This window comes from Hemiscyllium ocellatum, chromosome 10 (assembly GCF_020745735.1).
Source record: "Hemiscyllium ocellatum isolate sHemOce1 chromosome 10, sHemOce1.pat.X.cur, whole genome shotgun sequence".
Taxonomy (NCBI): domain Eukaryota; kingdom Metazoa; phylum Chordata; class Chondrichthyes; order Orectolobiformes; family Hemiscylliidae; genus Hemiscyllium; species Hemiscyllium ocellatum.
This window is the reverse complement of record NC_083410.1, coordinates 732,849-849,347: the sequence shown is the minus strand read 5'-3', so window position 1 is coordinate 849,347 and position 116,499 is coordinate 732,849. Positions and strand designations below refer to the sequence as shown.

The following is a 116,499-nucleotide window of genomic DNA, read 5'->3' as shown; positions in this document are numbered from 1 at the left end:
ACTAGGTAACATCTTCAGTGGGCCTCCGGGCAAAGCACTGCTGATGATTTCTGCTTTCTATTTATATGTTTGGATTTCTTTGGGGTGGTGATATCATTTCCTGTGGTGATGTAATTTCCTGTTCTTTTTCTTAGGGGGTGGTAAATAGGATCCAAGTCATTGTGTCTGTTGATAGAGTTGGAATGCCATGCTTCTAGGAATTCTTGTGCGTGTCTCTGTTTGGCTTGTCCTAGGATGGATGTGTTGTCTCCGTCAAAGTGGTGGCCTTCCTCATCTGTGTGTAAGGATACTAGTGAGAGAGAGTCATGTCGTTTTGTGGCTAGTTTTCTGCCTGTTTGTCCAATGTAGTGTTTGTTCTCGTTCTTGCATGGTATTTTGTAATTGACATTAGTTTTGCTTGTTGTCTGTATAGGGTCTTTCAAATTCATTAGCTGCTGTTTTAGTGTGTTGGTGGGTTTGTGGGCTACCATGATGCCAAGGGGTCTGAGTATTCTGGCAGTCATTTCTGAGATGTTTTTGATGAAGGGGAGAGTGGCTCGGGTTTCTGGACGTGTTTTGTCTGTTTGTTTGGGTTTGTTGCTGAGAAATCGGTGGAAAGATATAAAAGAATCCTAAGGGGCAACTTTTTCACACAGAGGGTGGTACGTGTATGGAATGAGCTGCCAGAGGAAGTGGTGGAAGCTGGTACAAGTGCAACATTTAAAAGGCATCTGGATGGGTATATGAATAGGAAGGGTTTGGAAGGATATGGGCTGGGTGCTGGCAGATGGGAGTAGATTGGGTTGGGATATTGGCATGGACCGAAGGGTGGTTTCTGTGCTGTACATCTCTATGACTGTATGACTCTAAGTAACGTGCTGTTAATAAAGGGGAACCACCAGATGCATTGTCCTTTCATTTCCAGAAAACATCAAAGGTTATTACGGAAAATCTAAACTCATGGTGTAGGGGCTAACACATTGGCATGGAAGGAAGGTTGGCTGGCTAACAGGAAGTAGGAAATGGGAATAAATGGGTCTTTTTCAGGTTGGCAGGATGTCCCATGTGGTGTGCCACAAGGGCCAGAGCTGGCTTCAACTCTTTACAATTTAAGTGACTAATTTGGATGAAGAGATGAAATGTATGGCAGCTAAATTTGCTGATGACACAAAAAGAGATAGGAAAGTGCGCTGTGAAGAGGACACCAGGAGCCATCACAGGGATACAGAAAGGTTAGGTAGGTGGATAAAGATGGAGAATGACAAATGGAGAACAATGTGGAAAAGTGAGGCAGAAAGAATAAAAGAAAAGCATGTTATCTAAATGGTGAGAGGCTGGAGGTGAGTCACATAGACCATAGAACATAGAACAGTACAGTACAGCACAGTACAGGCTCGTCCGGCCCTCAATGTTGTGCTGACCTTTTGTCCTACTCTAAGATCAAACTAACCTACACAACCTTCACTTTAGTATCTTCCATGTGCCTATCCAAGAGTTGCTTAAATGTCCCTGATGTATCTGACTTTACTCCCACCGCTGGTAGTACATTCTCACACACCCATCACTCTCTGTGTAATGGGCCTGTCTCTGACATCTCCCCTAAACCTTCCTTCAATCACCTTAAAATTGTGCCCCGTCATGGTAGCGTTTTCCGCCATGGGAAAAATTCTCTAGCTATCCACTCCATCGAAGCACTTCATCATCTTGTACACCTCTATCAAGTTATCTCTCATCCTTCTTCACTCCAAGGAGAAAGCCTTAGCTCTCTCAACGTTTCTTCATAAGACACACCCTCCAGTCCGAGCAGCATCCTGGTAAATCTCCTCTGCCCCCTCTCTAAAGTTTCCATACTCTTCCTATAATGAGGTGACTAGAACTGAACACAATATTCCAAATGTGGTCTAACCAGGGCTCTGTAGAGCTGCAGCATAACCTCACGGCTCTTAAACACAATCCCCCTGCTAATGAAATCCAACACACCATACACCTTTTTAACAACCTTATTAATTTGAGTGACAACTTTGAGGGATCTATGGACATGGACTCCAAGATCCCTCTGTTCCTCCACATTGCCAATAACCCTGTATTCTGCATTCAAATATGACCTTCCAAAAGAATCACCACATTTTTCCAGGTTGAACTCCATCTGCCACTTCTCAACCCAGTTCTGCATCCTGTCAATGTCCCATTGCAACCTACGACAGCCCTCCACACTATCCAAAACTCCATCAGCCCTCCTGTCATTGACAAACTTACTAACCCACCCTTCCCCTTCCTCTCCAAGTCATTTAGAAAAATCCCAAAGAGCAGAGATCCCAGAACAGATCCCTGTGGAACACCACTGGTCACCGAGCTCCAGGCTGAATACTTTCCATCTACCACCACCCTCTGTCCTCTGTGGGCCAGCCAATTCTGTATTCAGGCAGCTACATTTCCCTGTATCCCATGCCTCCTTACTTTCTGAATGGGCCTACAATGGGAACTTTATCAAATGCTTTGCTAAAATGCATATAGACCCCATCCACTGCATCTACCTTCATCAATGTGTTTTGTCACATCCTCAAAGAATTCAATAAGGTCTGTGAGGCATGATGTGCCTCTCACAAAGCCATATTGACTATCTCTGATCAAACTATGGTTTTCCAAGTAATCATAAATCCTGTCTCTCAAATCCTCTTCAATAATTTGCCCACCACAGAAATAAGACTGACTGATCTGTAATTCTCAGGATTATCCCTATTCCCTTTCAGGAACAAGGGAGTAACCTTTGCCACTTTCCAATCATCTGTCACTACTCTGTTGTTCAGTGAGGACATAAAGGTCATCACCAAAGTCTCTCACGTCCCATTAGAACCTTGGATATATCCCGTCTGGCCCAGAGGACTTCTCTCTCTTTACATTTTGCAACATTTCTAGCACATCCTCCTCTTTAACATCAACCTGTTTGAGCATAACAGCCTTTTTCACGCTGTCCTCAGAAATGTCAAGGTCCCTCTCACGAGTTCAATACTGAAGCAAAGAATTCATTAAGGATTTCACCTACCTCCTCCGACTTCAGGCACAAATTCCCTCTACTACCCCTGATCGGTCCTGCTCTCACTCCGGTCATCCTCTTCTTCCTCACCTAAGAGTAGAATGCCTTAGGCTTTTCCTTTATCCTACCCCCAAAGCCTTTTCATGTCCCTTTCTAGCTCTTCTCAGTCCATTCTTCAGTTCCTTCCTGGCTACGTTGTATCGCTCTAGAGCCATATCTGATCCTTTCTTCTTCAACCTTAAGTAAGCTTCCTTCTTCCTCTGGACTAGATGTTCCACATCCCTGGTCACCCAAGGTTCCTTCACCCTACCATCCCTTCCTTGCCTCAGTGGCACAAACCTGTCCAGCACTATCAGCAAGTGCTCCCTAAACAAACTCCACATTTCTGTCCTGCATTTCCCTGAGAACATCTGTTCCCAATTTATGCTCCCCAGTTTCTGCCTAATAGCATTGTAATTCCCCCTCCACCAATTAAATACTTTCCCATACCATCTACTCCAATCTCTCTCCATGACTGCAGTAAAGGTCAAGGAGTTTGATCACTATCACCGAAATGAGATCTGACAGCTGGCATGGTTCGTTGGCAACCACCAAATCCAATATGGCCTCCCCTCTAGTCGGCCTAGCCACATATTGAATCAGGAATCCTTTTTTGACGTACTGACAAAAATTGCTCCAACCAAACTATATGAACTAAGGAGGCTCCAGTCAATATTAGGGAAGTTAAAGTCAACAACCCTGTTACTTCTGTACCTTTCCAAAATCTGCCTCCCAATCTGCTCCTCCGTGTCTCTGTTGCTGTTGGGGGGGTCCATAGAAAGCTCCCAATAAAATGCCTGCTCCTTTCCTGTTTCTGCCTTCCACCCACACTAACTCTGTAAACAAACCCTCCTCGATGACCTCCCTTTCTGCAGCTGGGATACTACCCCTGATTAGCAATGCCACTCCCCCAATTCTTTTATCTTTCTCCCTATTCTTTTTGAAACCCTGGAACATCCAACAATATTCCTGCTCCTGTGATATCTAAGCCTCTGTAATGGCCACATCATCATCGAGCCAAGTACTGGTCCATGCTCTACGTTCATCACCCTTATTCCTGACACTTCTTATGTTAAAATAGACAACTTCAACCCATCACACTGACTGCACCTTTGCCCTATCAATTGTCTATCCTTCCTGACAGACCCGTAGCTGTCCTAATGGAAGAGTCTCAGAAGGTTAGAATGTAGGTGGAGCAAGTAATAAGGAAAACTCACAGAACATTATGTTTTATTGCAAGGAGAACCGAATGCAAGAGTAAGAAGATTGTTGCTTCAATTACCCTGGGCATTGCTGAGCCCACACCTGGAGCAGTACATGCAGTATGGGTTACTGTACCAACCGAAGGATGTCAATGCTTTGGAGGCAGTGGTGTTTTATTCACTCGTGGGACATGGGCCTTGATACCCGATGAGTCTGGTTTTACTAGGGCTCCTTGATGCCACACTCAGTCAAATGCAGCCTTGATGTCAAGGGCTGTCCCTCTCCCCTCCCCTCCGGGATTCAGCTCTCTTGTCCATGTTTGACCCAAGGCTGTAATGAGGTCAGGAGCTGAGTGACCCTGGGGGAACCCAAACTGGGCGTCACTGAGCAGGTTATTGCTGAGCAGGTGCTGCCCTGATGGTACTGTTACTGACCCCTTCCATCACTTTACTGATGATGGAGAGTAGACTAATGGGCCGCAACTGTCGGGTTGGATTTGTCCTGCTTTTTGTTCAGGACACACCTGGGCAATATCCATATTGTTGGGTAGCTCTCAGTGAAGATTGCTGCAGCCTTATCTTTTGCACTTCCATCATTGACGCTGGGAGTATTTGTGACGTCATCAGCGTGGCAACATCATGGGTTCCTCGACAGGCAAACACAGAGTGTGTGAGGTACACAGAGGAAACACTTCCAGATTACAGCAGCATGTCCAACTCCTCTCCCTCTGCCTCTGTCTCTGTCTCGTTCTCTCTCTCAGTTTCTCTTGCTCTCTCTCTGTCTCTCTAACTCTCTGTATCTCTTTGTCTTTCTCTCTCTGTCTGTCTCTATTTCTCTCTCTCTCTGTTTCTCTAACTCTGTATCTCTCTCTGTCTCTCTCTCTCTCTCTCTCTCTCTGTCTTTCTCTGTCTGACTCTCTAACTCTCTGTATCTCTCTCTCTCTCTGTCCGTTTCTCTCTCTCTCTCTCACTCTCTCTGTGTATGTCTCTATCTTTCCCTGTCTCTGTCTCTGTTTCTCAGGACATTGGTTAGGCCACTTTTGGAGTATTGCGTGCTATTCTGGTCTCCTTCCTATCGGAAGGATGTTGTGAAACTTGAAAGGTTCAGAAAAGATTTACAAGGATGTTGCCAGGGTTGGAAGATTTGATCTATAGGGAGAGGCTGAACAGGCTGGGGCTGTTTCCCCTGGAACGTCGGAAGCTGAGGGGTGACCTTATAGAGGTTTATAAAATCATGAGGGGCATGGATAGGGTAAATAGACAAAATCTTTTCCCTGGGGTGGGAAAATCCAGAACTAGGGGGCATAGGTTTAGGGTGAGAGGGGAAAGATATAAAACTGACCAAAGGTTCAACTTTTTCATTGAGCGGGTGCTATGTGTATGGAATGAGCTGCCAGAGGATGTGGTGGAGGCTGGTACAATTACAACATTTAAGAGGCATTTGGATGGGCATATGAATAGGAAGGGTTTGGAGGGATATGGGCCGGGTGCTGGCAGGTGGGACTAGATTGGGTTGGGATATCTGGTCGGCATGGACGGGTTGGACCGAAGGGTCTGTTTCCATGCTGTACATCTCTATGACTCTATGACTATGACTCTCTGTCTATGTCGCTGTGTCTCCCTCTCTCTCTCTGTTTCTCTCTCTCTCTTATGGAAAATAATATGAATAGTGAAGTGAGCAAATCCTGGAAGATCGTGGGCTGATCTCTCACACCATTTACCAGTAACTGTTGCCTCTGACAACTGACTGAAAGACACAACAATTAATCACCCGATAAAAACAAAAATTGCTGGAGACATCAGCAAGGTCAGGCAGAATCTGTGAGAAGATAGCAACATTAACATGTTGAGTCCAGTGACATTTCTCCAGAAATTAATGCCCCAATTATTTCGAGTAAATAATTGAAAGAGCTTAGAACCACAGAACCAAATCCATAGAAACAACACCCACTGCAAGCCACAGATCCATTGAATAGTTACAGCACAGAAGAGGCCATTCAGTCCATCTTGTCCGTGCTGACCCAAAGACACCTGGATGTCCCTTCCAATCCTATCTTCCTGCTCACGACCCATAGTCCTGCAGTGGACATAGTTAATCTGCAGAGCCAGATACCTTATAGAAGATTTTCAGGTCTCTGCCTTCAACATCAACTCAAGCAGCAAATTCAGGACCCACCCACCCTCTGCACAAAAATGTTCGCCCTCAACTTGGAAAGAATAAGAAGCTCCAAGGTCAGAAAAAAGCAAAAGGGATTCCGACTGAGAATTTTGGCACCTACCTCAGCTATAGAACTGTGTTTCCTCAGTCATAGAACAGTGTTTCCTCAGCTATTGAACAGTGTTTCCTCAACTATAGAACAATGTTTCCTCAGTTATAAAACTGTGTTTCCTCAGCTATAGAACTGCGTTTCTTCAGCTATAGAACTGTGTTTCCTCAATTATAGAACTGTGTTTAGATTAGATTAGATTACTTACAGTGTGGAAACAGGCCCTTCGGCCCAACAAGTCCACACCGACCCTCTGAAGAGTAATCCACCCAGACCCCTACATTTACCCCTTATCTAACACTACGGGCAATTTAGCATGGCCAATTCACCTAACCCGCACATCTTTGGACTGTGGGAGGAAACCGGAGCACCCGGAGGAAACCCACGCAGACACGGGGAGAATGTGCAAACTCCACACAGTCAGTCACCTGAGTTGGGAATTGAACCCGGGTCTCAGGTGCTGTGAGACAACAGTGCTAACCACTGTGCCACCGTGCCACCCACGGTGTTTCCTCAGCATTAGAACACTGTTTCCTTGGCTATTGAACAGTGTTTCCTCAGCTATAGCGCTGTGTTTCCTCAACGATAGAACTGTATTTCCTCAGCTATAGCGCTGTGTTTCCTCACTTTAAGAATTGTGTTTCCTCACTTAATTTGCTCCATTCATAACATTCATGTTTGCTTGCCTTGTCTGACTCAGTATGTGTTTGAGGAATTAAGAAAGTGTTGGAGTTTATTTGTGGTTAGAATTTATAAATTTACATTAATAACAATTTTTTGTTCAATATAGAAAACTGGTTGATGTTTTCTGTTGACCCGAGTCCATCAGAACAGGAGAATTGGTAACTGTGAGAATTATTTTTATGAAAAATAGAAATTGCAGCTCAAGGTCAGTGGGTCGTGCAGCATCTGCAGAGAGAAATCTGAGTTGGTGTTTTGGGTCGAGGGACCCGAGCTCAGGACAGGAACATTCACTCTGATTTCTCCAACTTCATACTCAGGCCCCAATAAACTTTAAATAAAAAAATGAAAGAACTGCAGATGTTGTAAATCAGAGACAAAACCCGAAATTGCTGGAAAGGCTCAGCAGGTCTGGCAGCATCTGTGGAGAGAAATCAGAGTGAATGTTCCTGTCCTGAGCTCGGGTCCCTCGACCCAAAACACCAACTCTGATTTCTCTCCACAGATGCTGCCAGACCTGCTGAGCCTTTCCAGCAATTTCGAGTTTTGTCTCTGATTTACAACATCTGCAGTTCTTTCATTTTTTTATTTAAATTTTATTGGGGCCTGAGTGTGAAGTTGGTCATGGAAAGAGTTTGAGTTCTCTAACAGGGTTATTTTCAAACGGAGAAATCGAAGATTTGGGTGTGATACAACAAGTAAGGAATGGAACTCGAGACCACCTGCAGGTGGCAGCATTGTCCACATGAATTGCAATTCCAAAAGCAGCCGAAATGAATTAACGAGTATATTGGGAATGGACTGCCCAGAGGGTGAGCACTGCATTTAGGTTCGGTCAAATATAAAATAGTTCAAGAATTCTGGTTAGTGAAACATTGGAATCAGGTGTTGGAGTTACAACTTTAGCATGGGCAACAGTTAACAACTCAAAAAAATCTAGAGTTTGAGTCTCAAAGGGGGCAGAACGGTAAGGAACGGGAAAAGGAAGACAAAGAGGGAGAGAATAGCAAAGGGAAAAGGAGGAGAGAGATAAGGAATAATGCAGTTAATGAAGGTGAACCCAGAGAATGGAGAGGAGGCAGATGGCGAGAATCTGAACTATAATCGGAAGCCTGGTGAGAAAATGTTTAAATTCTGGATGTTGGTTTGCTCGCTGAGCTGGAAAGTTCATTTCCAGACATTTCATCACCTTAGAACATAGAACAATACAGGGCAGAACAGGCCCTTCGGCCCTCGATGTTGCACTGTCCTGTGAACTATTCTCAGCCCATCCCCCTACACTATCCCAAAATCATCCATGTGCTTATCTAAGTATTGTTTAAATCTCCCTAATGTGGCTGAGTTAACTACATTAGCAGGTAGGGCATTCCACACCCTTACCACTCTCTGCATAAGGAACCTGCCTCTGACATCTGTCTTAAATCTATCACCCCTCAATTTGTAGCTATGCCCCCCTCGTACAAGCTGACATCATCATCCTAGGAAAAAGACTTTCACTGTCTACGCTATCTAATCCTCTGATCATCTCGTATGTCTCTATCAAATCCCCTCTTAGCCGCTTCTTTCCAATGAGAACAGTCCAAGTCTCTCAGCCTTTCCTCATAAGACCTTCCCTCCAGACCAGGCAACAACCTGGTAAATCTCCTCTGCACCTTTTACAATGCTTCCACATCGTTCCCGAAATATGGGGGCCAGAACTGTACACAATAATCCAGATGTGGATGCACAAGCATTTTGTATAGTTGCAGCATGATATTACGGCTCCGGAACTCAATCCCTCTATGAATGAAACCGAACACACCATATGCCTTCTTAACAGCACTATCCACCTGGGTGGCAACTTTCAGGGATCTATGTACATGGACTCCAAGATCCCTCTGCACATCCACACTACCAAGAATCATTCCATTGACCCAGTACTCTGCCTTCCTGTTATTCTTCCCAAAGTGCATCACCTCACATTTAGTTGCATTGAACTCCATTTGCCACCTCTCAGCCCAATTCTGCAGTTTATCCAAATCCCCCTGCAGCCTGTAACATTCTTCCACGCTGTCCACTACTCCACCAACTTTAGTGTCGTCTGCAAATTTACTAATCCATCCACCTATGCCTGCGTCTAAGTCATTTGTAAAAATGACAAACAGCAGTGGTCCCAAAACAGACCCTTGTGGCACACCACTAGTAACCAGACTCCAGGCTGAATATTTTCCATCAACCACCACTCGCTGCCTTCTTTCAGAAAGCCAGTTTCTAAGCCAAACTGCTAAATCACCCTCAATTCCACGCCTCTGCATTTTCTCCAACAGCCTACCATGTGGAACCTTATCAAAGGCTTTACTGAAGTCCATGTATACCACGTCAACTGCCCTACCCTCATCTACATGTTTGGTCACCTTTTCAAAAACCTCAATCAAGTTTGTGAGACACGACCTGCCCTTGACAAAACCATGTGGACTATCTGAAATCAAATCGTTGCTTGCTAGATGATCCTAAATCTTATCTCTTATAATCCTTTCCAAAACCTTTCCTACAACAGAAGTAAGGCTCAATGATCTATAATTACTTGGGTCATCTCTACTGCCCTTCTTGAACAAGGGCACAACATTTGCAGTCCTCCAGTCCTTTAGCATTAAACCTGTAGACAATGATAACTCAAATATCAAAGCCAAAGGCACTGCTATCTCTCCCTAGCTTCCCAAAGAATCCTCGGGTAAATCCCATCCGGTCCAGGGGACTTGTCTACTTTCACTCCTTCTAGAACTGATAACACCTGTTTATAACTAACCTCGATCCTTTCTGGTCTAATATCTCGTACCTCATTATTCTCCTTGACAATATTCTCCTTTTCCTGAGTGAAAACCGATGAGAACTGTTCCTCTAGCACCTCTCCGATCTCCACAGGGCCCACACACAACTTCCCACTTCTGTCTTTGACTGGCCCTGTTCCTACCCTAATCATCCTTTTATTCCTCACATATCTATAGAAAGCTTTAGGGTTCTCCTTTATTCTATTTGCTAAAGACTGTTCGTGTTCTCTCTTTGCTCTTCTTAACTCTCCCTTTAAATCCTTCCTCACTGATCTGTAACTCTCCATCGCCTCATCTGTACCATCTTGCCTCATCAACACATAAGCCTCCTTCTTCTTCTTAACAAGAGATGTAATTTCTGTCGTAAACCACAGTTCCATTACCTTATCACTTCCTCCCTGCCTGACAGGGACATACCTATCAAGGACACGCATTTTGCTACCCCATTCTGTGCATCCTAATTCTTGCCTAATCGTGTTATAATTTCCATTGCCCCATCAATAACTCTTGACCTGTGGCATGTACCTATCCCTTTCCATCGCTAAACTAAACGTAACTGAATTATGGTCACTCTCTCCAAATTGCTCACCTACAACTAAATCAAACACCTGGCCTGGTTCATTACCAAGCACCAGATCCAGTGTGGCCTCCCCTCTTGTCGGCCCTTCGACATACTGTGTCAGGAAACCCTCCTGTACACATTGGACAAAAACTGATCCATCTGACGTACTAGAGTAATAACATTTCCAGTCAATGTTGGGGAAGTTAAAGTCCCCCATAATGACCATCCTGTTCCTTTTCACTTCTACCCAGAATAATTTTGCTAATCCTCTATTCCACCTCCCTGGAACTCTGCGGAGGCCTATAAAAAAACTCCAAGCAGCCTGACCTCTCCTCTCCTGTTTCTAACCTCAGCCCACACTACCTCAGTAGACAAGTCCTCATCAAAAGTTCTCTCAGCCACCATTATACTGTCCTTGACTAAGGCCACACCTCCCCCTCTTTTACCACCTTGCCTGTTCTTAATGAAAGATCTAAACCCTGGAACCTGCAACATCCATTCCTCACCCTGCTCTATCCATGTCTCCGAAATGGCCACAACATTGGAGTCCCAGGTACTGTTCTATGCTGCAAGCTCACCTACCTTATTTTGGATACTTGTGGCTTTGAAGCAAACACACTTCAAACCAATTTGCTGTCTGCCAGCACATTCCTGTGACCCTGAAATCCTGTCCCTGTCCTTCCTACTCTCATCCTCCTGTGCACTGTAACTACACCTCCGGTTCCCTATCCCCTGCTGAGCTAGTTTAAACCCACCCGAATAGCACCAGCAAATTTCACACCGAGGACATTAGTACCCCTCTGGTTCAAGTGAAGACTGTCCTGTTTGTATAAGTCCCACCTTCCCCAGAATGAGCCCCAATTATCCAAGAAACTGAAACCCCCCCTCCTGTACCATCCTTGCACCCACACGTTCAGCTGATATCTCTCCCTATTCCATGCCTCGCTATCACGTGGCACAGGTAATAAATCAGAGATAACAACTCCGTTTGTTCTAGCTCTCAGCTTCCACCCTAGCTTCCTGAAATCCTGCCTTACATCCCTATCCCTCTTTCTACCTATGTCATTGGTACCCACATGGACAACGACTTGAGGCTGGTCACCCTCTCCCTTCAGGACCCCAAAGATACAATCAGAGACAACACGGACCCTGGCACCTGGGAGACAACACACCAACCGCGAGTCTCGTTCGTTCCCAACAAACCTTCTATTTGAGCCTCTAACTACTGAGTCCCCAATGACTAACATTCTCCTCCTTTCCCTCCCTCCTTTCTGTGCAACAGGGACAGGCTCTGTGCCAGAGACCTGGGCTCCACTGCATACCCCTGTAAGTCGTCCCCCTCAACAGTATCCAAGACGGTAGAAATGTTTTTCAGGGGAACGACCACAGGGGATCCCTCTACTGACTGTTCTTTCCCCCTTCAAACAATCACCCAGCTTTCTTCGTGCCTAGGAGTAACTACTTCCTGTAACTCTTATCTATCACAGCCTCTGCCTCCTGAATGATCCGAAGTTCATCCAGTTCCCTAACATGGTCTTGGAGGAGCGAGAGTTGGGCGCACTTCCTGCAGAGGTACTTGGATGGGACACTAATGGCATCCCTCACCTCAAACATCATGCAGGAGGAACATTGCTGTCCCTGCACTCATTCCCTGCTTGTCCCCTTATCACAAAGTAAAAAAGAAGAGACGCTTACCTGATATGTCCCTGGTCTTTAAGGTTAGAGCAGGTGGTTGGGTGGGAGGCCCGACGAAGGTAGGATCTTGGGTTGAGAAAATACTGACTTATTTCGCTGGACGGAAATAAAAATAAGAAGTCCCTCCTTTCCCAGAAACCTCTGCTCTTTGACTTCAAACTTAAAAGCTCAAATCAGTGACTCACTGCTCCCAGCAGGCCCCTGGTCCCGGCAGGCCCATGGTCCAAACTCCCAGCAGGCCCCTGGTCCCGGCGGGCCCCTGGTCCAAACTCCCAGCAGGCCCCTGGTCCAAACTCCCGCCCTTCGAGCTGCTCCTGCTGCTGAAAGACATCATCAGTGAGCCTCCAGTTGAAGCACTGGTGATATGGTCCACTTTTTATTGATGTGTTTAGGTTTCCTTGGGTTGGTGGTATCATTTCCAAAGATGGTAATTTCCTGAGGTGATGTCATTTCCTGTTTTTTTTCTCTCGGGGGTGGTAAATGGTCCTTACACAGTATTTTGTAAATGACATTAGTTTTTCTTACTGGCTGTTTGGGGTCTTTCAAGTTCAATACCTGCTGTTTTAGTTCAAGGTCAGTCATCTCTGTAGGAGTTCGTACCATCACGGTATCCCCCTCCATCAATGTCTTGGGGATTGTTATTCACAAGAAACAGAGCTGGACTAATCATAGAAATACTCTGGCTAGACAGCAGGTCAGAGGTCAGAGATCCTAGCCCTCCTGATTCCCCAGAGCCAATCCATCATCTACAAGGTACAAGTCAGGAGTGGGATGGGATACTCCCCACTTGCCCCTGGATAGGGGCAGCTCCAACAACACTCAAGAAGCTTGACACCATCCAGGACCAAGCAGTCTGCTTCATTGGTACAACATTTACAAGCATCCACTCCCTCCACCATCGACGCTCAGTAACAGCAGTGGGTACTATCTACAAAATGCAGTGCAGAAACTCACCAAAGATCCTCAGACAGCACCTTTCAAACCCATGACCACTTCCATCTAGAATGGCAAGGGCTGCAGATACATGGGAACACCACCCCTGCAAGTTCCCCTCCAAGCCTATCCCCACCCTGACTTGGAAATATATTGGTGTTCTTTCAGTGTCACTGGGTCAAATTCTGGAACTCCCTCCCTAAGGGCATTGTGGGTCAACCCACAGCACATGGACTGCAGCTCACCCCCACCTTCTCAAGGGGCAACTAGGGACGGGGAATAAACACTGACCAGCCAGCAACGCCCACATCCTATGAATTAATTTTTTTAAAAATAGTAGTCCATGTTCAGAGGGCTGAGTGGATTATGTTAGAAACACATGTATATTTATGCTCTAGAAGAATTGGGAAAATTAAAATTGGACAGTTTCTGGATGGACTTTAACCATGTGACTTTTTTTATATAGAAAAGACAAAAGGTGGGAAACATTGGGCATTGTTCTGCTGTTTACAAAATATAGAGACTTTGGAAGAAAACCTTTTAAAAAAAATGAAGATGTTTCCAACTTTAATTCTAGCCAGTAAAGGGTTTCAAGGAAACGATGCTATCTCTCATTCTCTCATTCTCTCACTCACAATGAGTAACAATATAATCCTGAAAGAACACAGTTGAAGAAATATCTTAATGAACTATTTCCTGATCATCAGAGAAAGTTCCAGAAGTCAATAATTGTTAATTCAATTACAAGATCTAAATCTAACCAACTTGCTACATCAACTAAAGAAATAGAGAAACATAGAGAATAGGAGCAGGAGTAGGCCATTCAGCCCTTCGACTCTGCCCTACCATTCATTATGATCATGGTTAATGCCCAATGCAATAGCCTGGTCCCGTTCTTCCCCCAGATCCTTTGGCCCATTTAGCCCAAGCTGCTATACCCACTCCTGCTTGAAAGTATTTAATGTTTTGGCCTTGACTGTCTTCTCTGGCAGTGAATCTCACAGGCTCCCCACTCCCTGGATGAAGACATTTCTCCTCACCTCAGTTCACCCAATATCCTGAGCCTGTGATCCCTGGTCCTGTACTCACCCTCAATCAGAAACATCCTTCCTCTATCTAACCTATCTAGTCCTGTTGGAATTTTACATTATTTTTTATTTCAAAAATATGCTTTATTCATAGAATCATTTGGATCTCTTTACAATTGGTCATGCCATTTTTGTGCACACATTACATTGTTTACATACAGACATCTAAATTTATTTTTCATTAATACAAGTCTGTACATTTACTATCCAGCTCTTCTGCTGAGGCCCCAGCGGAGCCCAAATGACTGGGTGGGCCCCCTGTTCTTCTTTAGATAGGCAGATGTTACACGGTGGTCCTTCCCCACTGCGCCTTGACGGCAGCTGCCCCAAGCTTCAGCGCTTCCCTCAGCACGTAGTCCAGGACCTTGGAATGTGCCAGTCTGCAACACTCAGTCAGCGTCAACTCCTTCAGCTGGAAGATCAACAGGTTTCGGACCACCCAGCGAGCATCCTTCACCGAGTTGATGATCCTCCAGGCGCAGTTGATGTTCGTCTCGGTGTGCGTCCGGGGGAACAGACCGTAGAGCATGGAGTCCCGCGTCACGCGCTGCTCGGGACGAACCTCGACAAACACCACTGCATTCCTCTCCAGACTTCCTCTGCATAGGCACATTCCAGAAGGAGGTGTGTGACAGTCTCGTCCCCCCCGCAGCCGCTTCGAGGGCAGCGTGCGGTGCGGCTGAGAGTCCGGGCGTGCATAAAGGATCTCACAGGCAGAGCCCTTCTCACCACCAGCCAAGCCATGTCTTGGTGCTTGTTGGAAAGTTCTGGCGACGAGGCATTCTGCCAAATTGCTTTGACAGTCTGCTCAGGGAACCGCTCGAGAGGATCCACCCTCTCCTTTTCCCGAAGGGTCTCGAGGACACTACGTGCTGACCACTTCCTGATGGACTTGTGGTCAAAGGTGTTTTTCTTCATAAACTTCTCCACGAAGGACAGGTGATATGGAACGGTCCAACTACTCGGAGCGTTCCGCGGCAGCGAGGCCAGGCCCATCCTTCGCAACACCAAGGACAGGTAGAACCTCAGTACGTAGTGACACTTGGTGTTTGCGTACCGGGGATCCACGCACAGCTTGATGCAGCCACACACAAAGGTGGCCATCAGGGTGAGGGTGGCATTGGGTGTATTTTTTCCCCTGTTGCCCAGATCTTTGTACAGCGAGTCCCTTTGGACCCGGTCCATCTTTGATCTCCATATAAACTGGAAGATGGCCCGGGTGACTGCAGCGGCACAGGTTCTGGGAATAGGCCAGACCTGTGCCACATATAAAAGCAATGACAGTGCCTCACACCTGATGACCAGGTTTTTTCCCCGCGATGGAGAGCGACCGTAGCCTCCATCTGCTCAGTTTCTGCCTCACTTTGCTGATACGCTCCTCCCAAGACTTGGCGCACGCCCCAGCCCCCCCAAACCAAATACCCAGCACCTTCAGGTGGTCGGTCCTGATGGTGAAGGGGATCGAGGATTGGTTGGCGCAGTTCCCGAAGAGCATGGCCTCGCTCTTGCCTCGGTTTACCTTGGCCCCCGAGGCCCGTTCGAACTGGTCACAGATGCACATGAGTCTGCGCACGGACAGCGGATCTGGGCAGAAAACGGCGACGTCATCCATGTACAGGGAGGCCTTAACCTGCAGGCCCCAGCTGCCAGGAATAGTCACCCCTCTCAGGCTCGCATCCTTCCTGATGGACTCGGCAAATGGCTCCATGCAGCACACAAACAAGGCAGGAGAGAGAGGGCAGCCCTGCCTGACTCCAGATCTGACTGGGAAGCTATCTGATTCCCACCCATTGATTGAGACTGCACTGACAATGTTGGTGTGGAGCAGTCTGATCCAATTGCAGATTCCCTCCCCAAAGTCCATTTTGGAGAGAACATTTCACATATACCCGTGTGATATCCTGTCAAAGGCTTTCTCCTGGTCCAGGCTGATCAGGCAGGTGTCCAACCCTCTGTCCTGCACGTAGGCGATCGTATCCCTGAGGAGTGCGAGACTCTCAGCGATCTTCCTGCCCGGCACAGCACAGGTTTGGTCAGCATGAATCACCGACCCCAGAGCAGACCTGACCCGGTTGGAGATGACCTTTGACAGGTTTTAGTAATCCGCATTCAACAGTGAGATTGGTCTCCAATTTTTGAGTTCCTCCCTCTCCCCCTTCTGCTTGTAGATGAGGGTGATGATACCATTCCTCATGGTACCTGTCCGAAGCATACTGACATACATCCCCAGCAGGTCCTGGCCAATCAAGTCACACAGAGCGGAATAGAGCTTGACCTGTAAGCCATTGCTTCCGGGAGTTTTATTCTTTTCAAAGGACTCGAGGGCCTTGGTCAGCTCGTCCAGAGATAGCGGCTGGTCCAGCCTCTCGCGTGTTCTGTCGTCTAAGGCCTCCGTGATAGAGGACAGGAACGACTGTGAGGTCGCACTGTCGGTTGGCTTCGCGTCATACAGGCTGGCATAGAAGGATTTACTGATCCTCATGACGTCAGCCTGAGATGACGTTGTCGAGCCATCTTCTTCCTTCAGGATGCTGAGCACAGAGCTCTCCTTGTGCACCTTCTGGAAGAAGAAACGTGAGCACGTCTCGTCCTGCCCCACCGAGCGGACCCTGGACCGGAAGATTATCTTGGAAGCCTCCAAGGCAAAGACCGAGGCTTGCTGGCCCTTCACCTCCTTGGGGTCCTCCGTGACATCGACCCCCATCGTCTGCAGCAGGAGCAGGTTCTGCATACTTTCCTGGAGCTGGGACAGTTTTCCCCGCCTCTCTCTCGCCTCCTGAACACCTTTGAGGATGAAGGGCCTCTTGATGTTCCCTTTTACTGTTTCCCACCAGTCCGCTGGGGAATCAAAGAGGGGCTTCACGGTTCTCCAACCTGCGTAGTCCCTCGAGCTCCTCGATGTTTCCCAGGGTCAACAGCTTTGTGTTGAGCTTCCACGTTCCCTTACCCACCCGCTGCTCGTCCTGTAGGTGACAGTCGGCCAGCAGGAGGCAGTGGTCAGAGAAGAACACCAGCATGACATCGGTGGATCTGACTGAGAGCGTTCGGGACACAAACAGGTAATCTATCCTTGAGTGGATAGACCCGTCTGCCCGTGACCAGGTGTATCTACGCTGCGCTCCGTCTGCAGGGGTGCTGAAGATGTCGTGCAGCTTGGCATCTTTGACCGTGTCCATCGGGGCTCTGGACATGGCGTCCAGTTTACTCTCCCCCTCCCCCCGCCGGATCGTCCATCTGCATCAATGATACAGTTGAAGTCTCCGGCCAGAATGACCGGCCTGGACGGAGTCAGCAACAGTGGAAGCTGCTGCAGGATGGCCAACCGTTCCCTCTTACCCACTGGGGCGTACACATTAATCAGTCTCAGGACAGCAGATGCTGGAGATCAGAGTCGAGAGTGTAGCGCTGGTAAAGCACAGCAGGTCAGGCAGCATCTGAGGAGCAGGAGAGTCGACATTTGGGGCATAAGCCCTTCATCAACACTCATTCCTAATGAAGGGCTTATGCCTGAAACATCAGTCCTCCTGCTCCTCAGGTACTGTCTGACCGGCTGTGTCTTTCTAACATCTTCTTAGAGCAAATAGATCCCAAATCAGGCAACATCCTAATAAACCTGTTTTGCAGTCTCTCCAAAGGCTCCACATCCTTCCTGTAGGGTAGTGACCAGAACTGCACACAGTACTCTAATGGCCTAATTAGTTTTATACAGCTGACTTTTACACTCAGTATCCTGACCAATGAAGGCCGTCTGCCTTCTTTACCACCTTATCCAGTTGTGTTGCCACTTTCAGGAAACTATGGACTTGTACTCAAGATCCCTCTGTATATAAATACTCCTAAGTCATGTAATTTACTGTAAACGTTCCTCTGGCATTTGACCTCCCAGAATATATAACTTCACACCCGTCCAGATTAAACTCCATCTGCCTTTGCTCCACCAACTTTCCAACTGATGCTTTTCCTGCTGTACCCGTTAATAACCTTCCTCACTATCCATACCTCAACCAGATTTTCATCTCGAGGGCAAACGTACTAATCAGACCACCAACACCTTTATCCAAATCATTTATATGCAGGTTACAAACAGCAGAGGTCCCAGCATTGATCCTTACTGAACATCACTGGTCACAGACCTCCAGTCAGAATAACACCCCTCCACAACCACCCTCTGTCTTCTGTGACCAAGCCAAGTTTGTATCCAATTTACTAACTCACCATGAATTCCATGTGACTTAACCTTCTGGTCCAGCCTACAATGAGGGATCTTGCTAAAAGATTTAGTAAAGTTCATGTAGACAACATCCATGCCCTACCCTCATCACGTACCTTTGTCACTTCCTCGGAAACCTCAAACATGTTTTTGAGCTGATATCCTCCCCCCGACATGAAGCCATGCTGACTGTCCCTAATGCGGCCGTCCGTCTCCAATGTGAGTAAACCTTGCCCCAAAGAATCTTCTTTAATAATTTCCCTCCCGCTGATGTAAGGTTCGTCAGTCTGTAATTTCCTGGATTATCCCTGTTGCCCTTTTTAAACAAAGGAACAACATTGATTATGCTGCAGTCTTTTGGGACCTCACCTGTGGTTACAGAGGACATAAAGCTCTCTGTCAAGGCTCCAGCAATCTCCTCAGTTGCCCCCTTCAGTATTCTTGGAGGGGGGGGAGTGGGGGGGGGGGGGAAATCCCATCGAGCCCTGGGGACTTATCTATCTTAATATTTTTCAAGACACACAACTTAATATTGATGTGGACCAGAATATCAATGTGTCCCTTATTAATTTTACCATAATCCATGAATACCACTGTGATGTACTCATTAATGGCATTCTCCACTTCCTCGAGCCCCCTGTATAAATCTTCAAGGAGAAAGTGAGGTCTGCAGATGCTGGAGATCAGAGCTGAAAATGTGTTGCTGGAAAAGCGCAGCAGGTCAGGCAGCATCCAAGGAGCAGGAGGATCGACGTTTCGGGCACAAGGAATGAGGCCCTCATTCCTGAAGAAGGGCTTATGCCCGAAACGTCGATCTTCCTGTTCCTTGGATGCTGCCTGACCTGCTGCGCTTTTCCAGCAACACATTTTCACCCCTGTATAAATACCTACTTTTGTTCTTGAACACTTTCCCTGGTTCCCTCTGTGCCTACCATACATAGAAACTGTCTTAGGATTCTCCTGAATGCTACTTTCCAAGGACATTTCATGATCCCTATTCTCTTTTTTAATTTCTTGTTTAGGTTATTTTTTGCCTCCTTTACCCTCCTCACGAGCCTTGCTTGATTTCAGTTTTACAGACCTTAAATATGCTTCTTTTTTATTTTGGACGAAACGTTAAACATCCCTTGTCAGCCAAGGTGCCTGAGTCTTGCCCCCTTTATCTTTGATCCTCACAGGAACATGCTGCTCCTGAACTCTGATCAACTGGCCGCAAAAAGACTCCCACATCTCAATGTGGATTTACCCTCAAACAGCCCCCTCTCCAAATCTAATTTCTCCAGCTCCTGCCTAATTTTATTGTAATTAGTCTTTCTTCAGTTCAGCATTTCCAAAGAGTCATGGAGCTGTACAGACCCATCAGTCCAACTCATCCAAGCTGACCAGATATCCTAAACTCACCTAATCCCATTTACCAGCACTTGGCCCAATTCGCTCTAAACCCTTCCTATTCATATATCCATCCAGATGCCTTTTAAATGTTGGAATTGTACCAGCCTCCACCACTTCCTCTGGCAGCTCATTCCGTACACGTACCACACTCTGCATGAAACAGCTGCCCTCTCACCTTAAACCTATGCCCCTCTAGTTTTGGAATCCCACACCCTGGGAAAATGACCTTAGCTATTTACCCAAACTATGCCCCTCATGACTTTATAGACCTCTATAAGGTCACCCCTCAGCCTCCGACGCTCCAGGGAAAACAGCCCCAGCCTGTTCAGCCTCTCCCTGTAGCTCAGATCCTCCAACCCTGGCAACATCCTTGTAAATCTTTTCTGAACCCTTTCAAGTTTCACAACATCTTTCCGATAGGAAGGAGACCAGAATTGCATGCAATATTCCAACAGTGGCCTAACCAATGTCCTGTACAGCCGCAACATGACCTCCCAACTCCTGTACTCAATACTCTGACTAATAAAGGAAAGCATACCAAACACCTTCTTCACTATCCTATCTACCTGTGACTCCACTTTCAAGGAGTTATGAACCTGCACTCCAAGGTCTCTTTGTTCAGTAACACTCCCTAGGACCTTACCATTAAGTGTATAAATCCTGCTAAGATTTGTTTTCCCAAAATGCAGCACCTCACATTTATCTGAATTAAACTCCATCTGCTACTGGTTGTACTCTGAGGTAATTCCTTGGATTAGGAATTGGCTGGCTGGAAGGAGACAGAGGGTAGTAGTTGATGGATTATGTTCATCTTGGAGCGCAGTTACTAGCGGTGTACCACAAGGATCTGTTTTGGGACCATTGCTTTTTGTTATCTTTATAAATGATCTAGAGGAAGGACTTGAAAGCTGGGTAAGCAAGTTTGCGGATGACACAAAAGTCGGTGGAGTTGTGGATAGTGAGGAAGGAAGTGGTAGGTTACAGCGGGATATAGATAAGTTGCAGAGCTGGGCGGAAATGTGGCAAATGGAATTCATTCACTTTGGTAGGAATAACAAGATGATGGATTACTGGGCTAATGGTAGGCTACTTGGTAGTGTGGATGAGCAGAGGGATCTTGGTGTCCATGTACACAGATCTCTGAAAGTTGCCACCCAGGTAAATAGTGCTGTGAGGAAGGCATATGGTGTACTGGGCTTTATTGGCAGAGGAATTGAGTTCCGGAGTCCTGAGGTCATGTTGCAGTTGTATAAGACTCTGGTGCGGCCTCATCTGGAGTATTGTGTGCAGTTTTGGTCGCCATACTATAGGAAGGATGTGGAAGCTTTAGAACGAGTGCAGAGGAGGTTTACCAGGATGTTGCCTGGAATGGTAGGAAAATCTTATGAGGAAAGGCTGAGGCACTTGGGGCTGTTCTCATTGGAGAAGAGAAGGTTTAGGGGAGATCTGATAGAAGTGTATAAGATGATTAGGGGTTTAGATAGGGTAGATACTAAGAACCTTTTACCGCTAATGGAGTCAGGTGTTACTAGGGGACATAGCTTTAAATTAAGGGGTGGTAGGTATAGGACAGATGTTAGGGGTAGATTCTTCACACAGCGGGTTGTGAGTTCATGGAATGCCCTGCCCGTATCAGTGGTGAACTCTCCTTCTTTATGGTCATTTAAGCGGGCATTGGATAGGCATTTGGAAGTTATTGGGCTAGTATAGGTTAGGTAGGATTCGGTCGGCGCAACATCGAGGGCCGAAGGGCCTGTACTGCGCTGTATCCTTCTATGTTCTATGTTCTATGTAACACTCTTTGCTGTCCACTACACCTCCAATTTTAGTGTGAAGTGCAAACTTACTAACCATACTTCCCATGTTCACATCCAAATCATTTATATAAATGACAAAAAGCAGTGGACCCAGCATCAATCCTTGCAGCACACTGCTGGTCACAGGCCTCTAGTCCAAAAAATAACCCTCCACCACACTCTCTATCTCCTGCCTTCAAGATAATTTTGAATCCAATTAGCCAAGTTCCCCTGGATTCCATGTGATCTAACCTTGCTAAGCAGTCTACCATGCAGAATCTTGAACATCTTGCTAAAGTCCATCTAGACAACATCCACTGTTCTGCCTTCATCAGTCCCCTTTGTCACTTCTTCAAAATACTCAAAACACTTACAGCCAAAGACCAGTCTTATCCTTATCCATAACAATTTTAAAACGTACAGAATTATGGTCACTGTTCCCAAAATGCTCACTCACTGTAATTTTGATCACCTGGCAAGGCACATTACTCAATACAAGGCCTCTTCCCTCGCTGACAAATGGATGCATCTAACAAATTCTGCCTCATTCATGGCCCTGATATTGAGACAACCCCAGTGAATATCAGTGAAATTAAAATTCCCCCCTTACAACAATGCTGTTGTTTTTACATCTTTCCATGATCTGCTCATCCAACTGTTCCTCTATCTCCCAGCAGCTATTGAGAAGCTGGGATTATTATTCCATCAGTGTGATTGTAAGTATTGGTGAGTTCTACTCACATGGCCTCGCTAGATGAACTATCCAAGATGTCTTTTCTTAGCACAGCTCTGACATTCTCCTTCATCAGTAATGCAACCCACTACACCTTTTACACCCCTCTCCATCGTGCCTGAAACATCTAAACCTGGAACATTGAGCTGCCAATCCTGCCCCTTGACTGAATCAAGTTTCTGTAATGGCTGCAGCAATGGTCGTTGTGATTGTTATCAAGTACAGACGATAAACCAGGAACCAACCACACAACATCACCCACTACTCTGCAAAATCTGATTTTCCACTCTCACTTTCTATTACTAAAAATCTACAAACCACAAGTATAACTTTTTAAACTCTTATTTCCCTTCAAGCACTACTCATTTAGTATCTAGCAACCAATCCTACATCATTTTCAGAGCGTTGACATTGTCTGGAGCTCTGCCTTTGGATTCCGCTCTGACGGGCCTTGGTCCAAACCCGGCTCCTTGGGATCTTATCCGGAAATTCCTGCTGCTGTGCATTCCCAGATTTGCTCAACTCCAGCCTGCTCTGTCCCACTGCCGCTCTGAGACCTCATCACTCATCATTCCCTTCTCACGCCAACGGAGATGAACGATAAGAGCTGGACTTGCCCACATTCTGAGAATAAATGATGCTGATTTTGAAAGCATGCATTTTCTGCTGAAATCAGCACACATTGCAACATTCAAGGAACATATCGTTTCAAGGGGTTGGTTATATTTGGCTGCGGTAATTTACAAGTTACATTCAATACTGCCTAGCAACGGGGCTAGGGCTTATTCTAGAGGATTGCACTGAAGATTAGTGCAGCTAAAGCTGAAAAGCAATTAGTGACAGGAGCTGGCTCCACCTGGCAAAAACCCTAAAGTGTACTTTCGGAGGGCAATGTGAGCTACACTGGGCTTGCAGAGTTTATACTCAGTGAGAAGCAGAGAGCAGTTGGATCACTCTGTGCAGTAAGGGCTCAGGAAGTAGTTTCTTGGCAGTTCAGTATTAGAGTTAAGGCTGATAAGAAATTGTGCTCCTGATGGTTGGGTGCAGCACAGAGTCGGGCTTGTATGTTTATGTGAGCCAGATTTGAGTTCAGTAAATAAATGTAGGGCAGGACTGGGCACATTGAAGGAGAAAGTGAGGTCTGCAGATGCTGGAGGTCAGAGTTGAGTGTATGGTGCTGGAAAACACAGCAGGTCAGGCAGCATCTGAGGAACAGGAGAATTCACATTTCAGGCCAGAGCTCTTCACAGTGTTGCTTTTCCCAGCAACACACTCCTGACGTTGGCCACACTGAAACTCGCTGTTAAAAGCTGGAGTTTATCAGGAGACAGCAGGAAAATCTTATCTTTGGGACCAAGACGAAGAAACAATGAAAAACCTGTGGTCAGCACTGTTGCCTCACAGCGCCAGGGACCCAGGTTCAATTCCAGCCTTAGGCGACTGTGTATGGAGTTTGCACATTCTCCCCGTGTCTGCGTGGGTTTCCTCCGGGTGCTCCGGTTTCCTCCCACAGTCCAAAGATGTGCAGGTCAGGTGAATTAGCCATGGGAAATTGCCCATAGTGTTCAGGGATGTGCAGGCTAGGTGCATTAGTCAGAGATAAAATAGGGTAAGGGCCATGGGTCTGGGTGAGTTACTCTTCCCAGAGTCAGTGTGGACTAGTTGGGCCGAATTGCCAGTTTCCACACTGTGGGGATTCCAAGCATTCTCACAGTGACAGGCAATGAACTTGCAACAAACTGGGAGAAAGCATTCCGTGTCTTTCCAAAACGAGGTAAAGGAACTTAGAGGCTATCGGGCACCAGGATGTTCCAATGTATTTGAAGGGATGAAAGATAAACAGCGAGGTAAAAACTCCACAGTTTTTACAGTTGTGAGATGTTGAGGCTGAGAGGAAGGCTGAAACATTGAGGAGAAATCAAAGCGAATTCCAGAACACTGTGGCACACTTGGTTTGATTCCAGAAGGTAAAAATGAATGAACTCTCTCTCCTGACCTATTTGGGAAAATGCACTGATATCCAAGCTGTCCTATTCCCAGGGAGGTTTACTGGAATAATAGCAGGAATGAGGGGATTGCTGTTTGAGGAAAGCCCAAACTGGCTAGGCTGTGACTTCTGGAGTTTACAAGAGTCAGAGGGAATGGAATTAAACCCCAGAAATCCTGAGAGGACTTTACCAGATGGATGTGGAAAGGAGATTTCTTCCTGTGGGAGAAGCGAGAACGAGGCAGCAGAGTTTAAAAATAAAAAGGGTGCCCATTTAAAACAGAGCTGAGATAATGTTTCCTCCTCAGAGAATCTTGGGAATTCCCTTCCTCAAAGGGCAGTGGATGCGGAATCTTTCAATGTTTTTAAGGCAGAGGGGGGGAGATCCTTGATTCCTAAGGGGATGAAAGAATATTGGGAAAATGCAGGAATGAGGTTAAAATCATCGGGTAAAAAATGAGGTCTGCAGATTCTGGAGATCAGAGCTGAAAATGTGTTGCTGGTTAAAGCACAGCAGGTCAGGCAGCATCCAAGGAACAGGAAATTCGACATTTCGGGCCAGAGCCCTTCATCAGGAATGAGGAGAATGTGCCAGGCAGGCTAAGATAAAAGGTAGGGAGGAGGGACTTGGGGGAGGGGCGATGGAGATGTAATAGGTGGAAGGAGGTCAAGGTGAGGGTGATAGGCCGGAGTGGGGTGGGGGCGGAGAGGTCAGGAAGGATATATTTCCCTCCCCTCCCCTATCAGCGTTCCGCAAGGACCACTCCCTTCGTGACTCCCTCGTCAGATCCACACCCCCCACCAACCCAACCTCCACCCTCGGCACCTTCCCCTGCAACCGCAGGAAATGTAAAACTTGCGCCCACACCTCCACACTCACTTCCCTCCAAGGCCCCAAGGGATCCTTCCATATCCGCCACAAGTTCACCTGTACCTCCACACACATCATCTATTGCATCCGCTGCACCCGATGTGGCCTCCTCTATATTGGTGAGACAGGCCGCTTACTTGCGGAACGCTTCAGAGAACACCTCCGGGCCGCCCGAACCAACCAACCCAATCACCCCGTGGCTCAACACTTTAACTCTCCCTCCCACTCCACCGAGGACATGCAGGTCCTTGGACTCCTCCACCGGCAGAACACAACAACACGACGGCTGGAGGAGGAGCACCTCATCTTCCGCCTGGGAACCCTCCAACCACAAGGTATGAATTCAGATTTCTCCAGTTTCCTCATTTCCCCTCCCCCCACCTTGTCTCAGTCGGTTCCCTCAACTCAGCACCGCCCTCCTAACCTGCAATCCTCTTCCTGACCTCTCCGCCCCCACCCCACTCCGGCCTATCACCCTCACCTTGACCTCCTTCCACCTATCACATCTCCATCGCCCCTCCCCCTAGTCCCTCCTCCCTACCTTTTATCTCAGCCTGCTTGGCTCTCTCTCTCTTATTCCTGATGAAGGGCTTATGCTCGAAACGTCGAATTCTCTATTCCTGAGATGCTGCCTGACCTGCTGTGCTTTGACCAGCAACACATTTGCAGCAGGAAGAATATTGCAGGTTAGGAGGGTGGTGTTGAGTTGAGGGAACCGACTGAGACAAGGTGGGGAGAGGGGAAATGAGGAAACTGGAGAAATCTGAGGTTAAAATCATATCAGCCATGATCTCATTGAATGGGGAAGCAGGGTCAAAATGCTGAATGGCCTGATATTGTTTCTTGTCTGCATCTTATGAATGCTGAGAAACAGCAGCTTACATCCCGGATGGTCAGATCGAAACAGGAAAGGGACAGACCAGGGTAACATCAGGTGACATGAACCACAGTGACACCATGATAATCAACTCTGGGTCTCTGTCAAACCACCCAGTGCCCATCAAACACTCCCAGGTCAGGAACAGTAAAGGGTTAGACACAGAATAAAACTCCCTCTACACTGTCCATCAAACCCTCCCAGGACAGGGACACTACAGGGTTAGATTCAGAGTAATATTCACTCAATACTATCCCCATCAAACATTCCCAGGACAGGGACAGCATGGGGTTAGATTCAGAGTAAAGCTTCCTCTACACTGTCCCCCATCAAACCCTCCCAGGAGAGGAGCAGCACGGGGTTACATTCCCTCATCCATGATAGTCTCATTTCCTTTTGTTGATCGTTTTCTCCGTCACATTAGCTGCAATGTCAGCAGAGGCCGCCATGGATCATTTGACTGGGCTGTTTCACAATACAGTCAGCTGATATGAGTCAGCACAGCGTGAGTTAATACAAGAGCAGGAAGCAAAAGCAGAAATATCAGAGCAAAGGGTCAACGAGACAGGGTAAGTGCTGCGGTGTGTGGGCTGGGGGGCACAGCGTGGAAGGGTGAGAGGTCAGAGAGACAGAGAGGGACAGAGAGAGGGACAGAGAGAGAGAGAGAGGGACAGAGACAGAGACACAGAGAGAGAGAGGGACAGAGACAGAGAGAGGGGCAGAGACACAGAGAGAGGGACAAATGGAGAGAACAGCTAGAAACGATAGAGCGGGCGGGGAAGGGGAGATCAGTTGTGTATGTTTGGACAGAGAGAGAACGAGTGAAATACAGGGAATAGCAGAGAGAGAGAGTTAGATAAAGAGAGAGAGGAGGCCAAGGATACCGAAGGGAAGAGAATCAGAATAAATGAGTGTAAATAAGAGGGAGAGAAAGAGAGGCAAAGGGAGGAGGGCAACAGGGTAAGACACGGCATAGAGTAGGAGTAATTATGGGACTGGAGAGAGAGAGAGAGGGAGGAAGGTAGGGAGGTAGGAGAGTGAGGGAGAGGGAGAGAGGAGAGGGAGAGAGGAGAGGGAACGAGGTGGGAGAGGGAGAGAGAGGTGAGAGGGAACGAGGTGGGAGAGGGAGAGAGAGGTGAGAGGGAGAGGGAGAGAGGTAGGAGAGGGAGAGAGAGGTAGGAGAGGGAGAGAGGTGGGAAAGAGGAGAGAGAGAGGTGGGAGAGAGGTAGGAGAGAGAGAGGGAGAGAGATAGGAGGGAAAGAGGGAGAGGGAGAGAGGTAGGAGGGAGAGAGAGAGAGGGAGAGAGGTAGGATAGGGAGAGGTAGGGAGGTAGAAGGGAGAGGGAGAGAGGTAGGAGGGAGAGAGGGAGAGGGAGAGAGGTAGGGAGGTAGAAGGGAGAGGGAGAGGGAGAGAGGTAGGGAGGTAGAAGAGAGAGGGAGAGAGGTAGGAGGGAGAGAGGTGGGAGAGGGAGAGAGGGAGAGAGGTGGGAGAGAGGGAGGGGGAGAGAGGTAGGAGAGGGAGAGAGTTTGGAGAGAGAGAGGGAGAAGGAGAGAGGTAGGAGAGGGAGAGGGAGAGAGGTAATGGGAGAGAGAGGGAAAGAGGTAGGAGGGAAAGAGGGAGAGAGGTGGGAGAGAGGGAGGGGGAGAGAGGTAGGAGAGAGGGGGGAGGTAGGAGAGGGAGAGAGTTTGGAGAGAGAGGGAGAAGGAGAGAGGTAGGAGAGAGAGAGGGAGAAGGAGAGAGGTAGGAGAGGGAGAGGGAGAAAGGTGGGAGAGGGAGAGAGAGTTGGGAGAGAGGGAGAGAGGTGGGAGAGAGGGAGAGAGGTGGGAGAGAGGGAGAGAGGGGTTGGAGAGAGAGAGGGAGAGGGAGATGGGTGGGAGAGAGAGAGGGAGAGGGAGAGAGGTGGGAGAGAGAGAGGGAGAGGGAGAGAGGTGGGAGAGGGAGAGGGAGAGGGAGAGAGGTGGGAGAGGGAGAGAGAGGTGAGAGAGAGGTGGGAGAGAGGTGGGAGAGGGAGAGAGAGGTGAGAGAGAGGTGGGAGTGAGGTGGGAGAGAGGGAGAGAGGTGGGAGAGAGGTGGGAGAGAGGTAGGAGGGAGAGAGAGGTAGGAGGGAGAGAGAGCGAGAGTGAGGGAGAGGGAAAGGCAAGTCACGCCTTCCTTTCCACTTCTGAAAGTCGAATCTTCCACTTAGAGGGACAGAGGAGGGAGAATGGAGAGCAAGTCAGAGGGAGATGGTTATTAATGGACAGAAGGATGTGAGGAGGATCACCGAGGTGGGATGGGGGTGAGGGAAGGGCCTGACTATTGCCTTGATCCTATAAGACTCCACTTCCTGAGAATGTGGCTTCCAACAGAACAAATAACTTCTGCATGTCACTGGGGAGCTGCAGCACGAGCCAATCCCAGGGGGTGTTAGCTGCCTCTGTATGGCCAGGCTAGAAGATGTTACTGAGTGGCTGCAGGAGATGCTGAAGGTGCAGGGAGAACAGCCAGAGGTCATGGTTCGTGTTGGTATCAATGACCTAATTAAAGGGAGAATGAGATTGTGTAAGCAAAGTATGTAGAACAAGGAAGACACACACCTTAAAATGAAATAATCTCAGGATTATTCCTGACGCTGCATACGAGGGAGATCAGGAATAGTGGAATAGACTGAATGCATGACTGCAGGGAAGATGTAAGGATTTAGATTTGAGGCATTGGGAGCAATTCTAGGGAAAATGGGGCTTGTTCAAAGTGTACTGAAGCAAAGTCTTCCAGGGACATTTGCTGAGATTGTGGGGCAGGGTTTAAACTGAAGTGGAAGGGTGACAGGGGCCCGAGAGATGGTGAGTGTGAAGGGAACAGAGTGAAATGAGACCAAAACATTTTATAGTTTTGTGGGGTCTCCTTCTCTCAGGATTAAGAGACTTTTTGGAATTCCTTGCCACAGAGATCTATAGGAGACAGAGACCTTGTGTATATTTAAGGCTGAGAGAGATTCTTGATCAAGGGTTAATGTGTGAAAGTGAAAGTGAGCTATGATTCTACTGAATGGAGGAACAGGCTTGTGGGACCGAATGGCCACCTCCTGTTCCTTCTGGTCATGTGGTCCTATAGATGGATAGCACTTGGGGCTGAAGATAACAAAAGATGTGGAGAAAAAGCTGACACAGGCTGTTGAATAACCAGCCAGGTTTGTAATGAATGGTGGGGCTGAAGAGCCTACTCCTGCCTCCTACTTCCTGTGTTGCGGTGAGAGATAGAAAGTAGGAAAAGAAACAACGAGGCAAAGGAAACCAGAGCTAACAGAAACTAGGGCTGGTGTAGAAAAAGCCTGAAAGAGAAATAGAAAGATACACTATCTGAGAGCAGTGTATTTGCAATAAAGGAAATGAAAGAGAACAGTATCAATAGTTGTAAACTCCCCTCCATCTTTCTCCTCCCTCCCCCTCCATGTGTCTTGCCCCCACCATGACACCCTCCCCTCCCCTCCCTTCACTTTCTCTCCCCTCCCTGTTTCTAATTTCCACACTCACTCTATATCACAGACACTCTCTTAATCTCTCTTTTTGTCTTAGTTGCTGGTTTGAAGATTTTGAGTTGAAGATGATGTTGGCCTTTGCCTCAATCCTCTGTGTTTCCATGGTGATGGCCAGCCCATTTCCAGATTATGGGCCCCTGTCCCAAAATATGGTGAACTTTATCAACAAACTGAACACAACCTGGCAGGTTAGTGACTGTGACTAAGGGAGTGGCAGGGTCACAGAGTGGGGGGGGGGGAATGGGGGGGGTGGGCTGATATTGGTGGGGTGGGGCTCAGATCTAACCATGTCCTTGTTTTCCAGGCTGGTCACAATTTCCAGAATGTTCCTTTGAGTTACGTGAAGAGATTGTGTGGAACTTTCCTCAATGGACCCAAACTGCCCTTAAGGTGAGGGGCAAATCAGGGACCTGGGGGAGGGGACAGTCTCCAGGGTCAGGGACTTGGAAACAGAATAGGGTTAGTATGGGGTCACGGTTGGGTTCAGTATGCAGCCAGGATAGGGGTCAGAGTTGGGTTTTTGTTTGAGGATGAGAATTTTCTTGTTTATTCTTCCACCTTGCTCTGGAGATGGGCAGTGAATCCATCCCACAGAAAACCAAGGTCAGACCAATAGGTCCTGTGGTGCCTGATTTGACCTCCATGTCGAATACCAACCCCCACCAACCATTCAGCCACCCTGTCCAGTGCTATCACAGCCTTCCTGTTTTACAGAATACTCTAGCTGTTGCCAAATTAACTAGTTTCACAATTCCCGCATTGTCTCCCTGCTCTTCAACTCTGCCTCAGTAAATAAAGACAAACATTCGCACTACGCCTTCAGAACCACTTTATCCATCTGTCTCACTACCTTAAAGGGACTGGTTGGCACTTGTACTAAGCCTCTGAGGATAAAAAAAGCTCAATAATAGCCATATGTACAAAGGAGAGAGAAACTTGGGGACAATATGTATAAATGGGTGTCTGATAGCGAGTTTTGAGAAGATTTGTAGCTCAGGTTGAGGTTCTGGATGTAGGTTTGCTCACTGGCTGAATTCAAAGGCTCACTGAAAATGTTACCTAGTACAGTAACAAAACGTCTAAAAATGAACCTTCCAGCTCAGCGAGTAAACCTACATCCACAAATGGACGTCTTTCTGATTGATTGATTGATTGGCTGGCTGTGAAGATTGGAGTCTCTCAAGGGTCTGTGCTGGGACCTCCGTTATTTACAATTTACAATGACTTTGAAGGGGAGTTTTTTCACAAATGAGGCCAAGACAAGTTGGAAAGGATGTTGTGAGGAAGACATAGGTTGAATGAGTGAACATAACTCAAATGGAGGATAATGTGGGAAAATGTGAAGTTCTTGTCTTTGGCAGGAAGAATGAAGATGTGGAGTGTTACCAAAATGGAGAATGACTGCAGTATTTCATGGTGGAAGCAGGAGTGATTTAGGTTTTCAGGTGCATGACCCATAGAAAAGATCGTATTCAGGTACAATGCAAAATTCAAGAAAGCTAATGGCATGCAGTCCTTTATTGCAAGAAGAATTAAATATAAAAACAGATATTATGTTCTAGCTGTACAGATCACATCTTGAGTATTGTGTACAGTTTGTTTTCTTGTTTAATAAAGAGTGAAAATGCATTGGAGACCGTTCCAAGAGGGTTTACTGGATTGATAGCTGAAATGAGTGAGGAAAGGTTGGACAGACTGGGCTTGTTTCCACCAGAGATTAGGAGAGTGATGGGCGTCCAGACAGAAGTGTATCTGATCCTGAATGGTCTTGACAAGGTGGAAGTGGGAAGGATGTTTCCTGTTGTGGGTCACTGTAGAAACTGTTTTAGACAAAGATGAGGAAAATCTTTTTCTCTCTCAGAAGGTTATTCAACTTTTGGAACACTTGGCAGTGGAAGCTAGGTGATTGAATATTTTTAAGTTGGACAGATCCTTATTAGGAAAAGATGGAGTTATCAGGGAATCTGGAACTTGAAACACAAACAGATTCTCTGTGATCTAATTGATGACAGAACAGGCTCAACGGGCTGAATGGTGCTATTTTGTCTGTTTGTATTTTTGTATGTAAACACCCCATTTCAAAGGAAATTGCAGAGTTGGGTCTTTCATAAGTCAAAATAAAATTAAAACCTGGAACAGTCCCACAACTCACACTGCTTCGATAAACCTTATGGATTCCGTGTCAATTGGATTTTTGAATCCGAATGATCCATTCGTTTGGATAAGGCTGTCATGGGAGATGGAATCAAGGCAGGTACAAATCTGCCATGATCTCATTGAGCAGTGTGAACAGGCTAAAGATCACATTTCAAATGGATCACTTCACTTTCTGTTGTTTTCTCTCATTCTGACAAGTGTGTATGAAATGTTTTGCAACACAGCGAAAGATGGACATTGCTTAATCAATTTTCACATCTGTGACAGATCGCAGAAGCTCACTGCTTTGAACCTACCAGTAAACTTTGACTCTCGGGAACAGTGGCCAAACTGTCCTACCATCAAGGAGATCCGTGACCAGGGATCATGTGGATCATGTTGGGTAAGGAAAGAGTTATGTAGATAGCTGTTCCATTTCCCTTTATGCAATTTATCCAGTCATGATCGCCTTAAAGATCAATTTTTTTAAATTCCTGATGGGATGTGGGTGTCACTGGCTGAGCCCAGCATTTATTTTCAGCCCCTGGTTGTCCCTTGAGAAGGTGGGGCTGAGCTGCTGTGTTCAACTGCTGTAAGTAGACCCACAATATGGTTAATAAGTAAGGACCAGGATTTTGATTCAGTAATACTGAAATAATAACGACACATTTCTATGACGGGTAATGACTAATAACTGTTAGGGAGAAAGGAATCACTACACTGCCTGCTGAGAGAAAAAAAATCACCGGTCAAAACTTTATAGTTACAGCTTTCACTGTAACAAATTAACAAAAGCCATAGTTCAAAGCATTAATAAATGAAGGATATTTCAAATGTGAATTTCATTTCAATTAGCTAATACATCAATGTTATACCTCCCATAGTTAAATCCTTTTTATTTTTACACATGTGGGTTCTTGCAATCGCAGTCTTTCCAACACAGTCTTCATTTTGTAGGATCTCTCACTCCGAATTCAACTGACTTGACTTTTCATTGCACATCCAGCAAACCTATTTCATCCACAGTATTCAGACCCAGTTACCGCTATAATTCCCATGTTAATGAACATACTCTTGAAGCACAAGTATGATGGCACAGAATCCCCAGGGACTTCCATTAAACTGTCCAGTCAGCAGCAGCAGTGCGTATTATTGCCCAGTACAAAATCTCTTGTAAAACAGGCATTGTCGGATACTTGTGTGCTTTAAATGTTAATTGCCACCTTTCAGCCTAATCCTGGATATTGTGCAGGTTTTGCTGCATTTAGACATGAACTGCTTCAGTATTTGAGGAATTACAAATGGCATTGGCTAGCGTGCAATCCCTCCTTCTGACATTATGGTGACCGGAAGGTCATTGATGAAGCAGCTGAAGATGGTTGGGCCAAGGATCCCGAGCAAGTCCTGGAGCTGAGATGACTGACCTTTAACATCAAAATTTCTTTCTGTCCGATATGATTCCAACCCAGTGCAGTCTTACCCCAATTTGCAGTGATTCCAGTTTTGTTCAGACTCTTTGCCTCGCTCAATTAAAATGTAGCCTTGATGGCAAGGACTATCGCTCTGGAATCCAGCTCCTTTTGTCCATGTTTGACCCAAGGCTGGAATGAGGTCAGGAGCTGAGTGACCCTGGGGGAACCCAAACTGGACGTCACTGAGCAGGTTATTGCTGAGCAGGTGCTGCCTGATGGTACTGTTACTGACCCCTTCCATCACTTTACTGAGGATGGAGAGGAGACTGATGGGTTGGGAATTGCCCAGATCAGATTTATCCTGCTTGTTTGATTTGATTTTAGTATTGTCATATGTACGAAGACAATGAACAGTATTGTTTGCATGCTCACCAGACAAATCATACCTTACATAAATATATTAGAGTAATAGAACAAAATAGTGTTACACCTACTGAGAGTTCAGAGAAAGATCAGCTGTCATATACACGAGGTTTGTTCCAAAGTCTGGTAACAGTCTCCTTGACTCTGTTGGTACGTGTTTTCAAAAGTTTGTATCTTCGTCCTGATGGAAGAGAGTATGAGGCTAAGCAATTTTGGCAAGTCCGTAAAGACTCTTCCCAATTTTTATAGCAGTACCCTAGAAAGCAGCCTATCACAGTGACCATTCCCAAGACCACCAGAAACTGCAGAGAGTCATGAACACAACCCAGTGCATCAGCCAAAGCAGCCTTCCACACATTAACTTTAATTGTGTGTGGCAAAGAGTCTGAACAAAACTGGTATGAGAGGGTGGGACTTTGACGATGTTGGCTGCTTTCCCAGGGCAGCAGGGAGTATATGGAGTTAATGTGTGGAAGGCTGCTTTGTCTGATGCACTGGGTTGTGTTCATGACTCTCTGCAGTTTCTGGTGGTCTTGGGAATGGTCATTGCTATACCACACTGTGATAGGCTGCTTTCTATGGTACTGCTATAAAAATTGGGAGGAGTCTTGACAGACTTGCCAAAATTGCTTAGCCTCCTGAGGAAGTCATGGTGATGGACTGCTTCCTTCAGTGTAGCTGGTGTGGATGGGCCAGGGTAGGTTGGTGATATTTACTCTGAGGAACTTGAAGCTCTCGAACACCTCCACCTCAGCATCATTTTTATGTACAGGACATACCTCGGTAATTTTCCACATTGGCGGATAACTGCCAATGTTGTAGCTGTACTGGAACAACTTGGCGAAAGGGATGCCAAATTCTGGAGCACAGGTCTTCAGTATTATTGGAATATTATCAAGGCCCATACTCTTTGTAATAGCCAGTGCCTTCCACTATGTTGTGATATCATGTGGAGTGAATTGGAATTGGCTGAAGATTGGTATCTGTAATGCTGGGGATCATGGAGGTGATCGAGATGAATGATGAATTTGACACTTCTGGCTGAAGAACACTGCATGTGCTTCAACCTCCTCTCTTCTATCACTGCGTTGGGCTCTTCCATCATCGAAGTTGGGGATATTCGTGGAGCTGCCCCCACCTCCTTGGAGTAGTTTAATTGTCCACCACTATTCACAACTTGATGTGGCAGGATTGCAGAGCTTATTTTGATCATTGTGGGATTGCTTTGCTCTGTCTATCACTTGTCTGTTTTGAGGAAGAAGTTTTGTGAGTTGAGAGTCTTTTGATCTTTGTCACAGAGCTGTGGGAGTAGAGTCCTGTTTAAATTTAATGCTGAGATACATAGATTCGTGATCAGTTGAGGAGTCAAGGGTTTGGGGGGTTAGGGAAAGGGTAGGAGAATGGATGTTCGGAATATCAGACCAGTCATGAACCTAATTGAATGGCAGAGCACACTCAAGGTCTACTCCTGTTCCTACTTCCTGTGGTTATCCAAATACTGTCCTGCAATGCTGCCACATTCTCTTGCTTTGTAAGCTGACATTTGCCCGTGAGAAACTCTCCCCACCCACCCAACCAACCACCCCCTCAAATTAGTTGAAAGCTTTCTCTGTCTCTTGCTCCAGTTATGCAGTTCACTGTAACCACATTCCTATTTCCTGTCCCACCTGAAGGCACTGTACAAGGGTACTGTAGTCAGTTTGTTCCACACTATCCCACTGTACAACTTACAAGAACCTTTATAATTGCCGGACAATTACAGGGGCAGGGGCTCCTCGAGCACTTTCCCCTGGGTTCCCGTTCTTACCTCAACTCCTCTCCCTGATCACAGACTAAAATTAAATTTGACTGAGTTAGTCTGAAGGGTTTGATTGCCTCATGGAGTAAACCGTACATACATTTTCCCCCCTCTCCAATGTGATGCAGTGGTTCAGTTCCAACTCCAGGGGTACCAGAGTTAATAGACCTGAAGCCATCAGACGTCATGGGGGTCCAGAGTCTACATTGAGGACTCCCAGGGTAGCTCCCTCCTGACTACACCACTGTGCTGCTGCCACCACTGGGTCTGTCCTGCTCATGTTCTTGTTCAGTTATTTCATCAACAATGTCACCTTGGGAAGGGGTACGCTGAGTCAGAACCCCAGCCTTGCAGCTGACTCCCTCCATGTGACCCTCATCCTGCCCACATTCACCTGTAGCTTGGGGTTTTTTTCTCTGACCTTGGGTCTCTGGTTGAGTTGCTGGAAGCTATGGCTGCTGTTGCTGGTACTGCCCATAATGGACAGCTTCCGGCAACTTCCACCTAGGGCCTTGATCCCAGTTGGCATCTAATTGCCTGATTCAGAGCTTCCAAAAGGAGGTAATGCAAAGCTCTTCATCAGCAAGTGAAGCCCCTGAATTAAATAACATCAAGAAATAACATTAAAATCCATGTGTTGCTGGATCCAGAGGAAATGGGGAGGTGTGGCCCAGTGTTGGTTTTGCGAGACTATTAATCCAGAGACCCTGGTAATATTCTGAGGACCTGGGTTTGAATTCTGGTGTAGCTGATGGTGGAATTTAAATTCAATAAATATCTGGAATTTGGGGTCTTGAGATGACTATGAATCCACTGTTCGATTGTGGGGGGAAAACCCATCTGGGTCACTGATTCCCTTTAGGGAAGGAATCTGCCATCCTTACCTGGTCTGGCCGACATGCGACTCCAGACCCACAGCGATGTGGATGACCCTTAACTGCCCTCTGGGCAATTCATGATGAGTAATAAATACTGTCCTGGCCAGAGATTCCCACATCCTGTGGAGGAACAAGCTATTGGTCAGCGAATACTCTGGCTGAAAGATAAAGGAGAGTTGTGTGGGCCACAGAGCTTTCAATGGCTTATTTTTTCATATTTTTTATTAACTTGTTCAGGAGGTGTGGCCTCCTGGGTCAGTATTACTGATAAGTTGCTGACTAGTTGCTGGCTGTTTTCCCTCAGGCCTTTGGTGCAGTGGAAGCAATGTCTGACAGGATTTGTATCCATTCCAAAGGGAAAGTCAACGTGGAGATCTCTGCTGAAGACCTTTTGAGCTGCTGTAAATTTGAATGTGGTAATGGGTAAGTGTTTCTGGGCAATGAGTGACCATCCTTAATGGAGACACAATACAGTGTGGACATGGCAGTCATTTTAACCAGAATAGCTTTCTAGCTGTTGACGGGAATGTGCTGTCATGAAGTTGTAATGCTAACCAGGTGAGTGGAAACCTTTGGATTGCCCACAATTGTACTGACAGGAACAACACAGAGTTAGATACAGAGTAAAGTTGCCTCTAACTGTCCCTATCAAGCACTCCCAGGACAGGGACAGCACTGGGTTAGATACAAAGTAAAGCTGCCTCTATGCTTTTAAACTAAAAGTAAAGCTCCCTTGACTCTTTTAACCAAACATAAAGCTCTCTCTACACTGTCCCAATCAAAAACTGCCAAGACTGGGAATGGGGTCTACTGTTGCCTACTGAAAGTTAAGCTCCCTAACCCCTTTTGAATTGAAAATAAAGCAACCACAACAGTATCCCCATAAAATGCTCCCTGGACAGGAACAACATGGGGTTAGATATGGATTAACGATTGCTTTTAGTTTTAAAAAAGTACAGAAAAGCTGCCTTATTTTAAACCAAAGTAAAATTATACACTGTCCCCATCAAACATTCCCAAAACAGCACGGGGTTAGATACAGTAAATCTCTCTCTACACTGTCCCCATCAAACATTCACAGGACCAGAAGTTTAGATACAGTAAAGCTTGTTTACAATATCCCATCAAACTCTCCACTCTTGCGTGTGAAATAAAGATCTCTCAACCTTCTTTAAACTGAACATTAGGCAGCTTCACTTTTTTTTTCCAAATTGAAAGTAAAGATCTTTCTACTCTTTTAAACTGAAAGTAAGGTTCTCTCTACTCTTTACAATTAAAAGTAAAACTCCCTCCACCAACGTTCCTGGGATAGGTACAGCACAGGGTTAACTGTGATGTTCCAACTCCCGGAGAAGAACATTACCTGGGAAATAGGCGTAGGCCACCTGGCCCATCGAGCCTGTTCTGCTATTTCACAAGATCACGGCTGATCTTTCTGTGGACTCAGTTCCATTTACCCTCCCCCGCTCACCAAAACCCTTCATTCCTTTACTGTTCGAAAATGTGAATATTTTTGCCTTAAAAACATTCAATGAGATAGCCTCAACTGTTTCACCTGGGCAGGAAATTCCTCAGATTCACAAACCTTTGGTTGAAGTTCCTCCTCAACTCAGTCCTAAACTTGCTCCCCTTATTTTGAGGCTATGCCCCCCCTTGTTCTAGTTTCACCCACCAATGGAAAGTTCCTCCCTGCCTCTATCTTATTGATTCCCTTCATAATATTATTTATTTTATACAATCTTTCTTCTCTTCCATCCCCCCATCCCGTTCTTCTATATTCCAATGAATATAATCACAGTCTACTAGGTCTCTCCAATTAAGCTAACCCTCCAGTCTGGAATTAGCCAAGTGAACCCCCTCTGTACCCCCTCTGTACCCCCTCTAGTGCCAGTGCATACCTTCTCAGGAAGGAGACCAAAATAGTCTCACCAGCATCCAATACAGCTGCAGCATAACCTCCCTGTTTTTAAACTCCATTCCTTGAGCTGTGAAGGACAATATTCCCTATGGGGTGGTAAGGTGGCTCAGTGGTTAGCACTGTTGCCTGACAGTACTAGGGTCCCAGGTTCAATTCCAGCCTCAGGTGACCGACTGTGTGGAGTTTGCACATTCTCCCCATGTCTGCGTGGGTTTCCTCCGGGTGCTCCAGTTTCCTCCCACAGTCCAAAGATGTACAGGTCAGGTGAATTGACCATGATAAATTGCCCGTAGTGTTAGGTACATTAGTCAGAGGGAAATGACCCTCTTCGGAGGGTCGGTGTAGACTGGTTGGGCCGAAGGACCTGCAGGGAATCTACACTCGGTCCCCAATTCTAAATCATCTGTGTAAATTCATAGAATGGAATCATAGACTCCCTGCACTGTGGATGGAGGCCATTCAGCCCACTGAGTCCACACCGACCTGCCGAAGAGTACCCTCCCCCTCCCCCCATTAACCACCTAACCTGCACATCTTTGGACTGTGGGAGGAAAGTGGAGCACCCGGAGGAAAGCCCCACCGTCACAAGCAGAATTTCAAACTCCACTCAGTCAATCACCTGAGGGTGGAATCGAACTCTGGTCCCTGGTGCTGAGAGGCAGCTGTGCTAACCATTGAGCCACTTGCAAATAATTGTGGTCCCAACACTGATCCCTCAGTCTTATTACTATCCACTGATTGCCAACTAGAAAAACACCCATTTATCCCCATTGTTCTGCCTTCTGTTAGTTAACATATCTTCCAGCCATGTTAATACATACGTGATACACCTTGATCTTACGCAGCAGCCTTTTGTGCATCTCCTTGTCAAATACCTTCTAGAAATCCAGATACACCACGTCCACCTGTTGTCCACTGTGCTTATAATGTCCTTAAAGAATTCCAGTAAATACATTAAACATGACCTACCTTTCATGGACGCATGCTGCATCTGCCCGGTGGGACAGTTTATTTTTGTTCCTTGATGATTGAATCTATCATTTTCCCCACGACAGAAGTGAACCTAATAGGCCCATAGTGACCTGCCATTTGTCTACTTCCTGGGTCCTCACCTGCCACAGCCTGTCATCAATTATTGGCATGTTATTTCACAGTGAAGACTGGCACAAAATATCTGTTCAATGCCTCGGCCAGTTCCTCATTTCCCAGTATTAAATCCTCAAAAGGATCAATGTTTACCTGAACTGCTCCTACTCATTTTATATCTTTGTAGAAACTTTTGCTGTTTTTATATTCTGAGCAAGTTTACTCTCATAGTCCATCTTAACTTTATAGTTTCTATTGTAAGCTTTGTTGATATTTTAAAGATTTCCCAATCCCCTAGTTTCCCACTAATCTTTGCTACTTTGTGCATTAGTTTTCAATTTGATGCCCTCCTTTATTTCCTTAGTTATCCAGTCCTTTTAGAGACTAAGTCTTGCCTTCACACTGAGAACACCCTTCCTCATGTTGTGTGACACCATCACCGTGCTAAATGGGACAGACTTCAAACAGACCTAGCAACTCAAGGCTGGGCATCCATGAGGCGCTGTGGGCCATCAACAGCAGCAGAACTGTACTCCAGCACAATCTGTAACCTCATGGCCCGGGATATCCCCCACTCAATCATTACCATCAAACCAGGGCGTCAACCCGGGTTCAATGGACAGTGCAGGAGGGTATACCAGGAGCAGCACCAGGGATACCTGAAAATGAGGGGTCAACTTGGTGAAGCCCCCAAACAGGACCGTCTGTGCTAAACAGCATAAGCAGCAAGTGATAGACAGAGCTAACAGAATCCACAACCAATGGATCAGATCTAAGCTCTGCAGTCTGCCACATCCAGTGCTGAATTAACAACTCACTGGAGGATGAGGCTGCACAAATATCCCCATCCTCAATGATGGAAGAGCCCAGCACATCAGGGCAAAAAATAAGGCTGAAACCTTCGCAGCAATCTTCATCCAGAAGTGCCGAGTGGGTGATCCATCCTGGTCCCCTCCAGTGGCCCCCAGTATTACAGATACCAGTCTTCAGCCAGTTTGATTAATTTGTGTAATTTTCAGGAAATGGTTGAAGACACTGGATACTGCAAAGGCTATGGGCCCTGACAACATTCCGGCAATACCAGTGAAGACGTGTGCTCCACAATGTGCTGCCTCCCAGCCAAGCTGTTCTAATACAGTTACACTGGCATCTAACCAACAGTGGGAAACTGTTCGGTTATGTCCTGCACATAAAACGTAGGACAAATCCAACCCGGCCAATTCCTGCCCCATCAGTCTCCTCTCCATCCTCGGTAACGTGATGGACGGTGTCAGTAACTGGGCTGTCAAGCAGCACCTGCTCAGTGACCCCCAGTTTGGGCTCTCCCAGGGCCACTCAGCTCCTGGCCTCATGACAGCCTTGGGTCAAACATGGACAAAAGGCACTGAATTCCAGAGGGGAGGGGTGGGGAGAGGGACAGCCCTTGACTGCATTCGGCTGAGTGTGGCATCAAGGAGCCTTAGTTAAACTGGAATCAATGAGTATTGGGAGGTGGGGGGGGGGGGGGGCAAACTTTCCAGTGGTCAGAATCATACCTTGCACAGGAAGGTGGTTGTCGGGTATCAGTCATCTCTGCAGGAGTTCCTTGGGATAGCGTCCTAAGCCCAACCATCTTCAATGATCTTCCATCCATTGGAGGTCAGATGTTAGGATGTTTGCCAGTGATTGATTGTACACTTTTCAGCAACATTCCCACTGCTGCAGTCCAAGTTCAAATGAACAAGATATGCACAATATCCAGGCTTGGACTGAAAAGTGACAAGTCACATTTTGTGAAGCCTATGACCATCAAGAAGAGACAATCTAACCACTGCTCCTTGACATTCAGTGGTGTTACCATCATTCAATGCTCTACTATCAACATCCTGGGGATTACCATTGACAAGAAACTCATTTGCACTCCTCATATTAACATTGGCTACGAACGCAGGTCAGAGGTGAAGAATATTGCAGCAAATGACTCCCCTCCAAACTCCCCAAAGCCTGTCCCATTATCTCCAGGAACGAATCAGGATTGTGATGGAATATTCCCCAATTCCCACATGGATGTGGACGCTTTGGAGAGGGTGCAGAGAAGGTTTATGAGGATGTTGCCTGGTATGGAAGGTACTAGCTATGAAGAGAAGTTGAGTAGGTTAGGTTTGTTTTCACTAGAAAAAAGGAGATTGAGGGGGGACCTGATTGAGGTTTACAAAATCATGACGAGTATAGACAGGATGGATAGAGACAAGCTTTTTCCCAGGGTGAAGGATTCAGTAATGAGAGGTCACGCTTTCAAGGTGAGAGGTGAAAAGTTTAAGGGGGACACACATGGCAACTACTTTACATAGAGGGTGGGCATCTGGAACGCGTTGCCAGCAGAGGTGGTAGTGGCAGGCACATTCGATTCATTTAAGATGCGTCTGGAGAGATACATGAGTAGGTGGGGAGCTGAGGGATTCAGATGCTTAGGAATTGGGCGACAGATTTAGACAGTAGATTTAGATCAGTTCAGGCTTGGAGGGCCGAAGGGCCTGTTCCTGGGCTGTAAAGTTTCTTTGTTCTAACACTCGAAGCTTGACACCATCAAGGACCAAGTGTACTTGATTGGCACTGCATCCACAAACAATCACTCCCTCCATCACCAGCACTCAGCAGCAGTGTGTACTGTCTCCAGCATGCGTGCAGCGCCTCAGACAGCACCTTTCAAACCCACAACTCCTTCCATCTAGCAGGACAAGTGTAGCAAGATACATGAAATGTAAAACTTGCGCCCACACCTCCACACTCACTTCCCTCCAAGGCCCCAAGGGATCCTTCCATATCCGCCACAAGTTCACCTGTACCTCCACACACATCATCTATTGCATCCGCTGCACCCGATGTGGCCTCCTCTATATTGGTGAGACAGGCCGCTTACTTGCGGAACGCTTCAGAGAACACCTCTGGGCCGCCCGAACCAACCAACCCAATCACCCCGTGGCTCAACACTTTAACTCCCCCTCCCACTCCACCGAGGACATGCAGGTCCTTGGACTCCTCCACCGGCAGAACACAACTACACAACGGCTGGAGGAGGAGCGCCTCATCTTCCGCCTGGGAACCCTCCAACCACAAGGTATGAATTCAGATTTCTCCAGCTTCCTCATTTCCCCTCCCCCCACCTTGTCTCAGTCGGTTCCCTCAACTCAGCACCGCCCTCCTAACCTGCAATCCTCTTCCTGACCTCTCCGCCCCCACCCCACTCCGGCCTATCACCCTCACCTTGACCTCCTTCCACCTATCCCACCTCCATCGCCCCTCCCCCTAGTCCCTCCTCCCTACCTTTTATCTCAGCCTGCTTGGCTCTCTCTCTCTTATTCCTGATGAAGGGCTTATGCTCGAAACGTCGAATTCTCTATTCCTGAGATGCTGCCTAACCTGCTGTGCTTTGACCAGCAACACATTTGCAGCTGTGATCTCCAGCATCTGCAGACCTCATTTTTTACATGGGAATACCACCCTCTGCACGTTTTCCCTCCAAGCCACACACCATGCTGACTTGGCAATATACTACTGTTCCTTCACTATCATTGGATCAAAATCTTGAATTTCCTCTCTGGTATTATGGGTTGACCCACAACAGGTGAACTGCAGTAGTTCAAGAAGGCAGCTCACCACCACCTTCTCAAGGGCAACTAGGGACAGGCAATAAAGGCTAAATTTAAAAATTCCAGGATTTGCAGTAGTTGTTTTATGGAAACAGGCCATTCAGCCCAATTTGATGTAAGCCTTCCAGCAAGTTGAATAGTTTTCTTTAGTTGTCTACCTTTGCCCAGTAAGAAGAGAATTAAGAGTATCATATCAGAGTCTTACAGCCCAGAGAAGTGGAGAGAAACCGATAAGAGAGTCCACCCATCATGCCTCAAATTCATATCTCCTGTTGTCGGGGTCAGTTCACTCCCCTAACTCCGTGATCTCTATATAACACAACAGTATTTAGGGTGGATATATTGAAGTGGTTCATCCCAGGCCAATTTACTTCCTCACTGATTTGGGGTCTAAATGTTGTGATGTCATTAAGTAATAAAGATTGACAATCCACGCCAGTCAAAAACAACCACCAATTTTCCAGCCTTGGCTACCAAGACATCCTAAGTGTATAAGTAAATATTTCAATGTGATGAGAGTTTCTGCCTCTACCATGCTGACAGGCACTGAGAACCCGATTCCCATTATATTGTGTTTAAAAACCTCCTGTCCCTTACATGTTTAATGTCCTTCACCCTCATCATCTGCAACTCCTCTGGCATCGTTTCCTTTGAGCATCCCATCTCGATTCCACCCTCGTTTCTCCTTTTCAAACGATGGATGTATTGAGGCCACTTTGATTCCTGCTTTTCAAATCTTCCTTTCGAGGTCAACTAAAGGGCATCAAATACTGATTTTTGCCAATGACACACATCCTATGAGCAAATAAATCCAGTGTTTATTTTTGCTCATTTTCTCCCCATCATCGCGGCTTTTCTCCCTCAGCGCTGCACTGAGTGAATTCTCATCCTTGGTGATTTCCATCATGTTTTCACCTGTCTGTTCACTGCCTCTTATTGTCTCTTGTCACACTTTTTCTATAAGTTTGCTGTTTTTGTGCACTTCTGTCGTGTAAGAAGGCCTTCTGTCTGGCCCTGAAAATTCTCTCCCAATTCAAGTTTTAACTGACTGGTAATCCTGGACTTGCCCATTTTTGTTCCTCTGTCCACACCCTTAGCTCCACCTTTTGACAGTTACCTCAAATTTGGTTGTGTCCTAATGTCTCATGTCTTTGTTTTTTAACACTTCTGGGGCACCTTAAGATATTTTACAAAAGTGTTTGCTGACATCAACTATCTGATGAAGAATTCTGACTGCACAAGCTCACCTGATTTTTGTCAGTGCATATTCATAATACAAACCAGATTTTTTAAATATTAAATTAACTCAAGTTTTTCTTTTTTAAAATTTTAAGGGTTATTAGGTTCTTATCATTCTTTATTTCCGAGATTTCATTGCGACTGTGCATGTTTCTGGAAGTCAGCAAACAGTCATATTTTACTAACTGACTAAAGACTTAATAGCTATCTAGGTTTATTCACTACATTCACATAAATTGTATGACCCTTTGATCTTTTAATATAAATTCTGTGTGTGATGTATTCCCTCACTAGCTGCCTGAGGAAGGAGTGAGGGCTCCGAAAGTATGTAGTTTCAAATAAACCTGATGGATTATAACCCAATGTCGTGTGATTTTTGACTTTGATATTTTACACTGTTCATGGCACAATGGAAACACAAATTCTTGTTACCTAAATTTGGTTTACTCTTCCCCAGTTGTAATGGTGGCTATCCGTCTGGAGCTTGGGAATTCTGGACTGAAGATGGTCTAGTGTCAGGAGGACTTTACCATTCAAATATAGGTCAGTACCTGGGCCTGCATTTATTGCCCATACCTAATTATTTTTTTAACTGAGCAACTTGTTAGACCACTCCAGAGGGCAGTTAAGAATCAGTATGGGTCTGGAGTGGCACCAAGGCCAAGAACAGGCATGGCTCTGGGCCAACTGCCAGAAAGGGGGACTAGATTTGGATTTAGTACAGAATTAATAGTCTGAAGGGCCTCTTCTGTACTGTATGATTCTATGATTGCAGATTTCTTTCTCTCAACAACATTAATGAACCGAAAATGTGTTGCTGGTTAAAGCGCAGCAGGTCAGGCAGCATCCAAGGAACAGGAAATTCGACGTTTCGGGCCAGAGCCCTTCATCAACATTAGTGAACCAGATGGTTTTTATAACAAGCCAACTGTTTTTATACAAAATTCCAGATTGAGTTTAGGCAATGGGTGTGTTGCTTAATCATGGGTCAATATCTGTGGCTGGGTGTGGATCACTGTCTGAGGGGAGGTGTTGGGTAGTTTTTAAGAGTTAAGACACTAATCTGGGGTTATCTGCAGGTCATTGTGTCAAGTTTCTGTGGCATGATCAGTGTGGAGGTGTGAGGATGGTGGGATCAGTGTGGAGGTGTGAGGATGGTGGGATCAGTATGGAGGTGTGAGGATGGCATGATCAGTGTGGAGGTGTGAGGATGGTGTGATCAGTGTGGAGGTGTGAGGATGGTGGGATCAGTATGGAGGTGTGAGGATGGCATGATCAGTGTGGAGGTGTGAGGATGGTGGGATCAGTGTGGAGGTGTGAGGATGGTGGGATCAGTATGGAGGTGTGAGGATGGTGGGATCAGTGTGGAGGTGTGAGGATGGTGTGATCAGTGTGGAGGTGTGAGGATGGTGGGATCAGTATGGAGGTGTGAGGATGGCATGATCAGTGTGGAGGTGTGAGGATGGTGTGATCAGTACGGAGGTGTGAGGATGGTGTGATCAGTATGGAGGTGTGAGGATGGTGTGATCAGTATGGAGGTGTGAGGATGGTGTGATCAGTACGGAGGTGTGAGGATGGTGTGATCAGTACGGAGGTGTGAGGATGGTGTGATCAGTGTGGAGGTGTGAGGATGGTGTGATCAGTATGGAGGTGTGAGGATGGTGGGATCAGTATGGAGGTGTAAGGATGGGTGAAGGTCTGGATGAAAGGTCCTGGTTTTCAGTGTTGGTCTCCATCCTCTCTCTAGGTTGTCGTCCATACTCCATCCCTCCCTGTGAACACCACGTTAATGGCTCTCGGCCAAAATGTACCGGAGAGATTGAAACTCCCAAATGCTCTAAGCGATGTGAGGCTGGTTACACACCAGAGTACAGAAGTGACAAACACTATGGTAAGTAAAGACAGAACAGGCACAGAAACAGCAGCTATACCAGGATAAGTATCTCGCTGGCTGTAGTTTGCATGTGTTCATTATTGAGGGGTGTCTGCAAAGAGATTAGATTAATTAAGCATTCTCTCTTTGCCAGGCCTTACTTCATATGGCGTCAGTTCAGATGTCACTGAGATTATGACAGAGATCTACAAGAACGGGCCAGTGGAGGCTGCCCTCATAGTCTATGCTGACTTCCTGCACTACAAATCAGGTAGGACCTTGCCTCAATACTCAATATTATACAGCCAGAGTCACACAGCACAGAAACAGAACCTTAGTCCTGGCAATAGCCTTGTAAATCTTTTCTGCAACCTAATAACATCGATAGGAGGGCGACCAGAATTTAATGCAGTATTCTAAAAGTGGCCTCATCAATGTCCTGTACAGCTACGTGACATCCTAATTCTGATCAATGAAGGCAAGCATTCCAAATGGCTTCACCACACTGTCTACCTTCAACTCCACTTTCAGGAACTATGCATCTGTAACTCTCTGTCTCTTTGTTCAGCGATACTCCCCAGGGCATTACATTAATTGTATAAGGTAAATACAATGTCTGCAGATGCTGGAAACCAGATTCTGGATCAGTGTGCTGGAAGAGCACAGCAGTTCAGGCAGCATCCAACGAGCAGCGAAATCGATGTTTCGGACAAAAGCCCTTCATCAGGAATATAGGCAGTGAGCCTGAAGGGTGGAGAGATAAGCTAGAGGAGGGTGGGGGTGGGGAGAAAGTAGCATAGAGTACAATGGGTGAGTGGGGGAGGGGATGAAGGTGATAGGTAAGGGAGGAGAGGGTGGAGTGGACAGGTGGAAAAGGAGCTAGGCAGGTCGGATAAGTCTGGACAAGTCATGGGGACAGCGCTGAGCTGGAAGTTTGGAACTGGGGTGAGGTGGGGGAAGGGGAAATGAGGAAACTGTTGAAGTCCACATTGATGCCCTGGGGTTGAATTGTTCCGAGGTGGAAGATGAGGCGTTCTTCCTCCAGGCGTCTGGTGGTGAGGGAGCGGCGGTGAAGGAGGCCCAGGACCTCCATGTCCTTGCAGAGTGGGAGGGGGAGTTGAAATGTTGGGCCACAGGCCGGTGTGGTTGATTGGTGTGGGTGTCCCAGAGATGTTCCCTAAAGCGCTCTGCTAGGAGGAGTCCAGCCTCCCCAGTGTAGAGGGGACCGCATCCAGAGCAAAGATACAATAAATGATATTAGTGGACGTGCAGGTAAAACTTTGATGGATGTGGAAGGCTCCTTTAGGGCCTTGGATAGAGGTGAGGGAGGAGGTGTGGGCACAGGTTTTACAGTTCCTGTGGTGGCAGGGGAAGGTGCCAGGATGGGAGGGTGGGTTGTAGGGGGGCATGGACCTGACCAGGTAGTCACGGATGGAACGGTCTTTGCGGAAGGCGGAAAGGGGTGGGGAGGGAAATATATCCCTGGTGGTGGGGTCTTTTTGAAGGTGGCGGAAATGTCGGCGGATGATTTGGTTTATGCGAAGGTTGGTGGGGTGGAAGGTGAGCACCAGGGGCGTTCTGTCCTGCCTTGACATTCCTCACCAAAATGCCACACCACCTTTATCTAATCGAAACTCCACCTGACACTCTTCGGCCCATTGGATCAAGGTCCCATTGTATTTTGGAATAACCTTCTTCACTGTTCACTACGCTACCTGTTTTGGTTAAAGAGAAAGTAACCGATGCTTCTGGTTGGACCTCCTTATAAGCTGAATTACATAAGTTATACCACAGGCTGTGGCTTTGTTCTGTTGTTTACTGGATTGCTAATGTATATTTCCAGGAGTTTACCAACATGTGGCTGGGGAGCCAATGGGTGGTCACGCTATCAAGATCTTGGGTTGGGGCGTAGAGAATGGAACTCCCTACTGGTTAGTTGCCAACTCCTGGAATACAGACTGGGGCGATAATGGTGAGTGAACTTTAAAGGATAGCGGGGAGACCCCTCCAATTTTGCCTGATACTTCCTTCATTCATTCTAAATCCACTTTAATCGACGATTCTGTTTTGCAGGTTTCTTCAAAATCTTGCGTGGCAGCAATGAATGTGAAATCGAATCAGAGATTGTGGCTGGAATTCCTCGGGACATGTAAAGAACAAGTACCAATGAGGTGGTAAATCCAGTGGTGAGGTTCCAAGCCCACAATCCGTCAGTAATATACTGGGAGGTGGCACAGGACTCCCTGGAGTGCTCAGCACCAATACCTGATAAAGTGCATGTGCACATTCCTCAGAGTCTCGGCACCTAACACACAAATTCTCATTACAATCATATGCAACAAACTTGATTTAACAAGCTTTCTTTAATCTGTCCCAGTAACCAGCTGTTGGCTGTGAGAATCTCTCATGTAACACTTGCTTCTTTCACCCTTTGTCTCCCCTGATCAGATGATGATACTTTTGGAAGCATGGAAAACTGTTATTACACTAACGCACTACTTTCCACAAGCTGAAAATAAATTTTATCTGAAATCCTTGAAATGATCTTTCCATGAAATGATTTTTTTAAAAAATGGTGCTGTAAATACTAGCAGCCGAGAAGATGTATTTTGTGAATATGGAAGGACAGGTTGAAAATTTTCAAAGAGCACAACATGTGAGTAGGTGTTGGCCAAGTGGTATAATCACTTGACTATTAATACAGAAATGTAGGTATTGTGCTGGGGACCTGGGTTCAAATCCTACCATGGCAGGTGGCGTTTCCAGTTCAATAAAAGTCCACAATTAAGAATCTACTGATAAGCATGGCACCACTGTCAATTGCTGGAAAAAATCCAGCTGGGTGACTAATGTCACTCTCACCTGGTCTGGCCTACAAATGACTCCAGATCCATAGCAATGTAGTTGACTCTTAACTGCTCTCTGGGCAATAAATACTGACTTCCCCAGTGATACCCTCGTCCTGTGATTGAATATTAAAAGGGGAGAAAAAAACTGATGTGTGAGGAAGTAATTGATCAGCTGAGTGAGCTGCACAACACAGTGGTTGATGTTCACGCCTGCTGGGTTTCACATCCCATTTATGTTTGTCTCTTCCTCCTTCTGCTTTCAGATATTTTTTTGTTTTCTCTTTATGATGTGTGCAATCCATGACACTCAGTGCAACTGACACCCTCCCTGTACAGATCCTGGATCAGTGGTGCTGGGAGAGCACAGCAGTTCAGGCAAAAGCCCTTCATCAGGAATAAAGGCAGTGAGCCTGAAGGGTGGAGAGATAAGCTAGAGGAGGGTGGGGGTGGGGAGAAAGAAGCATAGAGTACAATGGGTGAGTGGGGGAGGGGATGAAGGTGATAGGTAAGGGAGGAGAGGGTGGAGTGGATAGGTGGAAAAGGAGCTAGGCAGGTAGGGCAAGTCCGGACAAGTCATGGGGACAGTGCTGAGCTGGAAGTTTGGAACTAGGATGAGGTGGGGGAAGGGGAAATGAGGAAACTGTTGAAGTCCACATTGATGCCCTGGGGTTGAAGTGTTCCGAGGTGGAAGATGAGGCGTTCTTCCTCCAGGCGTCTGGTGGTGAGGGAGCGGCGGTGAAGGAGGCCCAGGACCTCCATGTCCTCGGCAGAGTGGGAGGGGGAGTTGAAATGTTGGGCCACGGGGTGGTGTGGTTGATTGGTGCGGGTGTCCCAGAGATGTTCCCTAAAGCGCTCTGCTAGGAGGTGCCAAGTCTTCCCAATGTAGAGGAGACTGCATCGGGAGCAACAGATACAATAAATGATATTAGTGGATGTGCAGGTAAAATGTTGATGGATGTGGAAGGCTCCTTTAGGGCCTTGGATGGAGGTGAGGGAGGAGGTGTGGGCACAGGTTTTACAGTTCCTGTGGTGGCAGGGGAAAGTGCCAGGATGGGAGGGTGGGTCGTGGGGGGCATGGACCTGACCAGGTGGTCACGGAGGGAACAGTCTTTGCGGAAGGTGGAAAGGGGTGGGGAGGGAAATATATCCCTGGTGGTGGGGTCTTTTTGGAGGTGGCGGAAATGTCGGCGGATGATTTGGTTTATGCGAAGGTTGGTAGGGTGGAAGGTGAGCACCAGGGGCGTTCTGTCCTTGTTACGGTTGGAGGGGTGGGTTCTGAGGGCGGAGGTGCGTGATGTGGACGAGATCCATTGGAGGGCATCTTTAACCACGTGGGAAGGGAAATTGCAGTCTCTAAAGAAGGAGGCCATCTGGTGTGTTCTGTGGTGGAACTGGTCCTCCTGGGAGCAGATACGGCAGAGGCGGAGGAATTGGGAATACGGGATGGCATTTTTGCAAGAGGTAGGGTGGGAAGAGGTGTAATCCAGGTAGCTGTGGGAGTCGGTGGGTTTTTAAAAAATGTCAGTGTCAAGTCGGTCGTCATTAATGGAGATGGAGAGGTCCAGGAAGGGGAGGGAGGTGTCAGAGATGGTCCAGATAAATTTAAGGTCAGGGTGGAATGTGTTGGTGAAGTTGATGAATTGCTCAACTTCCTCGCGGGAGCACGAGGTGGCGCCAATGCAGTCATCAATGTAGCGGAGGAAGAGGTGGGGAGTGGTGCCGGTGTAATTATGGAAGATCGACTGTTCTACGTAGCCAACAAAGAGACAGGCATAGCTGGGGCCCATACGTGTGCCCATGGCTACCCCTTTGGTCTGGAGGAAGTGGGAGGATTCAAAGGAGAAATTGTTAAGGGTGAGGACCAGTTCGGCCAAACGAATGAGAGTGTCGGTGGAAGGGTACTGTTGGGGACATCTGGGGAGTAAAAAAAAAGGAGGGATTGGAGGCCCTGGTCATGGCGGATGGAGGTGTAGAGGGATTGGATATCTATGGTGAAGATGAGGCGTTGGGGGCCGGGGAAACTGAAGTCTTGGAGGAGGTGGAAGGCGTGGGTGGTGTCTCGAACATATGTGGGGGGTTCCTGGACTAGAGGGAATAGGACAGTGTGGAGGTAGGTAGAGATGAGTTCAGTGGGATAGGAGCATGCTGAGACAATGGGTCGGCCAGGGTGGTCAGGCTTGTGGATCTTGGGAAGGGGTTAGAACCGGGCAGTGCGGGGTTCCCGGACTATGAGGTTGGAAGCTGTGGGTGGGAGATCTCCCGAGGTGATGAGGTTCTGTATGGTCTGGGAGATGATGGTTTGGTGATGGGGGTGGGGTCATGGTCAAGGTGGCAGTAGGAAGAGGTGTCGTTGAGTTGGCGTTTTGCTTCAGCGGTGTAGAGGTCAGTGCGCCAGACTACCACTGTGCCCCCTTTATCCGCTGGCTTAATGGTGAGGTTGGGATTGGAACAGAGGGAGTGGAGGGCTGCGCGTTGTGAGGGTGAGAGGTTGGAGTAGGGGAAGGGGTGTAGACAGGTTGAGGCGTGTGTAAGATAATAATGGGCATAGACACGATGGCTAGCAAGGCACTCTTTTCCATTCTTAGATAAATCAATAACAAATGGGATAGGTTCGAGTATGAGGTAGAAGGTCAAAAGGGGTGTTGACGAGAAATGTGTTCACTGACAGAGTGGAGAGACTCTGGAACTCACTGCCTGAGATCAGGTACTCTGCAACAAACTCTTTTCACATTTCATTAGTGTTTAGATTCGAAGGTTCCAGTCTCCCCGGTTACAGGCCAAAAGTGGAAAATGACAACAGTTTTGTCTCAACGTTGTTGACCAATAAGGACATGATGGGTCAAATCATCTCCTTCAGTGTTGTAAATGTCACCAAAACCCCAAGTACCTGCTTTGCTAGTCCAGTGACTTAACATTACCATCTTTGACAGCAATCTCAGAGGATCGATGCCAAACACATTCTGTACAAATGAAGGACAGTTCCTGAAACAGACATTTGTATTCATTTATTGAATTATCAACAAACAATCTGATGATAACAAGGGAATGACAAAGGACCAACACCAGAAATGGTAGCTTTCCTTGGTCACGTGTTGGGGCCCCTCACAAACCCCAACGGGTGGGGTGGGGTGAGTGAAGAGGTGACACTTGGACAGTGGAGCGAGAGGTTATGCATGGTCCCACACAACAACGACTTTCACATTGTGGGGGGAGCAGAGACACCAACTCTGACCCTCCCAGGACACGTACAGCATGGGGTTAGATACAGAGTAAAGCTCATTCTACTCTACTCAACTGAAAGTAAAGCTTCCTCTACACTGTCCCCATCAAACACTCCGAGGCCAGGTGCACCATAGGTTTAGATACAGAGTAAAGCTCCCTCCAAACTGTCTCCACCAACCACTCCCAGGACAGGGGCAGCACGGGTTAGATACAGAGTAAAGCTCCTTCTCCAATATCACCATCAAACACTCCCAGGATCGGTTTTGAGCCTCCAATTAAATGGCTGAGGGCTAGGCATGCATCAGTGTGCACCAACTGAGTGTGTAAACTCGTCCCTTCAGAGGCTTGGTGGCAGTTGAAGAATCCTTTATGTTCTCCCTCTACCAATGTGCTCATTTGAACTGTGTGCCTGGCCCTAGCACCTGGTGGGGTATGGGCTGGTGCTGCCCACTTGCAGCCTAGAAGTGAAGCTTTACTGCATGAACCTACTGAGAATGAATACCTCTCTTCAGCCTCACAGCCAAGCTTTCTCCTGGAGTGAGTAACAAGTCAGAAAACTCTCCTGTTCCTCTTCTCATTGTAGAATAAAAATTAGCAAGAGATTAAAACCGAGGAAAAGCTGCTCAGTGCCCATGCACATACTCCTCTGAGGTGTGAGTCAGGGTCTGCCAGTATTGCCAACTAACTGCAGCCAAGAACACAGCTAAGGACAGGTAAATAGGTGAAAGGTGACCACGAGACATCAGCTCCCCATCACTCTGGCTCAGGGACTCCACTTTTACCACAATCTGCTGTGTTCTGGCTCCAGAACTCCCCGCACCTGGAACTTTCTGTCCAATCTAGAAATGAGATAGAAAGGGAGAGACAAGTATGAGGACCCACACGTCAATGGGTGCACTGGATACAACTGAAAAATCTGCAGTGATACAGAACATGGATGTGCTGACTTCATCAGGATGATAGACTGATAGAATGGAAGGTGAAATTTACTGCAGAGAAATGTGAAGTGATTCATTTTGGGAAGAAGTTGAGAGACAATGTAATCCAAAGGGAATAATTCCAAAGGAGGTACACTAGCAGAAAAAACTGTACGTATATGCTCACAAATAACTGAAGATAACAGGACATGCTGAGTATGTGGGTAATATGGGGATCTGGGCTTTATGAATAGAAAATGTTGGAATTACTCCTGGCTCAAATCATGACTTCTCCCACTTCTGATGAAAAGTTATTGACCTGAAACATGAACTCTGTTTCTCTCCACAGATCTGACCAGATTCACACTTTAGTTCCAGCATTGTATGTTATTATTTCAGATTCCCACTTTCTGCTTTCATACAAAAAAAAATTATAAAAGAAAGGAATCTAATGACCCTTTCCAAAAGGTTGGTTTGGCTTCAGCTGGTTCTGGGCCCCACAGTTAGGAAGGGTGTGTTAGGCTTGACGAGTGACAAGTATCATTTGCGCTACACAAATACCAGGCAATGATCATCTCTAATAACAGACTATTTAACCACCACCCCTTGACATTCAATGGATTATAATCTCCCACTATCAAACATCCTTGAGATTGTCATTGACCAGAAACTCAACTGGACTAGCCATTTAAATAGTGGCAACAAGAGCAGGTCAGAGGCTTGGAATACTGCAGAGAGTAACTCACCACTTGACTCTCTAAAGCCTATGCACCAATGTGAAGGCACAAATTCGGATGTGCTGAAATGCTCCGCCCTTGCCTGGATGTGTGCCGACGACTGACATATTCCAGGCCACTTGATTAACACTATATTGACAAATACTCCCTCCCTCCACCATGGACACTCAGTAGCAATAGCGACTAACATCTCCAAGATGCACAGCAGAAATTCACCTAAGGTCCTTAAATGGGATTTTCCAAACTCATGGCCACTATCATCCAGACGTATAATGATGGAAGATACATGGGAAAACCACCACCTGTAAGCTCCCTTCTAAGCCTCTCATCATCCTGAAAAGAATTTTAAACAGGGAACCAATGGTCCAGATCCCAGCACAAAAGGAAACATTCTCTCCACATCCACCCTGTCAAGATCCTTCACAGAACACAGAACATTCCAGCGAGTACAGGCCCTTCGACCTGTGGAACTGATCTGAAGCCCATCTAACCTACACTATTCCATTACCACCCATACATTTATCCAATGACCATTTAAATGCCTTTAAAGTTGGCAAGTCTACCACTGTTGCAGGCAGCACATTCCTTACTACTCTCTGAGTAAAGAACCAACCTCTGACATCTGTCCTATATCTATCAGCCCTCAATTTAAAGCTATGTCCCCTCGTGCTAGCCATTACCATTTTAGGAAAAAGGCTCTCACTGTCCACCCTAACTAACCCTCTTTGCCAGTAACAGTGGTGGACTCTCCCTCTTTATGGGCATTTAAACAGACATTGGATAGACATATGGAGGATAGTGGGCTAGTGTGGGTTAGGTGGGCTTGGATCGGCGCAACATCGAGGGCCAAAGGGCCTGTACTGCCCTGTATTTTTCTATGCTCTATGATTATCTTCTATGTCTCTATTAAGTCATCTCTTAAACTTCTTCTGTCTAATGAAAACAGCCTTAAGTCCCTCAGACTTTCCTCGTAAGACCTTCCCTCCTTATTAAGCAACATCCTGAGATAAATCTCCTCTGCACCCTTTCCAATGCTTCCACATCCTTCCTATAATGCGGTGACCAGGACTGTACACAATACTCCAAGCACAGCTGCAGCATGACCTCATAGCTCTGAAGCTCAATCCCTCTACCAATAAAAGCTAGCACATCGTATGCCTTCTTAAAAGTCCTATCAACCTGGGTGACAACTTCCAGGGATCTATGTACATGGACACTGGGTTCTCTCTGCTCATCTACACTACCAAGAATCTTACCATTAGCCCAGTACTCTGCATTTCTGTTACTCCTTCCAAAGTGAATCACCTCACACTTTTCTGCATTAAACTCCATTTGCCACCTCTAAGCCCAGCTCTGTAGCTTATCTCTAACCCTCTGTAACCTGCACAGTCCACAACTCCACCGAACTTACTGTCATCCGCAAATTTACTAATCCATCCTTCTACGCCCTCATCCAGGTCATGTATAAAAATGACAAACAGCCGTGGCCCCAAAACAGATCCTTGTTGTACCCCACTAGTACCTGAATTCCAGGATGAACATTTCCCATCAACCATCACTCTCTGTTTTCTTTCAGCCAGCCAAACCAGTAAATCACCCTCCATCCCATGCCTCCATATTTTATGCAATAGCCTACCGTGGGGAACCTTATCAAACACATTACTGAAATCCATATACACCACACCAACTGATTTTCCCTCATCCACCTGTTGTCACCTTCTCGAAGAACTCAATAAGGTTTGAGGTACAACCCGCCCTTCACAAAGCCATGTCAACTATCCCTAATCAACTTATTCCTCTCTAGATGATTACAAATCCTGTCTCTTATAACCCTTCCCAACACTTTACCCACAACCGAAGTAAGGCTCATTGGTCTACAATTACCAGGGTGTGTCTACTCCCCTTCTTGAACAAGAGGACAACATTTGCTATCCTCCAGTCTTCTGGCACTATTCCTGTCAACAGTGACGATATAAAGATCAAAGCCAAAGGCTCTGCAATCTCCTCCCTTGCTTCCCAGAGAATCCTAGGATAAATCCCATCCGGCCCGGGGGACTTATCTATTTTCACACTTTCCAGAATTGCTAGCACCTCCTCCTTGTGAACCTCAATCCCGTCTAGTCTAGTAGCCTGTATCTCAGTATTCATCTTGACAACACTGTCTTTTTTCAGTGTGAATACTGATGAAAAATATTCAGTTACCGCCTCTCCTATGTCTTCGGACTCTACCCACAACTTCCCCTACTGTTCTTGACAGGTCCTAACTTTACTCTAGTCATTCTTTTATTCCTGATATATCTATGAACGCTTTTGGTTTTCCTTGATTCTACCTGCCAAAGAATTCTCATGTACCCTCTGAGCTCTTCTTAGCTCTCTCTTTCGGTCCTACCTGACTAACTTGTAACATTCAAAGCCCTAACTAGTCTTCACATCTCATTTTTATATTAGCCTTCTTCTTCTTCCTCTTGACAAGAGATTCAACTTCTTTCGTAAACCAAAGACTTTGTATGATTCAATTAAGTCACCTCTTAACACAGGTGAATGAGCCCTGCGTTCTAATGAAGAACCACTGTACTCAAAACATTAACTGCTTTCTTCCCACAAGTATTGCAGACCTGCTGTGTTTCTCCAGCAATTTCTGTTTTTGTTACAGATCCACAGCATTCACAGTTCTTTTTAAATTTAGTTTGAATGGTCCTCTCTGTTATAGCCAAATGTGTATTCAGTAAGATTCTTCCCATAGTCCTGATCCCAGTGAGATATTCAGTGACATTCCTGCGGTTTGATCCCAGAGTGTTCAGTCAGATTCTCACCATGTGGGTATACTGTCGAATCATCCCTTTCACAGCTTCCATGTTAGTTGCCTCCAGCATCAGGGTGACAGCCTGGCCTTTCCGGATCTTTACCACACCACGGAAAACCTGTGGGTTGTTATAACACGCAGCCAGAGTGGCTATCGCCATCACCTGAAATAAGGGCCAAAGTGTGAGACACATACAGAATGGGGACAGCCAGAAACTGACCACACGGACAGAATCAGCTCAATCCCCCCCCCCCCCGATAAAATTCCCTCCACTCACCACAGTACTTGATGGGGGAACACCTACCTGTGGAATAGCACAGAAGTTGAAGACGCTCTGATTGTGAAGCCTGGATAAATACTTGATGACATCTGGGACATGTTGCAGAGCATTCGTAATCAGCTCGTTCAAGCACTGCAGTGCTGCCTGAATGTTCGGGGGTTTGGTAAAGTCAGACAGCTTCTCTGCATACTTACTCCACACCTGAAACACACAAGACCAACAACAGGCCGCAGTTACCAGTGTCACTCTGCCTAAACAAAATGATAAATTAAGTTAAAAGGACATGAAAAATCAAGGCAAAAACCATGGGAGGAAGCAAGGTACAGCAACAATTTTGAAACAGATGTGGGAAGAAGTGGTTGTTAGAAGGTGGTTTGGAGGTTTGTGGTGGCGGGAGGGGGTATGCTGACCAGGTTTAGGTAGCTCTATCTGTGAGAAATTCTAAATAGTTGGGGGAGCTGTGAGAATGTTGAGCTGAAATGAATTAAATTTGAATTGAATTAGCTTTATCGTCACATCTTGTAAAAACAATCTCTAAATCATCCCTATCCTCCAGCTGACAGAGGCCACACTTACCTCCTGTGGCCAGAACTCCCGACCTTCCTGCTGGTCCTCCAGGTAATCCCGAATGATGTTGGTTTTCTGCAGGAAGAGCCCCATGGAGTTGGCCAGCTCAGTGTCCTTCCCAACAACTGGATCCTCAAGCTCAGAGGCCGAGAACAGACGGGACAAGCCGATTCCCACAAGTCCCGCCACATAGTGACAGTACTGAAAGCAGAAGCATGGAAGGGATAACAATGAGGTATCACCACCACTGGCCAGTGCACTATTACATAACTCTGCTATATCCCCATGCTTCTGTCATTCCCTAATTTAAATTCCTCCAGCTTTCTGCAACAGTCAACCATCCCAAGGAGCAAACCGAACTAACTCAGAACTGATAAAACAGGAGAAATAAGCAATTTGGTCCTTTAAGCTTGCTCTGCCATATAATAAAACCAAGACTGATCTTTGACTTCAGTTTCACTTTCCCCTTCCTGCACTATGTCCATGTCCACGTCAATTCCCTTAATAACTAAGCAACTACCAACTTAAGGTCAACATGCATTTCTGTGGTCTAACTGAGAGCGCACCAGACTGTCCCTAAACACAAACTTCACTAAAAGGTCAGACCACCCCAATCAATCATCCCTGATTCTCAACACCCCACAAAGTCTGATCCATGCCACACAGCACCCACTAACAGCCAGACTGTTCCTTCTTACCATGTCCCAGTCCTTGATGGATCCAACCTTTTTACCCAAAAACTCGGCCATGCCAGCTCCCATCTTGTGGCAGATATTTGCAATCACATCCTGGTAAACCTTAGCCAGTAAGCGGAATTCCAAGGATATCTGTGTCAAGTAATGGGAGGCAAGACCAGAATCAGAAATCGATCAGGACAGAACTGAACCCCAGTGAGATTGAGTGTGTGTGGAACCCAGTCCTCAGTGAGAATGCAAAACATTGTCTTCATCACATTCCTGACAAAGGGATACATACCGATGGGAAATCCTCCAGCACCTGACGGTCCTTCTCCTGACTCTGGCTGTACCTCCACTCAGGCTGGTATAAATAAGTGTGGAAGTTCTGTAACATCGGGATCTTCACCTCCAGTGGGATGGACATGTCATCTTCCACCGTGTCCAGAGCCCGCAACACCAGGTAAAAGATGCACACTGCTTGACTAAAGTGAAAGCACAACATCAGCACAAGTTACAACCAGGGAGCCATTTTGGCTTCTGTTCCCCAAAATCCAACAATTCTACCCCTGTCCTGTTGCCCGTGATCTAACCAATCCTCTCTCACTGACAGAAACCACTTCACCCCATAATCTCCATCAGCCACTCCTCAGTACCCACCCAATATACGACCCCAGCCCCCTCACAGATTTCCCCAGCCCTTCCCTCCAAAGCCCAGCTGCTCAGTAGCAAGCAGGGGTTGACTCCCTCCCTGGCACAGGGGCTAGCAGCAGCCTTACCGGAGATCTCCATCCAGGGCTTGAATGACAGCAGCAAAGCTGCGGCTGGTCTGGTTCAGATAAATGTAGCACTTTCTTAGGGTTTCACTCATCGAATCCTGGAAAACAGGCAGCACATCAGATCACTGACTTGACTCCATCGCTCTGTACACTGAGTCACAAATTCACTCCACAAATTCTACCATCAAAGATCACAGACACTCACTCGACAAACCCAGAAACAACTTATATATAGAGTCATAGAGATGTACAGCATGGAAACAGACCCTTCGGTCCAGCCCGTCCACACTACCAGATATCCTAGCCCCATCTAGTCCCACCTGCCAGCACCCGGCCCATATCCCTCCAAACCCTTCCTATTCATATACCCATCCAAATGCCTCTTAAATGTTGCAATTGTACCAGCCTCCACCACATCCTCTGGCAGCTCATTCCATACACATACCACCCTCTGCATGAAAAGGTTGCCCCTTCAGTCCCTTTTATATCTTTCCCCTCTCACCCTAAACCTATGCCCTCTAGTCTGGACTCCCCCACTCCAGGAAAAAGACTTTGTAAATCGAAAACTATTCTGAAGAAGAGTCACACTGAACTTAAAAAATTGTGAACTCTGTTTTTCTCTCTCCACAGATGCTGCCAGATCTGAGTTTGCCCAGCATTCTCTTAACTGATGGCTTCATTATGTCAAGTGACCATATGTACAGTGAAAGGTGTCGCCCTGAAACAGCAGCTTAAGGGAGAGACGGAGAGGTGGCTTACAGGAGAAGCCGAATTGCTTAGCCACTTTAAGCTGAAGGCATGACCATCCAAATATACTCTACCTACCATCTAGAAAGATGACAGCAGCAGGTATGTGGGAACATCACCACCAAGTTCCCCTACAAGCCACACATCATCTTGTCTTAGAAGCATATCACTGTCCTTTTGTTGTTGCTGGGTGAAAATTCTGGCATTCTCTTCACCAACACCAGTGTCAGTATATCACCATAACACGGACAGCACTGGTTCAACACCACCATCACACGGACAGTCAGGGATGGTCAATAAATATTGATTGAGTGAGCAACACTCACATCCCACAAAAAAATAAACAAAAAGCATGCATGGTTTCAAAAGGAAGACCAGCTGAGGTAGAGGCAGAGCCAGGGACGGCCAAACCAGTGGAACCAGCCCAGTGTTCAGGGGGGCATAGACGGGAGCTCAGACACAAAACCAATGTAGTCATCATCTCATTGAGCAGGAAAGCAGTGGCCAAGAGACACACACCCCGAACCCCAACAACAAGGGGGCACACACACCCCGAACCCCAACAAGGGGCCACACACACCCCGAACCCCAACAAGGGGGCACACACACCGGGGGCACACACATCCTGAACCCCAACAACAAGGGGACACACACACCCCAAACCCCAACAACAAGGGGGCACACACACCCCGAACCCCAACAACAAGGGGGCACACACACCCCGAACCCCAACAAGGGGGCACACACACCCCGAACCCCAACAAGGGGCGCACACACCCCAAACCCCAACAATAAGGGAGCACACACACCCCGAACCCCAACAAGGGGGCGCGCACACCCCGAACCCCAACAAGGGGGCACACACACCCTGAACCCCAACAAGGGGGTGCACACACCCCGAACCCCAACAAGGGGGCGCACACACCCCGATCCCCAACAAGGGGGCGCACACACCCCGAACCCCAACAACAAGGGGGCGCACACACCCCGAACCCCAACAAGGGGGCACACACACCCCGAACCCCAACAACAAGGGAGCGCACACCCCCCGAACCCCAACAAGGTGGCGCACACACCCCGAACCCCAACAAGGGGGCACACACACCCCGAACCCCAACAAGGGAGCACACACACCCCGAACCCCAACAAGGGGGCACACACACCCTGAACCCCAACATGGAAGCACATACACCCCGAACCCCAACAAGGGGGCACACACACCTCGAACCCCAACAAGGCAGTGCACACACCCCAAACCCCAACAAGGGGGCACATACACCCCAAAAAGGGGGCAGACACACCCCGAACCCCAACACCAAGGGCCACACACACCCCGAACCCCAACATGGGGGCACACACCCCGAACCCCAACAAGGGGGCGCACGAACCCAGAACCCCAACAACAAGGGAGCGCAATACCCCGAACCCCAACAAGGGGGTGCACGACCCCAAACCCAACAAGGGTGTGCACACACCACGAACCCCAACAACAAGGGGGCACACACACCCTGAACTCCAACGGCAAGGGGTCGCACACTCCCGAACCCAACAAGGGGGCACACACACCTCGAACCCCAACAAGGGGGCGCACACACCCCAAGCCCCAACAACAAGGGGGCACACACACACCAAACCCCAACAAAGGGGCACACACACCCCGAACCCCAACAAGGGGTGCACACACCCCAAACCCCAACAAGGGGGCACACACACACCGATCCCCAACAAAGGGGCACACACTCCCCGAACCCCAACAAGTGGGCACACACACCCCGAACCCTAACATGGGGCACACACACCCCAAACCCCAACAAGGGGGGCGCACACACCCCGAGCCCCAACACGGGGGAACACACACCCCGAGCCCTAACAACAAGGGGGCGCACACCCCAAACCCCAACAAGGGGGCGCACACAACCCGAACTCCAACAAGGGGTGCACACACACCCCAAACCCCAACAAGGGGTGCACACACCTCAAACCCCAACAAGGGGGCGCACATACCCTGAACCCCAACAAGGGGACGCACACACCCCGAACCCCAACATGGGAGCACAGACACACCAAACCCCAACAAGGGGATGCACACCCCGAACCCCAACAAGGGGGCACACACACCCCGAACCTCAACAAGGGGGCATACACTCCCCAAACCCCAACAAGGGGGCACACACCCCCCGAACCCCAACAAGGGGACACACACCCCGAACCCTAACAAGGAGTGCACACACCTCAAACCCCAACAAAGGGACACATACCCCAAACCCCAACAAGGGGATGCACACCCCGAACCCCAACAAGGGGACACACACCCTGAACCTCAACAAGGGGGCACACACTCCCCGAACCCCAACAAGGGGGCACACACACCCCGAACCCCAACAAGGGGGCACAGACACACTTGTTCATACTTCATATACCAGGGTGGCCGTTGCAAAGAATAATTTTCTTGGAGTTGCCATCTTTTCAACATCTGTAAGTGCCACGAGCAGGGACTGTCCAGTAGCTGCTGCTCGCTGTGCACAACAGGAGAGGCATGGTGAACAGTACTGCCGAGAGCGGGTTCCTTGGTGACACGGACAGATCGTGCAGAGGAGAATGCGAGGTTGAGGAAGAGCACTGCAGCGAGAATCACACTGCATAGCTCGCACTGCCAGGGGCCAGGCACTTCTTGCTGCACAGTACATGCTGGGGAGGAGCCCTTGCTGAACAGACAGGCCTACTTGTGAGTTCAGCTCCCAGCCTGTGGAGCAGGCACTTTGTAAAGTTGTTTAAAGTTTCTGTGGAACGAGCCAGTCAGAGGTTAGACACTCCCACCACATAAACATCTTGGAATCAATAGTAGAACAGGCAGGCCTGCCAATCACACAGACCAGAACCAATCAGATCACCCAGAGAGGCCGAGCCAGCCGGACAACTCCAAGAGAGCCTCGGCTGTTTGCTGAGATAAGGGGGATTGTGTTATCACAATGCCACGTGGTGTAAACACAGACTTCTCTCATTACACAATCTGACAAGCTGTTCAACAACATTGGGTGATTTTAACAACTTTGGATAAAAGAAGCAAACTGAACACAACAAGAACACAAGAAGTGAAACTATCATGGTATTCAAACAGATGAAAGGCTCACAAACAATCAATTTTTCAATGTATAATTTCTGTACATTTTTGCTACAAATTCTGTGTGTTAGGATTGAGCCCTCCACTATCACCTGATGAAGGAGCGTCGCTCCGAAAGCTAATGCTTCCAATTAACCCTGTTGGATTATAACCTGGTGTTGTGTGATGTTTAACTTAGTACACAACAAGAACAGTATGAGGTGTTGCAGGAATAATACACCGAGCAGGAACAGGGTACTGAAGCCTTCTGGGTCATAAATCTTCTAAAATACTATTGAAGTTTTATTTAACATCAACATTGCTAAATCCATGAGAGAAGAACAATGAATATAGCAAAATCAGAGAGAACTTATCACAAAGAATGTTGCTTACAGGAAAGCCAAGAAATTTGAACTATTGTGTATTAGAATATAATGAATCAGAATTTAAAATGGCATTTAAGCAGGGAGGTTATGCTGGATCTGTATAAAATATTAGCCCAGCCACAGCTAGAGAATTTCACACCCTTCTGGGATCCACATTATTGGAGAGATGTGATTACACTAGACAGATTACAGAGAATGATGCCTGGGTTGGTTAATTTCAATAATGGAGAGAGATTGGACAGAATGGTATTGTTCTCCTTAGACCAGAGGAGGTTGAGAGGTGACATCACTGAAATGTATACGATTCTGAGGAGTGTAGATAGGTTACACAGGAAGAAACCTCTCCTGTTGATGGAGGGAATAATGACTAGGGCATAGATTTAAAGGAAGGTACAGAACATTTAGAGATGTAAGGAAAATCTTTTCTACCCAGAAGGTGGTGGGAATCTATTACTCACTGCACATTATTATGGTAAAGGCAGAAACCCTCAGAACATTTTAAAAGTATTTAGATCTGCACTTGTGCTGTGAAGGTAGACAGAGCTATGAGCTAAATGCTGGAAAGTGTGCTTCGAATAGTTAGGTGGCTATCTTGGACTGGTGCAGATGGGTTGGGCTGATGGTCCTTTTTCTGTGCTGCAGATCTCTGGGACTCTAACTCAAAATGAGCTGTCAACCGAGTGAAGCCACACTAGGTCTCAAACAGCATAAGCAGCAAGTGATAAACGGAGCTAAAAGATTCTACAACCAACAGATCAGATCTAAACTCTGCAGTCCTGCCACATCACACAACACCAGGTTATAGTCCAACAAGTTTAATTGGAAACACACTAGCTTTCGGAGCGACGCTCCTTCATCAGGTGATTGTGGAGGGCACAACTGTAAGACACAGAATTTATAGCAAAAGTTTACAGTGTGACGTAACTGAAATTATACATTGAAAAATACCAGCGCTCCAAAAGCTAGTGTTTCCAATTAAACCTGTTGGACTGTAACCTGATGTTGTGTGATTTTTAACTTTGAACATCCCAGTCCAACATCTCCAAATCATTATCTATTCAAACAGAGTCAGCACAGCTTCATGAAAGGGAAATTGTACCTGACTAATTTATTGGAGTTTTTTGATGAAGTCCCAACCAGAGTGGCTGTGGGGAACCTCGATATATTGTATGTATACTTCCAGAAGGTGCTTGACAAGATACCTCACAAAAGATTAAGTCGTAAGAGCCCACAGTGTCGGCAATAGAACATTGGGATGGATAGAGAATTGGCTCATGGGCAGAAAACAGCAAGTGGGGAAAGGGGTTAGTTTTCAGGTTAGCAACCCATGACCAGTGGGTTCCACAGGGATCAGTGCTGGAACCACGATTGTTGTAAATATATATTCATGACTTGGAAGAAGGAAGCAAATGTACCGTGCCAAATTTGCATAATGACACAAAAAAAGGTTTCAAAATAAGTTGTGAGAGAGATACAAACAGCTTGTGGAGAGATATTAATACATTAAATCAATGGACAAAATGTTGGCAAATGGGGTATAATGCGGGTACGTGGGTATAATGCGGGTACGTGGGGTATAATGCGGGTACGTGGGGTATAATGCAAAGTTGCTCCTTTGGAAGGGGGAACAAAAAAACAGCACGTTTTCTAAATTGAGAAAAACTGCAGAAAGCTGCAACATACACGGTACTTGTGCACAAAACATAGGAAGCTACCATACAGGTGCTGCAGGTAATCATGAAATTCAGGGAATATTGCTCTGTCTTTCAAGGGGATTGGAGTATAAGAATAGGGAAGTCTTACTGCAACTGTACAAGGTGCGAGTGAGACCACATCTGGAGCACTGTGAGCTGTTTGGATCCCCTTATTTAAGAAAAGGTATCATTTCATTGAAGGCAGCTCAGAGAAGGTTCACGGGAACGATTACTTGGATGGAGGAATTTGCCTTATGTGCAAAGTCTAAACTGACTGGGACTATTTACTGGAGTATCAAAGAAAGAGTGGTGATCTCGTTAAAATATATTGATTCTTAACCAGCAATGACAGGATAAATGCTAAAACAGTCTATGACCAGAGAGTATATTCTCAAAATAAGAGGATACCAATTTAAATCTAAATAGAATAGAGTGAAGATTACAACATTACAGCTGCAGAGAAAATGTACAAAGGGCAAGATCAACATGACATTTAAAATTTGAGAGGACTATTCAAAAATCTCATAACGTAGGGAAGAAGCTCTTCTTGAATGTATTTGTACATGTATACGATCTTCTATATCTTCTGCCTGATAGAAGAGGGTTGAAGAGAATATTATCAGGGTGGGAGGGGTCTTTGATTGTACTGTTTCCTGTCCCGTGCCAGCGGGAAGTATAGGTGGAGTCAGAGAATCCCTACTGTGTGGAAGCAGGTCATTCAGTCCATATCAACCCTCCGAGACCCACACCCTTACCCTATCCTAAAAACCCTGCATTTTCCTATGGTTAATCCACCTAGTCTGTGGATTATGGCAGTTTAGCATGACCAATGCACCTAACTGCACATCTTTGGATTATGGGAGGAAACCCAAACAGACACGGGGAGAATGTGTAAACTCCACACAGACAGTTACCTGAGGGTGGAATCGAACCTGGGTCCCTGGCGCTGTAAGGCACCGTGCTACCCAGTCAATGGATGAAATGCTGACGATCCTACTGAATAACAGAGCAGGCTCAAGGGGCATACTCCTTATTTGTATTTCTTATGGTCTTATGATTTAATGATCTTCTGCCAGATCTGCTGAGTGGATGAGGTCTCTCAGCCTTCCCCAAAGTTCCCGAGCATCACTGATGCAGTCTTCAGTCAATTCAGTTCACTCCTTGTAATATCAAGAAACGGTTGAAGGTGCTGGAGAGTGCAAAGGCTGTGGGCCCTCACAACATTCCGGCAATAATACTGAAGACTTGTGCTCCAGAACTTGCCGCTACCCTGGCCAAGCTGTGCCAGTATAGTCTGCTAAACATCAGCATAGCTCTGTAGACAGCACCTTCCAAAACCAACAACCAATCCCATTTCAGAGGACAGGGGCAGCAAATATATGGGAACACCATGACCACCATTTAAATGGAGAAAATCTGAAGAAGACCATCCCGGTTTTGGAAATATGTCACCATTCCTCCATTATCACTGGATCAAAACCTTGGAACACCCATCCCTACTGACATTGGGTCTACCCACAGCACATGGACTGCAGTGTTTCACCCCCACCGTCTCAAGGGGCAAGTATGATTCATAAACAGAGAGAGAAGAGAATACTGTCCATGGTTGATGTTACATTTCCCAACAGTTCACTGTGTCAATAACTTCAACTGGAAGCACACAGAATTCTCCGTGTTATGGGATGGAATGTCAGGTTATAGGGGCGAGAAAGGAGCCCTAAAATCCAGGTGTTGCCACATCAGCCACTCCTCGACCATCACCACCAATCCCAGTATCAGGCACAGACACCCACCTCCCATCCCTATCCCGGGTACCAGGCACAGACACCCACCTCCCATCCCTCTCCTGGGTACCGGGCACAGACACCCATCCTCCATCCCTCTCCCGGGTACCGGGCACAGACACCCACCTCCCATCCCTCACCCGGGTACCGGGCACCGACACCCACCTCCCATCCCTCTCCCGGGTACCGGGCACCGACACCCACCTCCCATCCCTCTCCCGGGTACCGGGCACAGACACCCACCTCCCATCCCTCTCCCGGGTACCGGGCACAGACACCCACCTCCCATCCCTCTCCCGGGTACCGGGCACAGACACCCATCCTCCATCCCTCTCCCGGGTACCGGGCACAGACACCCACCTCCCATCCCTCTCCCGGGTACCGGGCACAGACACCCATCCTCCATCCCTCTCCCAGGTACCGGGCACAGACACCCACCTCCCATCCCTCTCCCGGGTACCGGGCACAGACACCCACCTCCCATCCCTCTCCCGGGCACAGACACCCACCTCCCATCCCTCTCCCGGGTACCGGGCACAGACACCCATCCTCCATCCCTCTCCCGGGTACCGGGCACAGACACCCACCTCCCATCCCTCTCCCGGGTACCGGGCACAGACACCCACCTCCCATCCCTCTCCCGGGTACCGGGCACAGACACCCATCCTCCATCCCTCTCCCGGGTACCGGGCACAGACACCCACCTCCCATCCCTCTCCCGGGTACCGGGCACAGACACCCACCTCCCATCCCTCTCCCGGGTACCGGGCACAGACACCCACCTCCCATCCCTCTCCCGGGTACCGGGCACAGACACCCACCTCCCATCCCTCTCCCGGGTACCGGGCACAGACACCCACCTCCCATCCCTCTCCCGGGTACCGGGCACAGACACCCACCTCCCATCCCTCTCCCGGATACCGGGCACAGACACCCACCTCCCATCCCTCTCCCGGGTACCGGGCACAGACACCCACCTCCCATCCCTCTCCCGGGTACCGGGCACAGACACCCACCTCCCATCCCTCTCCCGGGTACCGGGCACAGACACCCACCTCCCATCCCTCTCCCGGATACCGGGCACAGACACCCACCTCCCATCCCTCTCCCGGGTACCGGGCACAGACACCCACCTCCCATCCCTCTCCCGGGTACCGGGCACAGACCCTCCCACTTCCTGTACCTCCAGGTTCCGGGAACGGGCCCCTGGCCCCAGTTTGTATTTGATGAGGTTCAGCAGCTCCTCCGGGTGTCCAAGAGACTGGAGAAAATCCATGGGACCTCAGGCAGCCACCTCACCCTCTCACTCCGGGATCACCCCCTCACTCCGGGATCACTCCGGGATCACCCCCTCACTCCGGGATCACTCCGGGATCACCCCCTCACTCCGGGATCACCCCCTCACTCCGGGATCACTCCGGGATCACCCCCTCACTCCGGGATCACCCCCTCACTCCGGGATCACCCCCTCACTCCGGGATCACTCCGGGATCACCCCCTCACTCCGGGATCACTCCGGGATCACTCCGGGATCACTCTGGGATCACCCCCCTCACTCCGGGATCACTCTGGGATCACCCCCCTCACTCTGGGATCCCTCCCTCTGGTTGTTCACCCTCTCTCTCTCTCTAGCTGTGTTGTGTTCTCCCTCTCTCCCTCTCTCCATCCGTCTGTCTCATTCCCTCTCTCTCTCTCTCTCTCTCTCAGGATCTCGCTCTGTCTCCGGTTGCCCGGGTAACCGTTTCCTCGGACCAGCCGGCAATGTCCAATCAAAGCGAGGCACCACCGTGACGTAAGGCCTCCTGTGGGAGATAAACCAATCAGCGATCCGTTTTCATCGCGTCATCTCCGCCCCCTACCGTAAAGCTCACATGAGAGACGCCGTTACCGTAAACACCAGAGAAGCGGAATGACCACAGTCAAAGCTGATGTATTTCTGCCATGGGGAGGGATACTGCCATGGGGAGAGAGGGAGGGAGGGAGGGATACTGCCATGGGGAGAGAGGGAGGGAGGGAGGGATACTGCCATGGGGAGAGAGGGAGGGAGGGAGGGATACTGCCATGGGGAGGGATACTGCCATGGGGAGAGAGGGAGGGAGGGATACTGCCATGGGGAGGGAGGGAGGGATACTGCCATGGGGAGAGAGGGAGGGAGGGATACTGCCATGGGGAGAGAGGGAGGGAGAGAGGGATACTGCCATGGGGAGAGAGGGAGGGAGGGATACTGCCATGGGGAGAGAGGGAGGGATACTGCCATGGGGAGGGAGGGAGAGAGGGATACTGCCATGGGGAGAGAGGGAGGGAGGGCGGGATACTGCCTGGTTTCAGTCTCACCCACTCTGGAGATTACAGTTGAACAATGTGGGGGTGCTGGAAAAACACAGCAGGCCAGGCAGCATCTGAGGACCAGGAGAATCAACCTGTCGGGCATCAGCCCTTCTTCAGGACTGGGGATTGGAGCAAGGAATACCTGTTAATTAGGGATTAGTTACTTAATTCTGATATTTAACTGTTTTAGGAGTTCACACATATTCAATGTACTTTTGGCAGAGGCATCATTACGTTTAATTGTATGTGACTGTGCAGTCAGGTTGGTGAGGAGGGGGGTCAGTGAGAAAGGGGAGTTAGTTATTTCTTTTCCTGTTTTCATCACACTCTACCACAGGGAAAGGTCTTTCAAATATGTAAAAAATAGCTGAATGAAATAAAATACATTACGTGCATTACGTGTGGCAGGTCAGTTGGTGTGTCACGGCTGAAACGTGTGAGAGTTCTTGGATGCAAGTATGATCAAGAACAAAGATATCCTCAGTGTGGGATAACAGCTTTAGTTCAGAGTCTGCGAGCTGGAGGCCAAGCCACGGATATCAAGTGTGGTGCTGGAAAAGCACAGCCGGTCAGGCAGCATCCGAGGAGCAGGAGAATCGACGTTTCAAGCTCAAGCTCTTCATCAGGAATATGTGGGGTGGGGGTGATGTTCAAGAGGCTGAGACATAATTGGGAGGGGGTGGGGCTGGGTGGAAGGTAGCTAGGAATGCGATAGGTAGATGAAGGTGGGGGTTGATAGTGTTAGGTCAAAGTGGAGGGTGGACGGATAAGTGGGAAGGAAGTTGGACAGGTAGGACAGTTCAACAAGGCGGTACTGAGTTGGAGGAGCAGGTGGGGGGGGGGGGGGGGGAGATGAGGAAACTGGTGAAATTGACATTGATTCTGTGTTGTTGGAGGGTCCCAAGGCGGAAGATGAGAACGCACAGTCCTCCACTTCCTCCTCTCCAACCCCAACCCCATCATCAAACCCAGTGGACATTTGGTGCACCAAGCTGTACACCACTGAAGTCAGGTGCCAACTCACAGACACCTCCTCCTACTGCCCCCTCAACCACAATGTCATTTCCCACCACCAAACTATCATCTCCCAGGCCATCCACAACCCCATCACCTCAGGGGATCTCCCATCCACAGCCTCCAACCTCATCATCCAGGAATCCCACGCCGTCTAGTTCTACCTCTTACCCAAAATTCACAAACCTGACTGCCCAGTTCAACTCATCATCTCTACCTGCTTCTTTCTGCCCCACCAAATTTATCTCTGCATATACTGACACTCCCCCTTGGTCCAGGATCTTCCCACATATATTCGAGACACCACCCACACCCTCCACCTCCTCATGATGTTCGCTTCCCAGGTCCCCAATGAACATCCAGTCCCTGTACACATCCATTTGCCATGACAAAGGCCTCCGAGCTCTCCACTTCTTCCTCTCCTGCTGACCCAACCAGTACCCTTCCACCAACACACTCTTTCGATTGGCTGAACAGGTCCTCGCCCTCAGCAATTTCTCCTTCGAATCCTTCCACTTCCTTCAGTCCAAAAGGGTAGCCATTGGGGACCCACATCGGCCCCAGCTATGCCTGCCTCTTCATCGAGTACGTGGAACAGTCCATCTTCTGCAGCTACACTGGCACTACTTCCCACCTTTTCCTCCGCTACATCAATGACTGTATTGGCGCCACCTCGTGCTTCCATGAAGATGTTGAAAAGTTCATCAACTTCACAAACACCTCAAGTTGACCTGGACTTAACATGGGCATCCCCTACAAACCCATCAACTCCCACAGATACTTGGACTACACCTCCTCCCACCGCCCCCTGACACGGACTGCAATTTCCCCTCCCACGTGGTCACCAATGCCAGCCAGCACATCCCGCCCACTTCACGCACTTCTGCCCTTGAACCCCACCCCCCAACCTCAACAAGGATAGAACTCCATGGTCCTTCCATCCCACCAATCTCCAGATACAATGCATCATCCTCCACCATTTCTGCCACCTACTGCCAGACCCCACCACAAGGGATATATTTCCCGCCCCACCCCTATCTGCGTTCCGCAGAGACAATTCCCTCTGCGACTCACTCGTTAGGTCCACACCCCCACCAGCCTACCCTCCACTCCTGGCACCTTCCCTTGCCTCGGCAAGAGGTGTAAAACTTGTGCCTGCACCTCCCCCCCCCCCCACCTCCATCTAAGGTCCCAAAGGATCCTTCTACATCCGGCAGAGATTTTCCTGTACATCCAAACACCTCAACTAGTGTGTCCGTTGCTCTCGATGTGGTCTCCTCTACATTGGGGAGACAGGATGCCAATTTGTGGAGCAGTTCAGAGAACATCTCTGGGACACACGCACTAAACAACCCCACTGCCCTGTGGCTGAACACTTCAACTCCCCCTTCCGCCAAGGACATGCAAGTCCTGGGCCTCCTCCCCTGCCAAATTCTAGCCACCCGATGCCTGGAGGAAGAACACCTCATCTGCCTTGGGACTTTCCAACCACATGGAACAAATGTCGATTTCACCCGTTTCCTCATCTCCCTTCCCCCTCCCACCTTATCCCAAATCCCCAATGCTCCAGCTCAGCACCAACAACTTGAACTGTCATACCTATCCATCTTCCTTCCCACCTATCCACTCCACTCTCCTCTCTGACGTGTCACCATCACCTCCCACCTTCATATATCTTGCACATTCCCAGCTGCCTTCACCCCAGCCACACCCCCCTCCCTTTTATCTCTCAGCACCCTTAGCACCCCCCACACTCCTGATGAAGGGCTTCTGCTCAAAACATTGACTCTCCTGCTCCTCGATGCAGCCTGACCGGCTGTGCTTTTCCAGCACCACACCTTTTGACTCTGATCTCCAGCATCTGCAATCACCACTTTCTCCAAGCTAGTAACATGAAGTATGTATCACGAAGGAGAAAAGTAACCACAATATTTGTACTGACTGTAGTCACTGTCCTTAGAATGGGCTCTTCGCAGACAAAGTGCCGAGTCACCATTATCTCTGAGAATAAATTCCAATCGCTTGCTAAACCTGACTTGAAGCTGGCTGATGTGTAGTTACCTCATTTCTCTCTCATTTCCTACTCGGACTCTTCCACTGCTGTAGCTGCAGCTCAGAAACCTGGTTCCTGAGGTGAGGCTACAGCATTGAATGGAAGTGGCTTTCTTATACCAAATCCCAGTCCAACACCATCACCCCATGTCCTGACAGACAGCTCGTTAATCTGATCAACATTTGCAGGATACAGGTATCAATACATTAATAGGTTTGACATTTACAGGATACAGTTATCAGTTCATTGAAATGAAGGTACTTGAAACTGACCCATTCAGACAGGTACTTGAGAATTGCCTGTTCAGTTTAAAACAATTCGGTTTAGACCAAATGTAAACACTCTATGGTTACCTCCTGCTGTGCGCTCAAGGGTTATTTCTATGTTAAACGGTCATACCTACCTGCTCACTTTAGTTCCCTTTTTATCATTAGTATTGCCACTGGAAACTTTGATTCTGATCTAATGATCAGAATTCAATAAATTCACCCCCTTTTTGTTCTTTCCTGCCCCGTGTCTTTCTGCTGAACCGCACACCCACCCGAGGAAAAAGACCTTGGCAATTCACCCGATCATGATTTTATAAACCTTTGTAAGATTAGCCCTCAGCCTCCAACACTCCAAGGAGAAAAAGCCCCAGCCGACTCAGCCTCTCCCTGTACACATCATAAAATCAATCCCTGCAAATTGGCTTTCAATTCACATGCAATCTTGACCTGGTTCCATGTACCTGTCAATTGGTGTACACCCGAGAGCCCAGTTCCAAACAGCTGAGCCTGGGGACCTATGGACTGTGGCTCAATGCTACAGTCAGTTTCTCAGTTAGGGATAAGCAATATGTGCAATATGTAGCAGTGACACGCAGAGCTCATTAATAATGCTATGGCTTGTGCTTGATCAGAATCCTCAAGAAGGTAAGAATCTGTTGGATGACACTGTCTGACAATAAAACTCCACCGCCTCGCAGCAGCTGCTGTCTCAGTGAGAGGAGGTCCACTAACAGAAGCTGTTTCAGGTACAGGTCGTGGACAGACAACTGCAGCCCGAGGAGAGACTACAGAAAATCCAGTGTGATTTACAGTTCCAAGCTTGTAACCAAGACTGGGGGGATTTGAATGTAATGATAGTAACCAGGTCAGCTAAGTGGTCCTCAGAGGCACAGTGGCTCAGTGGTTAGCACTGGTACCTCACAGCACCAGGGACCCGGATTCAATTCCAGCCTCAGGGGACTGTCTGGGTGGAGTATGCACATTCTCCCCGTGCCTGTGTGGGTTTTCTCCAGAGATGTGTGGGTTAGGTGGATTGACCATGGGAAATGAAGGGTTACAGAGATGGGGTGGGTCTGGGTGGGATGCTCTTCCAAGGGTTGGTGTAGACTTAATGAGCCAAATGGCCTACTGCCATACTGTAGGGATTCTATGGGTTCCCTGACTGAGGCTGTTAGCCCGGTTCAATCAGGGAACTTTGGCTGACAGATACAGACAGGAATCTCAGAGATTCTGTTGGCTCTGAGGAAGCTGGATCAGAGCCAAAGTTTTTCCATGTGTAACTAAAGGGTGGTTTGGTGATGGGACACCGGCCTCTGTGCAGTTATTCCAATGGTAATGAAAGAAAAGCACACTTCTGAAGAAATTCACTCACAACAGTCATCTATGAGTTGGGGTAAGCATTTCTGGCATCGTGTTGTTATTTTGGAAGGTTGACACATTCGATCCTGCTTTCAAAGGCTGGGTCTACTCTGTGGAAAGAATGTGTTATTTTTTCCAGGCAAATGACATTGCTTTTCGACTTCCCCAGTGAATAATTCCCCTGACAGCATGTGTACCTGCTGCTTTTTTGGTTATTAGAAGCCAAACTTTCCCTGAGGCACCAGATACTAAAACCTTTCAAGAGTTGACCCCAAGTCTCCCGTACTTCTGAGATGCTATCAGTTTCACTCAGACATTCAAGAACCAGAGGAATTCATAATGGGCTTTTTGATGAGGTTAAGACAACTGGAAGAGGCATGTAACTTTGGTTTGACCCTGAGTGAGATGCTGAGAGACTGTTCAGTATGTGGGATGGATACTATAACCTTATAAAAGTGCCTATTGCTGAAGCCCAGCTGGAATTCAGACAGACACTACAACTGGCTTTGTCATTGGGAAAGGCAGCAAGTGGAGCATATGAATGACAGGGTACACTGATGGAAGGGGACACCCCCCTCAGGCTGACTGACCTTGGGGGACATCACTTGAACAAAGGCAATTGCCCAGCCTCACTCTGGACATATCCTGGACAGAGGGACTCCATGTCAGCCAATAGCAAAACCCCAAAACAAAGCCAAGTCTCAGCCAAATGGTTAATGTTTTCTTCAGGATCCTGCCCCTCACGGCATTGTAGTTGCTGCGTTATGTGGACTCGGGACAGGAAAGGAGTCTGACCAGACCTGGACTGAGTCAGGGAACGTGTAAGCCAGTATCCAGGAAAGCCCACCCACAGCTGGTATGGAGCAGTTACATTACTCAGCAACATCTATATCAGAACAAACATCTGGTTAAATGGTGACCGAGTTCTAACGGAGCTTGGTGCTGGTGTGGCTGTCTCAGTTATCACAGAACCACACTCTAACAAGATTCACTCTGCACTCCAACCCTTAAGTTTGAGCAAAACCTCAGCTAGACTGAGAACCTAGACTGGAAAACTTTTACAGATTAAGGATAAAACTTCAGTTCCAGCCTTTATGAGAAGCAGCTGTTCAGTTCCCACTGACTGGAGTAAAAGTGTTCAGCATAGCCCGGCACTGCAGGGGTGCTGTGCTTTATTTCTTCCTCAAACTCTATTTTGATTAGATTAGATTACCTACAGTGTGGAAACAGGCCCTTCAGCCCAACAAGTCCATACCGACCCACTGAAGCGCAACCCACCCTGACTCACTTGTCCTTACCCTCCCTCTTCACATTTTTGTTCACGTAAACACTGCCCTATCAGGCTTAGAGAAACTGAGGACTGCAGGTCGGAGTCGATAAGTGCAGCACTGGGAAAGTACAGCAGGTCAGGCTTGAAACATCGATTCTCATGCTCCTTGGATGCTTTTCCAGTACCACACATTTTGACCCTTATCAGACTTTGCCTGTTATTGGTTCACTGGCCACATGGGTATTTTCCTGGTGATCGAAGTTCTTGGACAATGATATCGTTTTCACTGAGTCTGTACGGGTGACGCAGGGTGGGGAAATAAGCACAACTGCTGTGCCGTGGGAGTGTGGCCGGGAGAGAAAGGAATAATAATAAAACAGGTTCAAGCCCAAGCCTGCAGTGAAATTGCTTTAGAAAGATGCACCTTGATTGGTTCAATTAGAAAATGGCTGCCAGAGTGAAATCCTAATTAAATACCTGGAGGTTTCAGGAAGGGACTACCAAAGGAGCGAAGGCCACCTTACATATTGACCAGGAAGTAATTCCATGATTCTACAAAGTGCATCCGGTGCCATCTGCCGAACAGGCGTAAGGAGAGGCAGAGATCAGGAGGCTGGAAAGTGAAGATCATCAAATGAGTGCAGTCGGTGGGATGGGCAGTACTGGTCACACCGAGAGTGAAGCCCGATGAGTCAGTTTGTCTTTGTGGGGATTTTAAACAAACAGTAAACCATTTTTCATGGCTGGATAAATACACAACCCCACATATTGAGGAGTTATAAGCAAAGTTGGCGAGGGTGGGGTGAGGAGGTCTTGGTGGGGGGAAGGGTTGTACTTCATAAATCTTGATAAGAATCATGTGTACTTGTAATGGCTATGAGATGAAGATGTTCAGAAATAAGCTACAAGAAATACTCACAAAGGTTTCTACGAAGATACAAGATGGTCATTTGGGGTATCATCACCCTGTACAATTTTTCAGTAGACGTTAGAGCTAAGAGCAGCGAGAAGGGGACATGGAAAGTCCTTGGTTGGTAGGATTAGGGAAAACCCCAAGGCTTTCTATAGGTATGTCAGGAATAGAAGGATGACTAGGGTAGGTATCGGTCCAGTCAAGGATAGTAGTGGGAAGTTGTGCGTAGAGGCGGAGGAGATTGGAGAGACACTAAATCAATACTTTTCATCAGTATTCACTCAGGAACAGGACATTGTTGCTGATGTGAATATTGAGTCACAAGTGATTAGAATGGATAGCTTTGATGTATGTAGCGAAGAGGTCCGGGGAATACTGGAAAGAGTGAAAATAGATAAGTCCCCTGGGTCTGATGGCATTTATCCTAGGATCCTCTGGGAAGCTAGGGAGGAGATAGCGGAGCCATTGGCCTGGATTTTTATGTCGTCGCTGTCTACAGGAATAGTGCCAGAAGACTGGAGGATAGCGAATGTGGTCCCCTTGTTCAAGAAGGGGAGTAGGGACAGCCCTAGTAACTATAGGCTAGTGAGTCTCACTTCTGTTGAGGGCAAAGTCTTAGAGAGAATTGTAAGGGATAGGATTTATGAACATCTGGATAGGAATAATGTGATCAAGGATAGTCAGCATGGTTTTGTGAAGGGCAGGTCGTGCCTCACAAACCTTATTGAATTCTTTGAGAAGGTGACTAAGGAGGTGGACGAGGGTAAAGTAGTAGATGTGGTGTATATGGATTTTAGCAAGGCGTTTGATAAGGTTCCCCATGGTAGGCTACTGCAAAAAATACAGAGGTATGGCATTGAGGGTGCATTAGAGGTTTGGATTAGGAATTGGCTGGCTGGAAGGAGACAGAGGATAGTAGTTGATGGAATAGGTTCATCTTGGAGTGCAGTTACTAGCGGTGTTCCACAAGGATCTGTTTTGGGACCATTGCTGTTTGTCATTTTTATAAATGACCTGGAGGAGGGGCTTGAAGGCTGGGTGAGCAAGTTTGCGGATGATACAAAAGTCGGTGGAGTAGTGGACAGCGAAGAAGGATGTGGCAGGTTACAGCGGGATATAGATAAGTTGCAGAGCTGGGCAGGAAGGTGACAAATGGAGTTCAATGTAGCTAAGTGCGAAGTCATTCACTTTGGTAAGAGTAACAAGAAGATGGATTACTGGGCTAAAGGTAGGTTACTTGGTAGTGTGGATGAGCAGAGGGATCTTGGTGTCCATGTACACAGATCTCTGAAAGTTGCCACCCAGGTAAATAGTGCTGTGAAGAAGGCATATGGCGGACTGGGCTTTATTGGTAGAGGAATTGAGTTCCGGAGTTCTGAGGTCATGTTGCAGTTGTATAAGACTCTGGTGCGGCCTCATCTGGAGTATTGTGTGCAGTTTTGGTCGCCACACTATAGGAAGGATGTGGAGGCACTGGAATGGGTGCAGAGGAGGTTTACCAGGATGTTGCCTGGTATGGTAGGAAGATCGTATGAGGAAAGGCTGAGGCACTTGGGGCTGTTCTCATTGGAGCAAAGAAGGTTTAGGGAGATTTGATAGAGGTGTACAAGATGATTAGGGGTTTAGATAGGGTTGACAGTGAAAACCTTTTTCCGCGTATGGAGTCAGCTGTTACTCGGGGACACAGCTTTAAATTAAGGGGTGGTAGGTATGGGACAGATGTTAGGGGTTGATTCTTTACTCAGCGGGTTGTGAGTTCATGGAATGCCCTGCCAGTAACAGTGGTGGACTCTCCCTCTTTATGGTCATTTAAGCGGGCATTGGATAGGCATTTGGAGGTTATTGGGCTAGTGTAGGTTAGGTAGGCTTCGGTCGGCGCAACATCGAGGGCCGAAGGGCCTGTACTGCGCTGTATTTTTCTATGTTCTATGTAAAACATATTACAAGGTCTACCCAAGGTCACCATGGAACATAGAACATTACAGCGCAGTACAGACCTTTCACCCCTCAATGTTGCACCAACCTGTGGAACCAATCTGAAGTCTATCTAACCTCCACTATTCCATTATTAGTCATAGAGTCATAGAGATGTACAGCACGGAAACAGACCCTTCAGTCCAACCCATCCATGCCAACCAGATATCCCAAACCAATCTCGTCCCACCTGCCAGCACCCGGCCCATATCCCTCCAAACCCTTCCTATTCATATACCCATCCAAATGCCTTTTAAACGTTGCAATTGTACCAGCCTCCAGCACATCCTCTGGCAGCTCATTCCATACACATACCACCCTCTGTGTGAAAGATTTGCCCCTTAAGTCTCTTTTATATCTTTCCCCTCTCACCCTAAAACTATACCCTCTAGTTCTGGAATCCCCAACCCCAGGAAAAAGACTCTGCCTAATTACCCTATCCATGCACTTCATAATTTTGTAAACCTCTATAAGGTCGCCCCTCAGTCTCCAACTCTTTAGGGAAAACAGCCCCAGCCTGTTCAGTCTCTCCCTGTAGCTCAAATCCTCCAACCCTGGCAACATCCTTGTAAATCTTTTCTGAACCCTTTCAAGTTTCACAACATCTTTCCGATAGGAAGGAGACCAGAATTGCACGCAATATTCCAACAGTGGCCTAACCAACGTCCTGTACAGCTGCACCATGACCTCCCAACTCCTGTACGCAATACTCTGACCAATAAAGGAAAGCATACCAAACGCCTTCTTCACTATCCTATCTACCTGCGACTCCACTTTCAAGGAGCTATGAACTTGCATTCCAAGGTCTGTTTGTTCAGCAGCACTCCCTAAGATTCTGGATCAGTGGTGCTGGCACAGCAGTTCAGGCAGCATCCAAAGACCAGCGAAATCGACATTTCGGGCAAAAGCCCTTCACCAGGAATAAAGGCAGAGAGCTGGAAGCATGGAGAGATAAGCTAGAGGAGGGTGGGGGTGGGGAGAGAGTAGCATAGAATACTATGGGTGAGTGGGGAATGGGATGAAGGTGATAGGTCAGGGAGGAGAGGGTGGAGTGGAAAAGAAGATAGGCAGGTTGGACCAGTCCAGACAAGTCATGGTGACAGTGCTGAGCTGGAAGTTTGAAAATAAGATGAGGTGGGGGAAGGGGAAATGAGGAAGCTGTTGAAGTCCACATTGATGCCCTGGGGTTGAAGTGTTCCGAGGCGGAAGATGAGGCGTTCTTCCTCCAGGCGTCTGGGGGTGAGGGAGCGGCGGTGAAGGAGGCCCAGGACCTCCATGTCCTCGGCAGAGTGGGAGGTGGAGTTGAAATGTTGGGCCACAGGGCGGTGTGGTTGATTGGTGCGGGTGTCCCGGAGATGTTCCCTAAAGCGCTCTGCTAGGAGGCGCCCAGTCTCCCCAATGTAGAGGAGACCGCATCGGGAGCAACAGATACAATAAATGATATTAGTGGATGTGCAGGTAAAACGTTGATGGACGTGGAAGGCTCCTTTAGGGCCTTGGATAGAGGTGAGGAAGGAGGTATGGGCACAGGTTTTACAGTTCCTGCGGTGGCAGGGGAAAGTGCCAGGATGGGAGGGTGGGTCGAAGGGGGGCGTGGACCTGACCAGGTAGTCACGGAGGGAACCGTCTTTGCGGAAGGCGGAAAGGGGTGGGGAGGGAAATATATCCCTGGTGGTGGGGTCTTTTTGGAGGTGGCGGAAATGTCGGCGGATGATTTGGTTTATGCGAAGGTTGGTAGGGTGGAAGGTGAGCACCAGGGGCGTTCTGTCCTTGTTACGGTTGGAGGGGTGTGGTCTGAGGGCAGAGGTGCGGGATGTGGATGAGATGCGTTGGAGGGCATCTTTAACCACGTGGGAAGGGAAATTGCAGTCTCTAAAGAAGGAGGCCATCTGGTGTGTTCTGTGGTGGAACTGGTCCGCCTGGGAGCAGATACGGCGGAGGCGGAGGAATTGGGAATACGGGATGGCATTCTTGCTAGAGATAGGGTGGGAAGATGGGCGGCACGGTGGCACAGTGGTTAGCACTGCTGCCTCACAACGCCTGACACCCGGGTTCAATTCCTGACTCAGGTGACTGACTGTGTGGAGTTTGCACGTTCTCCCCGTGTCTGCGTGGGTTTCCTCCGGGTGCTCTGGTTTCCTCCCACAGTCACAAAGATGTGCAGGTCAGGTGAAATGGGCATGCTAAATTGCCCGTAGTGTTAGGTAAGGGGTAAATGTAGGGGTATGGGTGGGTTGCGCTTTGGCGGGTCGGTGTGGACTTGTTGGGTCGCAGGGCCTGTTTCCACACTGTAAGTAATCTAATCTAATCTAAAAAGGTGTAATCCAGGTAGCTGTGGGAGTCGGTGGGTTTGTAAAAACTGTCAGTGTCAAGTCGGTCGTCATTAATGGAGATGGAAAGGTCCAGGAAGGAGAGGGACGTGTCAGAGATGGTCCAGGTAAATCTACGGTCAGGGTGGAATGTGTTGGTGAAGTTGATGAATTGCTCAACCTCCTCGCGGGAGCATGAGGTGGCGCCAATGCAGTCATCAATGTAGCAGAGGAAGAGGTGGGGAGTGGTGCCGGTGAAATTATGGAAGATCAACTGTTCTACGTAGCCAACAAAGAGACAGGCATAGCTGGGGCCCATACAGGTGCCCATGGCTACCCCTTTGGTCTGGAGAAAGTGGGAGGATTCAAAGGAGAAATTGTTAAGGGTGAGGACCAGTTCGGCCAAACGAATGAGAGTGTCGGTGGAAGGATACTGTTGGGGACGTCTGGAGAGGAAAAAGTGGAAGCCTTGGAGGCCCTGGTCATGGCGGATGGAGGTTTAGAGGGGTTGGATATCCATGGTGAAGATGAGGCGTTGTGGGTCGGGGAAACGGGAGTCTTGGAGGAGGTGGAGGGCGTGGGTGGTGTCTCAAACGTATGTTGGGAGTTTCTGGACTAGGGGGGATAGGACAGTGTCGAGGTAGGTAGAGATGAGTTCAGTGGGGCAGGAGCATGCTGAGACAATGGGTCGGCCAGGGTGGTCAGGCTTGTGGATCTTGGGAAGGAGGTAGAACTGGGCAGTGTGGGGTTCCCGGACCAAGAGGTTGGAAGCTGTGGGTGGGAGATCTCCTGAGGTGATGAGGTTCTGTATGGTCTGGGAGATGATGGTTTGGTGATGGGGGTGGGGTCATGGTCGAGGGGACAGTAGGAAGAGGTGTCCTCGAGATGGCGTTTGGCTTCAGGGGTGTAGAGGTCAGTGCGCCAGACTACCACTGTGCCCCCTTTATCCGCTGGCTTAATGGTGAGGTTGGGATTGGAGCAGAGGGATTGGAGGGCTGCGCGTTGTGAGGGTGAGAGGTTGGAGTGGGGGTGGGGGGTAGACAGGTTGAAGCGGTTAATGTCCTGGCGGCAGTTGGAAATGAAGAGGTTGAGGGCAGGTAATAGACCAGCGCGGGGTGTCCAGGTGGATGCAGTGTGTTGGAGGTGGGCGAAGGGGTCCTCGGAAGGTGGGCGGGAATCCTGATTGTGTAAGTAAGGTCGGAGGCGGAGGCAGCGGAAGAATTGTTCAACGTCACGGCGTGTATTAAATTCATTGATGCGTGGACGGAGGGGGATGAAGGTGAGTCCTTTGCTGAGGACTGATCGTTCGTCCTCAGTGAGGGGGAGGTCTGGAGGGATGGTGAAAACCCGGCAGGGCTGGGAGCTGGGATCTGATGTGGGTGTGGAGCTGGGAGTGGGGTCGGAGCCTGTAACTGGAGTGGGTGATGATGGGGGTAATGGGGGTGGAGTCATGAGCAGGGGTAGTGTTCCCCTCGGGGTTCTGGGGGGTGGGGATAGTGACAGTGGGGTCTGTGGGGGGCGTGTCAGCAGACTGCAGGTGAGTAGCGTTGGTGGGGGCGGAAGTGGTGGTGACCACGGCAGTAGGGGTGGCGGAAGTCACTGAGCGTGTGGCATCAGCGATGATGTGAGGGGTGGACGTGGCTTTGGGAGTGGCCATGATGGGGGGGGGGGGGTGGAAGTGACATCATCAATCAGCGTGGGGGTGGAAGCTGCATCAGCCACATGGCCAATGGCGTTTCCGAGGCCGGGGGAATCTTCTGGAATGTTTGAGGAGCGCTGGCTATGGAGGTGGGTGGATAAAAGTTTGTTGTACTTACAGTTTTTGATGTTTGAGATGGAATTGAAATACTGTTTGTTGAGAGTATGAATTCTCCTGAGGATGTAATACAGAGTGGGTCCTTTGCAATTCTGAGAGAGTGTGGCCCTCAGCTGAGGCAGGGCTGACTGTAGAGAGGTTAGGTGCCGGCACATTGCTGTGAGCATGGAGCGGAGGATCCTGAAGGAGAACTGTTGCTGGTGTTTTTGAATCTGTAGTCTGTACTGTTTGTACTGTTCAGGTCCGAACTCTGCTGGTTTAAAGGTGGTCCGGAGTCCGTGTGGGATGAGTTGGTTACGGAGGCAGGCACTGAGGAAGCAAATGTGGCTGTGGTAGCGAGTTTGTTTCAGGACATGGTTGAAGAGCTTCAGGGCAGAGGAAATGACCTGGGAGTTGCAGTGGGAGAGGGACTCCCTGAGATTCTTGTAGAGAGAGGAGGAAAACTTCTTCAAGGCAGGCATCCTTGCAAGAGGATTCACAGTAGGGATAAAATCAACGAGCTAAAAACAATGACTGCAGATGCTGGAAACCAGATTCTGGATCAGTGGTGCTGGAAGAGCACAGCAGTTCAGGCAGCATCCAAGGAGCAACGAACTCGATGTTTCGGGCAAAAGCCCTTCATCAGGAATAAAGGCAGTGAGCTGGAAGCGTGGAGAGATAAGCTAGAGGAGGGTGGGGGTGGGGAGAGAGTAGCATAGAGTACAATGGGTGAGTGGGGGAGGGGATGAAGGTGATAGGTCAGGGAGGAGAGGGTGGAGTGGACAGGTGGAAAAGGAGCTAGGCAGGTCAGACAAGTCCGGACAAGTCATGGGGACAGTGCTGAGCTGGAAGTTTGAAACTAGGATGAGGTAGGGGAAGGGGAAATGAGGAAGCTGTTGAAGTCCACATTGATGCCCTGGGGTTGAAGAGTTCCGAGGCGGAAGATGAGGCATTCTTCCTCCAGGCGTCTGGTGGTGAGGGAGCGGCGGTGAAGGAGGCCCAGGACCTCCATGTCCTCGGTAGAGTGGGTGGGGGAGTTGAAATGTTGGGCCACAGGGCGGTGTGGTTGATTGGTGCGGGTGTTTGGAGATATTCCCTAAAGCGCTCTGCTAGGAGGCGCCCAGTCTCCTTACCATGAAGTGTATAAGTCCTGCTAAGATTTGCTTTCCCAAAATGTAGCACCTTGCATTGTTCTGAATTTAACTCCATCTGCCACTTCTTAGCCCATTGGCCCATCTGGTCCAGATCCCATTGTAATCTGAGGTAACCCACTTCGCTGTCCACTACACCTCCAATTTTGGTGTCATCTGCAAACTTACTAACTGTACCTCTTATGCTCACATCCAAATCATTTATGTAAATGACAAAAAGTAGAGGACCCAGCACTGCACTGGTCACAGGCCTCCAGTCTGAAAAACAACCCTCCACCACCACCCTCTGTCTTCCATATGTTTATCCAATGACCATTTCAATGCCCTTTAGTTGGCGAGTCAATGACTGTTGCAAGCAGTGTATTCCACACCCTGACTACGCTCTGAGTAAAGAAACTACCTCTGACATCTGTCCTATATCTATCACCCCTCAATTTAAAGCTATGTCCCCTCATGTGAGCCATCACCATCCGAGGAAAATGGTTCTCATTGTCCACCCTATCAAACCCTCTGAATATCTTATATGTCTCTATTAAGTCACCTCTCAACCTTCTTCCCTCTAATGAAAACAGCCTCAAGTCCCTCAGTTTTTCCTCGTAAGACCTTCCCTCCATACCAGGCAACATCCTAGTAAATCTCCTCTGAACCATTTCCAAAGCTTCCACATCCTTCCTATAATCAGAACTGCGCACAATACTCCAAATGTGGCTACACCAGAATTGTGTACAGCTGCAGCATGACCTCATGGTTCCGGAAGTCAATCCCTCTACCAATAAAAGCTAAAACACTGTATGCCTTCTTAACAACTCTATCAAACTGGGTGGCAATTTTCAGGGATCTATGTACCTGGACACCAAGATCTCTCTGGTCATCTACACTCCCAAGAATCTTACCATTAACCCAGCACTCTGCTTTCCTGTTTCTCCTTCCAAACGGAATCACCTCACACTTTTCCACATTAAACTCCATTTGCTACCTCTCAGCCCAGCTCTGCCGCTTATCTATGTCGCTCTGTAACCTACAACATCCTTTGTCACTATCCACAACTCCCACGATCTGAGTATAAAATGCAAATTTACTAACTCATCCTTCTATGCCCTCATTCATAAAAATGACAAACAGTGGACCGAACACCGACCCTTGCGGTACTCCACTAGTAACTGAACTCCAGGATGAATATTTCCCATCAACCACTACCTCTGTCTTCTTTCAACTCGCCAAATTATATCCAAACCATTAAATCAAACCCAAACCCTTTTCTCCTTATTTTGTGCAATAGCCTACCATGGGGCACCTTATCGAACCCCTTACTGAAATCCATATACACCACATCAACCACTTTACCCTCAGCCACCTGTTTGATCACCATCTCAAAGAACCTAATAAAGTTTTGTGAGGCATGACCTACCCTTCACAAAACTGTGTTGACTGTCCTTAATTATTCCTCTCTAGATGATTATAAATCCTATCTCTGATCACCTTTTCCAACACTTTACCAACAACTGAAGTAAGGCTCACTGGTCTATAATTATCAAGGTTGTCTCTCCTCCCCTTCTTGAACTAGGGAACAACATTTGCTATCCTCCAGTCTTCTGGCACTATTTCTGTCGACAATGATGATTTAAAGATCAAAGCCAAAGGCTCAGCAATCTCCTCCCTGGCTTCCCAGAGAATCCCAGGATAAATCCCATCTGGACCAAGGGACTTACCTATTTTTACACTTTCCAGAATTGTTAACACCACCTCCTTGTGAACCTCAATCCCATCTAGTCTAGTAGTCTGTATCTCAGTATTCTCCTCGACAATATTGTCTTTTTCCTGTGTGAATACTGACAAAAAGTATTTATTTAATGCTTCCCCTTTGCCTCGAAGTCCATGCACAACTTGCCACTGCTGTCCTTGACTGGGCCTAATCTTTCTCTAGTCATTCGTTTATTCCTGATATATCGATAGAAAGCCTTAGGGTTTCCCTTGATTCTATCTGCCAACAACTTCTCATCTCCCCTCCGGGCTCTTCTTACCTCTCTCTTTAGGTCTTTCCTGGCTAACTTGTAACTCTCAGTAGCCCTAACTGAGCCTTCACATCCCATCCGAACACAAGTCTTCTTCTTCCTCTTGATCAGAGATTCAACTTCCTGAGTAAACCACAGCTCCCTCACTTGACAACTTCCTCCCTGCCTGACCAGTAAATACTGATCAAGCACACACAGTAGCTGGTCCTTGAGGAAGTTCCATATTTCAACTGTGCCCATCCCCTGCAGTTTCCTTCCCCATCCTATGGATCATTAATCATAACCAAACGCATTATAATTGCCTTTCCCCCAGCAATAACTCTTGCCCTGTGGTAGATACCTATCCCTTTCCATCACTAAAGTATACATAACCCAATTGTTAAAAATCACACAACACCAGGTTATAGTCCAACAGGTTTAATTGGAAGCACTAGCTTTTGGAGCGATGCTCCTTCATCAGGTCATGGTGGACGGCTCAGTCCTAACACACAGAGTTTATAGCAAAAATTTACAGTGTGATGTAACTGAAATTATACATTGAAAAAATGATTGCTAAATCTTTCATCTGTTAGAATACCATGAAAGTTTCACTTCTTTCATGTGTAAATCACAAAACCGTTTTTTAAAAGTTGCATTCTCAGGTCAGCTGTTAACAATGGCGATAGCTAGACAATATATTGAAGGTGTTAACCCTCTGTGTTCTCTGTCTATGACCTGATGTTTAGATTGATTCTAATCCAATAGGTGAGATAACAGAGTTTTACATACATTCCTGCAGTTTTGGAGCTCAGAGTTCTACATGAATGCAGCAGTTTTTGAGCAAAATACAATGTAACCCTGCAAGTACAAATTCACCCCACAAACTATATGTGTGCATGTGGGTCTTTGTCTGTGTGTGTCTGTGTGTCTGGGGTGGGGGTTGTGAGTGTGTGTGTGTGTGTGTGTGTGTGTGTGTCTGTGTCTGTGTATAGTGCAATGGGGATCACCTGTTATGTGACATGAACCCAAGGTCCTGGTTGAGGCCCTCCCTATGGGTACCGAACTTAGCTATCAGCCTCTGCTCGGCCACTTTCCTCTGCTGCCTGTCCCGAAGCCCGCCTTGGAGGATGGTCACCCGAAGGTCCGAGGCTGAATATCCTGGATCACTGAAGTGTTCCCCAACTGGGAGGGAACCCTCCTGTCTGTTGATTGTTGTGCGGTGCCCATTCATCCGTTGTCGTAGCCTTTCCTCGGTTTCCCCAATGTACCATGCCTCCAGGCATCCTTGCCTGCAACGGATAAGGTAGACAACGTTGGCTGAGTCACATGAGTACCCGCCATGTACAAGGTGGGAGGTGTTCCCACGTGTAATAGTGGTATCTATGTCCACACTCTGACACGTCTTGCAGCGTCCACTGTGACAGGGTTGTATGGAGTTGTCCTGAGAGCCGGGCGGTTTGCTACGAACAATGATCTGTTTGAGGTTTGGCGGTTGTTTAAAGGAAAGTAATGGAGGTGTGGGGAAAGTCTTGGTGAGGTGCTCATCCTCATTGATAATGTGTTGCAGGTCACAAAGAACATGGTGTAATTTTTCAGCCCCTGGGAAGTACTGAACAATGAAGGGTACCCTGTCAGTTGCAGCACGTGTCTGTCTCCTGAGGAGATCATTATGGTTCCTTGCTGTGGCACGTCGGAACTGGCAGTCGATGAGTTGAGCGTCGTACCCCGTTCTTGTCAGGGCATCCTTGAGTACTTCCAGGTGTCTGTCATGTTCCTCCTCATCTGAGCAGATCCGGTGTATGCGTAGGGCTTGTCCATAGGGGATGGCTGTTTTAATATGTTTTGGGTGGAAGCTGGAGAAGTGTAGCATTGTGAGGTTGTCTGTGGGTTTGCGGTAGAGTGTGGTGCTGAGGTGGCCATCCTTGATGGAGATGCAACTGACAGGGTACCCTTCATTGTTCAGTACTTCCCAGGACTGAAAAATTACGCCATGTTCTTCATGACCTGCAACACATTATCAATGAGGATGAGCACCTCACCAAGACCTTCCCCACACCTCCACTACTTGCCTTTAAACAACCACCAAACCTCAAACAGATCATTGTTTGTAGCAAACTGTCCGGCTCTCAGGACAACTCCATACAACCCTGTCACGGTAGGCGCTGCAAGACGTGTCAGAGGGTGGACATAGATACCACCATTACACGTGGGAACACCTCCCACCTTGTACATGGCAGGTACTCATGTGACTCAGCCAACATTGTCTATCTTATACGTTGCAGGCAAGGATGCCCGGAGGCATGGTACATTGGGGAAACCGAGCAAAGGCTACGACAACGGATGAATGGGCACCGCACAACAATCAACAGACAGGAGGGTTCCCTCCCAGTTGGGGAACACTTCAGTGATCCAGGATATTCAGCCTCGGACCTTCGTGTGACCATCCTCTAAGGTGGACTTCGGGACAGGCAGCAGAGGAAAGTGGCCGAGCAGAGGCTGATAGCTAAGTTCGGTACCCATAGGGAGGGCCTCAACCGGGACCTTGGGTTCATGTCACATTACAGGTGACCACCATTGCACCACACACACACACACACACACACACACACACACATATATTTTGTGGGGTGAATTTGTACTTGCAGGGTTACATTGTACTTTGCTCAAAAACTGCTGCATTCATGTAGAACTCTGAGCTCAAATACTGCAGGAATTTATGTAAAACTCCGTTGAGTCACTTTTTAGATTAGAATCAATCTAAACATCAGGTCATAGACAGAGAACACAGGGGGCTAACACCTTCATCATATTGCCTAGCTATCACCATTGTTAACAGCTGACCTGAGAATGCAACTTTTAAAAAAGGTTTTGTGATTTACACATGAAAGAAGTGAAACTTTCATGGTATTCAAACAGATGAAGGACTTAACAATCAATTTTTCAATGTATAATTTCAGTTACATCACACTGTAAATTTTTGCTATAAACTCTGTGTGTTAGGATTGAGCCGTCCAGCATCACCTGATGAAGGAGCGTTGCTCCGAAAGCTAGTGTGCTTCCAATTAAACCTGTTGGACTATAACCTGGTGTTGTGTGATTTTTAACTTTGTACACCCCAATCCAACACTGGCATGTCCAAATCATAACCCAGTTGTGGTCACTATCACCAAAGTGCTCACCTACTTCCAAATCTAACACCTGGCCAGATTCCTTCCCCAGTACCAACTCCAATATGGCATTGCCCCTTGTTGGCCTGTCTACATACTGTGTCAGAAAACCCTCCTGCACACATTGAACAAAAAACTGACCCATTTCAAGTGTTCCCAGTCAATATTTGGAAAGTTAAAATCCCCCATAACAGCTACCCTGTTACTCTCATTCCTATTGAGAATCATCTTTACCATCCTTTCCTCTGTATTTCTGGAACTATTCAGAGGCCTATAGAAAACTCCCAACAGGGTGACCTCTCCTTTCCTGTTTCTAATCTCAGCCCATACTACCTCAGTATACATGTCGTCAAAAGTCCTTTCTGCAACTGTAATACTGTCCTTGACCAACAATGCCACACCTCCCCCTCTTTTACCATCTTCTCTGTTCTTACTGAAACACCTAAATCCTGGAACCTACAACAACCATTCCTGTCCCTGCTCTATCCATGCCCTTGAAATGGCCACAACATCGAAGTCCCAGGTACAAACCCATGCTGCAAGTTCACCCACCTTATTCTGGGTGCTCCTGGCATTGAAGTAGACACACTTCAAACTAACTTCCTGCTTGCCGGTGCCTTCTTGCGACCTTGAAACCATATTTCTGACCTCACTACTCTCAACCTCTTCTACACGGAACTACAATTCAGATTCCCATCCCCCTGCTGAATGAATTAAACCCACCCAAAGAGCATTAGCAAATTTGTCCCTCAGGATATTGGTACCTGGCTCAGGTGAAGACCACCCTGCTTGTAGAAGTCTCACCTAGCCCAGAAAGCGCCAAGATTATCCAGGTATCTGAAACCCTCCCTCCTACATCATCCCTATAGCTACTATTTATCACGACGACATGCTAATAAAAAGGGAGACCAATAAGGAACAATTAGAATTTGGACATAGCCTTGAGATGTTTCTCCCAGATGGGCAAATGTCTTCAAAGGGAAAACTGTATGTTCCAGGAGTCCCAAGTGACCTACTTGGGCTACAGGGTCAACAGGTGCCCTGGCTCCCATGTCTGTATCAGAGCTTAGGTCTTCCCTTGGCCTGGTGAACTATTACAGAAAGTTTAAACATAGCCTGGCCTCCATCTTGGCACCTTTACATCAACTCCTATAAAAGGGTCAGACTTGGAAATGGTCATGTAGTCAAGACATAGCTTTCGGCAAAATGAAGAAACAGCTGTCATCCTCGAAGGAGTTGGCATACTGTAATGCCAAGTGAGATCTAGTATTGACATGCAATGCCTCCCTGTATGGCATTGAGGTAGTATTAGCTCCTGGGTAGACAAAAGTGAGGACTGCGGATGTTGGAGATTAGTGTCAAGATTAGAGTGATGCTGGAAAAGCACAGCAGGTTAGGCAGCATCCGAGGAGCAGGAAAACTGATGTTTCGAGCAGATTTCCTAATGAAGGGCTTTTGCCCGAAACATCAATCATCCTGCTCCTCAGATGCTGCCTGATCTGCTGTGCTTTTCCAGCACCAGACTGATCTTCGCTCATAGGTAGCCCAATGGAGGGGAACACCCAATAGTGTATACATCCAGGACTGTGGCTAATGTACAGCATATATATGCCAAGATAGAGAAGCAAGGTTTAGTGGTCATCTTTGGAGTCAGGAAGTTCCACCAATACCTTTATGGATGTAGATTTGTATGAATAACGGATCACAAACAGCACTTCACCTGACAAAGAGGCAGTGCACCGAAAACCTGCAATTTCATATCAACCTGTTGGACTATAATCTGGTGTCATGTAACTTCAGACTTTGACCACCCCAGTCCAACGCCAGCACCTCCACAGCGTACTTAAAGAGACAAGGCAGTGGGTTCAGGCTGAATTCAGCAGTGGGCTCTAATACTATGGGTGTTTGATGACAAGTTGTAACACCGTTGGGGAGGCACTGAGCCACCTCCCACTGGCAGGTACACCCTGGTGGGGGCTGCCACTGGAAGAGTCCACGATGGTTTAAAATGTTCTGCACACACTTCCAGGCACAGCTGACAATATCAGACTCTGGACACAGAAAGATCCCACCCTGGTGAAACTGAACCAGCTGGTGGTGATGGGGGAACCCAAAGGGTTATCACAACCAGGACAGAACCCTTTCTGGACCAGGAGAGACCAGATCAGAGTAGAGAACGGTGTATTATTATGAGAGTGATTGTCCCAAGCAAAGGTCATCACCTGATATTGGCCAAACTTCACCAGAGTTGTCTAGAGGTCTTTAAGTGAAAATGTTGGCAAGAAGTTATGCCTGGTGGCCAGAATTGGATGCCAACATAGCTGTGTTGATGAGACAGTGCCCAAAGTGCCAACAAAACTTCCAAATTTAGAAAATTTAAAATCAAAAGTGTGATCCTTTCTTCTCTAATGTCCAGAACCAAATTATTGCCAAAGCAGGCCTTGCTTTGATTGGGTAAAAAATGAGGTCTGCAGATGCTGGAGATCACAGCTGCAAATGTGTTGCTGGTCAAAGCACAGCAGGCCAGGCAGCATCTCAGGAATAGAGAATTCGACGTTTCGAGCATAAGCCCTTCATCAGGAATAAGAGAGAGAGAGAGCCAAGCAGGCTAAGATAAAGGGTAGGGAGGAGGGACTAGGGGGAGGGGCGATGGAGGTGGGATAGGTGGAAGGAGGTCAAGGTGAGGGTGATAGGCCGGAGTGGGGTGGGGGCGGAGAGGTCAGGAAGAGGATTGCAGGTTAGGAGGGCGGTGCTGAGTTGAGGGAACCGACTGAGACAAGGTGGGGGGAGGGGAAATGAGGAAACTGGAGAAATCTGAATTCATACCTTGTGGTTGAAGGGTTCCCAGGCGGAAGATGAGGCGCTCCTCCTCCAGCCGTCGTGTTGTTGTGTTCTGCCGGTGGAGGATTGGGAGCAGCCTTACCTCAGTGTAAACATTGGACTTGGGGTGACGTTAATCGTACATCATCTCCTGCTTCTGTACCTGCTGCCAAGGGGTTTTTCTCACGTTGTATTACTCTGGGATCTGTTTCTTCATTGAAGTCCAACTGAAAAAGTCTCTTGCTTGAAGATTTCAGTCATATCGTTCCTTAACCTCCTAAATTCAAGAGAAAACAGGCCTAATTTGCATACTATATATCTTTTCTAATGTGGGATCTGCTCACAATACTCCAAGTCTGCATCCTATACTTGAGATTCAAGGGACACCTTTCCATTGTCTATAATGAACAATAATCAAGAAAGCTAAAAAGATTGTAATTACAGTTAAATAATTATTCAAAACATAACTTTACTACTTAAAACTCTGACCCACTTCTAAAATTCCCCAACACACACAGCCAAAAGTTGAATGTTATGCATCAGTGAAGTGTATGTCCCATATCCTGTAGACATCACAGCATAGTTCACACTCTAGTGTCTTCTTCTGTCTGAGCAGATCGATGGATCAGGACATTATCCATGTGACGTAAATCTCCATCAAGTCCTCTTCAGATGCTTAACGTTATGCTCATGTAGACTCTGCCACTGATGTCATGTCAAAGAGCAATCTGTTGAAACAAATCCTTCAATCATCAGGTAACAAAGGTCAGGAGGAACTGAAACTTTTCACCAAGGGACCATTCCAAGCAGTTCAATTGTAATTGAGCTTCATGAAGGTTAAACTTTTCTCAATTTTGCTGATATTTCATCCACAGATGTCATTAGATGAACTTTGCATTCACATGCTGTGTTGGATTGTGTAAGGATCGACATAGATTCTGCCAGATCCATTGGCTTCCGTTACTGGGACTATCCCCAACAGCCTGCTGCTTAGGCCTCTCACAGGTGAATAACATGCTGTTTTACATAGCTTCAGTTTCTCTCTTTACCTTTAGCAGGAGGAGGATATTGAGCTTTTCTGGCTGCAAACAGAAACATTGTCTACATTTCAGGATGTAGGGTGATGTGGTGATGAGCTCTCCTCCTCCTGGGTACAGTTGTGGACATTCAGCTCCGAAGTGTTTAGGCTGATCAGGCTAGGCACTCAATTGAAGAGCAGATCTTAAGGGAAATAATCTCCTGGTTATTACCCAAGTCACTTGCCAACTGGCAGAGGGCACATGGTGGGATGAAAACATGGTTTGAAAGCCAATGTGGGAGAAGTGGGTTTTAGTCCATGGTCCACAGACACCTGTGCTTGGAAAATCGGATCTGTACTGTTGGGACATCCAACACCTGCCCCGTCCTGGGACTAGTTTTTAGCAAATGGTGTAGCCAGGGAAGTAGGAAAGATTGAAGCTACACAATAGAGGTGAGGAATCAAGGGTAAATGTAGCAAAACAAAGGGTAGGATCAAGGCATGAGGACAATACACTAATGTGTGGAGTGAAACGGTCAGAGAATGGCAGGAAGGAACAGATAGAATAAATCGAGGAATAATACCAACAGCCAACCCTAAGGCACAATGAAGGCTGCTATTTATAAAAACACATATTGGGTGCTCATGACAAAGGATGACAACTAATTTATCTGAAAGAAATCACATTAGCAACAGCCGATCTGGATGAAGATGAAGAGTTATTTAGCATGATTTCAACATCATCTCTGAAAGCAGCCATTTTGGAACCAACAAAAGAGCATGAATTGAATTGAATTGAATTTATTGTCCCGTGTACCGAGGCACAGTGAAAAGCTTTGTCTTGGAGCAATCCAGGCAGATCACAGAGTTAAATAGCATAGATAGTAAATAATAGGTAACAGTGGCAAAAACAAAAACACAGCTACAGAGTTTGTGAGTCCATTCAGTAGTCCAGTAACAGTTGGGCAGAAACTGTGTGATCAGGCTTCTGTCCCTTCTCCCTGATGTAGAGGTTGTAGGAAACCATTGCCAAGGTGGGATGGATCTTTGAGAATGCTGGCGGCCTTTCCTTGACAGTGGGCCTGGTAGATGGATTCTATAGATGGAAGGTTGGCCTTTGTGATTGTCGGGGCTGAGTTCACCACTCTCTGTAACTGTCTCCGATCTTGAATGGTACAGTTGCCATACCAGGTAGTGATACGTCCAGACAGAATGCTCTCGATGGCGCATTTATAAAAGTTGGCAAGGGTATTCGCCGTCATGGCAAATTTCCTCAGCTCACTGAGGAAGAAGAGACGTTGTTGGGCCTTTGTAACCAGTGCGTCCACATGAAGAGTTCAAGAAAGCTTGTTGTGGATGACCCCTCCCAGGAGCATGTTATAATCAATCTGGCATTGTTTAATGTGACAGGATTCATTAATGACTTCAGGGTAGAAATGACCACAACAGTGATACATCAAGTTTGAAAGGGAGAAGATATGAGTGAAGACTAGTTTTTAAACTAAATAAGAATGTTTATGTGGGCATGAAAGCTGAACTGGCTGAGGTGCACTGGACTCCTGAGCTCAGCTATAGGTCATGCAGACACAATGGCAGGCATTCAGACAATGCAGCATTAGCACATTTCAACCATAAAGAAAAATTCTAAAGGGAAGACCCACTCCCTGAGGTTAACTATTGAAGGAAGACATCAAACTTAAGGAAAAAGCCCCTTATTGTGTAAAGGTGAGTGGTAAATCAGATGATTGGTCAGAATGTAAAGAACAATAGAAAATAACAAAGATTAAATGGGAGGAAGAAGTTAGAATGGGGGAGGAAGCGAGTTAAAAATGCAAAAATGGATCATGAGAATGTCTACAGGTATCTAACAAGGACAGGAGGAAGGAAACTGATCATTGGTCCTCCAGAGAGTGATAACAGGAAGTTAATAGCAGATGATAAAGAAATGTTTGTGACATCAACAAATATTCTGCTTCTGTCTTCATGATGGAGGATACAAAACCCATTCTGGTCATAATTGCAGTCAGGTGGGAAGAGAGAGGAACTTGTTGAAATTAGGCATCAGCAGGTAAACAGCACAGAGCAAACGGATGGAAATAGATGAGGACAAGCCACTGGGAGCAGATGGCCTTCACCCTGGTGTTGTAAAAGAGGTGGCTAATAAGGGAGCAGGTGCATTTGTGTTAATTTCCAAGTTCCACTTGTTTCTGGAAAGGTTCCATCAGAGGGAAAGTTGCAAATAAAACTCTTCAGTTCAAGACACCACTCTGCCATTCGATAAGATCATGGTTGACCTGAATCATCTATCCCTGACTCATCCCAAATCTCATTGCTGCTGCCTTAAAATATTCAAAAACTCTGCTCTGAATTGTCTTTGAGAATGTGAGGGTGAGTAAATGGAACTGGAGATCACACAGGGTGTTGAAATATTGACAAAGATGCATGCAAGGACCAACCAGTTAAACATGAACGGCAGATGGATGAGCTCAGATAAAGAGGGTTATGAGGAGGCTCAATGGTGGAATGCCCTGATTCTGATACTTTCCAACGAAGGAAGATGAAGTGAAGTAGCTGTGAGTGCAGTGAGATTACTCACGGGCAAACCAGGCTCAAGGGACTCAGTGACTTGCTCCTGTTCCAATGTTTATACACTTCTTTAGCATTCTGACTGCAGTATACTTCAACTTATAATGGAAAAGTCATAGCAAGTGGTCAGGCTAGTTTAAGGGCTTCTTTTACTGGAATGGTGTCATGGGTGAAGTACTTTGGTGAGCTCAGGTGGCTAGACAACTGGCTTATGTTGTAGAGTGACACCAACAGCATGGGCTCATTTCCCACATTGGCTGAGGTCACCACGAAGGTCCCACCATTGTTTTGACACGGGGTAAACCCCTCGACTAATGTAAACCAGCGACACAGGAAAGATTCACCCCACGCTATAATCTGCTACACTTCAAAAGACAAAGAACTGTCTCAAAAGTCACTATGTGAAGTAAAAATTAACACCTTTATTCTTTAAGGCTAACAGAGAATATGAACTAACAACCATTTACAACCCCTTTCTCTTAAAGCTATCTTCTACCTCCTCCACGACAACACCAGTCTGAAAAAAAATCCAAATTACGATTTACAGAACGGTTTGAACCCAGTCAGGTTTGCTGAGTTTCCTCTGTCGATTCTCTCTCCAGATCAGCCTCGGTGTTCTGCTGTAGCTCTCTGAGAGCTGTTCTATTGGCAGGCTGGACTTGTTGGTGACTTGGCAGTTCTCCTGCTCTGGCTAACTGTTCAAAATGTCTGAGATTTATACCCCAAAACATCGGATCCTTTCATTGGTTCAAATATTATCAAAATACTAAATTCAAACTTAATTGGAGTTTGGTATCTCGGGGCATAACTTAAACAGATTGGCTGAATTTGAATTTGTTTTTGTCTCATAGAAACCCAGCTATTGCTAGCTGTTCGACCAAATGTTACATTTTAAATCTTCCAGTACTCTGTGTGCTTGCCAGTCTTTCGATTCTCTTAAAGGTACAGTACATCTACACCTTCATAACGGCATCTCAACCTCACTCCTCGGTCGAGGTGTGGAGATCCTCAGGTTAAACCACTATCAGTTGTGTCTCTCTAATGAGAGAACGGCCTTCTGGCACGATGGCAACTTTTTTCACTTACATCAGTTAATGTAGAGAAATTGGAGAAATTTAGGATGACTTTAGAATCTTATCGTCATCTGGCCATGTCTCATATCCCTCAAGGCAGACCAAGAAACAAGGAAAAACTCATTAAAAGATCACATTTCAGTTTAACACCTTCATAACCACATCTTTGCCAGATAACTAGATCACCTATATAACACAATGCAGCACAGGAACAGGCCCTTCGGCCAACCAAGCTTGCACCAATTCCTAGTCCTTATTTAGACTCTACACTTATTGCCCATATGTGGTTTCTATCCCTTTGTTCACTTCCTGTTCATGTGTCTAACAAGATACACCTTCAACATTGCAAACATGCTTGCTTCTACCACCTCCAATGGCAGTGTGTACCAGGCACCCACACTCTCTCAGTGAAAAACTTTCCCCGCACTTCTCCTCTAAACTGGTGGGAAAAACATCTGACTATCCACCCTATCCAAGCTTCTGAGTCTTATCTATCAAGTTGACGTTCAGACTCTGTTTTTCCAGTGAACACAATCTACGTTTATCCAACCTCTCCTCATACCTAAAACCCTCTAGTCTGAGTAATATCCCAGTAAACCTTCTTTACACCGTCTCCAAAGCATCCATGTCCTTTTGCTGGTGTGGCGACCAGAACTGCACACAATATTCCAAATGTGGCCTAACTGAAGTTTTATACAGCTGTAACATGACTTGCCAATGTTTATTTTCGATGCCCTGGCAGATGAGGTCACATACTGTGTGCCTTCTTAGCCATCTTTTCCACCTGTGTTCCAACTTCCAGGAATTTGTGCATCTGTACATCCCGATCCCTTTGTATGTCAATGTTTCTAAGGGTTCTGCCATATATTGTATAATTTGCACCTGAATCTGATCTTCCAAAATGCATTAACTCACATTTGTCTGGATTAAACTCCATCTGCCATTTTTCTGCCCAACTCTGTCATCTATCTAGATCCTGCAGTATCCTTTGACAAATCTTCTTGCTACCTGCAACTCTGCCAATTTTGGTATTGTCTACAAACTTACTAATCAAACCACCAGGATTTCCCTTCAAAGGTCCTAACACTGTTCCCTGGGAACCCCACTAGTTACTGATCTATTTCGAAAAGCACCCTTCCACTGCTCCTCTCACTTTAAAGACTAAGCCAGTTCAATATCTATCTATCCAGCACACTGCGGATCCCATGGCATTCTATCTTTTGTATTAGACTGCCATGAGGTTCCTTAGCAAATGCCTTACTAAAGTTCATGTAGATAACATCCACTGTCCTTCCCTCATCAATCATTCTTACCACCTCCTCAAAAATCAAGTTAGTGAAATCCTGTCTGTCAATATCTCCATCAATAGCTTCCCCACCACTGACTCCAGCCTTACTGGCCTGTAATTACCTGAATTATTTCTGTTTCCCTTCTTAGACAAAGGATCAACACTGGCCACTGTTCAGTCCCCTAAAACCTTGCCTGAGGCTAAAGAGGATGCAAAGATACCTGTTAACAGCCCCAGCCATTTCCTCCCTTGCCTCCCACAGTATCATTGGATAGATCCCATCTGGATCTGGGGACATGACTACCTTAATGCATTTCAAGACACCCAACACTTCCTCCTTCATTATGTTGACCTGCCCAAAAGTATTCACACACATTTCCCTAACCTCAGCATTCCTCATGTCCCTCTCTTTGGGTGAATATTGATGTAAAACACTCAATAAGGTCTCACCTACTTCCTCTGGCTTTACACATAACCTCCCTCCTTTTATCCTTGATGAGCCAACTCTCCCTAGCTACCTCCTGCTCCTAATGTATGTGTAAAATGCTTCGGGATTCTCCCAAACTCATTTTGTAATATTGTGCAGATACATCTCTTCTTTGGATCTAACCAAGGTGCATTATTTTAACTGCAACACCCAAAAGACTTAAATTTGACCATCTCTGAAAACAATAACCTGAATTAATAATAAGAATGTCTTGAATTAACAATGACACATTCTGTTAGTGCATGACATTTACTTTCACTTGCAAGTTGAAAAATGGCAAACCTTCCCGTGGACATGCCCCAATGTTCCTGCAATCCCGGGGCTATTTTTATCTACATAAGGAGCTGTCATTTTTTTGTTATCATTTCAATATTCTATGTCCACATTCTTACCGTCACAAACTCCTCCCTGAAAGGCAATGCAAGCAGAGTCATACTCTACAATGATCCAGACAACAGTGTCACCAGCTGCAAGACAGACAGAGCAAAGGTGGTGGCATGGTGGGATACAGTCAAGAGGGAGATTTCTGAGAGTCCACAACATTGACTCTGGAACCCATGAAGTCTCACAGTATCATGTCAAACATGGTAATCAGCAGGATTGCCATGTACCCATGTACCGTCCCCTTAACGGATCAATCAGTACAACTACATCAGTACATGCTGAACAACACTTGGAGGAAGCACTTAGGTGGCAAGGGCACAGAATAGATTCTGGGCAGGGGGTTTCAACATCTACCACCTATCGAGCTGGTCAGGCGCTAAAGGACATAACTGCTGGACTGGATCTGCAGCAGATGGTGAAGGAACCAACAAGGGGGAGAGACATATTCATCCTTCTCTACCTGCCTGACACAGATGTATGTGTCACCACACAGTCCTTGGGGAGTTGAAATCGCACATTCAAATTGAGGATGCCCTTCATTTGAGTCACAGCACAGAAAAAGGCCCATCAAAGCTGTGACAGGCTAAAACAGCTCCCTAACTACTGTTAAACCCATTTTCTAGCACGTAGTCCATAGACGTTTGTGCTTTGGCACCACAAGTGCACATTTAAATACTTTGTAAATGTTGGGGGCAGGGGTTCTGCAGAGAGCTCCAGATTCCCACCTGGAATCTGGGTGAACATTTTCCTCCCATTCCCTCTGCTGTGGCCTTAAACCTCTGCTGCCTGGTCATGCCTCATCAAGGGGACAACGATAAGTGTAAGTGTAAAAAAACTGCTGTTTCAGAGTCCCTACCTATTTCTCCTAATGTCGAATTGTGAATAATCCAGTTGAATAATTGCTTCAAATACTAACAGATACAACACAATATTTAACTCACCAAATGTACAAAGAGAATTGGACACAAAATGTGCTCTCTCCTTGCTAAAAGACGTCCCCACAATCCAGAGTATGCCAGGTCCCATAAAAGATTAGACTGATTGCAGAAGGTGTCGCTTTATTTATGCAGAAAAAAACCCAACAACAAACAACAAAATAACAACAAACAAAATCCCTGAAGAGATCCTGCCGTCCAGCCAAAGGTCGCTCATGCTCTGGGACCTAGTGAACTGTTTGACGATATACCAGCTCTCAATGCACTGCAGGTTGGCACACAGGACACCACCATGTAGGCCGCTGAAGACAACGAGGTGCTCCCAGGTCTGCCCTCTCCACAGCATGACCCTGAGGGCACTGCTCTCTCTGATAGATGTGGTACTTTAAGCCTTTGCCTTTCACCTTCTTGTCCAGCCATTCGTGGCTGAACTGGATCACGTTGTCCAGCAGCTTCTGGAGTTGGTCAACATGGAGCATACAGCCCAGAGACATGGGGTGAATCGCAGACAGATACAGCACCTCATTCTTAATGATATTCCCTAAAAACAGAGTGGGTACAGTGAGAGATCAACAATTAAAAAAAACTGAACTGAACTGAAAATGAACATTATTCGAAAAGGAAGTCTCAGTGCATAGAGGTAGGGGACAGCGTATGTGATGGAGAGTGGGCATGGTCAGCCTGAACTTACTTAATTAGTAAGGGAACACCAAGGGTTAAAGGGAAGAGGCACTGCAGAAATTCATCAAAGTTCCTCAGACAGCAACTTCTAAATCCATGACCACTTCAAGCTAGATGGACAAGGGCAGCAGATACATGGAAACACCACTCTCTGCAAGGTCCTCTCCAAGCCACTCCCCATCCTGACTTGGAGATATTTTGTCATTCCTTCACTGTCGCTGGGTCAGAATCCTGGGATTCCGTCCCTCATGGTTATTATGGGTAAACCTACAGCAGATGGCCAGCAGTGATTCATGAAGGCAGCTCACCACCGCATTCTCAAGGGCAATTAGAGATAGGCAAAAAATGCTGGTACCTCAAGAAAAGTTAGCTTCCTCATAACCAAATAAGCTCTGGGTCCACAGGCTGTTAGGAGAATTACTTATTGCTCTTCATCTGCTCCAATGTCATTAGCCCAGAAAAAAATAACACATTTTTTCCACACATGGGGCAGTCTTTGACAGCAGGATCGAATGAGTTTGCTTCCCAAATAATGGCATGATGCCAGAAACGCTTAGCCCAGCACAAAGATGGTTGTTGCCAGTGAGTTTCTTCAGGAATGTGCTTTACTCTCATCACCACTGAAATAGCACAAGGGCTAGTATCCCATTAATAAGTCACCCTTCATATACACATGGAAAGTCATTGGCTTTGGCATTGTATCATCAGACTCACACCCAGAGGCTCAGAATCTCTGACACTCAGTCTTTTTCTTTTTTGTACGACGCTATGACAGACAGGTCCTGAATATGAAAGGGCAGAAAGAGATTAAAACAAGCAGACACAGTTCAATAGCACCAGTCTGAACCACAGGAGTCAATGAGTCGTCGTTTTTTGGTTGCTTCCAATTCTGTTTAGTTCTTTGTTGTTTACACAAAGTGTACTCAGCCTTTTTCTCTCTGTCAGCCAAGGCTCCCTGTTTGGACCAAATTAACTGCCCCAATCAGGGAACTCTTATTCTATGAAATCCAGTTGGCTAGCCTCATTACAATCACTACGCCAGACCCTTACCACCCTCTGGTGATAAAAATGCTTCCCCAAATCCCATCTAAACCACTTGCCTTTCACTTTAAAATTATTGCCCCTGGTCATTGACCCTTTAACTAAGGGAGAAAGTGCAGACTGCAGATGCTGGAGATCAGAGTCAAGAGTGTAGTGCTGGAAAAGCACAGCAGGTCAGGCAACATCTGAGGAGCAGGAGAATCGACATTTCAGGCATAAGCTCTTCATCAGGAATGTCTGATCCGTTGACTCTGCTGTTCCTCGGATGCTGCCTGACCTGCTGTGCTTTGCCAGTGCTAACACTTTTCACCTTTAACCCAGGGGAACAACTGCTTTCTATTTACTACATTCCATACCCCTCATAGTCAGGTCTCCCCTCATCCTCCTCTGATCTAAATAAAACCCGAGTTACCCAGCCTCTCCTCACCGCTGAAATGTTCCATCCCGGGGACCATCCTGGTGAAGTTCCTCTGCACCCCCTTCCAGTACAATCCCATCCTTCCTGTAGCATGGGGACCCCAGAACTGCACACAGTCCTCCATGTGGGGCCTGACCAAGGTCCTGTCCAGCCCCAACATCACCTCCCTGCTCTTACAGTCTATGCCTTGACTAGTAAAGGTAACCTTCTTAACTACTCTGCTAACCTGGGCTGAACCACCCTCAGGGATGTGTGGATAAGCATTAGCCTGTTTCCTCTGAGCATCCTAGTGTCCGGACATGATTGTAATCTCCTTTGTTACTTCTTCTGAAGTGCCTGTCCCTCTCATTTCTCAGGGTTAAATTCCATCTGTGACTGAGCTTCCCATTGGGACCTCTCTGAACATGAGTTCTGTAACTGGGGCAGTTAATCTGGGCCATGAGTTCTGTAACTGGGGCAGTTAATCTGGGCCATGAGTTCTGTAACTGGGGCAGTTAATCTGGGCCATGAGTTCTGTAACTGGGGCAGTTAATCTGGTCCAATTCGAGAGCCCTGGCTGACAGGAACAAAAGGATGAAAAAAAGATGTTCATACTCAGGTGCTGAGTCTAACATGGTTGTGCCAGAGTCAAGGTATTTCCACATTTCAATAAAGGGTGACTTAGTGATAGGATATTGATCTCTGGGGAATTTATATTATCGTTAACCCAAGACCTTTATCCTCAGTGTTGATTGCCCAGTCAATCTTTGTGTTATCCACAAACTTAACATGCTCATCTAGATCATTTGTGAATATCACAAACAATAAAGGGCCCATCTGTGATATACTGCTGCACACCAGCCTTCAGTCACATAAATAGTCCACTTTTACCCTCTGTCTCCTGACTGGGCCAATTTAGAATTTGTGAAGTTAGTATGGATCCCATGAGCTTTTAACCTTCTCTGAGTCTCCTATGGGTCCTTGACAAAGGCTGGCCTTATAGTCTGCTCCCCACAATCTCTAGCTCCTCCCCATTTTGAAATAATGTTGATCTTTCTTGGCATATCAAGTCCCAGCTATCCATTTGCCTTAATGTATCCCCATTGCAGCTTCCTCCTCTCACCACATTGATGGTGTCACATCGATTCATGCAGTCAAATACCCCAGAGACAGAGCTTCCTGGCCCTCCAGCTCGGTTTCTGTCAATGGAGTGGAAAGTTCAGGTTCCAATACAGAGCTTTGGGGAACACCAATTACCAAATCAACTCTCAACCCGAGATGTTGTCTCCATCCCCAGAAAATCTGTGATTCTACAGCAGTGTGTGGTTCAAGGAGGCAGCTCATCCCCACCTTTTTAAGGGATGGGCTATCAATGCTGGAGTAGAGTGGTGCTGGAAAGCACAGCAGGTCAGGCAGCATCCGAGGAGCAGGAAAATCGATGTCTCAGGCAAAAGCCCTTCATCAGGAATAGAGGCAGAGTGCAGAGATAAATGAGAGGGGGGTGGGGGTGGGGAGGAAGCAGCATAGACTACAATAGGTGAATGGGGGTGGGGATGGAGGTGATAGGTCAGAGGGGTGGGTGGAGCGTGTTAGAAACAAACTTAACAAAATTAGCCAAGACCACCAAAACTGGAAACAAGATAATTTATTTTATGATCTTGCAAGAAAGGGCGTCAAATGCTAAAGCAAATGAGCAATGAGCATTGAAACAAGTATTCGGTTATAGCTTTGAGCTGCGTGAGGTCACTCCTCTCGACTCCTACATTACCCAATCACCCGAGTTCTCAGAGTAAAAAATGAGGTCTGCAGATGCTGGAGATCACAGCTGCAAATGTGTTGCTGGTCAAAGCACAGCAGGCCAGGCAGCATCTCAGGAATAGAGAATTCGACGTTTCGAGCATAAGCCCTTCATCAGGGGCTTATGCTCGAAACGTCGAATTCTCTATTCCTGAGATGCTGCCTGGCCTGCTGTGCTTTGACCAGCAACACATTTGCACCCGAGTTCTCTGCCTAACTTGTGACCTGACTGCCCCTATGTGACTTCTCCTTATCTTGATGAGATTCTACTTCTATCTCCTCGGGCCATTAGCTGCAACTGTTTTGTAACTATATGAACACTCACTGTGCTAGTGTTTTCTATTGTTCTGCTTTTCTGTCTGCACAAACCTGTTTTTCCCAGAAGTTTGCTAATCTGATCTTTGCCTGCAGCTGCCCTCTACACTTGTTTGTCAGCGCTAGGCTTAAGCTTATTCTCACTATCCTCTTTGCTATATCTGCAAAAACAGCACCCTTTCCTATTTCTCACAAGCGGATCGGTGGGAAGGGAGATAGGCCGGTAGGACAGGTCATGGGGACAGTGCTGAGCTGGAAGGCTGGAGCTGGGGAAAGGTGGGGGGAGCGGAAATAAGGAAACTGTTGAAGTCCACATTGATGCCCTGGGGTTGAAGTGTTCCGAGGCGAAAGATGAGGCGTTCTTCCTCCAGGCGTCTGGTGGTGAGGGAGCGGCGGTGAAGGAGGCCCAGGACCTCCATGTCCTCGGCAGAGTGGGAGGTGGAGTTGAAATGTTGGGCCACGGGGCGGTGTGGTTGATTGGTGCGGGTGTCCCGGAGATGTTCCCTAAAGCGCTCTGCTAGGAGGCGCCCAGTCTCCCCAATGTAGAGGAGACCGCATCGGGAGCAACGGATACAATAAATGATATTGGTGGATGTGCAGGTAAAACTTTGATGGATGTGGAAGGCTCCTTTAAGGCCTTGGGGATAGAGGTGAGGGAGGAGGTGTGGGTGCAGGTTTTACAGTTCCTGCAGTGGCAGGGGAAGGTGCCAGGATGGGAGGGTGGGTTGAAGGGGGGCGTGGACCTGACCAGGTAGTCACGGAGGGAACGGTCTTTGCGGAAAGCGGAAAGGGGTGGGGAGGGAAATATATCCCTGGTATCAATGCTGGCCAGCCCATGATGTGCAAGTCCCACAAATGAATCAACAAAACATTGGACAAAGTGCTGAGTCACCATTATCTCGGAGAATAAATTCCAATCACTTGCTGAAACCTTATGTGAAGCTAGCTCATTTCTCTCTCATTTCCTACTTAGATGGTGCGTGCTATAACCAGGTCTTGGAGACAACTTGTAAAAGGCAGGGTTCAGAGTGATTGGTGCATAGTAAGGTGGGGGGAAGGGGGTTGGGGGGAGGTGGGGTGGGGGTATCACAGCAAACAATAGACTTTCATCGCTGGGACCAGAGTGTCTGAGACAATAACTGGGTTACCATTGGCTGTCAGGCAAAGACACAAGAATGTGGAAACAGTCAACTCCTGACCCAGGCAAAACAATAAAAATCAAGCATGCCCAGCTTCTCCCTTCACAAACCACCTCTCCATCAGCCATTTACTACCAGGTCTGCAATGTGTTACTGACCAAGGCCAGAGAACAGCTGCTGGTTGAGCAGAGTGTAGCAGACAGGCTGAGCTCGTTGTAGAGCCTGAAGTGCCAGGTTTCTGCTGAACTTTGGGTGTAGGATATCGCAGCTATGTCCAGAGGGAGGGCTGTTACAGAGACAAATCCGGCAATTATAGAATACAAGAAACTGTCCTCCTGGGAAATACAGCACCAATCTGTAGAGAGAGAGAGAGAGAAAGAGAGAGAGAGAGATTTTTATATCTCCTCACAGAACTCCACTTAGAATATCAATCTCCTCATTCACACCATTCTGTTTTCTGCTCTGTGCTTTCCCCAAACCTGACAGTATTCTATGATCTGTTGCCCTTCTGGGTGCTCAGAGTGAGAACGGATTCTCCCTATCAGTGTGTACACAGTCAGCATGTCTTTCCCCTATGAGAGAGGGTCGTTCACATTAATATGCAATACACACTGATCCTGATCCACAGCCCCAAACTCCCACCCTCTTTCCCGTATCCCTCTAGGGTGAAGAGACATTAAGTTCATCAGCAGGTCCTAAGACTAGTATTTATTTAAAAAGAGCCAAAGGTTGTAAACTTGTAGACAGAGAAAGTTTTAAATAAATATCAGCCAAAGGATGATTAAAATATGGTTAAGAGGGAGAAACATAATGACAGAAAACTGGGTAGAAATATCTAGAAACAGCTTTTAAGAATCGCTAAAAATACATAAAAAGCAGGAGAGTATCACAGAATCCCTCCGGTGTGGAAACAGGCCCTTCAGCTCAACAACTCCACACCGACCCTCCACAGAGTAACCCAACCAGAGCCGCTCCCCTACACTAAGATCCTGTACTTACTCCTGACTAATACATCTAACCTTCACAACCCTGAACACTACGGTCAAATTAGCCTCACCCGCACATCTTTGGATTGTGGGAGGAAATTGGAGCACCCGGAGGAAACCCACACAGACACAGGGAGAACGTGCAAACTCCAGACAGACAATCCCCCGAAGCTGGAATCGAACCTGGGTTCCTGGCGCTGTGAGGCAGCAGTGCTAACCACTGGGCCACTGTATTGCCCCACCAAGCAGCCAAAGGGCATAGATTCACTTCACGGACAAAGGCAGGAGAAATGATCACCGCGAATTAAAAATGACAGAGGCCATGAACAAATGTACTGGTCTGCTTTCGCAGTAAAAGACACACAAACATTCCAGAAGAAAATATTCCTTATCTATGGGTACTCCCCTTCTGTCTGGCATAACCCACTGTGTCCCTTCCCTCTCCGGGTTAAGGACCAAACCCCAAGAACCATTCTCCCTTTTACGCTGGGCTTTCCTGCATCCTCCTCATCTCCCCCATAAAGTTAGAGACTTCCTAGAGTCCGTTGTATCCTTCCCTTTACCTCAAGTTGGGCCTTCTGCTCTCTGCTGCCCCCTCACAAAGGCTGGAACCAGTTACCCTCCAAAACCTCCTGCTCCCCAGGCAATGGATGGCACAACTCCACCAACTTTAAACCCAGGACAGGCAGCCTGGATGATAATCTTTGCCCATACCTTGGTGATGGATCCTTCCAGTCTCCCTTCTTATTGGCACGCTTTGCCCGCGAAAACTCATTGGCTCTGACACTCCCGAACATCCCAAAGTGAAATCGCAGCCATAGCCTTTTGTGCTGAGGGGTCAACTGGCCTTGCCCCAAGGACAGAGCACAGCTTTCCCTCGCCTCCTCCTGCTCTTCTCTCAAGCGGCCATCTTCCATCACTCGTTGCTTGCTGGGAGAGCCCAGTGCTGGCCTCTGGGCTGGATCCGGTATCTTCTGTCCATGTGTTCTCACTACTTTCGGACAATCAGATCCCAGTCCATGACCAGCAGATGTGAAACTCAGGAACAGGTTTTTGCCATGCACCTGGACAAGGAGGAAGCGTTGGTCTAATCAGAGACAGCATTGTGAGGGAGCATGGAGAGTCGAGTGCATCAGACAGACAGAGGTTTCAACACCGAGTTAAACAGAGTGACCACAAATCCAGCAAAATCAGAAACATTCCAAACAACAAGAGAGCAAGCACCAGATAGAGCAAACAACAGATGAAGGGAGAGGGGAATAAAGAAGGAGAGAGATCCAGGTTATACTTTCTGGGGTTACCATGGACCAGAAACTTAACTGGACAAGCCATATCAATGTGGCTACAAGACCTGGTCAGAGGCTAGAATACTGCAGCAAGTAACTCACCTCCTGACTCCCCTAAGTCTGTCCACCATCTACAAGACACAAGTCAGGCGTGTGATGGAATTTTTGCCACTTGCCTGGATGGGGGCAGCTCCAACAACAGTCAAGAAGCTCAACACTAATTAGGACAGAGTGGCCCTCTTGATTGGCATCACACCCACAAACATTCTTAGAGTCAAAGAGCTGTACAGCACAGAAACAGACCCATTGGTCCAACTCACCCATGCCAACCAGCTAACCTAACCTAATGTAGTCCCATTTGCCAGCACTTGGCCCATATCCCAATAAAGCCTTTCTATTTATATACTTGCCCAGATGCCTTTTAAATGCTGTAATGTACCAGCCTCTACCACTTCCACTGGCAGCTCATTCCTTACACACACCACACCCTGCATGAAAAGGTTTCCACTTAGGTCCCTTTTAAATGGTTCTCCTCTCACCCTAAACCTATGCCCTCCACCCCAGGGAAAAGACCTGTTAAATGCCTTACTGAAGTCCATATCGATCACTGCTCTGCCCTCATCAATCCTCTTTGTTACTTCTTCAAAAAAACTCAAATCAAGTTTGTGAGACATGATTTCCCACGCACAAAGCCATGTTGACTATCCCTAACCAGTCCTTGCCTTTCCAAATACATGTACATCCTGTCCCTCAGGATTCCCTCCAACAACTTACCCACCACCAACGTCAGGCTCACTGGTCTATAGTTCCCTGGCTTGTCTTTACCGCCCTTCTTAAACAGTGACACCACGTTTGCCAACCTCCAGTCTTCCGGCACTTCACCTGTGACTATCGTCCCTCTCCCACTGCAACTCCCAGGTCATTTCCTCTGCCCTGAAGCTCTTCAACCATGTCGTGAAACAGACTCGCTACCACAGCCACAGTGCCTCAGTGCCTGCCTCCGTAACCAACTCATCCCACACGGACTCCAGACCACCTTTAAACCAGCAGAGTTCGGACCCGAACAGGACAAACAGTACAGACTACAGATTCAAAAACACCAGCAACAGTTCTCCTTCAGGATCCTCCACTCCACGCTCGCAGCAATGCGCCGGCACCTAACCTCCCTACAGTCAGCCCTGCCTCAGCTGAGGGCCACACTCTCTCAGAATTGCAAAGGACCCACTCTGTATTACATCCTCAGGAGAATTCATACTCTCAACAAACAGTATTTCAATTCCATCTCAAACATCAAAAACTGTAAGTACAACAAACTTTTATCCACCCACCTCCATAACCAGCGCTCCTCAAACATTCCAGAAGATTCCCCTGGCTTCGGAAAAGACTCAGACGCCATTAGCCATGCGGCTGATGCAGCTACCACCCCCACGCTGATTGATGATGTCACTTCCGCCCCCATCATGGCCACTCCCCAGCCACTTCCGGCCCTCACAATTCCTCATGCCTCACACGTGACGTCACGTCCACCCCTCACATCATCGTTAATGCCACACGCTCAGTGACTTCCGCCACCCCAATACCGTGGTCACCACCACTTCCGCCCCCACCAGCGCCACTCACCTGCAGTCTGCTGACACACGCCCCACAGACCCCACTGTCACTATCCCCAGCCCCCAGAACCCCGAGGGGAACACTACCCCTGCTCATGACTCCACCCCCATTCCCCCCACCATCACACCCAGTCCAGTTACAGGCTCCGCCCCCACTCCCAGCTCCACACCCACACCAGATCCCAGCTCCCAGCCCTGCCTGGTTTTCACCATCCCTCCAGACCGCCCCCTCACTGAGGACGAACGATCGGTCCTCAGCAAAGGACTCACCTTCATCCCCCTCCGTCCATGCATCAATGAATTTAATACACGCCGTGACGTTGAACAATTCTTCCGGCGCCTCCACCTCCGAGCTTACTTTCACAATCAGGATTCCTGCCCACATTCCGAGCACCCCTTCGCCCACCTCCAACACACTGCATCCACCTGGACACCCCGCGCTGGCCTATTACCTGCCCTCGACCTCTTCATTTCCAACTGCCGCCAGGACATTAACCGCCTCAACCTGTCTACTCCCCTCCCCCACTCCAACCTCTCACCCTCACAACGCGCAGCCCTCCAATCCCTCTGCTCCAATCCCAACCTCACCATCAAGCCAGCGGATAAAGGGGGCACAGTGGTGGTCTGGCGCACTGACCTCTACACCCCTGAAGCCAAACGCCAACTCGAGGACACCTCTTCCTACTGCCCCCTCGACCATGACCCCACCCCCCATCAACAAACCATCATCTCCAGACCATACAGAACCTCATCACCTCAGGAGATCTCCCACCCACAGCTTCCAACCTCATAGTCCGGGAACCCTGCACTGCCCGGTTCTACCTCCTTCCCAAGATCCACAAGCCTGACCACCCTGGCCGACCCATTGTCTCAGCATGCTCCTGCTCCACTGAACTCATCTCTACCTATCTTGACACTGTCCTATCCCCCATAGTCCAGGAACCCCCACATATGTTCGAGACACCACCCACGCTCTCCACCTCCTCCAAGACTTCCATTTCTCCAGCCCCCAACGCCCATCTTCACCATGGACATCCAATCCCTCTACACCTCCATCCGCCATGACCAGAGCCTCCAATCCCTCCGTTTTTTTTCCTTTCCAGACGTCCCCAACAGTACCCTTCCACCGACACACTCATTCGTTTGGCTGAACTGGTCCTCACCCTTAACAATTTCTCCTTCGAATCCTCCCACTTCCTCCAGACCAAAGGGGTAGCTATGGGCACCCGTATGGGCCCCAGCTATGCCTATCTCTTTGTTGGCTACATAGAACAGTTGGTCTTCCGTAATTACACCGGCACCACTCCCCACCTCTTCCTCCGCTACATTGATGACTGCATTGGCACCACCTCGTGCTCCCGCGAGGAGGTTGAGCAATTCATGAACTTCACCAATACATTCCACCCTGACCTTAAATTTACCTGGACCATCTCTGACACGTCCCTCTCCTTCCTGGACCTCTCCATCTCCATTAATGACGACCGACTTGACACTGACATTTTTCACAAACCCACCGACTCCCACAGTTACCTGGATTACACCTCTTCCCACCCTACCTCCTGCAAAATCCCATCCCGTATTCCCAATTCCTCCGCCTCCGCCGTATCTGCTCCCGGGAGGCCAGTTCCACCATAGAACACACCAGATAGCCTCCTTCTTTAGAGATCGCAATTTCCTTTCCTACGTGGTTAAAGATGCCCTCCAACGATCTCATCCACATCCCGCACCTCCGCCCTCAGACCCCACCCCTCCAACCGTAACAAGGACAGAACGCCCCTGGTGCTCACCTTCCACCCTACCAATCTTCGCATAAACCAAATCATCCGCCGACATTTCCGCCACCTCCAAAAAGACCCCACCACCAGGGATATATTTCCCTCCCCACCCCTTTCCGCTTTCCGCAAAGACCGTTCCCTCCGTGACTACCTGGTCAGGTCCACGCCCCCCTACGACCCACCCTCCCATCCTGGCACTTTCCCCTGCCACTGCAGGAACTGTAAAACCTGTGCCCACACCTCCTCCCTCACCTCCATCCAAGGCCCTAAAGGAGCCTTCCACATCCATCAAAGTTTTACCTGCACATCCACTAATATCATTTATTCTATCTTTGCTCTGGATGCGGTCTCCTCTACATTGGGGAGACTGGGCACCTCCTAGCAGAGCGCTTTAGGGAACATCTCCGAACACCCACACCAATCAACCACACCGCCCCGTGGCCCAACATTTCAAATTCCCCTCCCACTCTGCCGAGGACATGGAGGTCCTGGGCCTCCTTCACCGCCGCTCCCTCACCACCAGATGCCTGAAGGAAGAACGCCTCATCTTCCACCTCAGAACACTTCAACCCCAGGGCATCAATGTGGACTTCAACAGTTTCCTCATTTCCCCTTCCCCCACCTCACCCTAGTTCCAAACTTCCAGCTCAGCACTGTCCCCATGACTTGTCCGGACTTGTCCGACCTGCCTATCTCCTTTTCCACCTATCCACTCCACCCTCTCCTCCCTGACCTATCACCTTCATCCCCTCCCCCACTCACCCATTGTACTCTATGCTACTGTCTCCCCACCCCCACCCTCCTCTAGCTTATCTCCACCCTTCAGGCTCACTGCCTTTATTCCTGATGAAGGGCTTTTGTCCGAAACGTCAATTTCACTGGATGCTGCCTGAACTGCTGCGCTCTTCCAGCACCACTAATCCAGAATCTGGTTTCCAGCATCTGCAGTCATTGTTTTTATCTCAGCAAGAGGCCCAGCAATCACTTCTCTAGCTTCCCACAGAGTTCTAGGGTACACCTGACCAGGTCCTGCGGATTTATCCACCTTTACCCGTTTCAAGACAGCCAGCTCTTCCTCCTCTGTAAATGGACATTTTGCAAGATGTCACCATCTATTTCCCTACAGTCTATATCTTCCATATCCTTTTCCAAAGTAAATACTTATGCAAAATACTCATTTAGTATCTCTCCCATTTTCTGGGCTCCACACAAAGGCAGCCTTGCTGATCTTTGAGGGGCCCTATTCTCTCCCTAGTTACCCTTTTGTGCTTAATGTATTTGTAAAAACCCTTTGGATTCTCCTTAATTCTATTTGCCAAAGCTATCTCATGCCCCCTTTTTTCCCTCCTGATTTCCCACTTAGATTAGACTTACAGTGTGGAAACAGGCCCTTCGGCCCAACAAGTCCACACCGACCCGCCGAAGCGAAACCCACCCATACCCCTACATTACCCCTTACCTAACACTACGGGCAATTTAGCATGGCCAATTCACCTGACCCGCACATCTTTGGACTGTGGGAGGAAACCGGAGCACCCGGAGGAAACCCACGCAGACACGGGGAGAACGTGCAAACTCCACACAGTCAGTCGCCTGAGTCAGGAATTGAACCCGGGTCTTCAGGCGCTGTGAGGCAGCAGTGCTAACCACTGTGCCACCGTGCCGCCCACAATTACCCCCATTGCATTTATACTCTAAGGATTCACTTGATCTATCCTGTCTCTACTTGACATATGCTTCCTTCTTTTTCTTAACCAAATCCTCAATTTCTTTAGTCATCCAGCATTCCCTATACCTACCAGCCTTTCCTTTCACCCTACCAGGAATATACTTTCTCTGGATTCTCGTTATCTCATTTCTGAAGCCTTCCCATTTTCCAGCTGTCCCTTTACCTGCGAACATCTGCTTTTGAAAGTTCTTGCCTAATACCGTCAAAATTGGTTTTTCTCCAAATTAGAACTTCAGCTTTTAGATCTGGTCTACCATTTTCCATCACTATTTTAAAACAAATAGAATTATGGTCACTGGCCCCAAAGTGCTCCCCCACTGACTCCTCAGTCACCTGCCCTGCCTTATTTCCCAAGAGTAGGTCAAGTTTTACACCTTCTCTAGTAGGTACATCCACATACTGAATCAGAAAATTTTCTTGTACACACTTAACAAATTCCTCTCCATCTAAACCTTCAACACTAAGGCAGTCCCAGTCTATGTTTGGAAAGTTAAAATCTCCGACCATAACCACCCTATTATTCTTACAGATAGCTGAGATTTCCTTACAAATTTGTTTCTCAATTTCCCTCTGACTATTCGGGGGTCTATAATACAATCCCTATAAGATGATCATCCTTTTCTTATTTTTCAATTCCACCTGGATGTATTCCCTAGGAATATCTTCCCCAAGTCCAGCGATAATGTTATCCTTTATTAAAAACACCACTCCCCCTCCTCTCTTGCTCCCCTTTCTATCAGATTAGAATAGATTCCCTACAGTGTGAAAACAGGCCCTTCAGCCGGAGAAGTCTAAACAGATCCTCTGAAGTGTAACCCACCCAGACCCATTCCCCTGCATTTACCCCTGACTAATGCACCTATCACTATGGGCAATTTAGCATGGCCAATTCACCTGACCAGCACATCCTTGGATTGTAGGAGGAAACCCATACAGACATGAGGACAATATGAAAACTCCACACAGACATTCGCTTAAGGCTGGAATCGAACGCAGGACCCTGGTGCAGTGAGGCAGCAGTGCTAACTATTGAGCCACTGCGCCATCCCATTTGTATCCTGGAACATTAAGCTGCCAGTCCTGCCCATCCCTGAGCCATGTTTCTGTAATTGCTATGATATCCCAGTCCCATGTTCCTAACCAGGCCCTGAGTTCATCTGCCTTCCCCGTTAGGCCCCTTGCATTGTAATAAATACAGTTTAATGTATTATTCCTACCTTGTTCTCTGCTTTGTCCCTGCCTGCCCTGTTTGTCTCGCTCCCTTTCACAACTGTACCAGTCTCAGATTGATCTCTTTCCTCACTAGTTCCCTGGGCGCCCCCACCCCCCCCGCCCCACACCCCAGCCCCCGCCCCCCTTTACTAGCTTAAATCCTCCTGAGCAGCTCTAGCAAATCTACCTGCCAGTATACTAGTCTCCTTCCAATGCAGGTGCAATCCATCCCTTTTTGTACAGGTCACTTCTACCCCAGAAAGGATTCCAATGATTTAAAAATGTGAATCCTTCTCCCATACACCAGCTCCTCAGCCATGCATTCATCTGCCCAATCCTCCTATTCCTGCCCTCACTAGTTCGTAGCACCGGGACTGACCCAGATAATACGACCTCCTTTTTAAATTATTGCCTAACTTTCTATATTCTCCCTTCAGAATCTCATCCTTTTTCCTTCCTATGTCATTATATACATTGGAACCAATGATCTCCTGGTGGTCTCTCTTCCCTTTGAGAACATTCTGCATCCTCTGCGAGACATCCCTGATCCTGACCCCAGGGAGGCAGTACACCATTCTGATTTTTCGCTGTTGGCTGCGGAAATGTCTATGCCTTTGACTAAACAGGCCCCTTTCGCAATCAATCTCTTGGAACCCAACGCACCCCTCACTACACTAGAGCCTGTCACCATACCAGATATGTGGCTGCTCGAGATATATTCCCCTGAGAGTCCATCACCCCCTACATTTTCCAAAATAGCATACTCATTTGAGATGGGGATAGACACAAGAGGTTTCTGCACAACCTGCCTCCCTCTCTTACCTAACTGTATCTGCGATTTTTCTCCCTTCCTATAACTGCCATTCATCACACCCCCTTCCTCTTGTAAATTCTTCATTGCCTCTAACTGTTGCTCCAACCGATCCATGTGATTTGATAATATTCGGAATCGAAGACACTTCATGCAGACATGATTATCAGTAATATGGAAACTCTTCCTAAACTCTCACAACAGACAGGAAGAGCACATTGCTCTACTAAAGGCCATCTTTGCTCCTTCACAATCTACAGACCCAGAACACAGCACCATCGTTTTGCTCTAAAAAAAGCGTTCCGGGCTAACTTAGTATCTATGGTTTATATTTTTAAAATGTAATCAAAAGACAGATTTCAATAAACGTTAAATCAAGAAAGAATCAACTCTACCCACTACTGCAGACTTACAGCAAAGTTACACATAAAAACTATGCATTTATCTGTCTCTGTGCTGTGAGCTCTCGCCCTCAGGTTCCTCCAAGATCAGCTGTGAATTTGGGTGTTCGTTAATTTTTCCTAGATGCAATCCGATGGCCAGATGTAAGTGGACTCAAAACAGCAAAGGCAGTAACTCTGCAGATTCACTGCTGTGTCAGACAGCAGTGTAGGTTTCTTCCTCTCTCCCTCACTGACCATGTGGTCATTGCCTTTTGTCTGTCTTTCTCGCTTTTAAAAGTACCATTGTTTTGACATTTTCTCCCCCCCAAAGTTCCAAAACAATGCATATAAAACAGTATTTGCTGCTCGTGGACTTTGATGGAATCACCTCCAGCACCTAAACTCCTTCAATTACAAAGGAGCAGCTCTTACAGCCACAATTGTTCCAGTCCTCCATCTTGGATTACCCAGAATCCTTTTCACACCAATGACACTCAGGAGGAGCAGTGTACATCATCTACAAGGTGCACTGCAGCAACTCAGTCAGGCTCCTTCACTAGCAACTTCCAAAACCACAACTACTTAAATCTAGAAGGACAAGGGTAGCAAGGAAATGGGTCACTAACACTTACAAGTTCCCCTCCAAGCCAATTACCATCCTGACTTGGAATCATATTCACTTTCACTGGGTCAAAATCATGAAACTCTGACTAGCAGCACTTTGGGCGGGCGGGGGGGCGGCGAAATCATTGCAGCGGTTCAAGAAGGGCAGCTCACCAACATTCCTGATGAAGGGCTTATGCCCGAAACGTTGAATTTCCTGTTCCTTGGATGCTGCCTGACCTGCTGCGCTTTAACCAGCAACACATTTTCAGCTCACCAACACCTTCTCAAGTGCATCTAGGGCCAGACAATAAATGCTGCCCTGCCAGCAAGACTCACAATCCCTGAGCAAATAATTTAAAAGATTAAAACAGAGGTGAGCTCAAAGTTAAAATAAATCATACTCACTTCACTGTGCTGCAGTTTCAGACTCACAAATTGTTGCAGACACACTTGTTTGGTGCTACCTGAGGCTCTCTGCACAACTTTACCAACAAAAGGGGATGTAACAGAGTGAAACACTCTCACTGAGGGACCCTCCGGCATCTCCGATACTGGCAGCTCTCACTCCTGCGTACGGTCTGTAACCTGGAACAAGGTCTGAACAACAGTGACTCTCTCCCACACTTATCTTCAAAGAGAAAACCTGCAAACAATTGACCAGGCACCAGAATCCCATACATTGACTTGGTTCAGGGGGTGGGACAAAGGAGGGCCAATGGGAACTGCCATAAAAGTGCAGCACCAATCAGAGAGTCACTTCTGAAGGTCTGTGGTCTCCTGGTTCTCTTGTGGCTCCTCCTCCCAGAGAGTGAGGTCTCAGCAAAGCCCCTTGGGGTGTGGTCACCACGTGGCCCATCCTCCCAGGGGGTGTGGTCACCACGTGGCCCATCCTCCCAGTGGGTGTGGTCACCACGTGGCCCATCCTCCCAGTGGGTGTAGTCACCACGTGGCCCATCCTCCCAGGGGGTGTGGTCACCACGTGGCCCATCCTCCCAGGGGGTGTGGTCACCACGTGGCCCATCCTCCCAGAGGGTGTAGTCACCACGTGGCCCATCCTCCCAGGGGGTGTGGTCACCACGTGGCCCATCCTCCCAGGGGGTGTGGTCACCACGTGGCCCATCCTCCCAGGGGGTGTGGTCACCACGTGGCCCATCCTCCCAGGGGGTGTGGTCACCAGGTGGCTCTGCCTTTAAGGGGGGTGGTGTCCTATGGCCCCCTCCTCCCAAGTGCAAGGGGTGTACTGACCTTGTTTTGATAACAACGATCATAGCAAGTCAGGCAGCATTAATAGAGAGAAAGCAAACTATCATTTCATGTCTAGATGACTTTTCATCAGAGTATTTTCCTTGTAGTTCCTTCTTCCTGAGAGTCCAATGGAGTACTTACAACAGCACACACTAAAAAAAAGGCTTCATCATGGGAAGATCATTCCTGACAAATCTGTTAGAATTCTTTGAGGAGGTAATGTGCAAGTTAGACAAAGAAAGCCAGTGGAAGTGATCTAATTGGTTTTCTAGTAGGTCTTTGACAAAGTACTCTACAGGCGGCTGCTCGATAAATCAGATGTTAAGGGCGTGGTATTGGATAGATAATTGGTTGACTGACAGAAAACAGAGAGTGGGGATAAGGGGGTCTTTTTCATGATGGCAACCGGTGACTGATGGAGTTCCACAAGGGTCAGTGTTGGGACTACAACTGTTCATGATATGTGTTAACAACCTGATGAAGGAACTTGAGGGTATTGTTGCTTGATTTGTAGATTACACAAAGATAGATGGAGGGACAGGTAGTGTTGAGGGAGTGAGGAGGCAGAAGCACTTGGACTGGAGAGTGGGCAAAGAATCGGCAGATTGAATATAGTGTGGTAATATGCGAGGTTTTACATTTTGGCAAGAAGCATTGAGGTGTAGACTATTTTAGAAATGAGGAAATCTGAAGCAACAAGC

The 116,499-nt window shown here is 47.5% G+C and overlaps 3 protein-coding genes across 7 annotated transcripts; 1 reads left to right on the top strand and 2 right to left on the bottom strand.

Annotated features, from left to right (window-relative positions):
- The first annotated feature begins 26,621 nt into the window (after positions 1-26,621).
- Positions 26,622-48,603, top strand: LOC132819288 (cathepsin B-like). Its single transcript, XM_060830719.1, has 10 exons — positions 26,622-26,722; positions 29,708-29,858; positions 29,975-30,060; positions 32,095-32,209; positions 36,622-36,740; positions 44,647-44,732; positions 45,937-46,080; positions 46,217-46,333; positions 47,906-48,034; positions 48,136-48,603. The coding sequence occupies exons 2-10, from the start codon at positions 29,736-29,738 to the stop codon at positions 48,213-48,215; spliced, it is 999 nt and encodes a 332-aa protein (XP_060686702.1). The 5' UTR covers positions 26,622-26,722; positions 29,708-29,735; the 3' UTR covers positions 48,216-48,603.
- A 3,298-nt stretch (positions 48,604-51,901) lies between these two features.
- On the bottom strand, positions 51,902-85,080 carry fdft1 (farnesyl-diphosphate farnesyltransferase 1). 5 transcript variants are annotated; one of them, XM_060830717.1, is made up of 9 exons: positions 67,952-68,344; positions 67,785-67,902; positions 58,891-58,988; positions 58,413-58,596; positions 58,136-58,264; positions 57,447-57,638; positions 56,895-57,071; positions 56,601-56,753; positions 51,902-52,972 (listed from the first exon to the last, which is right to left on the bottom strand). In XM_060830717.1, exons 2-9 carry the CDS (start codon positions 67,875-67,877, stop codon positions 52,757-52,759), a joined length of 1,242 nt encoding a protein of 413 aa, XP_060686700.1. In that variant the 5' UTR covers positions 67,878-67,902; positions 67,952-68,344; the 3' UTR covers positions 51,902-52,756. The 5 variants fall into 5 exon arrangements, with proteins under 5 accessions (XP_060686700.1, XP_060686701.1, XP_060686699.1 ...); XM_060830718.1 differs by lacking the exons at positions 67,785-67,902; positions 67,952-68,344 and adding an exon at positions 85,058-85,080; XM_060830716.1 differs by having other exon boundaries at positions 67,785-68,344.
- Positions 85,081-99,042: 13,962 nt separating this feature from the next.
- Positions 99,043-115,096, bottom strand: LOC132819263 (endonuclease 8-like 2). The gene is made up of 4 exons (XM_060830689.1): positions 114,959-115,096; positions 105,856-106,205; positions 104,314-104,510; positions 99,043-99,326 (listed from the first exon to the last, which is right to left on the bottom strand). The coding sequence occupies exons 1-4, from the start codon at positions 115,094-115,096 to the stop codon at positions 99,043-99,045; spliced, it is 969 nt and encodes a 322-aa protein (XP_060686672.1).
- Between the last annotated feature and the right edge of the window lie 1,403 nt (positions 115,097-116,499).

Bases quoted from the DNA above. Each gene is read 5' to 3' on its own strand.
- LOC132819288 (XM_060830719.1), top strand. From the start codon at position 29,736: ATGATGTTGGCCTTTGCCTCAATCCTCTGTGTTTCCATGGTGATGGCC. The intron at 29,859-29,974 runs GTTAGTGACTGT...CTTGTTTTCCAG, and splicing joins AACTGAACACAACCTGGCAG to GCTGGTCACAATTTCCAGAA. The intron at 32,210-36,621 runs GTAAGGAAAGAG...GTTTTCCCTCAG, and splicing joins GATCATGTGGATCATGTTGG to GCCTTTGGTGCAGTGGAAGC.
- fdft1 (XM_060830714.1), bottom strand. From the start codon at position 62,324: ATGTACTGTGCAGCAAGAAGTGCCTGGCCCCTGGCAGTGCGAGCTATG. The intron at 57,639-58,135 runs GTAAGAAGGAAC...TTCTGCTTTCAG, and splicing joins CCATCAAGGACTGGGACATG to TACTGTCACTATGTGGCGGG. The intron at 56,754-56,894 runs GTAGGTGTTCCC...CCCTTATTTCAG, and splicing joins ACTTCTGTGCTATTCCACAG to GTGATGGCGATAGCCACTCT.
- LOC132819263 (XM_060830689.1), bottom strand. From the start codon at position 115,096: ATGCCGGAGGGTCCCTCAGTGAGAGTGTTTCACTCTGTTACATCCCCT. The intron at 104,511-105,855 runs GTATGGGCAAAG...CTCTCTCTACAG, and splicing joins TGGAAGGATCCATCACCAAG to ATTGGTGCTGTATTTCCCAG. The intron at 99,327-104,313 runs GTCAGTAACACA...CTCTGTTTTTAG, and splicing joins GCAGCTGTTCTCTGGCCTTG to GGAATATCATTAAGAATGAG.